Source organism: Hylobates moloch, unplaced genomic scaffold (genome assembly GCF_009828535.3).
Source record: "Hylobates moloch isolate HMO894 unplaced genomic scaffold, HMol_V3 SCAFFOLD_21, whole genome shotgun sequence".
Taxonomy (NCBI): Eukaryota; Metazoa; Chordata; class Mammalia; order Primates; family Hylobatidae; genus Hylobates; species Hylobates moloch.
The window spans coordinates 39,879,703-40,001,598 of record NW_026652296.1 but is presented as its reverse complement, the minus strand read 5'-3'; the positions used below and the strand labels follow the sequence as shown (position 1 = coordinate 40,001,598).

General features: G+C 38.4%; 2 protein-coding genes across 3 annotated transcripts; one reads left to right on the top strand and one right to left on the bottom strand.

Annotated features, from left to right (window-relative positions):
• The first annotated feature begins 11,806 nt into the window (after positions 1-11,806).
• On the top strand, positions 11,807-100,099 carry XRN2 (5'-3' exoribonuclease 2). 2 transcript variants are annotated; one of them, XM_032142138.2, is made up of 30 exons: positions 11,807-11,987; positions 36,056-36,183; positions 36,267-36,378; positions 38,341-38,452; positions 40,262-40,320; positions 40,397-40,486; positions 41,403-41,475; positions 41,610-41,660; positions 42,125-42,282; positions 43,430-43,504; positions 43,590-43,723; positions 43,823-43,880; positions 43,964-44,071; positions 48,889-48,933; positions 50,559-50,690; positions 54,246-54,364; positions 56,537-56,672; positions 58,245-58,352; positions 58,441-58,530; positions 59,505-59,577; positions 64,799-64,882; positions 66,086-66,183; positions 66,777-66,856; positions 67,926-67,982; positions 75,708-75,776; positions 75,860-75,991; positions 78,295-78,422; positions 92,274-92,337; positions 97,162-97,300; positions 99,546-100,099. In XM_032142138.2, the coding sequence occupies exons 1-30, from the start codon at positions 11,913-11,915 to the stop codon at positions 99,609-99,611; spliced, it is 2,853 nt and encodes a 950-aa protein (XP_031998029.1). In that variant the 5' UTR covers positions 11,807-11,912; the 3' UTR covers positions 99,612-100,099. The 2 variants fall into 2 exon arrangements, with proteins under 2 accessions (XP_031998029.1, XP_031998031.1); XM_032142140.2 differs by lacking the exons at positions 36,056-36,183; positions 36,267-36,378; positions 38,341-38,452 and having other exon boundaries at positions 11,876-11,987.
• A 5,528-nt stretch (positions 100,100-105,627) lies between these two features.
• Positions 105,628-107,760, bottom strand: NKX2-4 (NK2 homeobox 4). Its single transcript, XM_032143101.2, has 2 exons — positions 107,186-107,760; positions 105,628-106,756 (listed from the first exon to the last, which is right to left on the bottom strand). The coding sequence occupies exons 1-2, from the start codon at positions 107,631-107,633 to the stop codon at positions 106,134-106,136; spliced, it is 1,071 nt and encodes a 356-aa protein (XP_031998992.1). The 5' UTR covers positions 107,634-107,760; the 3' UTR covers positions 105,628-106,133.
• Between the last annotated feature and the right edge of the window lie 14,136 nt (positions 107,761-121,896).

The following is a 121,896-nucleotide window of genomic DNA, read 5'->3' as shown; positions in this document are numbered from 1 at the left end:
GCACAGACTTCATTCAAATTCAGCATCACCCAAATAGATGATTTAAGTTGTTTGTTTAAGCAATGAATGAATAATGAGACAGGGTGGGTTGCATTTTTCTTTTTCTTTCTCTTTGTAAGTGTCATGAACCATATATTCCAATTCTCCAGTTTGTGCTTCAGTTAAAATCACATCAGTCCACTTAGTTTCTTCAGGCTCTCTAAGAGCCTCTGCTGGTTTCCTCCCTTTTCAAAGGCAGTGACTCTCAACCATCCTGCAGAGACAGTACGTTTGTATCTCCCACAAAGCTTTGCTTATAGTAGATGCTTTATTGAATGAATCTTTGAAGAGAGAATGCCCTCTGTACTCCCCTCCTTTCAAAAAACAAGATTTCTGGCTGGGCGAGTTGGCTCACACCTGTAATCCTAGCACTTCGGGAGGCCAAGGCGGGTGGATCACCTGAGGTCAGGAGTTCAAGACCAGCCTGGCCAACATGGTGAAACCCTGTCTCTACTAAAAACACAAAAATTAGCTGGGCATAGTAGCATGCACCTGTAATCCCAGCTACTTGGGAGGCTGAGGCAGGAGAATCACTTGAACCCGGGAGGTGGAGGTTGCAGTGAGCTGAGATCACACGACTGTACGCCAGCCTGGGTGACAGAGTGAGACTCCGTCACACACACACAAAAAAAGTAAAAATAAAAATAAATAAAAAGAAAAGGGGGATTTCTAAAATCCTAGGAACATGTTTGGTATGGCTCTCCTTAGAGACAAATAAAATTTCAAGATGGATAATGTCTGTGAAATTTGTCTTAAGAAGGTAGTGAGTCACATATCCATGCTGATGCCTAATCTAGATCCTGTTGATCCTAACCCTGACCTTTTGGTTGGTCATTGTGTGTCATTGGCCACATGGAAAGCCAGGCAAAAAGCAGCACCAGGCCAGCCTAAGTCCATTTGCAGCCCTGGAAGCACTGTCATGTATGGCTCAGCTGTGGATAAGAAAGTGGTTCAATGGTGAGTGAGCAAGTGAAGCAAGCATTTACCAGGTCAGTGGAAGGCCAAGTCTGGAAAGTGAAATAAGGGCAGACAGTGGAGAGCCAAGGATGCTAGACTCGGGAGTGTGAATTCCACCCAACAGATAACTGGAGAGGCTTCCACATTTTTTTTTTAATTTTATTATTATTGTACTTTAAGTTTTAGGGCACATGTGCACAACGTGCAGGTTTGTTACATATGTATACATGTGCCATGTTGGTGTGCTGCACCCATTACCTCGTCATTTAGCATTAGGTATATCTCCTAATGCTATCCTTTTTTGCCCAGACTGGAGTGCAATGGCGCAATCTCGGCTCACTGCAAGCTCTGCCTCCTGGGTTCACGCCATTCTCCTGCCTCAGCCTCCCGAGTAGATGGGACTACAGGCGCCTGCCATTTGTATTTTTAGTAGAGACGGGGTTTCACTGTGTTAGCCAGGATGGTCTTGATCTCCTGACCTCGTGATCCGCCTGCCTCAACCTCCCAAAGGGCTAGGATTACAGGCGTGAGCCACCGTGCCCAGCGGCTTCCACAGTTTTTGACAATGGCCATAATGCTCATGGAGGCCACTCCTATAATCACCAAGAAGATATTTAGGAAAAATGGCACAACTACTTTGGAAAACAGTTTGGTAGTTTTACAAAGTCAAATATACACTATCATGCATCCTTTATTCCTATTTGTTCCAAAGAAATGAAAATGTGTTTCCACAAAAAGACTTGTGCATGAATATTCATACTAGCTTTACTCCAAAAAAATCCAACAGCCCAAATATCCATCAATGAGTAACTGGGTAAACAAATTGTGTTACATCTATACAATGAGATACCACACAGCAAAAACAAAAACAAAACAAAACAAAACCCCAAAACCAAAAAACTACTGATAAACACAACATGGGTGAATCTCAAAAACATTACACTTAATATAGCCAGATATAAGACTATAACTAGTATGACTTCATTTACATAAAACTCTAATAAAACTAATGTATAGGGACAAAAGGCAGATCAACGGTCTCCTGAGGCTAGGGCTAGGGAGGTAGTTTCTACCACAAAGAAGCAAAAGAGACCTTTTGGGGTGAAAAAATTGTTTTATATCGTGATTGTAGTGGTGGTTGCCCAAGTGTATGTATACATTTGTCAAACCTCATTGAACTGTACACTTAAAATGGATGCATTTAAATATGTGCAAATTATACCACAATAAAGTTGATGGGTTATAAAAAAAAGAGAACTATATTTGGGCATAGCTTTACACAAGGCCAAGGGGAAGAAACAGAAGAGACTTTCCTAGGGTGTTTATGGTTTAGTACGAAGCTGAGGTGCAGATCCATGGCACAAGGCCCTGCACTTAGGAACAATGGGTGGCAGAATGGATTAAGTGGCCAAAGAAGCCTATGGACAAGAAATAGAGAAGGAGGCAGAGAGAAAGAGACAGAAAGAGAGGTGGGGGAGTAGGTCCACCATAGCCTGGAGTTAAAAGAATGATACATCATTTTAGAGAAGGTCTTATTTATTTCACTCTTCCGTCAAGGCCTGTTCAAATCCCACTTTCTTCGCAAATTCTTGCTTGAGTCCCTACCCACAGCAACCTTTTCATCTTTCCCTCTTTTGTACTCTTATAGTAAGTTCTGTTTAATTTATGTGTAAATAATTATGGCCTCTTTCTCTTGAACTGCTATTCAAATCGCTTACTGCTAGTTATTTTCAAATGTGCTTATGCCTTATCTCATATCTAGAACACAAGTTCCTTAAGAGAGTCCTATACCTTGGATCTCCCCATAGTTCCTTAACTACAGCAGCTGGGCAGATTTGTAGATGTTCTTGATTCATCGATTTTCGTTCCTAAAACTGGACCGGGTTAACATTTTGGGGAAGGAAGATAAACCTACAATTCTATTATGACTGTACCTAGGGACTAAGTAGGGAGGTATTGTGGTTTGTGAACCCCTTGGTAATTCATTCCACTCCTCCTTTAATTGCCAGACCATACTTTTCTATCACAAAGCCAACACCCTCTTCAGGCAAAGGCTTCTGTGAGGCAAACTGAAATTGAGTTGATATAGTTACCCCATCCCATGATTTCATATCTCAATTTTTTGTTTGTTTTGTTTTTCCAATCAGGAATTTCAGCCAGGGCAGTCACATTTGTATTCGAAGCCTGCCAACTCTGACCAGAAATCAGGTCTCCGTTTAAGACACAACTTGACAAGTGGATTACATGTTCTAGTGAAAGGCAGATAAATGTCACTCATGTCACTATAAATAAAAGTCTGGGCCTGCTTATCAGCTTGTAGGGTTGAGGTCTTACCTTCAACACTTCTCAGAGTGCTTTACACTTTATTATCCTTTAAATGAGGTCTTTTCCATCCAGCTTCTTCCAGGGAATTATTACTGTTCAGCTCTTTGAAACATATGGCTCCTGTCAACTCCCTGTCTTTTCCTTTAAGGAACAATACAACCTGTGGCCTTAAACAGAAATCTGCCAGAATTTCCTCAAATGTCATATTAGGGAATGAAATGTATGAAGATCTTTCATAGTAATGGATCTAGGACACCTTCCATAGTAATGGATCTAGGATCTTGTACCTGCTTTACGAGCAAATCATGTTCTAGCAGGCTTTGGTTGCTTGGGGTTATGGTTTAGACCATGGGATTGGTCATCTAAATCCATGTAATAACAAGTATGGTTTGCAAAAAAGGATTTTCATGGTTAGAGAAATTTGGAAATGCACAATCAAAAAGGCTCTAAGATGGTTGCAGAAATGTAGTCTGTTTAGCTCGATTTAATCCAGAATTCTCAAAGTTATTTGACCACAGAACCTCCTTTTCACATATTTTTGGATACACTACTCACAAAAATGTTTTTGAGTGACTTAAGGCATTAATACTGATTGAGAAAGTTTAGAATTGAATTAAATAATCTTTTCTTTTTTTTTTTTAAATTTGAGGCAGGGTCTTGCTCTGTTGCCCAGGCTGGAGTGCAGTGGCACAATCTCGGCTCACTGCAACCTTGACGTCCTGGGCTCAAGCTATCCTCCTGCCTCAGCCTTCCGAGTAGCTGGGAATACAGGCATGTGCCACCATGCCCAGCAATTTTTGCATATTTTGTGGAGACAGGGTTTCACCTGGTCTCAAACTCCTGAGCTTGAGTGATCTACCCACCTCGGCCTCCTGAAGTGCTGGGATTATAGGCATGAGCCACAGCACCAAGCCAGAATTAAATAATCTTTCTATATTTATCAAAGTACACTTATTGAGGCCCTAAAAAGGCACATTTTTGTGTCTATATATCTGTATTACCTTTCGGTACATTTCTGAGCTATATTCTAAAGCTCAATGAAGACAGAACTGGATATACACAAAAGTCTTTTGTACATTTGCTCACCAATGTCATGTTCATTTGTACACTTGGTGATAATGATTGCAGACTGTTTTAGGTAACAAGGAACATTTGAGACAAGATCTGAATATAACAAAATCCTGGAAATGTGAAAAGTTAGCTTTGGATGGGTTCTAGGAGGAGAAACTCGTAGATTCCACTTCCAGTTTTACATTCTAAGACAGAGGTTCTCAAATTTTTGGTCTCAGGACTCGTTTATACTCTTAAAATCCCAAGGAGCTTTTGTTTAAGTGGATTATATCTATTCACTTTTACTATGTTAGAAATCAAACCTGGGAAAATTTAAAAATACAAATTTATTACCTTAAAAATAAGAAACCCATAAGATCTTAAAAAGCAACATTTTTGTGAAAATAGCTACATTTTTGCAAAAAGATCAGTGAGAATATTGGCATTGTTCTACATTTTTGGAAATCTTTTCCATGTCTGGTTTGGTAGAAGACAACTGGATTGTCACATCTGCTTCTGATTCAATTTGCTGATACTGCATGTCATAGAGTGTCTGAAAAATTTCACTGTTACACTTCAGAATGAGAACAAAAAGGCCGGGCGCAGTGGCTCATGCCTGTAATCCCAGCACTTTGGGAGGCCGAGGTGGGTGGATCACAAGGTCAGGAGATTGAGACCATCCTGTCTAACACGGGCGTCTCTACTAAAAATACAAAAAATTAGCCGAGTGTGGTGGCGGGCACCCGTAGTCCCAGCTACTCAGGAGGCTGAGGCAGGAGAATGGCGTGAACCCAGGAGGTGGAGGTTGCAGTGAGCCAAGATTGCGCCACTGCACTCCAGCCTGCGAAACAGAGCGAGCCTCTGTCTCAAAAAAAAAAAAAAAAAAAAGAATGAGAACAAATAGGGTAAATAACATCCTAATATTATGAAAATAGATTCAACCTCACAGACCCTCTAAGAGAGTCTCTGAGGCCCTTGGGGTCTCCAAATCGCACTTTGAGAACTACTGCTCTAAGAATTCAATTCAATAAAAGCATAATATTTATTGAGAACCTACTGGATGCCCGTAAGATAAATACAAAGACATGTGCTCGCCTCCAAGGAACCTGCAGTGTCCCCTTCCACACCTCATTTCCAACCAAATCTTAATATTCCAAGACTCAGTGTCATTCCATAATACTTCCTCCTTGTCATTTTTTTATCCCATTAGATGACAAGAGCTCTACTTTTTTCCTAAGTGTCTGTAGCAATTATTATCTGTGCAATTCATTTGGGATTTTAATCATACACCACAGAGGGAGACTTATTATTGATCAAACTGTGACTTATTAATAGTTCATATTTTGTGGTTATATCTTGTCCTTGCTACTGATGGTAGGCTCTTTCAGAGCAATAACTTATTTTACTTATGGTGCTCAAGGTAAGTAGCGAAGACTGTGGATCTTAAACTGGTATTTAGTAGTTTGATTTGCAACTATTGAGTGTGGCAGAGACAAAGCTATGTGCTCACCAATCCAATTTCCTTTTCCTGTTCTTGAGCACTCAGACTTTCCCAGTCTCTCCTGCAATTGGGTTAGGGCCATGTGACTGGGTTTGGCCAACAGAATATAAGTCACCACGAAGCCTGACCCTCAAAAACACCCAGTGCAGCCCTCCTGCCCTGTCTTCCCTTTTGGTAGTGACTATGGTGGCCATGTTGAGCTGGCAGAATCCCAGGATGAAAACAGCAGGATGCCCGAGTCATCACCTGGAAGACAGCTCTGGAGAATAGCCTGATACCACAAAAACCAAGCTAAAGAGGTTTCTGGCATTACTTGTTACTACAGCAAAGCCTACGTTATCCTGGAATATTAGTGGAAAAAGAATGTTCATAAATGAAATAGGAAATAATGTAAGACACAATACCACGTACGAAGAGTCAGGAGTGATGTGGAAGATGAGAATGGGCAAGAGTCAGTTTGGGCTCATGTGCTGGGACAGACTTTATGCAGAAGAGGGGAAGAGATAATTTGAATGAGTAGAATTTGAGCTGTAAAAAAGGTGGTGGGAAGACTACGAGTCTCAGCAAAGTGGGAATGAGCAGGAAATATAAGTGAGGGAAAATGAAGACAGAGTCAATATTAGAAAGTTAACACCATAGCAGTGTGGTGGCATGCCTGTAGTCCAAGCTACTTGGGAGGCTGAGGTGGGAGGATTGCTTGAATCTGGGAGAGAGAGGTTGCACTGCGCCACTACACTTCCACCTGGGTTAGAGAGAAAGATCCTGTCTGAAAAAGAAAAAAGAATGAACGAACGAGAGAAAAGAAAAAGAAAGAAAGAAGGAAATAGAGAAAGAGAAAGAGAGAGAGGAAGGAAGGAAGGAAGGAAAGAAAGAAGAAAAGAAAGTTAATACTAGCTGGGGAGTGGCAAAATGAGGCCTGTTAGATTATTAAATTGTCCAAAATAAGTGGAACATGCTAATAAAATTGTGAGGCTTCTTCAAAGCAGTGTGGAGCACAACAGATAGCCATACAATGGCGATCACTTCCTGGTTCTTAGCAAGTTTTGGCCTGTGCACTGGGCATGGTATCACTGAATTTTCACAGCAAACCTATGAAGTCTATGATTCTCATTTTACAGATGAAGAAACTGAAGCTTAGAGAGGTGAAGCATCTTGAAAATGCATTAGTCAGAATCCTCCTGAAAAACAGGACCAATACGATGTGAGAAAGTTTTATTTGAAGAAATTGGCTCACATGATTGTGGGGGCTTGATGAGTCCAAAATCGGATGGGGTAGGCCAGCAGGCTGGAGACCCAGAGAAGAGGTACATCTGCTGGCAGAATCCATTCTTGCTCAGGGAATGTCAGTCTCAAGGGCTGTAGTGCTGCAGTGTCCGCTTTCAGGTGGTGCCTGCACATCATGCAGAACCACCTGTAAACCATCCCTGAGCTTTCTCTTCTCTACATTAAACCCAAGTAGGCCTGGCATTTCTCACTCACTCACTGTGGTCTACCTTTTGGTCCACGTTTCAGTCAACCAACCCATCAGTTATAGCACTAACTCCCTGAGTTGCAACATTAAATGCAGAAATCCTGCTCAATCGGCCCCTATTAATACATTCAGCCTGATTCAATTTTATGTTTCTTCCATCTTTATCCCACGCCTTTAATTTCCATTCTCACACATATTCCCTGAATTTCTGACTAAATTAGAAAACTCAAGTAGTTCTTTTGGAGTATAGTATGTCTCGTGGATCACATTTTGTGCCTCACCTTTTGGGACTGCTAGGACTTAAGTCTAGTTATAGTTCTAGAAGCCAAGAGGGGTAATGGGGGTGTGTCCTGAGGAGAATCAGCATTGTCTGTATCAGGGAAGGTCATGATAGATTCCTTAAGCAATGAAAGGTTAGTTCCCTCAGGTGGGGGTGGAGAGGATATATCTACTGGGGTGGAGAAAATGCTTCTACAGGCAAAGATGACTCATTGGAATTTAGGAACTCAATGTCCCCAGTGCCATCAAGGTCTTTCCATATGCCCCCATTCCAACTTCCAGGATCCTATTCGTTCCCAATCAATGCCCTCACTTTAGAAGTAGACAACCTGCAAAGTCAAGAATTCAATCTGCATTTTAATTCAGCCACTTACAGGATGTGATTCGTAGTTGGCTCTGCAGCTACAGGAGATAAGGGTATCTTTCAGGGAAGAAATAGAAAGTTTCAGGTCACTTATGTTATACTTGAGCTGGGAATTTGAATCCCTGAGCTCATCCTTTTCTTTTCCCACTTCGTCCAGCAACATTAGGGGCAACCAATCTCATTATACTTATTACTTTGGCAAATATGTTATAAAGTATCATACGCATGGTCACCCAGATCCTGCTTTTTAGTTTTGGTAATATTTTGTGTAATTCTACTACTTCATCATGCCATAGACTATCAGTGTTTTATTTACTACTGGAAAGTCATTCCTGTTTTTAATCTAATCAGACTAGAGAACCACTTCCAGAAACCTCAGAACCAATTACAAAAATGCATCCCTAAGATTCCGTTCCACTTGAACCACTTCTAGTACCAGAATCTAGTGTTAGCGTTCTCTAGAGACATGGAATCAACATGTGGGCATATATAAAGACATTTATTATAAGGATTTGGCTCACATAACTATACAGACTGGCTAATCCAAATCTGCAGTGTAGGCCAGCAGATTCAGGACTCAGAAGGCAGATTACATCTCAAGGCAGCTGGCTAGAGAATTCCCTCTTGTTTGGGGGCCAGACTTTTTGTTCTATTCAGGCCTTCAACTGATGAAATGAGGTCCACTCACATTATGGAGGGCAATCTGCTTTACTCTACTGATTAAAAATGTTTATCTCAACCCAAAACGGCCACAATTACTGTTTTAAATACATCAGGTTATTCACAATGAATTTTGTAAGGATAAAGAAGGAAAGGAAGCACTTGGTAGAGGGACCAATAGTAGGCAAAAAAAAATTGAGATTTTTTTCTATGATAATTACAATGTTAATGGGGCTTAAAAATGAATTGATGAATATTTAAAAACATCCTAGTTTCTATATATATTTTTCACATTAATGTAATCCAGATACTAGCTGTGGCCTTCCTCTCTCCTTTGAGATCTAGGCAAAAATGTTTCAAAACCTCTGGGTTCTCTGCCTGCATAAGTCCAAAGTCTGGTTCAGTATTTCTGCTAATCTCTTTTCTTTTCTCTTCTTTTTTTTTTTTTTTTAGATAGTGTCTCACTCTGTCACCCAGGCTGTAGCGCAGTGGTGCAATCATAGCTCACTGCAGCCTTAAACTCTTGGGCTCAAGTGATCCTCCTGTCTTAGTCTCCCAATTTGCTAGGATTACAAATGTGAACCACCACACCCGGCCTCCCTGCTAATTTCTAACACTAATAAATTCTCACCTCTTCCGCTTCTAGAGCTCTGCTATGTTGCCCACCCGGTGGTGGTTCCAGGCCAGTGACCCCAACTGGAGACTTTTTATTTGATTTCTACAAGAAAAACCCGTATCAAGCCTGAGTCTGACAGGCTTTACTGGACAGATTGGGCCAGGGAAAGTGTCACAGTACTTAGTCCATATCCTCCTGCCACCTTTCAAGTTTCTTCTCTCTTTTACCCGCCCCTTCTCTGAGTGCCAAAACTCCAATTTTTGTACTTCTATGCAAACCAATTTCACCACCCAGGTGAATTAGCTTGCACTCCCCAAATTTTGTTACTGGACTCTTTCCTTTGCAAGGGATAAGAATTTAGCCCAAGCCAGCTTAGGGCAAAAGGAAACTTTTGGCTGTGAGTGGTGGCTCACGCCTGGAATACCAGTACTTTGGGAGGCCAAGGCGGGCGGATCACGAGGTCAAGAGATTGAGACCATCCTGGCCAACATGGTAAAACCCCATCTCTACTAAAAATACAAAAATTAGCCAGGCGTGGTGGCGCACATTGGTAGTCCCGGCTACTCCGGAGGCTGAGGCAGGAGAATCGCTTGAACCCGGAAGTGGAGGTTGCAGTGAACTGAGATGGCGCCACTGCACTCCAGCCTGGTAACAGAGTGAGACTTTGTCTTAAAAAAAAAACAAACAAAAAAAACTTTTTTAGCTCACAGAATCAAAGGACAGACTTAATCAAACTGCAGGAAGAGAGGGATTTAAATGGAACCAGGGAATTAACCCTGCTTTTCTCATTGCCTGCTGGCAACAAGTCCCAATTCTTATCTTTTAGTGTTCACGCACTGGAAAGATGCAGTCTTAAATTTCTTATGGTTCAAAGCTCAAAAACGCTGGTAAGGCTGGGCGCAGTGGCTCACACCTGTAATCCCAGCACTCTGGACGGCCGAGGTGGGCGGATCACCTGAGGTTAGGAGTTCGAGACCAGCCTGGCCAACATGGTGAAACCCCGCCTCAACTAAAAACACAAAAATCAGCGGGGCGTCATGGCAGGTGCCTGTAATCCCAGCTACTTGGGAGGCTGAGGCAGGGGAATCGCTTGAACCAGGGAGGTGGAGGTTGCAGTGAGCCTAGATCTTGCCACTGCACTCCAGCCTGGGTGACTGAGTGAGACTCCGTCTGAAAAAACAAAAACAAAACAATAAACCCTCCCAACCCGCCAAAATGCTGGTTAAGGATTCTAAATGGCTCAACTTGGCCAGCTGTCTATCCCTGAACTGCCTATGCTGTACATGTTCCTATAACAGCACCTCCCAGGGAAACCAGAGGGGCTGTTTCCAGGTAAAAGGAGGAATTTCACCATAGACATAATACTTTGGAATAGTTTTGGCTATCCTTAAGTAAAACACGGGATGACTATTTCTCTAATTTCCACACTAGTAGTTTAAACAAAGTAGTCATCAGACCACAGAGGAGGGGGCAATAAATACTGCCTGCCAGGTAACTCTGAGGAATACTTTCACAGAGGCCTCATAAGGTTAGCATTTAGCATTGTGTGTGATGTGTGTCAAACCAAGAGGGGATTCAGGGAGACTTCCAGGCTTGAGCAAATGGACAAATATACCTCCTCTTCCAGACCTCTCCTTTCATATGAAAAAAATTCGTTTGGGACCACCAGAAAACAAAGGATAAAAGTACCATGTTAGAACAAGACGGATTAAAAATGACCTTTGCTTGAACTGAAACAGACGCTATCTGCATAAGTGACTTAACCCCTCTGTAACTTGGCTTTCTTATCATTTACACGAGGGTGCTAACAGTACCCTCACAAGGCTCAAGTGACGATTACATAGGACAATCCCTTAGTCAATGTCTTGGTACACTGTAAAGGTTCAGTAAATGCTGGAAAACCATATTAGCAACTATTTTATACCCATAATTGTAGCTGGAAGGTTGTATTGGATGCTAAATACCGGCTAGATTCCATTCGGTATTACAATTATTTATTTGCCTAACAAGCAAATTACTGGTGCAAAGCAGCCATTATTACTGTAAAATACTTTAAAATGCTCCTTTTTATAGTCCAGGTACGTACTGCGGCACAAAACTAGGAGAAACCAGGAAATGGAAGTAACGAGTGAGTTTGGATGCTTCGATTCCACCCTAGACGGAGATGGGTGAGAATAGAGACAAAAGACATCTTCTTCCAAACAAGAGGTGACCAAACGGGCAACGGAGACCTCCTCCCGGGCATGCAGAGCGCAGCGATTCTGTGCCCAGGGAGCCGGAGGGCTGGGGCTGGGGCTGGGGCTGGGAAATCCCGGCGGAGCCGCGGCAGAGCAGTCGCCCGTGAGCCCCCGCGACTCAGACGCGCTCGGCCTCGCGCTCCGGGGCTGGGACCGCCGAGGGCGAGCTGCAGCCTTCGCCACCCGGTCTGCCGCCGAACTCCACCTCACACAAGCACCCCGGCAAGGCTCTTTTCCGCAGCTCCCTCACCCAGCGTAGCCTCCTTCCCAGCTTCCTCGGCGGCGGCGCCGTGACGTCACCTCCGGTCTTCAGCGCGCACGTGGGAGGAAGTGCTGGTGCCCTCAGCCGCTGCTCCCGTCTCTTTGGTTACGCTCGTCAGCCGGTCGGCCGCCGCCTACAGCCGTGTGCCGCTATGGGAGTCCCGGCGTTCTTCCGCTGGCTCAGCCGCAAGTACCCGTCCATCATAGTCAACTGCGTGGAAGAGAAGGTGAGGAGGCGCCAGGCGGCCGCCACACTTGAGCCGGGGCTCCCGGCACGTCTAGGCCGCGGCCCTCGGGCTCCGCCGCCTGCCCCCGGGGAGCCTTGCCGGAGCTCGCGCCCTGCTGCCAGCCTCGCTAGCAGTCGCAGCCCCACACGCGGTGGGACGCGGGCTGTGGGGTTCAGCCCCCCGGGGGCGAGGGATTCGGGACCCTCGGCGGGGTAAGGGCCTATGGGGTTCCGAACTCGCAGGAGGGTCGCTCCTCCCCTACCCGCTTTTTCCCGGCACCGGAAGGCCCCGCCCCCTGCTTTGTTTCCTCTCGAGACCGCGCATTTTGGGTCTCGGAAGAGGTTCGGAGGCTGTTGTTGAGCAACGCATGCCAGGTCGGCTGAACTAGCGGGTTATGGTTGCACGGATTTGGAGGCCAGCTTTTTGACAACCTTGTAAAGGAATCCCTGGCGGCGAGCTTTTCGTTGTTTACCAATCGTGCCTGAAAGGTTTTTCTCCTAGTGTTCAGGACCATTTGTTGTTTTGGTTAGATTGGACGCTGAAAGCAGTATGTCGGGTCCAGGATGAGCGCTATAGAATTCTGAGAAGTTACCCTTCTCTATGTGCCCTGACTACTGGACAGGGTGGGTGCTTGTTGAAATTTTCAAGATTACTGGATGTACTTGAGCCGTACAATTTTTGTTGTTAGTTAATACGTAAGTAGATTTTTGGCCCTTATTGAGTTTTGTTTTTATTGTTTTCGTCATTCCGTGCGGATTCGATTTTGTACTCTTAATTAGAATTTCTGGATTGGAAAGGTTCGGAGGCACATCACGCGTACCTCACTCCTTAGTTTTTGAAGGCAGTGCTTGCCTGTCACTGTGAACTTGTTTCTGCTTTTTTTTTTTTTTTTTAACTTTCTTGGCTTCTATCCAAGGAGGAACCAAAAGCCTTGTTTTAGTGACATTCCCACTATTTCTTGTTTTTTTCAAAAAGCAACTGCTAAATTGAATACTTGTTTCCTTTGTAAAATTTTAATCGAACTTTATTGAACTTTACTTGCATGTGGGTTAAACAAAAAGCAACAGCTCTTGCTCTACTCCTTCTCATCCCATTTCTCCACCTTTAACTGTTTTGGTTCTGTCTCTAAGTATCATACTTATACTTTATCACTTTTAGATCTGTTGAATTCTAGCTGGAATAGGAGAGGATTTAGTCACTTATTCAGCCCTCCCTCTATACTCTTAATGGAGTAAATCACTAGATATATATTTTTATTGGTAAGCGTCATAACTAAGTAATTTGCCTTTTTCATTCCATCGCCTGTGTAAAGTATCCCTTGACTTAATGCTTTCTAAGGTCGATCTTAGCTTTTCTTCCCTTTCACCTCAAGTTTGTCAGCTGTACTTTTGCGTTGTGGGCATCCAAAATTAAATGATCAGGGCTTTGACTATACAGATTTAAAAAGCTGAAAAATCAAATAGAATAGTTGACTGTTGACACTGTGTAGATTCAGGTTATGTACTGTGATTCTGTTTTTTTTGTGCTGCTTTTGTCTTTTTCCCTGGGGGTGCCTTTCTTTTTCCACTTTCCATCTTGCCGCGCCCAGACTATTTTACCAGGTAGTCTATCAAGAGTCATCTTTCTTCTTGAAGAGTCCTCCTTGGGGTCTATTTTTGTTGCTGTTACACCTGGCTATTCTGTAGGCTTGCTGGAAAGCTGCATCTGGGATTTTATTATTATTATTGCTATCATATCTTTCTTCAGTGGGAGGTACTGTTTTCTGGATCATCATCTTTATTCATTTATTTATTTATTTAGAGACGGAGTCTCGCTATGTCTCTTAGGCTGGAGTGGCATGATCTCGGCTCACTGCAACCTCCGGCCTCCGGGGTTCAAGCCATTCTTCTGCCTCAGCCTCCGGAGCAGCTAGGACTACAGGTGTGCACCGCCACGCCCAGCTGGGGTAGTAGAGACGGGGTTTTGCCATGTTGGTCAGGCTGGTCTCAAACTCCTGACCTCAGGTGATCCGCCTGCCTCAGCCTCCCACAGTGCTGAGACTACAGGCATGAACCACCACACCTGGCCGTTTTTTTTCTTTTTTTTTTTTTTTGTATTTTTAGTGGAGACGGGGTTTTGCCATGTTGGCTATGCTGGTGTCTGTCGTGACCTCACGTGATCCGCCTCCCTGGGCCTCCCTTGTGCTGGGATTACAGGCGTGAGCCACGGCGCCTGGCCCACCTTTCTTCCTTTAAATCCTTTTCTTAGTTTTTATTCTTCTTTTTTTTTTTTTTTTTCTTGAGACGGAGTCTCGCTCTGTTGCCCAGGCTGGAGTGCAGTGGTGCAATCTCGGCGCTCTGCAAGCTCCGCCTCCTGGGTTCATGCCATTCTCCTGCCCCAGCCTCCCAAGTAGGTGGGACTACAGGCGCCCGCCACCACACCCAGCTAATTTTTTTGTGTTTTTAGCAGAGACGGGGTTTCACCATGTTAGCCAGGATGGTCTCGATCTCCTGACCTTGTGATCCGCCCACCTTGGCCTCCTTATTCTTAATTCTTAAGAAATGCTGTGTGGGATGTGAGATTTCAGAGTCATTGTAGGACCCAAAATAGCTGCATTGTACCCTTATACACGTGAATGATCATTAGCTAGGCATGGAATTCGAGGTTTTTTTTTTTTCTTTGAGACGGAGTCTAGCTCTGTCACCCAGGCTGGAGTGCAGTGGTGTGATCTCGGCTCACTGCAACCTCCACCTCCCGGATTCAAGCCATTCTCCTGCCTCAGCCTCCCGAGTAGCTGGGACTACAGGCGCGCCACCATGCCCGGCTAATTTTTGTAGTTTTAGTAGAGATTGGGTTTCACCATGTTGGCCAAGCTGATCTTGAACTCCTGACCTCAGGTGGTCCACCAGCCTCTGCCTCCCAAAGTGCTGGGATTACAGGTATGAGCCACCGCACCTGGCCAGGAATTCGAGTTTTAATATTAGGTTCCCTTAAAACTTTGAAAGAGATTGTTCTTTTGTACTCTCTCATCTAGTAGTGTTGATGACAAGTTTGGTGTTAATGTGATGTATTTATTTAATCAGCAGTTATATAGCATTTACCATTGTTTTAAGAACTTTATTATAACTTGTTTGATCCTCACAACCACATGACTCCTACTGTTGTAATTATTTTTATTACATACAAATAATAGAAGCATGATATTTAGAGACAACCAATATTGTTATTACGTTATAATAATTACTGTGTTTATTGGCCGGGTGCGGTGGCTCACACCTGTAATCCCAGCACTTTGGGAGGCTGAGGTGGGTGGATCACGAGGTCAAGAGATCCAGACCATCCTGGCTAACATGGTGAAACCCCATCTCTACTAAAAATACAAAAATTAGCTGCGCGTGGTGGCGCGCCTGTAGTCCCAGCTACTTGGGAGGCTAAGGTAGGAGAATCACTTGAACCTGGGAGGCGGAGATTGCAGTGAGCCAAGATCCCGCCACTGCACTCCAGCCTGGTGACAGAGCGAGACTCCATCTCAGAAAAATAATGATTATTGTTATGTTTATTATTATTACAGATGAGAAAATGGAAACACAGCAGGGTTGAGTATCATACCCAAGGTCACTCAGCTGATAAATGTCAGAGCTAGTGTGGGAACCAGAAGGACTTAATTTTTATGCTCGTATGCTTTCATTCTTTTGTGATCAGTTTTCCTTCCTAGATTTTAAAAAGATCTTTTTCTTGATAGTGTAAACTTTCATTATTAGGTACCTAGGTATAGATGTTATTTTAAATTCAGATTCATTTTGATCAGTACATGACTCACTCTTTGAGTCTGGAGTCTTATGTTCTTCGGTTTTAGGGAATGCTATTTGATGATTTCTTCACCTTTTTCTCTTCCCTTTCCAGACTCAGGATACTGGTCCTCCTAGACTCATGTATTTTTATTTTTATTTTCTCTCTCATTCTCTGGCTTTCCTTGAAACCTCCCCCAACCTTTGGCGTTTTTGCAGCTTTGTTGAGGTATACTTGACATAGAATAAACTGCAGGTAATTAAAGTGTACAATTTTCTTTTAACTTTTTTTAGAGATGAGGTCTTGCTCTGTCACCAGGCTGGAATGTAGTGTGCAATCACAGCTCACTGCAGCCTCAAACTCCTGGGCTTAAAGTATATGATTTAATACAATGCATACATCTGTGAAACCAGCACAACCAAGACAGTGAACGTGACCTCTAAAACATTCCTTCTGCCCTTTTGTAGTTCCTTTCTACCATCCCTCCCTGCCACCTGTCTTTTGTCAACCACTGACTGGTTTGCTTTCTGACCCTATGATAAGTTTTCATTTTCTGTAATTTTTTATAAATGAGATTATATAGTATATACTCATTTTTTGCCCCTGTTACTTTCATTCAGCATATTTATTTTGAAATTCTTCTGTTGTTGTATGTGTCAGTAGTTTCTTTTTTCTTTTTTTTTTTTGAGATGGAGTCTCACTCTGTTGCCCAGGCTGGAGTGCAGTGGTGCGATCTTGGCTCACTGCAACCTCCACCTTCCGGGTTCAAGCAATTCTTCTGCCTCAGCCTCCCGAGCAGCTGGGATTACAGGTGCATGCCACCACACCCGGCTAATTTTTGTATTTTTAGTAGAGACGGAGTTTCACCATGTTGGCCAGGCTGGTCTTGAACTCCTGACCTCAAGTATCTGCCTGCCTCGTCTTTTAATTTTTGGATAGTATTCTGTGTGTAGATACACCACATTTTATTTATTTATTCACATGATTGATGAACATTGGGATTGTTTCCAGTTTTCAGCTTTCAGAAAAAGAAAACCTATGAACATCTGTGTATGAGTCTTTGTAGGGACATATGCTTGCATTTGTTTGGGGGAAAAACATTAGGAGTGAAATGGTTGGATTGTATAATAGGTGTGTAATTACTTAAAAAGAAAAACCTGCCAGACTTTTTTTTTTTTTTCCCAAACTGGTTGTGCCATTTTACATTGGCATCAGCAGCATATCAGGGTTCCAGTTGCTCACCTTCCTCACCACCACTTGATATAGTTAGCCTTTTTAGTTTTAGGTAGTCCAGTGTACTGTTACCTTATTGTGGTTTTAACTTGCATTTCCTTCAGATGCTTATTTGCTTTCTGTATATCATCACGGGCGGGGTGAGGCATCTCTTCAGATCTTTTGCCCATTTTTACCTTCGGTTGTCTTACTTAAATGTAGAGTTTGTTACATATTCTAGATAGAAATCCTTAGTTTGATATATCTTTTGCAAATATTTTCTTTTGATCTGTGGCTTGTCTTTTTACTTCTTAACAGTGTCTTGGGAGCAAACATTTAAAAATTTTAATGAAGCCTGATTAATTTTTTCCCTTTATATTTCTGCTTTTTGTATTTAAGGAATCCTTTGTCAAAGCCAAGGTCTCCTGTGTTTTCTTAGAGAAGTTTTATAGTTTTAGTTCATTCTGTGGTTTGCATTTTTTGGTCTAGTCATATGGTGAATTACTGGTCTTTAAATGCTAAAGCCACCTTGCATTCCTTGGATAAACCCCCACGTAATCATGTTGTATTATTTTTATATACTGTTGAATTCCGTTTGCTAAAGTTTTCTTGAGAATTTTTACGTCTCTGTTCACAAAAGATATTTGTAGCATTCTTGTAATGTCTAGTTTAGATGTCAGAATAATGTTGACCTCAAATTGAGTTCCTTCAGTTTTTTGGAAGAGTTTGTATAGACTTAGTATTGTTTCTTCCTAAAATGTTTGATAGAATTTACCAGTGAGGCCATCTGGACTTGGAGTTTTGTGGGAAGGCTTTAAGCTGCAAATTAAGTTTCGTTAGTAGATCTAGAACCATTGAGGTTACCTATTTATTTATTTATTTTTTGGATGAGCTTTTTTAGTTTGTATCTTTCACAGATTTTGCCCATTTCATCTAAGTCAAGCTTGTCCAACCTGTGGCTTGCAAGCCGCATGCGACCCAGGATGCTTTGAATGCAGCCCAGCACAAATTCGTAAACTTTCTTAAAACATCATGAGATTTATGCACAGACCTTTTCTTTTTTTTTTTCAGTTCATCAGCTGTCGTTAGTATTAGTGGCCCAAGACAATTCTTCTTCCAAAGTGGCCCAGGGAAGCCAAAAGATTGGACACCCCTGATCTAAGTAGTTGAATTGGCTGACATAAAGTTGTTCATAGTATTTTCTTACTATCCTTTTTTTTGTTATTAAAATGTTTTCACTCCTGTTTTTACTTCTCTTTTGTTTTCTTTTTTCTTCCTATTAACTTATTATTATCCTTTTAATATTGTTAGAATCTGTAGTGATGTTACCTCTTTCATTCCTGATGCTTGTAATTCTACTTTCTTTGTTTTGTCCCATTATCAGTCTGGCTATACTGTTTTCAGATAACTAGCTTATGGTTTCACTGCTTTTCTTTATTGTTTTTCTGTTTTCTATTTCTTTGATTCTGCTCTTATATTTATTTCTTTGTTATGCTTACTTTGGGTTCAACTTGTTTTTTCTCTTGTTTATTAAGGTAGAAGCTGAGGTCATTGTTTTGAGACATTTCTTCCTCTCTGATATAGATCTTGAGTGCCATAAATTGCCTTCTAGATATTGTTTAAACAGTGTGCCACAAATATTGACATGTTGTATTTTCATTTTCATCTGCTTAAAAATATATTCTAAAACTCCCTTTGGCCCATTGGTTATTTAAGAGTGTTGCTTAATTTTCACACACATGGGAGATTTTCCTGGTGTTTTTTCCTGTTCGTGGTTTTCAATTTAATTCCCTTATCAGAGATCATATTTAATTTGAGATCTGTTGAAGTTTATCAGACTGGTTCAGAATATGGTCTCTATAAATGTTTTATGTATATTTGCAAAGGATACATTTTCTGCTGCTGTGAAATTTTGACTATAACTTTTGGATTTTTCTGTTTCTCCTTTCAGTTCTATTGGTTTTTGGTCCGTGTATTTTGAAGCTCTTTTATTAGGTACATAAATGCTTAACATTGTTCTAGTTTTTTGATGGATAAACACTTATTATGAAATGACCTTCATTATTCTTGGTTAATATTTGCTCAGAAATCTATTTTATTTGTCATTAATACAGCCAGTTATTCTGACTAGTGTCAGCATGGTGTATTTTTTTCTATCCTTTTATTTTAGCCTGTTTACATATTTATGTTTAAAATGGACATTTTTGTAGGTAACATAAAAGTTGGGTCTGGCTTTTTTTTATTTTTATTTTTTATTTTTTATTTTTTTTTGAGATGGAGTCTCGCTCTGTTGCCCAGGCTGGAGTGCAGTAGCGCGATCTCGGCTCACTGCAAGCCCCACCACCCGGTTTCATGCCATTCTCCTGTCTCAGCCTCCCGAGTAGCTGGGACTATAGGCGCGCCACCACGCCTGGTTAATTTTTTTGTTTTTTTTTTTTTTAGTAGAGATGGGGTTTCACTGTGTTAGCCAGGATAGTCTTGATCTCCTGACCTCGTGATCCGCCCGCCTCCGCCTCCCAAAGTGCTGGGATTGCAGGTGTGAGCCACCGCGCCTGGCCGGGTCTGGCTTTTTTATACAGTTTGAGAATCTCTGCCCCCTCTTTTTATTGGGATAAAACATACATAACATAAAATTACCATTTTGACTGTTTTTAAGTGTACAATTCAGTGGAACCAAGTATGTTCAAATTGTTGTGCGTCACCAATGTCTATTTCCAGAACAATTTTATCATCCCAAAGAGAAACTCTACCCATTAAACAGTAACTCCTTGTCCCCCTCCCCACTTCCTATCTTTATAAATTTGCCTATTCTAGTTACCTTATGTAAATGAAATCATAATATTTTTCCTTTTGTGTCTGGCTTATTTTTCTTAGCATAGTGTTTTCAAGTTTGTCCATGTTGTTACAAGTCTCAGAATTTCATTCCTTTTTAAAGCTGAATGATACACCCATTGTATATGGGAGTATATGTCACACTCTGGACACTTTGGCTGGTTCTGTCTTTAGTCTATTATGAATAACACTGCTATGCACATTGGTGTACAAGTATCTTTTTTAGTCCCTGCTTTCAATTCTTTTGAGTATGTACCTATGAGTGGAATCATTGGATCATGTAATTCTGTGTTTAGCATTTTGAGGAACCACCAAACTGTTTTTCTAGTCTGCTTTGTAATTGGGCCATTTAGAACATTTATATTTAAAGTGATTATTCATGGCCAGGCACGTTGGCTCACGCCTGCAATCTCAGCACTTTGGGAGGCCAAGGAAGATGGATCATTTGAGGCCAGGAGTTCGAGAGCAGCCTGGACAACATGGTGAAACCTCGTCTCTACTAAAAAATAACAAAAAAAAAATTAGCTGGGCATAGTGGTACAACACCTATAAACCTAGCTACTCGGGAGGCTGAGGCACAAAATCACCTGATCCCGGGATACTGAGGTTGTAGTGAGCTGAGATTGTGCCACTGCACTCCAGCCTGGGCGACAGAGCAAGACTCTGTCTCAAAAGACAAAAAAAGATTATTGATATGGTTAGATTTAAATCTGTCATCTTACTATTTGTTTTCTGTCTCATCTGTTCATTGTTTCAGTTTCTTAAGTCTTATGCCTTCTTTTAGGTTGTGTTTTTTTTTTGTTTTTTTTTGAGAGGAGTTTCGCTGTGTTGCCCAGGCTGGAGTGCAGTGGCGCGATCTCAGCTCACTGCAAGCTCCGCCTCCTGGGCTCACGCCATTCTCCTGCCTCAGCCTCCCGAGTAGCTGGGACTACAGGCGTTCGCCACCAAGCCCGGCTAATTTTTTGTATTTTTTTTTTTTTTTAGTAGAGACAGGGTTTCACCGTGTTAGCCAGGATGGTCTCTTATCTCCTGCCTTCCTGGGATTACAGGTGTGAGCCACTGTGCCCGGCCTTAGGTTGTGTTTTTATGATTTCATTTTATTCCCTTTGCTCACTTATTAAGAACTCTACTGATTCAATCATCAGCTTCTTCACTTCATATACTTTAACTGCTTGGCTCATGCAGTCCTCCATTTATCAGCTTTCTGACCATCGGAAAATGACTTAAATGCCTAAACTCTAGAGAGCCAGAGCTTCTTGTTAAAACCAAACCCCAAGATAATTTTTTTTTTTTTTTTTTTTTGAAGGCAGAGTCTTGCTCTGCCGCCCAGGCTGGAGTGCAGTGGTGCAATCTCTGCTCACTGCAAACTCTGCCTCCTCGGTTCAAGCCATTCTCCTTCCTCAGCCTCCCAAGTAGCTGGGACTACCAATGTGCGCCATGACGCCTGGCTAATTTTTGTATTTTTAGTAGGGGTTTCACCACGTTGGCTAAGCTGGTCTTGAACTCCTGACCTCAGGCGATCCGCCTGCCTCAGCCTCCCAAAGTGCTGGGATTAGAGGCGTGAGCCACCATGCCCGGGCCCTAGATAAATTAAATAACACAGTTTAATTGAGCAATGAACAATTTGCCAATTGAGTGGGCCTCAGAACCAGAAGAGGTTTGGGGAGCTCTCGAAAACAGAAGTGAGGTACAGAAACAGCTTGATCTTTTGGGTTATTTGAACATGGCCAGATAAGTTGGCAACCTGTGATTGACTGAAGCTTGACTGCTGTGATTGGCCGAGACTGCTTTTTGTTACAAAAGTACGCTCCCAAGTTAGGCTTTTCCTTAATGGACTCTATGTAAGTAATATTGCAGTTCTCAAGTGAAGAATCAGTAAGGAGCCGTCCTCAGGCCAAATTTTCTGTAAGTTACACTATGCTACACTGTGCTGCTCCCTACAGTTTCCCCCTCTGGTCATCTCTGTGCAAGGGCTGAAAGCAGAAGGCTGCGTGTCCTCATTTGTTACCAGCTGGGAGTGTGTGTGTTGGGTGACTCAATTTTTCGCTGCTCTGTGCATGTCCACAAATGACTGCGAAAGTACCATGATTATTAATTTTGGGATTAAAAATAAATTTCAATGAGTAGACATATTTGCAAATATGGGATTCATGAATAATGAAGATTGGCTATGTATATATCACAGAGGGTGATTGTGTGGATTAGATGTATTAATACCAGTTACAATCCTGTTACAGAAGCATTTGCTAAATGGCAACTATTTGGAAAATCTGATTTCAGAATTTTATTTGGTAAATTAATTTTTAGTAGTTTATGTGTTCAAGTAAAGGCAGAGATGTTTTTGAGTCTAACTCTTGGTAATCTGTGTTGTAGTGTACAGTGTGGTCTTACTGTTTTCATGTAATGAAATCAGGTTTCCTCCACTGCCTCTTTTCTCTCTTCCGTTTCATTGAGTACTACTTTTGTGATAGGCATCACTCTGAGGGAAGGGAGAAAAATAATAAGGTGGACATTTATCCTTGACCCTACATTCTATTTTCTCCAATATGATTTTTTTTTGGAGCTGGTTACCACATTCTTTAAACAGCTTTGTTGAGATATGATTTGTATACAATAAAATTCACCATTTAAAGTGTACAACTCAATGATTTTTAGTATTTTTACAAATGTGTGCATCCATCACCACAGTCAATTTTAGAACATTTTAATCATCTTGAAAAGAAACTTGTACCCTTTAGCCGTTGTCCCTCTGACTGCTGTCGTCTTTTCTCCCAGCCTTAAGCAACCACTAATCTACTTTATGTCTATATAGATTTTTCCTAGTCTGGACTGTCACATGAGAGGAATCTATAGAATATGATCATTTCTGGCTGGCTGCTTTCACTTAACATGTTTTCAAAGTTCACCCATGTTGTAGCACATTTCAGTACTTTATTATTTGCTTATGGCCAAATACTGTGCCATTGTATGGATATACCACATTTTGTTCATCCATTTGTCTGTAGATAAACATTTGAACAGTTTCTATCTTTTGGCTATTATGAATAATGCTGTTTTAAACATTCATGTCACGTTTCTATGTGGATATGTTTTCGTTTTTCTTGGGTATATACCTAGGGGTAGAGTTGCTGGATTATATGGTTTAATCATTTGAAGAACTGCCAGCCACTTTCCCAGGTTCTCGCTCTGTTGCCCAGGCTGGAGTGCAATGGCATGATCATAGCTCACTGCAGCCTTGAACTTCTGGGTTCAAGCGATTCTCCTGCCTCAGTCTCCTGAATAGCTAGGACTATAGACATGTGCCACTATGCTTGGCTAACTTTTTTTTTTTTTTTTAAAGAGATGGGGTTTCTCTGTGTTGCCTACTGGTCTTGAACTCCTAGCCTCAAGTGATTGCACTATTTTATATTCCCACCAGTAGTGTATGAGGGTTCCAATTTTTCCACATTTTTGCTGTGAAGCAGGTTTACTGTGTGTTGCTTACCAACTTGTCTGAGTCTGAGGAGACAAGGACATCCATGTTCAATGTTACATGAAGAGGGTTTATTATTTACAAATAGTAAAGGACAACAGAAGCCTAGGATTCATTCTGAATGGGTCCCCCATGGCTCAGGAATCATGCCCAGGGCAGATAGAGTCTTGACTGCAGGGGCCACACTTGCATGGCGGGAGAGGAACCCCGAAAGGCATCCCACTCTGGGTTATACACCTCAGGGTTCATGTGACACACTGAGCTAATGCTTTAATAAAATGTCCTGCTTCCAGGGGTGAAAGGAACAAAGCCCACCTTGTCCTGGGCAGTTGCACCCTCACTCAAGATGTTAAATTCCTGGGAGGGACAGGAGCAAGGCTGGACATTTTCAGGCAGTTCTTCCCTATTTCAGAATATTGCATTCCCATCACATTCTACAGTCACTTTTGAGAACTATGAGCAAGAAAAGGAACTGAGTTGGTCCAAGGCCAGCCAAAGAACTATGCCACACTTGCCAACACTTGTTATCTGACTTGGCTTTAGCCATTCTAGTGGGTGTGTGACGTGGTATCTCCTGTGGTTTTGATTTGCATTTTCTGATGACTAGTCGTGTTGAGCATCTTTTCATGCGCTTACTGGCCATCTGTGTATTTTTTGGAGAAATGTCTATTTAGGTTCTTTGTCTCCTCTTCCCCCTTTTTTTTTTGAGACAGGGTCTCACTCTTGTTACCCAGGCTGGAGGGCAGTGGCACAATCTCAGCTCACTGCAACCTCTGTCTCCCAGGGTCAAGTTATCCTTCTACCTCAGCCTCCTGAGTAGCTGGGACTACAGGCAGGCATCACCACGCCCGGCTAACTTTTTGTATTTTGGATTGAGACAGGGTTTTGCCATATTGCCCAGGCTGGTCTCGAACTCCTGAGCTCAGATGATTTACCTGCCTCAGCCTCCCAAAGTGTTGGGCTTACAGGCGTGAGCCACCATACCCTGCCTCTTTGCCCTTTTAAAATCGAGTTGTCCTATTATTGAATTGTAAGAGTTTTAAAGAATATATTCTGAATATAAGTCCCTTATGAGATAAATGATTTGCAAATGTTTTCCCACATTCTGTGGATTGTCTTTCCACTTTCTTGATGGTGTCCTTTGAAGAATAAAAGTTTAAAATTTTGTCCGGGCGTGGTGACTCACGCTTGTAATCGCGGCACTTTGGGAGGCTGAGGTGGGCAGATCACTTGAGGACAGAAGTTCGAGACCAGCCTGACCAACATGGTGAAACCCAGTCTCTACTGAAAATACAGAAAATTAGCCGGGCGTGATGGTGGGTGCCTGTAATCCCAGCTACTCGGGAGGCTGAGTCAGAACGGCTTGAACCCAGGAGGCGGAGGTTGCAGTGAGCCAAGATTGCGCCATTGCACTCCAGCCTGGGCAACAAGAGCAAAACTCAGGCTCAAAAAACAAACAAAAAAGTTTAAAATTTTGATGATGAAGTGCAGTTCATCTGCTTTTTTCTTTTATCGTTTGTGCTTTTGATGGCATATCTAAGAATTCCATTGCCAAATTCAAGGTCACAAATATTTACACCTGTTTTTTGGAAGAGTTTTATAGCTTTAGCTCTTAAATGTAGGTTCATGATCCATTTTGAGTTGTTTGAGTTGAGTTGAGTTAAGGTGTGAAGTAATGTCCCTGCTTCACTTTCTTGCATTGGCTGTCTAGTTGTCCTACGCCATTTGTTGAAGACTGTTCTTTTCCCCATTAAATGATCTTGACACCTTGTCAAAAATCAGCTAATAATAGCTATGTGCATTTATTTCTGGACTCAGTTCCATTCCATTGATCTAAATGTTTATCCTTGTCCCAGTACCACACTGTCTTAATTACTGTTGCTTTGTAGTAAGTTTTGAAATCAGGAAATAGAGTATAATTCTTACCTTATTCTTTTGCAGGATTATTTTGGCTATTATGGCACCTTGCAATTTTATATGAAATTTTAGAAGCAGCTTGTCAGGTTCTACAAATAAATCAGCTGGGATTCTGGTACAGATCACAGTGAATTTGTCAATCAGTTTGGGGAGTATCGTCATCTTAATGTTGAGTCTTCTGTTCCATAAATATGGGATGTTATTTATTTAGAACTATTTTGATTTCTGTCAACAGTGTTTTGTAGTTTTCAGAATATAAATTTTGCATTTCTTTGTTAGATTTAGCCCTAGTTTTTTGATACTATTGTGAGAATGTTTTAATTTTATTTTTGGAATACTCATTCCGAGTGTATAGAAATGTAATTGATTTTTATATATTGATTTTGTATCCTATAACCTTGCTGAAGTCATATATCCTAAGAATTTTCTAGTGGATTCCTTAGGGTTTTCTATATACAAAATCATGTCATGTGCAAATGTAGTTTAATTTATTTTTTTCTAATGCCAATACCTTTTCCTTTTCCTGCCTAATCTCCCTGGCTGGAACCTCCAGAATAGAAGTGGCAAGAGCAGGCATCTTTGTCTTGTTCCTGATTTTAGAGGGAAAGCATTTAGGCTTTGACCACCAAGTATGATGTTAACTGTTGGGTTATTTTTTTATGTGTTTGTTTTTGTTTTTGCAGATGCCCTTTATGTTGAGAATTTCCCTTTTATTTCTAGTTGAGTATTTTTTTTTAGTCATGAAAGTGTTGGATTTTTCTAATGCTTTTTCTGTATGAAGATGATCGCGTCATTTTGCTTTGCAATCTTTTAATATGATGTGTTTAATTGATTGGTTTTTGGATGTTCAACCAACTTTGCATTTCTAGGATAAATCCTACTTGGTCATGGTGTATAATATTTTAATATATTGCTGGTTTCTGTTAGTCCAGTCGTCTTGCAGTATCTGTGAGGGATTGGTTCCAGGACGTCCTGTGGATGCCAAAATCAACAGAGGCTCAAATCTCTGATATATAATGGTGTAGTATTTGCATATAATCTGTGCACATCTTCTCGTATATTTTAAATAATCTCTAGGTTACTTAAATACCTGGTACAATGTAAATGCTGTGTGAATAGTTGTTATACTGTATCGTTTAGGGAATAATGACAAGAAAAGGTCTGCACATGTTGAGTACCAATGCAACTGTCCGTTTTTTTCCTGAATATTTTTGATCCATGATTGGTCTATTCCATAGATGTAGAATTGACAGATATGGAGGGCTGACTGTATTTTGTTGAGGATTTTTGCATCCTTGCTCATAAGAGATGCTGGTCTGCAGTTTTTTCTTTTATGTTTTTGTGTAGTCTTGGTATTGGTCATATTGGCCCAGTAAAATGTGTTCGGAATTGTTGGGAAGAGTTCATGAAGAATTCGTACAAATTCTTCTTTTGAATGTCTGATGTAATTCAGCAGTGAAGCCATTTAGGCTTGACTTTCTTTGTGGGTAGTTTGAGGATTACTGATTTAATCTCTTTAACTTGTTACGGGTTTATGCAGTTTATATCTTTCTTGAATCATTTTTGGTAGTTTGTGTCTTTCTAGTAATTTGTCCATTTCATCTAAGTTATCTAATTTGTTGGTGTATGACTATTCATGGTATTTCTTTATAATCCTTTTTGTTTTTATAAGGTTAGCAGTAATGTCCTGTCTCTCGTGTCTTATTCTAGTAATTTGAGTCTTCCGTTTTTTTTCTTTCATCAAACTAGCTGAAGGTTTGTCATTTTTTGTTGATCTTTTTAAACAACTAGCTTTGTTGGTTTCATTGATTTTTCTCTATTTTAAAATTTTCGTTTCATTAATTTCTGCTCTAATCCTTTATTCTTTCTGCTTGCTTTAGGTTTAGTTTACTCTCCTTTGGTATCTTAAGGTGGAAAGTTAGGCAATTGATTTGAGATTTTTTTTTTTAATTAACTTTTTCAGAGCCAAATACTTCTGAAGAGATATTTCTTAATCTAAGCATTTGCAACTATAAATTTCCATCTGAATACTGCTTTATATGTATTCCATAACATTTTGTATATTGTGTCTTCATTTGTATTGATCCCAAAGTATTTTCTGGTTTCCCGTTTGATTTCTTCCTAGATCCCTTGGTTATTTTGAACTGTGTTGTTTAATTTCCACATATTTGTGAATTTGCCAATTTTTTTCTCTTAATGGTTTCTAATTTTATTTCATTGTGGTCAGAGTATATACTTTGTATTATTTCTATGCTTTTACTTTTTTTGAGAGCATATTTCGTCTACGCCTGAGAATGTATATTCTGTTGTTAGGTGTAATGTGCTAGAAACATCTGTTAGGTGTCTGTTGATAGTGTTGTTCAAGTTATCTGTTTTTATGTTGATCTTCTATTTTGTTCTATTATTGAAGGTGGAGTATTGAAGTCTCCAACTATCATTGCTGAATTGCCATATGTCTTGTTTTGTGTATTTTGGTGCTGTTATTAGGTGCACCTGTATTTTTAATTGTTATATCTTTTTCTTGATGGATTTACTTTTTATCATTATAAAATGATCCTTTTTACCTCCAGTAACATTTTTTTATTTGTTTTAGTCTGTTTTATCTGATATCAGTATAGCCACTCCAGTTTTCTTGTGGTTGCTGTCTGCATGATTCTTTTCTCATCCATTTACTTTCACTCTTTTGGGTCTTTGAATCTCAAATGTATCTCCTGTAGATAATGCATAGTTAGATCATGTTTTTAAAATCCACTTTGACAAGCTACCTTTTTGTTGGATTGTTTGATCCATTCACATTTTAATGTAGTTATTGATAGAGTTACATTTTACTTTTTGTTTCTTGTATGTCTCATGTCATTTTTCTCTATTTCTCCTTTGTGCTTTCTTTTGCAATGAGAGGATATTTTCTAATATAGCATTCAAATTTTTTTCTTTTCTTATTCAGTGGCCAGTTACTAGAAGGATTCTAAATTCATTAGTAATTATTTTCCACTATATATTTTTTCAAAGTCACTGTTCTAGAGCTTACCCTATGTATCTTATCAGAATCAGATTCAGATTTATACTTGCTTAGTTTCAGTAATACATGCTAAAATTTATTGAACTTTACTGCTATATAGTTCAATTCCCATCCCCCCTTTGTATATTATTGTTATATATATTACATATATTGACATAACCCAATGATACATTTTTTTAAGAGTTACTTTACCATCTGAAGCCATTACCTTAGCCCACTGCAACTTTGTTTCCATCCACCCCTTTTGTGCTATTAGGGCAAATATATTACACATATATTACATTCTATCTTATAAGCTCAACATTATACTATGTAATACCTATACAATTGCTTTTTAATTCATTTAAGAGAAGAAAGGAAGGAAAATATATTTGTGCTTATTGTTTGCGTGGACTTGAATTACCATCTAGAATCACTTGCTTTAGTAACTTTAGTAAACTTTCTGTAACTTTATAGCTTGAAGAACTTCCTTTAGTAGTTTTTGACAGTGTGGTCTGTTAGCAATAATTCTCTCAGCTTTTTATTCATCTGAGTCTTTATGTCACCCCAATTTTGAACCCTAGCTTTCCTAGACTGAGAATTCTTGGTTGACAGGGTTCTTTTGTTATTGTTTGTTTGTTTCTACTTCTTTACTGCTTTTTATGTTATCCCACTACCTATTGGCCTCATTTATTTATTTATTTATTTATTTTTTATTTTGAGATGGAGTCTCGCTGTGTCGCCCAGGCTGGAGTGCAGTGACATGATCTCGGCTCACTGCAAGCTCCACCTCCTGGGTTCACGCCATTCTCCTGCCTCAACCTCCCGAGTAGCTGGGACTACAGGCGCCCCCCCACCACGCCTGGCTAATTTTTTGTATTTTTAGTAAAGACAGGGTTTCAGCGTATTAGCCAGGATGGTCTTGATCTCCTGACCTCGTGATCGGCCCGACTTGGCCTCCCAAAGTGCTGGGATTACAGGCTTGAGCCACCACGCCCAGCCGTATTTATTTATTTTTGAGACAGAGTCTTGCTGTCACCCAGTTTGGAGTGCAGTGGCATGATCTTGGCTCACTGCAACCTCCATCTCCCAGATTCAAGTGATTCTCCTGCCTCAGCCTCCCAAGTAGCTGGGGCTACAGGCATGCACCACCACACCCGGCCAATTTTTTTGTATTGTTAGTAGAGACGGGGTTTCACCATGTTGGCCAGGCTGATCTCGAACTCCTAAATTGTAGATCTTTCCAGGGATTAGTTTCTGACGTCAGTGTTTGGTATTTGTGCCAACCCCAGGAGTGCTCCTCCCAGCCATCTTAATCCCTAGTTTTCTTCTGCAAACTAGCCTGTAGTCCAGGCCTGTATCTTCATTAGATCCATTAGTCTCCTCCCAATTGCTTTTCACCATTACTTGCACTGTTTTGGTTTGTTTCTTTATATTTGAGACAGGGTCTCACTCTGTTGCCCAGTCTGGAGTGCAGTAGTGCGATCTTGGCCCACTGCATCCTTGACTTCCTGGGCTCAGGTGATTCTCCCGTCTCAGCCTCCTGAGTGAGCTGGGATTACAGGTGTGCCATCACACCTGGCTAATTTTTTGTAGAGGTGAGGTTTCACCATATTGCCTAGGCTGGTCTTGAACTCCTGGGCTCAAGTGCTCTGACTTGGTGTCCCAAAGTGCTCGGATTATAGTTATGAGCCACTGTGCCTGGTGTGTGTGTGTGTGTGTGTGTGTGTGTGTGTGCGCGCGCAGGGTCTCATTTTGTCACCTAGGCTATAGTGCAGTAGTGGCACAATCAGCTCACTGTAGTTTCCAACTCCTGGGCTCATGCAGCCCTCTGCCTTAATCTCCTAGGTAGCTGGGACTGCAGGTACATGCCACTGCACCTGCCTGATTCTTGATGGGGCTCCGGGACTCTATGTTTCCCAGGCTGGCCTTGAACTCCTGGGTGCAAGGGATTCTCCCGCTTCAGCCTCCCAAAATGCTGATTACAGGCATGAGCCACTGGGCCTCACTCTACTTTCACTGTTCTTGAGAACAGCTTTTTTTTTTTTTTTTTTAAACTTTACTGTGCACTTTTGCAAATGAATTTTGTTCTAAAATTTTTACAGGTTTTCTTGATTTGCTTGCTGTTTGCCCTCAGGATCATTTCCAAAGGCTTTAAATGTTTTTGTTTTAAAAGTAGTATTTACCAATTTCATTGAGGAGCAGGTCATTGAAGCTCTTCATGCTGTCATGTTAGAATAAAATCTTCTGATAAGACTTTATGTAGCAAATGATGATCAATGTCACACACTTTGACTCTTTTGTATCCTCTGTAGTACTTGATACAGACCTCGGCACACATCACTTTGAATCTAGTGAAATTACAATTAATTAGTCTAACATACTGGTTAAGGTACCATCTCTGAGTCATGGTTTTAAATCCTAGTTCCCGAACCTGTAGTAGTGTGACTGTGGAAAAGCCACTTAACCTCTCTAAGCATTTGTGTTCTTAATTGTAAGTGGGATACTCCAGACCTCACAAGGTTGTTGTGAGGATAGAATGGAATAATCCATGAGTAAAAGCCCTTGTAACAGTGCTTATCACATGTTAAGTGCTCCGTAAATACTAGTGGTAATTATTAGTCCTCATTTACTAACATTGTATAAAAATGAAGATCTAACACACGTACAACTTGAAAAAATACTAATCACCCACAAGTGTTAAAATGTTTTATTATAGGTTGAATTTTTAAGCCAAAATACTGTAATTTAAATTTTTCATTAGCCCTTTGGCCATTTCTCTCTAAAATATCACCCATGTTTTGAATTTCTTTTCATAGTTCCAAGCTTCTTTAAGGGAAATCTAAAACTGAGTTGTATGGTTTGGCATATGACTTCCATCAGTGGGATACTCCTATTGCCCTGGAACCTCAGACAGGATTCATGGTTTTTCTAATGTTGCTGTTAAATCCTTTGTAGGTTTCAACAAAAACAATGCATCTACTGAGCTATTGGTGGTGGTTTCTCCTCATAAGGTTGACTGGAACAGTAGGTTGGCATGAAATTCATTTTAGGGATTTACTTCAAAACCTGTGTAATGTATATTTATACAAACATTATTTGTATATTTGTATTATCTTTACTTACCTTCTTTATCTTGATTTCTTGGCATTTTCACGCACAAATATAATGATATCCCAACTGCCTATTTGGAATAAATATGTCTCCTGCTTTATCCATGAAGTCATGAAGGAGCAGGCTTCCTACTAGGCAGAGCTACCTTGACTGCCAGCCTTCTGGTAGGGGTGTTCTCTGTTCCTTCCTGGGAATTGTTACTCAGCCAGGGCACTGCACTGCCTTTCTAACCTAAGCCTTCACATTCTCTGGGAGCTCCTTTCTCAAGTTGCCTGGTTCACATGGGACCTGGGTGGGTGAAGGGAGAGGAGAGGGTAGGAGTTGACCCACCTGGCTGTTGCTGTGACTGGCGCTGATGAATCATCCAGAATCTGTCCCTTGAGCCTCCTCTCTGGGCCTAGAGCCCTCTTGTGTTAGCCCACCTTTGGCAGCATGTCTCTTCTCACATGTTGGAGGTACTGCACTCCATCTTCAGTTAGGGCTATTGGTTCCCCATATTTTAGATATCCCTCATCATTTCTCAGCCACAGAAATTCTGGTTTTCCGCCGTAGTTATACAGTAGATTTGTTTGTTTGGTCTTTCATGTGGTCTCGGGGTAGAAAGGGAAGACGGCAGTTTGTGTTCAGTCTGTCATCTGGGGAATCCAAAAAATAATTAAAAGTCGTTACTTGAAATACATTGGTTTTAGGGTTCAGAATGGCTCTCCTTTTAGCTGCTCTTTGATTAAGGATCTCTCTTTAACTGAACAGGAAACGTGTTGGTATAGCATTGGACAAGGTTCTTGAGGAGTCAGTTCTTTGTTGAGCATCAGTCTTCTCTTGATGAAAGGAATTCTAAAGTTACATAATAAGTGTGTTGGACATGTCTACAGTACTCTTGAGGGGAAAATATATTCAGTTTTCTTACTGGGAATACCTGGAGCTCTTTTCTCAAAATTAGAACCCATCTACTCCATACTTTATTTTTTTCCTAGGTAGTAGAAGTAGAAATTCTCATGTAGCTCCACTCCATATGAAGAGCTGTGCCTTTTCTTGTGCTAGGCAGTAGGGCAGTGATTAGCCTGCTAGTGATGTCCTGTTTTTGTGAGTCAGGTTTTATTGGAATACAGCCATACCCATTCATGTTGTGTTGTTTATGGCTGCTTTCACTCTTTTTTTTTTTTTTCTTTTTCTTTCTTTTTTTTTTTTTTAATTATACTTTAGGTTTTAGGGTACATGTGCAGAATGTGCAGGTTTGTTACATATGTATCCATGTGCCATGTTGATTTCCTGCACCCATTAACTCGTCAATTAGCATTAGGTATATCTCCTAATGCTGTCTCTCCCCCCTCCCCCCACCCCACAACAGTCCCCAGTGTGTGATGTTCCCCTTCCTGTGTCCATGAGTTCTCATTGTTCAATTCCCACCTATGAGTGAGAACATGCGGTGTTTGGCTTTTTGTCCTTGCAATAGTTTACTGAGAATGATGTTTTCCAATTTCATCCATGTCCCTACAAAGGATGTGAACTCATCATTTTTTATGGCTGCATAGTATTCCATGGTGTATATGTGCCACATTTTCTTAATCCAGTCTATTGTTGTTGGACATTTGGGTTGGTTCCAAGTCTTTGCTATTGTGAATAGTGCCGCAATAAACATACGTGTGCATGTGTCTTTATAGCAGCATGATTTATAGTCCTTTGGGTATATGGTAATGGGATGGCTGGGTCAAATGGTATTTCTAGTTCTAGATCCCTGAGGAATCGCCACACTGACTTCCACAATGGTTGAACTAGTTTACAGTCCCACCAACAGTGTAAAAGTGTTCCTATTTCTCCACATCCTCTCCAGCACCTGTTGTTTCCTGATTTTTTAATGATGGCCATTCTAACTGGTGTGAGATGGTATCTCACTGTGGTTTTGATTTGCATTTCTCTGATGGCCAGTGATGATGAGCATTTCTTCATGTGTTTTTTGGCTGCATAAATGTCTTCTTTTGAGAAGTGTCTGTTCATGTCCTTTGCCCACTTTTTCATGGGGTTGTTTGTTTTTTTCTTGTCAATTTGTTTGAGTTCATTGTAGATTCTGGATATTAGCCCTTTGTCAGATGAGTAGGTTGCAAAATTTTTCTCCCATTCTGTAGGTTGCCTGTTCACTCTGATGGTAGTTTCTTTTGCTGTGCAGAAGCTCTTTAGTTTAATTAGATCCCATTTGTCAAGTTTGGCTTTTGTTGCCATTGCTTTTGGTGTTTTAGACATGAAGTCCTTGCCCACGCCTATGTCCTGAATGGTGTTACCTAGGTTTTCTTGTAAGATTTTAATGGTTTTCACTCTTCAAAGGCAGATATTAGTTGTTGCAGCTGAGATCATATGGCCAGCAGGTCTGAAATATTTACTGATTGTTTTCCTAGGGGGCACAAAGAATGAGTTTTGATTTTCCTGAGTGTGGTGGGCTCTTGGACAGGATGAAGGTAGATGTGGACTTTGGGGTACAGAGGTTAGATGAAGAGGCAGAGAGCCTCTTGCCATCATAGAGTTTGTTTTAATTTTGGGGTCATCAAATTATCTTTTTCTATAGACTCCACCTCCCCCACCCAAGAATTGACCTGCTTTTTTCTTTACCGCTTATTGCACTCACTGTTCCTGATCAAGCCTTTTTTCTTAATTCACAGCATGTATGTACAGAAGATTGTCTAATAGCTTCTTCTCTGTTCTGCCTTAAGCCCCTTTTGTTATTCTTTCCCTCCAATTCTAAATGCAACTTGAAACCCAGTTGCATTCCTGTGATTCCTTCTCAAAGATTGTCAGTATCCTGAAGTTGGTGTTTATCATTCCTTTGCTTTTCACCATGCTTTCATTGCATATGTATTCGTCCCTGAGCAATATTGAATACTGTTTTATTTATTCATAACTTTCTTTAAGTGGTATACTGTATATGTTCTCTCTTTTTTTTTTTTTTGGGGGGGCTTAGCAGTATGTTTGTGACCATCTAGCTCTAGCTCTTCCAATCTCACTTGCATCTCACAGGTATATGGATGTTATATGAGTTTATTCTTTTCCTGATGGGCTTGTTTCCTTTCCTCTCAGTTGATCCGTTTACTTGTTTAAGAGATGAGATCTTACTCTGTCGCCCAGGCTGACGTACAGTGGTGTGATCATAGCTCACCGCAGCCTTGAACTCCTGGCCTCAAGCAGTCCTCCCACCTCAGCCTCCGAAGTAGCTGAGACTACAGGCACATACCACCATACCTGATTTTAAATTTCTATTTCTAACAGCTTTATTGAGATATAATTTGTATATCATGAAATTGACCTGCTGAAAGTGTATGATTCAGTGGTTTTTAGTATATTTACGGAGCTGTGCAATCATCACTATTATCTGATTTTAGAGGGTCTTCATTCTCAAAAGTAATTAGCAGTTGCTACCCATCTCCCTCCCCTGTCTCCACCCTCACCTGAAGCAACCATTAATCTACTTTTTATATTTGCAAACATGTCTATTTTAGACTTTTCATATAAGTGGGATTGTATAGTACTTGGTACTTTATGACTGGCTTCTTTCACTTAACGTAATGTTTTTGAGCTTCATCCATGATGTATGTACGTGATGGACTTTTAAATTGCTTACAGTTTTTGCTGTTACAAGTAATGTTTTATATGTGTTTGAGGAACTGTTTTTTTTTAAGTGACTTTTATTGTTAATAGATTAGATCTCATAGTCTTAATCTCTTGCTGAGGCTCTGGAAGAGAAAAACAAAGGTAGTAACATTTACAAAAACATAATTGAGTATCTCTGGCAGTGAGTAAGCCCTTACCTTTTGAAGAACTCAATGTAGCTGGGGTAGATTGACTAATTATAAAACAGTGGAAGTGCTACAAGTGAATAAGCAAAATTATGAGGACATTCAGAAGGAACAATTAATTTCTTGGGAGATATGTACAAGATGTTATAAAGTGAGTGACATTTGATTTGAGTGTAGACCCTGGAAATTAGTGATTTTTCAGGAAGTGGGTGTTGGCAAGGGAGGAAGAAGGCGTTCTGAAAGAAGCGTCATGTGATGGCATTGAGAGATCAAAAGGCATTTTCCAGAAACTTACAAGAGAGTGAGTGGGCCTCAACAACAGTATGGCAGGATAGGAGACTAGGAAGGCTCCAGGCTCATTGGTAAGCACCTGCCGTGAGAATCATTAGAAAAATTAGGTAAGATTAAGACATACACTTTTATGTTTTAGAAAGAGACAATGCAGAAAGTGAGCTGACAATGCAGAAAGTGAGATGTCAGAAAACTGACAATGCAGAAAGTGAGCTGGAGACCAGAGAGTCTAGAGGTGGGGCAGACTAGATGAAGGTTGTTGTGCTCTTTTAGGTTAAAGATGGTAACTTCTTGTTGTTCATGGTGGTGGGAATGAAAGGAGATGAAGTAGGTAAGCATTTTTTATGTTACTTTGACAGGACTTACTGATGTGAGTGGTGAGGGAAATGAATTTTAAGATGACTCCCATGATTTCTCACTTGAACAACCTGAATGATTTGGGAATTTTCTAAACATCTCCTACATTGTCAAAAATAACTTGTGTTAGAAGCCATCCACTTCCTACAGATAAAATATCTGCTTCAGTTTGCTTTAAGGAATAAAATAACTTATTATAATTTAAAGGTTACTTGAAGTGTTTTATTTCCAGTTTAGAAATGAAACACAAGTTCATACTGAGCCTAGGATCTGTCATTTTTAGACTTGAACAATCAAACTACTATTAATTATCACTTCCTCATAGCCAAAAGAATGCAATGGTGTAAAGATTCCAGTTGATGCCAGTAAACCTAATCCAAATGATGTGGAGTTTGATAATCTGTATTTGGATATGAATGGAATCATCCATCCCTGTACTCATCCTGAAGACAAGTACGTAACCCATTTTTGTCACTGATATAGCAAATCACAGAGGAAACACTATATTATATTACATTGTTTGGTTGTCATTATAGACCAGCACCAAAAAATGAAGATGAAATGATGGTTGCAATTTTTGAGTACATTGACAGACTTTTCAGTATTGTAAGACCAAGACGACTTCTCTACATGGCAATAGATGGAGTGGTAAGTGCTAAAATAATTAACTTAGAAGCCTCCATTTTTGCTGTGTTACCAGTGTCTAGAATGAAAGTCAGCTAAATAATGAAAAATGTTGACAGTGATGAACTTGAGAAAGAAAGCCTCATCCTTCAGTCATTCATTCAGATTTTTGTGTGTGTGTGTGTGTTTTGTGCTTATTTTGTGCTCAGTACTGTGAAATACTGAGGATGTTGGCGACTGCCCTTGCTTTTGAACTTTTGGCTTACCGTCAGAGGGAAGGAGGCATAGATAAATGGGTGAGCTTAGTTATTTATAGGCATTATAAGCACTAGATAATACATGCAGGGTGTTGAGGGAAGAGGAAGTCAGTGCTACTAAGGAAGTTAGGATATAGAGAAGAGGTGACTTTTGTTCCATTTCTTTAACAATGAAAAATAATTGGGAGATTGGTGGGTGGTAGTGGGAGATGGATGGGACAGGGTTTGGGGAGGGAGGACCTTCCAGATTGCTCAAATGTGGCAGGTGAACACACTTTCCATGCCTTTGACCACACTGACATGTTTTGGCAACTACAGGTGGTTTGAATTGAGAAGGGAAGTATAGCAAAAGCTTGAGAAAGCCTTACCATCTGGAGTTTGGATTGTATCCTATAGGCAATGAGTAGTCATGAAAATGATTTGAGAGGAGTAAGTTACTGACCTGTGATAATAATACCAAGTAGCTCCTTTTATAAATGACCAGCAAACTGTATCGGGGGGTAAGGTAAGATATAACTCTAAATTTATTTAGCTATGTGCAAGTAGATGCTTTTAATTTTAGTGCATCCTAGCGGCTAATGGAATGATTTTGGAAATCCAGAGAACTTTGAAACCAAGAAGATTAACTTTTCTATGAGATTCGTCTTACTCAGTGAAAAACCTTAGCTACCAGGTGATAACTTGCTAAGTTGCAGTTAGAATGGAGTAAAGAGTAAAAAGAAAAGGAATATGTCTTGTTTAGAGCACATTTCGGTTTATATTCAGCTAATTTTTTTTGAAGAAATCTTTAGCTTTACTCCAGTGTGTTTTTTCTGCTACATCAAGCATAAAATATGTACACATTTATATGCATATGTGTATGTACATATTTATACACACATTTTTTGTTTATATATAAATGTAGATACAGAACTTTGTACTTGAGAGGACTACATTAGATGGTCTCATTCTACAGAAAAGGGAATTGTTTAAAGAGAATATTAAATAACTTACATTTAGATGTAAACAGGATATTTCACAGTTTCTTCCCACCCCAAAACTCAGTTCAGTAACTTCCAAAATCTTACAATCTAGTTCACTTTATTTGGGCTTTTCCAGTGAAATTGCATTTGGTTAGAGTGATTTAAAAGTACTTCTGGTTAAAACATTATTTCTTTTCTAACTGCTATGCCTTATTGAAAAGACAGAGTAATAATTATAAACCTTATTGTGGGAAATAGAAGCGCACCAAGATTCTTCACATAAAGAAATAGTGTTCTGTTGCTTTTATGAGACATTGTGGATCCCATTTGGAGACCATTATTCCTTTTAGATGTGGACATAGAGAAGGTCTTCCTGATCTTAGTTCAGTAGTAAGTACTCATCAAATGCTGGCTGGGTCTTTTGAGTAAAGTGAGCTTTCTTTCTTGGGTGCCCTGAATCAAGCACCCTAACCGAGGGGAACTGGTGTTAGACTGGGAGGACTTGCAGTATAAGTGCTAGGGCTTCATAGGATGTTTGTCCATTTGACATGGCACTCATTCACCTGATTGAGCTCAGCTTTTAGGTTCTCGGTCCAAATTTAAGTTCTCAGGATCTGGTATCTGTCATGAAAGGATTATTAGACACATTACTTACCTTTCTTCCATTTTAGTATACTACTTTTATAAGAACAACTGATTCAAAATAATGTACAGATTTATTTGTGAATATTTTGATTAGTATTATGGAATATGAAATACATTTTCAGGCACCACGTGCTAAAATGAACCAGCAGCGTTCAAGGAGGTTCAGGGCATCAAAAGAAGGAATGGAAGCAGCAGTCGAGAAGCAGCGAGTCAGGGAAGAAATATTGGCAAAAGGTAAAGAATATGCATCTTGAAGTTGGATTTTTTTATAAGATGTATGCAGAATGAGGGGGTAGTGGCAACTTTTTCTTACAAATAGGCAAGTTTTTAATTTAATAAGGATCCCAGACTATCCAGTGTTCACTGTTGAGGAAAAGTAGTTCATGAAATCTACCAATAGGCTTAATAGGCTTGTTTATTTTCAAACTCTCCAGTAAAAGGGAGCCTTGGGAATAGGGAATTCTGGTGGAGAGTGCAAATTGCCAACTCCTCTCAGGGCCAGTGCAGCTCCTTAACAAACTTTTATATCTCTGTAGAATAGAAATATAGTAAGTACTTTTTACTACTTTTCTCTGTGGTGGCTGTCAGAAGGCTATAGTGCTGTTAACATTTTCCTCAAATCAGCTTTGGTTTGCTTGCTTTTTGAAACTCAGAGGTCTATCTGAGGAAGCCAGAGGTGATTCGATCCACATTTACAGGCTGTTGCCAAGTCATTTTCATACTTTCAATGTAGGTTGATGGAGCAGGCACAGTACTTAGGGTTCCTTCAAGTTTGGAGGGGTTGGGGTGGGATTTCTTCATTTTTGCAGTTCCCCAAAGCCTTAAAATTCCTGGTGGCTACATGGGTAGGAACTGACTAAGCCTCAGAGAAAAGGAAGATCAGGGAGTGTTGATGCCAGTTGGGACTGGTTCTCTCCTACCACACCTGTGTGTGAGGTAGGGTATGGTTGTAGCAGGTTTGTTTGGTGTTCTGCTCCTTAAGGGGGTATAATAGACCAGAAAAGCCACAGTGTCTTGGCTCCAGATAATTGCACTCTGCAGTTGAAAAAGGATGCCATAGTATAGTCAGCTCAGGCCTGCAATTACAATAAATTTTATATTAGTTTAATTTTGCTGGAAGTGTACAAGTATATAGTTCCTTTAGCTGCAACTTGTAATTAAGACTCTAAAACCTGTTTGTATTTATAACAGTGTTTCTGATTTTAAGAATGTCTTTTTTTTGAAGATGTGATGAAATATATGTTTCTTGAGAAGCAGCTAATAGTGATACAGAGGAAAAAATAGGATTTTTATATTCCTCTACCTGATAATTGTATTTCTTATCCTGTAAAGCTGTGATGAACTCGGCATTTTAAATTTCACTTTTCTTAGGCACCTTTATTTTAGGAACTGTTATCAAAAATATGGCCTCTATCTGGTGTATATGTGTGTGTGTGTGTGTGTGTGTGTGTGTGTGTGTGTGTATTACAGAGAGAAGAACTTCATAATTTTTATGTAACAATATAATACCTTTTGTGTACCATATATTGTTTTACAGTCTTATTAAAACATAATTTAAAAGGCTGAGCGCGATGACTCACCCCTGTAATCCCAGCATTTTGGGAGGCCGAGGAGGGCAGATGACTGGAGGTCAGGAGTTCGAGACCAGCCTGGCCAACACAATGAAACCCCGTCTCTACTAAAAATAGAAAAATTAGCCAGGCGTGGTGGCAGGCGCCTGTAATCCCAGCTTCTCAGGAGGCTGAGACAGGAGAATCGCTTGAACCCCAGAAGGCAGAGGTTGCAGTGAGCTGAGATTGCACCACTGCACTTCAGCCTGGGTGACAGAATGAGACTCTGTCTCAAATAATAATAATAATAATAATAATTTAAATTTGAGAGATGGAATCTTATTTTCTTCCCAGTGAGGGAACATTGTTCCTCGGATGACAAGGCTTCACTTTCTTTTGTATTTGAACTTTTTGTTTTTGTTGTTCTGGCTTAATATTGAGTAATTTATCTCACTTTTTATGGGGAGAACAAAACGTTGCCTCTTTTCTCTAGGTGGCTTTCTTCCTCCAGAAGAAATAAAAGAAAGATTTGACAGCAACTGTATTACACCAGTAAGTAGTCTCATATTTTGCTAGCTATTGCTAACTCTTAAATGATAGGTTAATTTATTTCTTTCTATCATTTTAGGGAACTGAATTCATGGACAATCTTGCTAAATGCCTTCGCTATTACATAGCTGATCGTTTAAATAATGACCCTGGGTGGAAAAATTTGACAGTAAGTTTCACATTTTGATACTTCAGAAAGATTAGGGTGATCATTCGCGGCTGTACTTTGATATGACTGACATTATCCTTCTGCCCTGCCCCATAAAATGCTAGTTGACTGTTGGAGGAAAGAAAAGCTTCCAGGGTTGTTGGAGATGGGGTATCCTTGCATGGTTAGGTTTTAGATAGCTGAATTTTCTCTTAAAGCCAATTTTGTCCTCTTACCATCACTACGAAGCCATAAAATGGGATTCATAATTTAAAAAATATATATAGGAAAGTAATTTTTAAATGGAAATTTCCATTATTACATATCAAAATACAGCAAGATTAGTGTTGTGGGGCTGCCTTAAATGGCTATGTTCCCAAATATTTAAATAATATTTAAATGAACTTGTTTGTAATTTTAGGTTCATAAGCTGGCTTCCCTATTAATGAGAAATGTTCAATTATATTTAATAGGTATCTGTTATTGATTATTCTTGGGGCATATATGGTTCAGCACTGTATCCTTGCATAGTAGTGAAAATAGGAACTTGTGAATGATCAGTTTTTCTGATGGCTAGGTCTGACCCAGACATTTCATTCCTTTCCATTCCATGTAGTAAGTTAATCAATGAAGTAGTTTTGGTGCCTCACATACACACACACACACCCCTACTTTATTCAGAAAATTTTCAGTGAAGTAGTTTTGGTGTTACACACACACACACACACACACACACACACACACCTACTTTATTCAGAAAATTTTCAGTGAAGTAGTTTTGGTGTTTTTCTCTCTCTCTCTCACACACACACACCCCTTATTCAGAAAATTTTCCCGTAACACTTATCTCAGTTTTTCTTGAGACACATAATTCTTTTGATTTTTGTGCCTATAGAAAATTGGGGATAAGCTGAAAGTGTTAAAAATTTTTTTATAGGTTATTTTATCTGATGCTAGTGCTCCTGGTGAAGGAGAACATAAAATCATGGATTACATTAGAAGGCAAAGAGGTAAAGCTTACTTACCAATATTTGATTATATGTTCTATTTTTAAAAAGCCATTGAATAGAAAATATTTGGTATGAAGTGATATTCTTGTGGAATATAATATATTAATGTAAATACATGTTTCTTTCTTGTTTAGCCCAGCCTAACCATGACCCAAATACTCATCATTGTTTATGTGGAGCAGATGGTAAGTTTCTTCTTTGGGATTTGCTTCTCTTGGATTAAACCATATATAGTTGATGGGTTGGTGTGCAGTAATGGATTATTCATGGTTACCCGGAAGTTCCAAAATGCCTTGGTTATTTTATGTTCGACCGGGAGCTAGTATTGAGTTGCTGTTTAATCTGTCATCAATGATGTTTAATTTCTTTTCTTCTTTCTTACATTTTTCAACCTTTTAACTCCCCATACCTTTAAAATGGAGAATTTACGAAGTGTTTAATCCTTAGTGGCAGTCTGTGTTGTAGGTCCATGTATCTAGAGGACTTCCTGTTAACTGGGAACTGCCAGGAAGTGTCAGGCTTTGGGGCTTTGCTGCTCATTTGGGTGCTCATTTGGGCTTTTCTTTGTGTTGGCATCTCATAGTAGTTTATGGTAAGACTTCTCTCAGAATACTCACTGTTCAGTGTTTTTCTCATTGTTGATTGATAGCTGATCTCATTATGCTTGGCCTTGCCACACATGAACCCAACTTTACCATTATTAGAGAAGAATTCAAACCAAACAAGCCCAAACCATGTGGTCTTTGTAATCAGTTTGGACATGAGGTCAAAGATTGTGAAGGTTTGCCAAGAGAAAAGAAGGGAAAGGTAAGAACTTTGAGATGGTAGTTGCCTCATTAAAAAAAAAAAAATCTGTTGTAAAATGTATATGACATAAAATATCATTTCAGCCATTTTAAAGTATACAATTAAATAGCATTAAATATCTGACTTACATTGTTTTCAAAATGGATGAAGAGAAGATTGTGGTTGATTAGTTTTTTATGTGCTTGTTCTGTTACCGTTACCCTTCACAGAGATGTATCTTTTCTTTTTTTTTCTTTTGAGACAGTCTAGACAGAGACGTATCTTTTAAAGTACTTTAAAATAAACCTGCATTCAAAAACATGCACACACTCATCCTTTCTACTTAGCTCTTTTTCTGATATTGCCTATATCTACACGAGGCTTAGTTCCCATAGATAATAATGCCCATAGCTTGTAATTTGTTTGTGGAAGTTATTTGTTTGAAATACTCTTCTTAAAAGGAACTACAACTTCTTGAGACTTTTAAGTTATTCCCACTTTTTATGTATTTTAGGTTCACTTGGTTATGTCCAGTCCCCTTTAAAGGGGCTTCTGTTTCAATAATACAGTGCCTCTTGAGTCATATACTTTATGAGGGGGGAAAAAGAATATGGTGCCTCTTTCAAAGACATCGTTAAGTGAAAAAAGAGATATAGTGTATTATTTCAGATATGTAATACAATAAAGACAGTGTACATGTATCTATGTACATATTTCAGATATGTAATACAATAAAGACAGTATACATGTATCTATGCACATCTGTTCACAACTGGAAGGGGTAATCGTTGGTTGGGTATAGGTCATCAGTTGGCAAACTTCAGTCCTCCAGGTTTGGCCTGTGAGCTATGTTTTTTACATTTTTAAAGTGTTGTTAAAAACAAAATAAAAAATGAAAGACTATTAAACAGAGATCATATATGTCCCCCAATAGCCAAAATAATGTACTGTCTGGCCCTTTGCAGAAAATGTTTGCTGACCCCTGGTCTAGACGTGGTTGATTTTATGGGTAATTTTTATTTTAAAATGGGTTAGTGAGCTTTTAAAAATTAAATACTTGTGATATTAAAGTGGATCGTGCGTTAGAAAAAGCCTTAAAATTTGCTTGGTTGGAAAAAATTACTGGACGTAGAGTAGACTTCTTTCATCTTCATTCCTGTTCTTACAGCATGATGAACTTGCCGATAGTCTTCCTTGTGCAGAAGGAGAGTTTATCTTCCTTCGGCTTAATGTTCTTCGTGAGGTATGTAGCAATAATCATTGAAGTCAGCACTCTAAAGCAGGGTGCCTTTGATAGCTGTAATGGCAACATTCCTTTTTGGTTGTAGTATTTGGAAAGAGAACTCACAATGGCCAGCCTGCCGTTCACATTTGATGTTGAGAGGAGCATTGATGACTGGGTTTTCATGTGCTTCTTTGTGGGAAATGACTTCCTCCCTCATTTGCCGTCGTTAGAGATTAGGTACGTGCATTTGGGTAGCTTTTCAAACTACTGTTTTAGGCTTCTTGACTTTACTGTGCCTACTGGTCCTACTGCATAATGTTTGTCTCTTGCTGACAGGGAAAATGCAATTGACCGTTTGGTTAACATATACAAAAATGTGGTACACAAAACTGGGGTAAGTTCATTCTTCAATGATTTCAAAACAGAAGTATTTGCTTTAATAAGAAGATAATTTTACATGTATTTTATCACTTACAGGGTTACCTTACTGAAAGTGGTTATGTCAATCTGCAAAGAGTACAGATGATCATGTTAGCAGTTGGTGAAGTTGAGGATAGCATTTTTAAAAAGAGAAAGGATGATGAGGTAAAGTGTTCCTATTGCAGTAGCTAAAATTACTCCTGTCTCTAATAGGCTATGATGATCCTGTGATTATTTTTAATCTCTTTGAATGTGTTTTTATATCATTATGGTGTGTCAACACTAATGTAATCATGAGTGGTCAGTTCTTTGATTATTTTATAAAGGTTGTGCTGCTTGCTCTGTGGAACTATGTATTGTACCCTGTTTGAGTTGCACTGTAATGTTTTTTCTGTCTTCATAATCTGAATATAAATCCAAACACATTTCTAATCAATAGGATTTGAAATGCGGGTACCAAGGCTGGAAGACTATTGGGATTGAACTAGTGGCTGTTATGTTTTGAAGGCAGGAAAACAGGTTAAGAAGAATTGATAGTGTAGGGAGTGTGGGTTGGATTATATCAGCCAGGGCAGAGGGTTGGGAGAATGTAGGATCTGTGGAGAGCTGCATCTCTTAAGAAATTGAAACACAAGAAGGAAATAAAATAACAAAGCATTTGAAAATTGATTGCATATTAAGGATGAGTGCTTACATGAAAAGTCTAGGTTCTGGCTTGGGCAGTTAGGAATTTGCTGGTGCCACTTACTAAGATGCAAGCACTAGGGGTGGAATGGGTTGGGGTGGGGACAAAGTAAAAACTGAGTTTCATTTTGGAGATGTTTAATGTGAAGGGGCTATAGGACACCTGAGAGGAGAAAAGTCCATTAAGCAGTTGAATGTGTATAAAGCTCAGGGCAGAAGTCTTTTGAAAAGAGATTTGAGAACCATTAACTAATGGAAGGTACTTGAAACTATGAGTGTACTATGAGTGTGACCCTGGGAGCTTGTGTGGAGTAAAAGTGCCTTTAACAGAAGCCTGGGGAACCATGGACATTTAAGGAGAAAGAGGAGCCAGTTCTGGAGAGGTAGAAGGAAATTCCTGAAGAGATGAGAAGCCATGCCCAAGGGGTCACAGTGAGATGGACAGGCACTTCGTCTGTGGACAGAGTTTGGGATACCCTGGTGAGCTGATAGGAGTGGAGGGGCAGCAGCCTGGAGGCAGAGTGATTGGAGGGTGATTGCAGGGTGTAGCAAGGGAGGCCAGCAGTGGGCAAAATAAGCAGATAATAGCTTCTTAGAAACAGTAAGGAAATCCTTTCAGAAACTGATTTTATAAAAGTCATATGGCTATTTTAAGCAGATAACAACATATGTTACTGCTACATTGCTTCATGATCTCCCAACACATTAAAATGTGTCATTGAATCTTATTTTCTGTTTTCATCAACTTTGTATACTGTAGCTAGTGATCTCTTATTTTTAGAACTTTGGGTGTCATTTTATGTAACATAGTGAGTTGACCGTAAGCATTCTTTCCAAAAGCCTTCAGTACTTGGTAATGTTTTTATGTGATGTCAAGAGTTTTTTGCATATAGAATTCAAATTACAGAACTAGCTTTGTCTGGAGGATCAGATGTCAACTGGAACATTTTAAACTACTTTTTCAACAATTATGGTGGCATCCCTTGATCTGCTGCTACATACTTGTACCACTTGGTTTAAAAACCTCGAGTTACAGTAGCCTTCTACTGTCTCTTTGGCAGACTCTGCACCTTGAGTTGGCATTAGAGGAGGAAGTGTGGGATTTGGTAGATACCATAGTGTTACAGATTTAATTAATACGATTTTTCAGCTGACCTGGCAGGAGAGGGCATTTTAAAGCTTTGGATCTTTGTTGGTGTCCCTGAAGTCATGCCATGTCCTTCAGCATGATTGGACACCAGGGGAAACCCTCAAAAATGCAATAGGAAAGTTTCCGGATATATGTATTTTTCTGGGAAGTGTGTCCCTGGCATTTGACAGATTTCCAAAGGAGTTCGTAACACAAAAAAGGGAGAGATCCATAAGGTCCACCCAGGTGGTCTTCTGTTTGTGTGTGACTACCACCCTTAGAGATAGGCATTTAACAGACGAGCAGAACAAATGGTAGAAAAGGAATACATTACTATTTGTTATTGGCTAAGCGTGGTGGCTCATGCCTGTAATCCCAGCACTTTGGGAGGCCAAGGTGGGCAGATCACCTGAGGTTAGGAGCTTGAGACCAGCCTGGCCAACTTGGTGAAACCCCATCTCTACTAAAAATACAAAAATTTAAGCTGGGCGTGGTGGTGGGCGCCTATAATCCCAGCCGCTTGGGAGGCTGAGGCAGGAGAATTGCTTGAACCCAAGAGGTGGAGGCTGCCGTGAGCCAGGATCATGCCACTGCACTCCAGCCAGGGCGACAGAGCGAGACTCTTGTCTCCAAAGAAAAAAAAATTGTTATTAAAGTTGAGCATTTAGGCAAGAAATGTGTTGCTTTTTATTGTATGAGCTTTCATGTTTACCTTTTATCTTGGGAATGTTGTTCATTTATTAAGCAAATATTTAAGTATTTACCATGTGCCAGACAGTGTTCTGAGTGCTAGTGATACAGCAAAAAACAAAAAAGGAGACAGAAATCCCTGCCCTCATGGAGTTTACATTCTCTTGGGAGAGCTGGAAGATAAACACAGTAACTAAGTAAACCTCATTAAGTGTTAGAGAATAAGTGCCACAAAGAAAACTAAAGCAGGTGAGGAGGCATCTGGGAGGGAGAGGTTGGGCATTACAGTTCTAGAAAAGGTGACAAGAGAAGGCCTCACTGACAGCTGACCTTGATTAAAGATGTAAAGGATGTGAGGGAGCACACCATGCAGATGTTTGCAGGAAGCACATTACAGACAGAGTGCCAAGGCCCTGGGGCAGGAGCATACTCAGGATGTTCACAGAACACAAAGGAGCCAGTGTGGAAGGAGCAGAGGAGGCAAAGGAAGAGCAGTAGGAGATGAAGTCAGGAAGAAGACGGAGGGCCCAGTCTGGTAGGACCCAACAGGTCATCATAGGACTTTTAACTTTCATTGTGCGTCAGTGTAAGGTTTTGAGTAGAAAAGTGACAAGATTGGACACATACTGTAAAAGGATCACTCTAGCTGCTATGTTGGAAGTACTGTGTGGAGGGAAAGGTCAAAGCAGTGAGCCCCAGCCCAGTGAGGAGCCTTTTTTACAGTAATCCAAGGGAGCCTGGATGGTAGCAGTGGAGATCATCAGAGGCAGTTGGATTCTGAACATGTTTTGAAGGTAGAACCAGTGGGATTGGCAAATGGATCAAATATAGAGTGTAAGAGAAGGAGAGGTGACAAAAGACTGAAAGATGTTTTGAGCAACCCTCATGGAAAGACTGGGAGGTGCAAAGGTGGGGTGGGGATTCTATTTCGGACATGGGAAGTTTGAGATAGCCAAATGGAGATGCTAAGTATGGAGAGGCTCTGGCTGGGGAGTCATCAGCATGTGGATGGTGTTTAAAGCCATGAGACCAGGTGATGACTCCCATGGGAGGAGAGAAGTGGAGAGATCCAAGTACTGGGCCCAGGGGAGCACCAACATCAACCCATTTGTGCCCAGTGTTCCATTATTGGAACGATAAGCTTGTGGGAGTTATTTATATCCTACTGCTAAAGGTCATCACCAAGGTCTGATTTTTCACACAAAAACTTGCAACCTCCGGCATAAATGGGTTAAGAGGCTGGGGAGTTGAGGAGCAAAGACACATAGCAAGAGGGAAGGAGATCAGGTGAGTGTAGCCTCCTGGAAGCCAAGTGAAGACTGATCCAAGGAGGAAAGAATCCTGGTCAGATAAGGACTGAAATCTGACTAATGGATTTCATAGTCCGCAGGTCATTGGTGACCTACACAAGAGAAGTTTCATTGAAGTTGGGACAGAAGCTTGATTAAATAAATCAGTGGTTTCTGCATCAGAGGAGGTTTTAGGGTAGTTGATCACCTGGGCTGCACTTTAGAGCAGGAGACTTATGTATCCGGCATTCAGCTTTTTGCCTGGCAGAAGCACCAATTTCCAATTTCCTTAAGGCCTTATATTGCAGTTGGTAGGACTGACTTGGAAGCGTACCTGCTAGGATGACCATCAGTATAGGATCCACTGGCCCCTGTTTTAGGCTACAACAGTAGCTATGGCCACCCTGTCATTTCAGTTCCTTGATACTCAGGGAAACTTGGGCATGGGTATGGGAGGCCTGCGAATGGCCCAGAGTTAGTAGGGAACAAGATGAACACAAAATTCTGTTTAGTTGAAACCATGGCTACAATTTGGAAATGAGTAGGGGGAAAGAATCAACGTGGGCTGGACCCTCTCCTGTGAATTAGATTGGCCCAGAGTAGTAAGCCGTGCATACATCTGAATTTCCTTCCTTTTTTTCCACTGGATTGATATTTTTGGAATCTGGCCAGGGTGGGGGATAATGTTTGCACAGAGTCCCACTTCTCTCTTTTCTCCGTTGTGCCATGCACGCTACAGAGTAAGAGCCCTTTTTAGGTAACAGAGTCTAAATTGTCTTGCTAATTTTTAAAAAAATGGATACCTTAGTTATTAACTACCTTCAACTAAACCTTAAGAATTTTTTTTTTTTTTTTTTAAACTTACTTGTATCTTCTCCATATTGACAGCCTGTTTGCTCCAAGATAAAACCAAGGGTCTTTGTAATGGTTTTGCATTTTCCTGAAGTGATTGAAAAGCTTTCTGAACATAATTACCAAGAACAATTAAATTGTATCTAAATTCAGTCTTCCATTGTTAAGTTCTGATAAGCAGCATTTTGAACATATAGTCTTACTGCCTGGTTTAATCATGTACCTAGATTTCTGGGGTCGTCCTTTAAAACTTAAGTTGTCTCCCAAATCATTCCTGGTAATGCTTAACTCTGACATTTTTGTGTAATTGACAGAATGTGTGGATTTTATACTTTTAGGACAGTTTTAGAAGACGACAGAAAGAAAAAAGAAAGAGAATGAAGGTGAGTTTTAATTGATTTCATGAGATTGGCAATAGCGTAATTTTACAATTTATGAGGAAGATGTTCATTACAGTAGCTTTATTCCTTGTCCAGTAGGACTTGGTCAGGGACGTAAGTGTCCACCCAGCTGCCTTTTTACCTGTAGAAAGAACACTGGTGTCGATTTTAAAGAAGGTCCTCTAGGCTCTGATGTCTGAAGGGACACACTTGGGAGGTGAGAGGTGGGTGGCGTTTAGCTATTTGAATGGTTTACAGCAATCAAGTATTGTTTTTTAAGTAAAAATGGTCAATCTTTTGTATCCCCTTGAAAGTTAGTATACTCTTATTTCTACATCTTTGTCAGATTAATCTTTCTAGAACACAACACTCTAAACTTGTTCTCTGCTCTAAAAGCACCACTGACTCCTTAATCCCCTCAGAATCCAATTCTTAGTTTGGTGTTCAGAGCACACTGTCATCCGGTTGAATTCCAGCCGTCCAGCATATCCCCTGTTGTCTTCTAAATACACCATGTCCCTGCTGACTAAGAGTGTTGCCTTCATTTGTAACCTCTGAATGGATTTTTGACTTTGCATCTCACTGACATCTTACCTTTTCTACAAGGCCTCCCTTCTTGGTTATGCTCATAGTACAGGTTGAGCAATCCTTTCTTTTAACTCTGGTGCTTCCTACTTCTGATACATGTTTTCTTACTTAATTGCATAATGCTTTATAGTCATTTAATTTCTTTAGTTCTTGTTTTCTTATCTTCCCTACTAGATTTTCAAGCTTGTGGAGTTTAGGGACTGCCTTTTACTACGTTTTGTTAGAATTAAGCAATTTCAGGAAACAAGAAGGGAGAAAAGTAGAGTTGTTTATTGTTGCAGTGGGTTCAAAATCATTTAGATTGGGAGGGGCATATTTGGTTTCTACTTATATATTATTATTTTTGTCAATATCTTTTATCAGTCAGCCAATACTATCACCTATGCTAGCCATAATCATATTAATTGGAAATAAAGAGTTAAATTCTAGCAAGGCGAAGGGTAAATAAAAGTTGTATTTCCACAAAAATTAGCCGGGTGTGGTGACGTGCGCCTGTAATCCCAGCTATTCGGGAGGCTGAGGTGAGAGGATCCCTCGAATTCGGGAGGCAGAGGTTGCAGTGAGCTGAGATCGCACCACTGCACCCCAGCCTGCGCAACAGAGTGAGACTCTGTCTCAAAAATACATAAATAAATTTAAAAAGTTGTATTTCCCAAGTATAACTCAAACTCAACTTTTTTTAAACCTAAATTATGTTGTTTTTATTTGCCTGAAATTGTGTCTTGAATGTTTTCTGTAATTGTAAAAAGCAGTGGATTAGCATAATGAGATTTGAAAGATTTTCTCTATGTTTCAGGACAATGTATTATATGTACTTTAGGGCTGAGTTATTAAGTATTATAGGCTATTGTTTAGAAGGTAAAAGTTACCATCAAATCGAAGTGTAGACAACCTTGTAATATTAACGAAGATCATTTGGTCTTTTAGTGAGTTTTGTAAAGTGCTTACGGTGTGGACTTTATTCCATTGCCCTTCTTTTCTTTCTGTCATCTGTGTTGTGATTTAATTTTAATTTCTACATTCATTTCCATTTATGTTAGAGAGATCAACCAGCTTTCACTCCTAGTGGAATATTAACTCCTCATGCCTTGGGTTCAAGAAATTCACCAGGTTCTCAAGTAGCCAGTAATCCGAGACAAGCAGCCTATGAAATGAGGATGCAGAATAACTCTGTAAGTGGCTTACTTTTATGTGACATTTAAGAGTGGTGAATATCACATACCTCTTGCAGGGGTGGTGTGTGTGTGAAATTTATCACAGCCTGGAGTTTTGTTTTATAGTTTTTCTTAATTGCTTTGCCTTGAGATATTTTTAGTTCTGTTAAGTCCATCGTTATCAATATGAAAATATCCAAATTATGTGAAAGAAGAGCACGTAGGATTGTTGATACATGCGAATATAAAGAGATAGCTGACTCCAGTTTGGGTGACAGAGTGAGACCCTGTCTCAAAAATAAGCTAAGTGGCTGCAGTGTTTTTGTGATGCAGATGAACCACACACTGCTTCTCCCTTCTCCGAAGAATAGGGTAGTGAATGGTGCTAGAAGCTTGTCAAGGGACATCCATGTCTCAAAGCTGGGGCAGGAGGAGGAGGATGGGTTTTATTCCCTTATTTCCCCTTTCCTTCAGTGGGCAATTGTGAGCATTTTACCTTAGGTGTAAACTCTGGCTCTCCAATTCAGCATGGAATAGATCTGAATAAATATCTTAAGGTAGCCCTTACTATTCAAACTCTGGTTACTCCCTGTTTGTGAACTCAGCAACTGCATGCATTTATTTGCCTTGTGGTATTCTTCCGTATTTGAACTTGGTAATCCAAACTCCAGAAGCAAATCAACCTATCCTGCAAGGCTGTACTTTGTCCACCACCTTCCTATTGTAGTGGAAATAGACCATGAGCTCTCAGAATACCCAGTGGGGCAGCAGCAGGGCTGAGGGAACAGACCCTGATCTAACAGTAGAGGAAGGAACGTACACTTTTGCTATGATATATCCAAGGAAATTGAATAAGCTTGGATATTTAATTTTTGTTATTCTGTTAGTTATCCTATTGATGCTCATATGGAACAGACATAGCTGATGCCCATCATTCAAGATTTTAGTGACTACCATCCCCGCAGAGCAGAACTGAGAGTGACTGGTGTTGTCATATGCCCTGTTGATGGTAGAGTACTTTTTTTTTTAAATCTTGGGAGGCAGGCAGGTTTAAACTTTGCCAGCTGTGGTTGCTTCAAGAAGGATTCTGGTATTATCTTCAGGCCCGGTAGTATTAGGCCACAGGACCAGACTGTAGATCGATAACATCTGCCATAGGAGTAGTAATGGGGAGATTGGTGATGATGTTGCTTCTTTGATTCTGTCTTAATTAACTTCCCTTGCCACAGTTATTTCTATATAGAGGAGGTATGGAATTTGAATCTTTGCAGAGTGGGATTTTCACCTAGAATGTTCTAAATTTAAGGAAATTTTGAAGTCAAATTACCAGTTTATTTAAAGAGAGCCATTAAAGTTACAGATTTCTCGTGTTTTATTTTTCTGAGCTGTTGGGTTGTAGTCTCTAGTACTTGTCTACTGATGATTAACATTCTTAGTGTTTTATTAAATAGCTTCCATTTCCTTATATATGTGGTTTTATATTTAGCATTCTTCAGTATGGTTTCATTATATCTAATTTGATGAAAAAAACAGCTTAAGAAGAAATTTGAATTTAATATGAATCTGGTATGTTCACAAAGGAATATTTTTGTTGGTAGAGACAAAGCAGCGGAGATTTAGCATTAAATGGTGAACAGCATTTTTTTCTGGAAAGTATGTTATTATTTTTGTTTTCTAAAGATAGAGTTTATATCTTGTTAGTCAATAATTAATTTTGTTAAAGTTTGCTTTTTACACAACTTCTCTGTAGACAGTTAATGGGAATGTCGCTCTCATAATTTATTCCAAATGGATTAGTGTAGGGTTGAAAAAACAATAGTGATTACTTACTGAATGGTTAACTACCATGTACCAGGTAGGCAGCATGCCAGTAATCTTTCACATGTATTGATGCATTTAATACTTGCAATAACTTGTAAGGAAACAGAACATTGTCATCCCCATTTTAAGATGAGGCTCACAGAGGTTAAGTAATAAATTGTTCAAGGCCACACAGTCAGTAAAGGTTGAATTTGGTATTTCAGACTCAGATCTGTATAACTAAAATACAACAATACCTGCCTTGTTTTCCAAGTACAACAGTGCCTTCTTGTATTTATTTTATTGGGTTTTTTTTGACAATATTGTCTATATCTTTTCATTAATAACATTGACATTATGTTTTTAAAAGAGACGTGCTCTAAGTTCTATGTGAAATATGATTTCATGTTATTTTAGCTTTTCTTGACCTGTGGTATGAACTGTGTTTATGCTGTGGATACTCTAATTGTTATATCATTGAAATGGACTTCTGTGCTCTCAGTTTTAAAAAAATTCAATTTACTTGAAATAGCTAATATACTGTGAATAACAGAAGAAAAACTTGACTGTGGAAATGTTTCTGCCCCTTATATTTTTGGTGATGTGGTCCTTTAGCCTGAGTAACTAAAGTTGCAGAAGATTTTTTTAAATTTTTAAATATTAAAATATGTTAATTAAAATTAATCTATTATGTTAATTGAGTTAGGTATAAAGGGAAGATAATACTGAATTTAAAGTGACAGCTAAGTCTTTGAAATACTAATAAAATCTGCATTTTTCTAAGATGACTGATAGATTTTTATTTGTAGATTGATTTTTAAAATGGAACATATAATTTTTCTAACACAGTCTCATTAAACTTGCTTTTCAGAGTGGTTGTACTAGGTTGAAGACTTAACCATTTAACTGCATTCTCACCAGCATTGACTATTTTATATATTATTACATCTATATTATTACATCTATATTATTGTATATTATATGCTATATATGTAATATATTTTATATATAACATAGAAATATACATATATATAAAATATATGTATGTTTTTTCCCCTCATAGCTTTGCCATTTGGTAGGTGGCAAATGATTGTGAATTCCTAACAGGAATTGTTACAATTGATTGTCACAAATGATTGTGAACCACCAAAGGAAAATAAAATTCAAGTACTATAATTTTTAAAAATCTATAAAATTAAAACTTTTTTTCTTCAGAAACTTTTTTTTGCCCTAATAATGTTAATTCTTTTCAGTTTAAGCCTAGAAAGTTTGGGTATTACGTTACTTCTTTTGAGGGGAAGTGAAATGGAGCAAGATCAGTCTCTGTACCTTCTAAATATGTTTACCATCTCTATGTAGTAGCTTTAAAAATGTTACTGTGAAACACAGTAAGTAGTGGTGGTTGGATGTACCTTCTTTTTTTTTTTTTTTTTTTTTGAGACGGAGTCTCGCTCTGACGCCCAGGCTGGAGTGCAGTGGCGCAATCTCGGCTCACTGCAAGCTCCGCCTCCCAGGTTCACGCCATTCTCCTGCCTCAGCCTCTCCGAGTAGCTGGGACTACAGGCGCCCGCCACCACGCCCGGCTAATTTTTTGTATTTTTAGTAGAGACGGGGTTTCACCGTGGTCTCGATCTCCTGACCTCGTGATCCGCCCGCCTCGGCCTCCCAAAGTGCTGGGATTACAAGCGTGAGCCACCGCGCCCGGCCGGATGTACCTTCTTATGTAAAATGAATAATGAAATCCTTCTTCTGTAATGTCATCATTGTCTGCAGAGTCCTTCGATATCTCCTAATACGAGTTTCACATCTGATGGCTCCCCGTCTCCAATAGGAGGAATTAAGCGAAAAGCAGAAGACAGTGACAGTGAACCTGAGCCAGAGGATAACGTCAGGTGAAGCCATTTTTTGGTAGCACTTTGTTAGCAAATTGCTGAAATAGATGCAGTCTAATTAATGCTATTTAGCTTAGAGCAGCATTGCCTTCAGATGCTTGCCTGTGATCTTTTTATCCATCAGTAATTAATGTGGAGGGTTAGAATAGTCAGTAAATTCCAGTGAGATGTGTAAGCTGTAGCTGTTAAACCTAAGTGTCTAGATTAGTATGCGTGCAGGCTTTCGTCCTCCAATCCACTTTTCCCTCTGAGACCAGGCACAAGATCAGCTAGATATGAGGTGTTTAGCTCTGACTATGTGATCTGAATGTTGCTGTTTGGAGACTGATTAAATTTTCAAGCTGCTTAACCTAGAAAGTTCAGTTATACTTAGATACTTAATATAGTTTGCCATAATCTTCTCTATTGAGAGAGTTCTTCCTCAAAATGAAATATGCAGAAATCATTCTGTTAAGAGATCAATATGTATGTTTTTTAAAAACCACAGACTTGCATATGTGCAATTATATTTCATGACAGAGGAGTTTCCCTTTAACTGTATACTTCAAATTTAAAATAGGAAGCTGATTCTTTAATTCATCCTGAAGTTTGAGATCATTATATAATAAGATTAACAACCTCTCATGTAATTAAATCCAGATTTGAACCGTGGGCTCCAAGTGCAAAAGGCCAACAATCTCAATAATTGTAGCTCATTAAGAATTTAGGAAAACGATCTATTTCAAAGGTAAACAAGACAGTAGTCGCCTACAGCTCATGCTTCTTTTACAGGACATGGAAAGTGTGTGATTTGTGTTTATGATTAGAAACTTTGCAAGGGTCATGTGTGGTTCTGCACATTTTTCTAACATCCTTTGATTTCAGATTCATGTCTACTTGTGATTGAACATTTACTCTATATATCTTTAGTTTCTATCCTCTACTTTCTGTACTTTAGATTTTCCTCTTACAGCATGTCTTTGGTTTTGTTTACTATGTAGCCATCGTGATCAATACTAGTTTAATAGGTAACTTGAGTTGTTTAGTATTTTATTGTTTAATCCTAGAGGATAATTAAGGGTGGAAATGCCTCTACCAAGAAATGCTTGGGGCTTTTAGCATTTTTTCATTAATATTTTCTGTAAAATAGTGATAATCCACCTTATGAATAGGGGATATTTCTAACTGTTATTCTATGAATCCTTTGTGTTGTGGGAGGGATAGATTAAAATTGATACGGTATATTCTGAAACATGACTGCAATTAATATGTGAAATCTGGCACATGGAAAAGAGGCCTAAATGGAGAATCATCTTGATGTTCTTGATCTGTTCTGATGTTTTTAAAAGTGTTCTTTGGCTTCTTCATGTTTCTTAAATGTTAAATCTTAGAGAATAAGAAATGGATTCTTAAAAAAACATAATACATTGGGTGAAAATGTGGTTGGTCACATTGTATTTTCAGTGATGAATGATAATTTAGTGGATTCATTGACCTGCTTCTAGATTTTACCATAACATACATATGTTTGTGTGTGTGTATGTATACATAGATACATAGAGATATAGAATGTGTATGTCTCTCTCTATATATCTCTATCTCCTTTCCTTAAGCCATCAACAGCTCTTAGCTGAAAGAGGGATAAGGCCCAAGCAAGGATAGAGAGAGTAGGTATACACATAATTTCTGCCTAATGTCTAGATTATTCTTTTATAAACTATTTTTTACATTTAAAAAAGTTACTTGTGTGAGTCTTAAGTAATTTAGTTGACTTTCTTTGTATGGTTTAAATATATTTTAACAAACTAAGGAACTTGAACTATATAAAATATCTTCAATATTTGAATCTTAAAATGTAGCTTTAGAATTGTACAAAGAAACATATAAAGTAGTAGTAAAATTTGAGCAAACGTGTTCTATATCTTTTTCAATAATATTTTTAAAAATGTGGTTTTATAATGATCTTACCAGAATCAGTGATTGGGGTGTGTTTAACTGTCTTTAAGTTGATAATAAATCCTATGAAATTAGACTTTGTAGAAATAATTAAATGAATCTGTGTTAGCATGACTGTTTAACTCTTTCACATTTCCCCTGGGTATTAAATATAAATTGATTTGGGGTATCAATTGGTAGACAGCCTGTTACTGATGGTGTGTTAATTCAGCATAAATGAGCTGTGCCTGGTTTTAGGTTATGGGAAGCTGGCTGGAAGCAGCGGTACTACAAGAACAAATTTGATGTGGATGCAGCTGATGAGAAATTCCGTCGGAAAGTTGTGCAGTCATACGTTGAAGGACTTTGCTGGGTTCTTAGATATTATTACCAGGTACAAAAAGAATATTTTCCTCTGAATTTGTAGTTAATCATTTAAGAAAAATAGTAATTTCTTTTTTTTTTTTGAGACGGAGGCTTGCTCTGTCACCTGGCTGGAGGGCAATGGCGTGATCTCGGCTCACTGCAACCTCTGCCTCCCAGGTTCAAGCGATTCTCCTGCCTCAGCCTCCTGAGTAGCTGGGATTACAGAGCGCACCACCACACCCAGCTAATTTTTGTATTTTTAGTACAGACGGGGTTTCACCATGTTGGTCAGGCTGGTCTCAAACTCCTGACCTCGTGATCCGCCTGCCTCGGCCTCCTAAAGTAGTGGGATTACAGGCATGAGCCACTGCGTCCAGCCCAGTAATTTCTGTAATAATGGTATTATTGAGCTGGATCTTGAAAACAAACCCAGGCTCATTTTTTAAAGCTCCCTATTCAGAAGTCCGTATTTGTAAATACTTGTTTCTGAAGATGTGGAAGCTTCTTAGGTATTAATATAGAAACAAAGCTAATTTTGTTAAAAGTATTTTCAGCATCAAGTAATGTGGTTGACTGCACTTTGTCTTTAAGATGGTGAAAGGTTAGTGCTTTTTAAATTGGAGTTTAAAAATAACTGAGTAATGAATTGACAGTCACTAAATGACTGAACAGAGGACAAAGCCTGGAATATACCAATAAGAATTCTAAAGGAATTTGAATGCTGCTCTCTTTATAATACAGTGATGATACATGAAGCACATTCTAATTGGAATAACCTGTATCCTACCTTTTGATAATTGAGGTGTCAGATTGGTGAGAAATTATGTAGACATATTGAGGATTGTAACACTGATAGTTAATATCTGGTTTCGTGCTTAGAGAGCAAACCAAGTTATATTTGATGTGACCTGGGAATAGATGAAGTTTGTTGACAAGTAGAAAGTAACACAGTGCACTGAGTCTTGACTGTTAAGTACTCTGCATGTTTTACTCCTACTGTCAAGATTTAAATTCGCTAGACACTGTCTTAACACATCTTAGATATCTCTTTCCTATGAGTATAACTTGCTTTTGTTTTCTTTTTTCTGCGTTTACTCACGTTTTTATAGTCAAAAGAAACTTGTCAGGTGAAAATATAATGGTGAATTTTAAAATGAAACTCATGGCTGCTTTACTCTCAAGTGCTGTTCCAATAATGTCTCTAACCACCTTACATGCTCAGTAAATGTCTGCTGTGACTGCTTTTGGTTTTAGTTGATGATGACAGCTCAAGAGATGGAAAGAAATGTCACCAAATGTATTTTAAGGATAAAAATCTTACCAAATTGTGTTTGTGAATATGAAGTTTGGCAGTAACTACTGATTTTTCAAAGATGCTTTGTAGCATTTTTAAAGTCAAAGAGCCATTGATATGAATTAGAAACTTCAAACTTAACAATTTTTAGGAGTCATGGAAAAGATCAGTATTTGGAATATATGCCAGAAGTCATGTGTTTTATAAATAGAATATTCTAGGTTAACAGTCTAATTTTTGTTTTTGTAATTGTGTTCATCATTAACATAGGTTTTTAATATTGTTGTTACTTTTTAATGATTCTAGGGCTGTGCTTCCTGGAAGTGGTATTATCCATTTCATTATGCACCATTTGCTTCAGACTTTGAAGGCATTGCAGACATGCCATCTGATTTTGAGAAGGGTACAAAACCGGTAAGCTTAATTACTTAAAGTCATAAAGTTTATGGAATTCTGGATTAGATAATAATCTTGGGTCTTTAACGTTTTTCTTTTTTTGCAGTTTAAACCACTAGAACAACTTATGGGAGTTTTTCCAGCTGCAAGTGGTAATTTTCTACCTCCATCATGGCGGAAGCTCATGAGTGACCCTGTGAGTCTCAGTATTTTGAGTGTGCGGGTGACAGGATTTTTGTCACATTTTATTAATATCAGTTACAATTGCTTTTGCAGCTGATAGTTAAAACAGTGAAGTACAGAAACAAAGTATGTTTTTTACTCCAAACACACATATATTTCCTGCTTTCTTTGGCCCTGCACAGTAAATCAGTTTGTTTTGGGGAGAAATTTTTTTGTTTAGTTTTTGATTTTTTGTTTTTGTTTTTTGTTTTTTGTTTTTAAGATGGAGTCTTGTACTGTTGCCCAGGCTGGAGTGCAGTGGCGCGATCTCAGCTCACTACAAGCTCCGCCTCCCGGGTTCACGCCGTTCTCCTGCCTCAGCCTCCTGAGTAGCTGGGACTACAGGTGCTTGCCACCACGCCCAGCTAATTTTTTGTATTTTTAGTAGAGACGGGGTTTCACCGTGTTAGCCAGGATGGTCTCGATCTCCTGACCTCATGATCTGCCCACCTCGGCCTCCTAAAGTGCTGGGATTACAGGCGTGAGCCACCGTGCCTGACTGGGGAAAATTTTTGTTCTCTGGCTACCTGTAAGTCTTAATTTTATTTGTTCCAGCCATATTTGGTAGCCACCAGAGATGAGGAGACTGCCTTACCCAAAATCACCTGTGAACTTGTTTTCTATGCTAGCTAGAAAGAGTGAGACCCAGCCGGGAAGTAGGAAGTGTTAGAGTACGTAAACCCTTTACTTTCTGCCTGCCTGAAGCATAGTTGTCAATTCTAAAATTCTTCTACAGTAGTGCTTTTTCTTTTCATCTTTTAAAACAACATTGTTCATTTTGTTTTACTATACTTGGGATTAATGACCTAATGTCTCTTAACATTTTTTAAAAGGAATGCACTTTATTTTCTCATCAGACCTTATAACTTGAATGAAAGTCGTATCAAATTCTTTATAACAGAGATGTGTGACTTCTGCTTTGATTCTTTACTTTTCTCCCTAATATAGGATTCTAGTATAATTGACTTCTATCCTGAAGATTTTGCTATTGATTTGAATGGGAAGAAATATGCATGGCAAGGTAAAATTTAGACGTTCTTTTCTGGTAAAACTGTGAATAAACATAATTTTTGAAATGAAATAATTCTGTAAAAGATAAATATTTTAGCCTGAGCAACATGGTGAAATCTCATCTCTACAAAAAAATACAAAAATTAGCCTGGCGTGGTGGCTTGCATCTGTAATCTTATCTACTTGGGAGGCTGAGGTGGGAGGATTGCTTGAATCTGGGAGGTCTGGGTTACAGGGAGCCATGATTGCACCACTGCATTCCAGCCTGGGGGACAGAATGAGGCCCTGTCTCATAAATAAATAAATAAATAAATAAATAAATAAATAAATGAATGAATGAATGAATGAATGAATGTTTTAAACGGTAAATACTTTGAGAATTATATGTGAAATGTTGATATTTCTCCATCCAACCTGGGCTTAGCAATGATTAATAGTAAATTTAATTATAACATTCTTAGAAGCAGTAAATTGGGTTGAAATAGGTTGATAATTACATCTTTTGTTTCCTTTGTGAGTAATTAATGGGGCTCGTTACAATTCAGTCAGTAGCTCATTAACACCTTTTGAGGTTGCTGAGAAATACAGAAACACAGTAGTGTCCATGTGGAGATTTACGTATACTCCATGGAAACTTTTGAAAGATATGCTCGAAACTTTTATTTAGTTTGAATACTTGATATTGATCATTACTTTTCCTACTAGTTTTTCATTCCATTAACAGATTTTGTAGGAATGGCTATATAAAATTTGTACTAACTTTAAGGTATGTTTACCACTCAACCAATGTGTGATGATGATTGAATGTAAAATACAATAAAGAAATATCTGGGCTGGGTGCAGTGGCTCACGCCTGTAATCCCAGCACTTTGGGAGGCTGAGGTGGGCAGATCATGAGGGCAGGAGATGGAGACCATCCTGGCTAACACAGTGAAACCCCATCTCTACTAGAAATACAAAAAATTATCCTGGTGTGGTGGCAGGCCCTGTAGTCCCAGCTGCTCGGGAGGCAGAGGCAGGAGAATGGCGTGAACCCGGGAGGCAGAGCTTGCAGTGAGCCGAGATAGCACCACTGCACTCCAGCCTGGGTGACAGAGCAAGACTCCGTCTCAAAAAAAAAAAAAAAAAAAAAAAATCTCTTACACTGTAAACCAGCTGTTGTTTCACACTAAAGTCATCCTGCAGCAAATTATTTAACCTTTTCTTCCACCATACATTTTCCTAGGGTAATAAACACATTTGGTAAAATCATATTTTCATTTTTTACTTATTGTTCCCTGTGGTTGGAATGGCCAATAAAATGACACAGAGAATCTTGAGACAAAGGGGAATAAATAATACAGTTTACAAATTGAAAAATCAGGAGGCTTTGGAGTTGACTTGATTTATTTAGTAGCAGAAATATCATATCACTTCGGTGGAATGATCATGGAAATGCACACATTGGGGTTATATAAGTGTTGTGTGCTTCATGATCATGTATTGTTACATGTTAAATGGATTGGAGATTCGGGTTTTTCAAGGTGCTTTGTGGAGGATGTCTTGATTAAAGCAGAGAGAGAAGATGCGTAGGACAGTGAGGGATGTAAAAATACTAAGTAAATTAATTAAGAAGCAAATATATTTTTGTGTTTGTTAAGTAAATTATTAAATCGTCTGGGTTTATTAAGTAGATATATAAACATGCAGGTGACTTGTCAACTCTGTCATTGTGGTATATATTATTTCTTTCACTGACAGGATATGAGATAATGTACAAGAGTTCAGATTTCTTCACATCCTCTCCAACATTTGTTATTTTGTTTTTATTAGTAATAACCATGCTAATGGGTGTGAATGGTATTTCATTGTGGTGGCGATTTGCATTTTCCTAATGATTAGTGATACTGAACATCGTTTCATGTCCTTTTTGGCCGTTTCTAAATCTTCTTTGGCCAATTTTGAATTGGGTTCAAGTCCTTTGCTCAATTTTCAATTGGGTTGATTTTGTTGTTGCATTATAGAAGTTTTTTATATATTCTAGACATTAATCTTTTATTGGATATATGATTTGCATATATTTTCTCTTATTCATTCTGTGGATTATCTTTTCACCCTATGGTGATGTCCTTTGATGCACACAAGTTTTTAATTTTGATGGAATCAAGTTTATCTTTTTTGTTGTTTCCTGTGCTTTTGGTGTCATATCCAAGAAATCTTTACCAAATCTGACATCATGAATCTTTCTTCCTATGTTTACTTCTAAAAGTTACACAGTTTTAGTTCTTACATTTAAATCTGATCCATTTTGAATTAATTTTTGTATATGGTGTAAAGTAATGGTCCAACTTCATTCTTTTGCATGTGCATATCAAATTTTCCCAGCACCACTTGTTGAAAAGACCATTCTTCCCCCCATTGAATAAGTTAGCACTCTTGTTGAAAATCTTCTGGGCTCTCTGTTCTGGTTCATTGAGCTATGTGTTTGTCCTTATGCCAATGCTATACTGTTATAATTACTGTAGCTTTGTAGTGAGTTTTGAAGTCAGAAATTGTGTCTTCCAACTTTATTCTTATTCAGGGTCCCTTGAGATTTCACATGAATTTTAGGACGGGTTTAAATTTTGACCTCAAATATTTTTGTATTTTATACAATGTTTTATATAAATATTTTTACTTAGCTTAGTAGCGAGAACACACTTTTCTTGAGGTAAAATTTAGTACTGTTGGGAAATACAGTTTCTTCCTCATACATGTTTTTAAAACTTACTTAGTGAAAGTAATGATAATAGTTAAGGTCTTACCTGGGTTGAATACATCTTAATAGAAGATGAAATATATCTGGATACGTCAACATTTTTAAACGTGTGCTTATCAACATTATATGTAATTTTTTTTTTTTTTTTTTTAAAGACAGAGTCTCACTCTGTCACCCAGGCTGGAGTGCAGTGATGTGATCTCGGCTCACTGTAACCTCCGTCTCACGGGTCCAAGCAATTCTCCTGCCTCAGCCTCCTGAGTAGCTGGGATGACAGGTGTGTGCCATCACACCTGCCTAATTTTTTTGTATCTTTTGTAGAGGTGGGATTTCACCATGTTGGCCAGGCTATTCTCGAACTCCTGACCTCAGGTGATCCGCCCACCTCAGCCTCCCAAAGTGCTGGGATTATAGGCGTGAGCCACTGCACCTGGCCCAACATGCATAATTTAAAAGCAATATCGTTTTGGTAATTTGCTTAGTACTATATAGATATATAGCATAGTAGTTTTGATTGCTGTATATTTTATATATGAATAGAGAATTTAAGTAATTCCATCAAGTCACACAGTGGCAGAGTTAAGACCTGAACTCAGAAAGTCTGATACTAGAGCTCACATTTGAAGTGACTGTGTAATACCTAAGTTATTACCACTACTTGGGCTCCATCTGGGTATTGAAAGAATTCAGTGAGATAATGCATGTAACATAAGAAGTGTTCAGAAAACAGTAGCTGCTATTCTCATGTTTACTATCGGCTCACTCTAGCTCTGTCATATCTGGATGTAAGGCATTCCTTTCTATGCTGGCCAGTAGGGCTGATTTATTGCTTAGTAATTTTCTTGCTGTTGAGTAGCACTTTACATTGTTAACTGATTGGATTTAGCTTCTGGAATTGATACTGTAGAAAAGTCTCATATACATATATATAAATGTAGTGGGTAGGATATATATATATATATATATACACCTTAAATGTAGTGGGTAGAAAACAAGCTAGATGATGCTGTAGTTTCCCCTTGATATATTTCTCTTAAGTGTATGACTAAATAATATTTTAGCAATTTCCTGGGTTTTTTTCATGTGTTTACCAGTAATTGAAATAGCCTGACTCACATGTTAGGTATTAAGAGCCTTGAAATCACTCTTTTAGGCCATTCAAAATTCATACTAGAACTTAGTTTCTTTTTAACTTAAAAAAAAAAAAAAAAAGATCAGGTGCAGTGGCTCATGCCTGTAATCTCAGGACTTTGGGAGGCCAAGTTGGAAGGATTGCTTGAAACAAGGAATTTGAGACCAGCCTGTGTAACACAAGGAGACCTTATCTCTACAAAAAATTTAAAAAATTAGCTGGGTGTGGTGGTGGCATGTGCCTGTAGTCCCAGCTACTCAGGAGGCTGAAGTGGGAGGATTGCTTGAGCCTGTGAGTTTGAGGCTGCAGTGAGCAATGATCGTGCCACTGCAATCCAGCCTGGGTAACAGAGTGAGACCCTATCTTAAAAAAAAAAAAAAAAAAAAAAAAAATCTCTTACTAGGTAGTGAAATTGAACATGTTTCCTAACTTTGAAAATGCAATAGCTAAATAATTAAGACTTGGAAACCTTTTCATTTCTCATAATTTTAAAGGGAATAATCACAAATAACAGTGGTTTTGAGTAGCAGTAGTTTCAGAATTATTTAACACTATTTAGCATTTGTCTTTGCTATGTATCGTAAAATTTTTATTTAGCCAAAATACTACTTATACTGTGTAGAGCAGAAAATATATACGTTTCAATAACTTTGTATATTTTTCTTATAGCATTGTATTAATGATGTGCTTCTTTGAAAATTATGCTTCTGGGTCCAAATAAGTGTCCTTAATTTCAGCATACTCCAGACGATCATTTTAAGCCCCAAATGAATAGCCTCTGTTCTGTCCCCTGCCCCCTAAGTTATTTAAGCAAGTCTTTAAAAATTTTTTTATATAATTAGTAGACTTTAAAATGTAAAAAGAATACTATGGAATTTTAGAGCAGGAGGAGATCTATGCATTCTGGTTGAACAGAATTGAGTATTTTATTTGAAATGCTCTCATTTTACAAAAGATGAAACCAAGTACTAGAAAGATGAAAGGACACACTCAAGCCCTAGGGAGAGTAACTGGCTTGCTTGGGGGCATCTTAGTAACTAAAGTGAGAACATATACTGGTATCCAGGTAGCCATTTGTTCATTTACTTAAAATTTTTATCACCATGGAGTTAAGATTCAGAAAACATGATTTTCCATATAAGCCATTTTAAGAATGGAAAATACGTAGAATTTTTTCTTCTGCGACTACAGGGGAAATATTAGCATCTGAGTTTTGGCTTAATGAGACAATAAGAGTTCAGTTCCAAAATGTTTTTGTACCAGCAAGGAAACTCTACTAGAAACGTCCATTTCGAGCAATGATAAGTTGGAATTTGGATGATCCTGGTAGCAGGGGTGGTTCATTTGCACTTGTTTTCCCAGGTGTTGCTCTCTTGCCATTCGTGGATGAGCGAAGGCTACGAGCTGCCCTAGAAGAGGTATACCCAGACCTCACTCCAGAAGAGAGTAAGAATTATACTTCTTAGTTAACATTGATCTATGTAATATACACTTTATATATCTGTATAAAATTAGACCTTCCTTCCCCCATTTGTCAGATTTCCCATAAAGGGGTATAAATCATTGATTTTATTTTCTTATTACAGACGTTGACTTTGCTTCTTAATTCATTATCTGTAAGTTGAGTAGTAGTTAAATAAAATGTTTTAACTTACAAGTATTTGTTAAATTTTTTAAAAAGCAATACTTCAACAATATCCTTTGACATTTTGATTCTTATATGACATGCACACACGAAAGTATCTTTTGCCTGTTGGGAAGATATTATTCATTTTCTCCATCTGCCTTCTTCCCCACTCCTCCTTCCCCCCAATAATAACTACTTTGTTTAAAAGGTTAGGGTGAAACAAAAGCATATGCTCTTAGAGTGCTAACTTGAAATATGACAAAAGGAGGCAATTTGTAATTAATACTGACAGTAAAAAGTATTCATATTCGGAAATTGCAAAGCTGGGCTCTACTGAAAAATTTAATATCATTATAATAAACCTCTAAAAACAATTTCTGTTTCAAAAAGGTTGTCTTTTAGGACAATCATTTCATCAAATGACACTGTTTATGTTTCCTCAGGGAATGATTATGTATTTCTTATACTAAGAAAATGAGTTTATTATAAATATGAAAACATTGCCCTTTATCTTGCAGTATATTCATACATATTTCAGTGGGTTTTTTTTCCTGATAATTATTGATCTTTTTGAAACTTTTTTGTTAAAATATTTTTTTCCCCATAGAGGCACATCACACATTTAGATCTATCACTATAATTAAAAAAAAATTTTTAAATTGATATGGACCCAAAAAATATGTGTAACTATTACATGTTATATTTTGATACCTATATACAATATGTGATGATCAAAATAGGGTAATTGGGATATCCATCACCTCACATTTATCTTTTCTTTGTGTTGGGAACATTGAAGTTTTTTTCTTCTATTTTGAAATATGTAATAAATTACTAACTTCCCCACAGTACTATCAAATACTAGAATTTACTCTTGTCTAACCTATCACTTTAAAATTATTTTTCATAAATTTTATAATTAAGTTCTTAACAGATGCTTTCCCTTGTTTTATGCTCATGAAAGTTGGTCTTGTAGGTACAATTTTTTAATGTGTAGGTCTTATTCTTTTCTTTCCCCCTAGCCAGAAGAAACAGCCTTGGAGGTGATGTCTTATTTGTGGGGAAACATCACCCACTTCATGACTTCATTTTAGAGCTGTACCAGACAGGTTCCACAGAGGTATGTTACGCAATTTGGTTAATTAGAAATGCACTTTTAAAAATTCTGGTAAAATATGCATAACATAAAATTTACCATAGTAACCATTTTTAAGTGGTTATAATTCTGTGGCATTAAGTATATTTACAGTGTTGTATAACCATCAGCACTTTTTCAGAACTTTTTCATCTTCCCAAATAGAATTTCTGTACCTTTTAAATAATGTTAAATAATATCTCCTCATTCTGCCCTTCTCATCCTTTAGTGACTTCTCTTCTACTTTCTACCTCTATGAATTTGATACCTGTGTTCTTGATACTTCATATAAGTAAAATGATATCGTATTTTGTATTGGCTTTGTGTCTGGTTTATTTCATTTAGCATAATGTTTTCAAGGTTCATTGATGTTATAGCATGTATCAGAATTTCATACCTTTTTATGGCTGAATAATACTCTGTGTGTACTTTTTTATCCACTTATCTATTGGTAAATATTTGGGTTTGTTTCTGCCTTTTGGCTGTTATGAATGATGCTGCTATGAACACTCAAGAATCTGCTTGAGTCCCAGTTTTCCATTCTTTGCATATGAGATCAGGAATGCATTTTTCCACAGCCAGTGGATGTACCCCCTGAACTGTGTCATGGGATTCAAGGAAGGTTTTCTTTGGATGAAGAAGCCATTCTTCCAGATCAGTAAGTTTCATTTTGTATATAATTGAGGTGACTGGAAGGAAGTTTAGTTAGGATTTTTTTCCTTGTTGTCTAAATGTTTATTTTCTAATAATAGTGAGAAAATTGTATTTAAAATAATACAAAACCTTGCTGACTGAAAAAGGCTTGAGTTCAAAGCCCAGCTCTTCATAGTAGCTGTGTCACCTTGTGCAGGGAGCTCTGGGAGTCCCTTTCAGGATATCCTAAAGGTCAAAACTCTTTTCATAATGATACTAAGATGTTACGGTGTTACTTGATTTTCTTACACTTTCTCTATTGAGTGCACAGTGGAGTTTTCCAGAGGCCTCTCAAGAGATAGAAGCAGAGGAGAGTAGCTATTAAATAGATACTAACCAGATATTAATGAGATTTTTGAAAGTATACAAAAATGACATTGTTTTGCTTTGTAAAAAAAATAGCTTTTCATAAGAATGTTATGTTAACATGTAGGGCTATCTTGTAGTATTTTAAAAATTTCTTAGTCATAATTTTTAATGGGTAAATGTTCATAAATATAACCACTATAAACAAAAGCCCTTTGAGATTTAAGAATGTAAAAGGGTTCTGAGACCAGAGTTTGTGAACCACATCTCGAGGGTACATTTCCAGGAATGGAACTGCTGGCCATAGAGTATGTATATCTTCATTTTTTTTCTAGGTAATATTTCTAGGTGGTTTGTCAAGGTGGTTACACTGTGTTGTAATCCCAGTGGCAGTTTGTGAGAGATCTTGTTGCTCTACGTTTTGGCAAACCTTTGTCACAGCTTTAATTTCTGTCAGTCTGGTGGATGCTCATTGACATCTTGTGGTTTATAGTTGCAGTTCTCTGAGTACTAATGAGATTGAATGCCTTATGGTTAATAGTTAACCATTTCATTTATGTGGTACTTACTCTTTTTTTTTTAAAGATATCAATGGTTTTTATTGTTTTTGTTAGTGCATTCTAATGATTTATCTTTTCTAAAGACTAACAAGCATAGCAACATCTTATTTCCACTTACCTAAAGGTTACAGTTTACAGATAGATGTTTCTTTTCTTGTTTCCTTCTAGAATAGTGTGTTCTCCTGTTCCTATGTTAAGGGATCTGACACAGAACACTGTAGTCAGGTAAGTTTTCCAAAATTCATGGCATTCACCCAGAACACAGCTCTGAACTTGCAAATCCATTTTAAAAGACCTTTGATTCACAAGGAAATGGCAGCTGTTAATCCACCAATGCTTCAAGATTGGAGAGTCCCTGTGTTGCAGACCTTAGAGCAGAGCCTCTTGACTCTAAATTATGTATATTGTTAAGGTTACTGATTTAACATGCTTGCTTATCTGTTTTCTGGTTTCCCATGACAACCTGTAATTCTTCCTGGATTAGGCAAGTGGGAGGTAAAGAGTAGGAGTATCTAGCAGTTTGTTATATAGGAACAACAGAACTCTACACCCCAGAGGTTCACACAGCTTCCCTGTATTACAACAGACTATTTTACTTATGTTTATAATCATGGCCCTGCAGAGTTTGAAAACAAAAATATTCTGTAGTATGTTTTAGTTAAGATGACCTAGAACAGAATATATTTGTGAACATTTTTAGTAGCAATTATAAACTTAAAGGGCTCATTTCTTCTCTCTGGAAAACTAATTTGTATCTCAGTTCTTTGGTGCTGACAGCATTTTCTATTGAGTAAAAATAATATAAAATGTAATATGACCGTTTGGACTAAAATCCAACAAATTGACTACTCATTTGTGTTTTATAATGACAAATTTTGATGACAGAATTTAGTTGTCATTTTCTCCAATCTTTAGGTAAGACTAAAGCAAACACATCTCAGGTATTCAAGAATTTGATAAAAGCCTGCTAATCCTGAATCCTCCTTTTCCATCCATTTTTGTTTCTCTCCCCCTCAGGAAATATTTTAGATTTTTTTTTAGATTTCCCTTTGTGAAGTATAAACATGTTTATTTCCTATCTTTAATGGATTCAGGTAGTAAATGATTGCCATTCTAGAAAGGCTATTTAAAGAAAACTACTGTGAATTCGGAAAATCTTTCTGGATGAGTTGATTACGTTTATCTTTACGTATAATTTTTTGTTTATCTTTACACCTAATTTGTCCTGGCTCTTTGTCTTTGTGCTCTTTTGTTAAGGGTGGAATACAGAATTGAAAGCCATGCTCCTAAACCCATCACAAACAATCTGGCTCTGACAGATTCAGTGTGAATACTGTGTATTAACCCTTGGGGTCTCTGGCTTTCATTAAAGCATTGGCGCTTCAGGCCAATTAATTCCACGGTTCTCTCTTTGGATTGTCACATGTTTGCTTGTGCTTCTCAATTTTTCTGCATATATTCAAGGGCCTTCCTGCCTAACCCTCTAGAAATCGTTAATTCTACTTAACTTTCTAATTAGGATAGAGAGGCTTGCCCAGAGGAGAGTTACAGAATTAATGGAAACATTTTGGAATTTTTGTTTGGATGATGATGATGTTGTTGGTTGGTTGTTTCTGAGCCTAAAGGGGCCTTTGGTATTTAGTACACAATATGTTCACAAGATTATTAAACTTATAAAACAGGCCAGGCGCGGTGGCTCACACCTGTAATCCCAGCACTTTGGTAGGCCAGGGTGGTGGGTGGATCATCTGAGATGAGGAGTTCAAGAGTGGGTGGTGGGTGGATCATCTGAGATCAGGAGTTCAAGACTAGCCTGGCCAACATGGTGAAACCCTATCTCTACTAAAACTACAAAAAATTAGCTGGGCATGGTGGTGCATGCCTGTTGTCCCAGCTACTCAGGAGGCTGAGGTGAGAGAACCGCTTGAACCCGGGAGGCCAAGGCCTCAGTGAGCCAAGATCACGCCACTTGGGCAACAGAGCAAGACTCCATCTCAAAAAAAAAAAAAAAAAAAATGTATAAAACAAATCCTAGATCTAAATGCATATTCAGGTGTATATTGAAAATAACTTTATAATAAAATCAATTAAATTAGGTTAATTTGCTGAAGATTTGTGGGAGACCAAAGTTAACTTTTCCCTTAGGTAAAAGTAATTTTCAGTGTTTTCTCTGAAGGGCGGCAACATTGAGGCTGAGATCCAGTTTTTACAGCAGATTTTTGCATGTTTGTTTTAGGGCTTGTTGTACATTCCAGTGTTAAATTTGCTTTATAACTTTAACTTACAATTTTCAGATTTAAAAAATCTCAGAATATACTCACCAGTCATTTGCCAGTTATTTCTCTTTTGACTCCTGGCATTTTTTTCCTCTTCCTTATTTAAATACATCTAGTATCCCATTTGATATTTGAGAAATCGTTTCCTCAAGTTGAGTTTAGGTAAGTTCTTCCCATTGTATTTATTCTTATCTGTAGTGCTCAGAAAGTATGTTATACAGGCTGTTGAAGTCCCTTAAATTCGTAGACAGACCCTTAGAGAATATAGTCAACTCTAACCTAGGAGATCATATTTTTTTCCCATTTCTAATTCCATAAACTACTCAACATATTAGCTTCTGCATGTGAGTTTTCCTCCCAGTCTGTCATCTGGAGGGTAAGTGCATATGTGTGCTTTTACTTTGTCAAGGCCTGACGCACCTTGGCAGGGCCCTGGCTCTGTGCTTGAACCCCCAGGTCCTCAGGATGCTTCCTTCCTGCCCAGGCTGATCCTTTCAATACCCTTTGACCTACGCCTCTTCCTCCTGTTGTTTGGAGTGCTCTTCCTTTCTTTTCTCCACCTGCCCCATAGCCTGCCGTTTATTGCTTTGCTTTTCTTCTAAAGCATAATTTATACAGTTTTTGTATGTGTTGTTTCCAGCAGTAGTGTTGTTAGGTTTTTTTTTTTTTTTTTTTTTTCCTCGTGGCACCTAGCAGAGTTCTAAACCCATACTTAAAAAGCTCAGTTGTTCATAGTGTTGCAACCAGTGTTTGCCAAAGTCTTTGAAGAGCCTAAACTTTTTTCTTCAGAGGAGTGTTTCTTAGACGTTTTGTATTCACTTTTGGATGAATCAGACAAGATATAGAATGTTTTATCCCTTCAAAGAGATTTTTTGTTTTAATGTGAATGTGTATGGAGATGGATTTTTTAAGTAGCTATTTCTGCAGCATTTGCAAGGCTTATGCTTGGCAAGCAGGTAACTCGAAATCCAAAGCCTGAAGGAAGTGGAATACATGCAGTCAGCAGTGGATTTGATGGTGGAAAACAGTTGGGAGGGTTTCACTTTCACTGCCTGCAATATTTTATAGGATGCTGAATTGGTTAACCTCTTCTGACAGAATGTCACAATCCTATAAACTCTTTAAGTGTTTTAAAATGTCAAGTATATGAATCATGAGATTTTCCTGCAAGAACAGTTTGCCTTTGTATGCCAATTTAGCATTAATTATGGAATGTATCAGGGAAAGGTTGTGTAAAAATGAAACTTGATATTTGGAGTTTTCTGCTTTCTTTCTGAAGTGTGTTAACACTCTCTAACAGTAATACTTAAAATAGCATTTCTAAGGATAATTCTTAAAGCGAATCAGAAAAAGGTGTTCTATATTCCATTCCTTTTCTACTGAGACTTTGCTACAATATTTTCTTCTTACCAGCAGTGCTGAAAGTGCTACTTGTGATATAAATAAAAGCACTGTTCAATTTCCTTATTTTCAACCATGCTTAGGTTTTAAATTTTTATTTACTTTGTCCTTGATGTGTTTATGAAGACAATCAAGCATTCAAAATAGTGAGGTTACCTATCAAGGAAAGGATCTGTTACGCTGGTTGGGGGAAAGCTGGTCTGGTACATAAAAGCTTGATGAGTCAACAGTGTTTCACCTGCATTTGGAAAAAGTAGATAAAAATACTATTGTTTAAAAATACCTCAGTGTATTCATCTAATACAGAATTAGATGAAGCAATACAAATCTAAACACAAGTCTCTTACCTCAGCTGGGCAGACTGTTGAGTCCATAGGCTGTGTTAACTCGTTTCCTTCCTCTGCTTCTCAGAGCTTGCGTGAGGGTGCTTCTCTCTTTACCTCAGTGTTACTTACTACTTCCCTAGATAAGCCTTCCGCAAGTAAACCCTTTTGCTTCTGATGATGGAATTTAAATGATATAGACATGAAAAAAATAAAAGACCTTCAAAAGTTTGGATCCATATAAAAAGTTACCTTTTTGAGTCTTTGCCTAATGGATTCCTGCCTAGTCTCTGTGTTTGACTTTTAGGAAGTTTGTTTGAATCTGAGTCATGGCTGTTATCACATTGGAAAAATATATTTCTAAAAACATAATAGATCTTAGTATACATTTTTGGGAACAAATTAAAATACTAAGAATCTTTCAACCCTTGGAAGCTTAATCTATTTTAGGAGAAAGTGTGTCTTCAAATTGTTCTCAAAGATCGAAGGAAAAATGATATTAATACTTTGGTATTATAAATAGTGTCCTTGTCTTTGAATGGAAACTTCCAAACTTATTTTTAGATACTCCTTTTCTATCTCCTAATGGTTTGTATTAAGTGTGTAGATCCTTTTGTTGAATGTGGTTCTGAGGGGAAGTAGGGATGATCTTGGAGATTGTCCTATTGACTTGGAAAGTTTTTCCCTTTCGGAGCATGAGCGTGAATAATGGAATTTTAAAAACAATTTTATTAAGGAATAATTGGAAAACAAATGGATTTGTTTTCTCAAACTTTAGTTTCAGCTGTCTTATTAAATCTCTTGTTATAACCATTCTCCTGCAGAAGTGATTATCTCTGTGACCCTGGGATTTTCTCTTCTCCCTGGGAGCTTATTACCTTGGCTATTTCCTTCATTTTCTTAGTTTCAGGTCTTTCTGTGCATGACTTGGAGATCTTCATCTGAGCTCGATCTCCATTCTAGTTCCAGCCTTACCATTTTATTTACTTTCCCAACATTCCCATCCAAGATGTATGTCGAAGACTGTTGCTTAGGCTCTGTTGGTGACCTCTTTATGGGTGTCCCTCTGCTGTCTCGCACACTGCTGCTGGGTTGTTCTTTCTGAAATTACCTTTGATCACTTTTACGTCCTCATTGACTACTTGCAAAGGCATCACATTATACTCACACAAACCCTCCATGACCATAACCCACTTTAGTCACCTTTCTTCCTGCCCCACTTCTGCTCAAATGTGTTTTTACTCTAATCTAGCCCTTCTCAACTGGAGTTCCATGGGAGAATTCTGCCTTGAGATCTTAAAGCATCTGTTGTACCTATCAGATTGTAGGTAGCAGTTTGTGTTCTGTATCTCTAGAATGATACTAGCTAGGTTTTTTTCTTTGGAGAATTGAGAATGTACTCACTTATCATTTTTTGTAGGGCTTAATTCCTTCCCACGTCCCCATTGAGAAGGGCTGCTCCAGTAAAACTGTACTGTTCCTTGGTCCTGGGGCCCTTTCCATATCTTTGTTCCATTTGTTTCCTCTGCCACCCTGTAACCAATCCTGTCTCATCTTAAACCTCAGCCTCTTGGATGATGTTTTCCTTGGTCCTCAGGTGAAATAATTCCCTCCCCACAGTACACACATACCTTTAGCCCACACTGACAAAGATGTTTATATGGAAGGTATATACACACACATGCTTTGACTCAGCATCTTTTCTGTGCCTGTTGTTGCATTTTCCACTTTCTTCCTTATTTCCCTTATTAGAAGGGGAGGCAGGCTTGATGCCTGGCTGTGTGCATAACCCCCCTCCCACCATGAACTGTGCATGCAATAGGTATTCTAATAGTTTGGCAGAGTGCTAAAAAAGCCCTGCTGAAACATAGATACCTGCTTCAAAACACTTTATTTGCAAGTCTTGCTTTGTTACTTGACTTTTTATCTGCAAAGCCCTAACGAGCACAAATACTTATCATTTTCTCTGTCATCCTCTTAAACCTTTGTCACTGCCTGTCCTACCTTGCCCTGCCCCATGCCATCTTACCAATAGAGAAAATCTGAGCTAAAGACAGTTACCAGTGAAGAGTGAGTTGTAAGAAGAACTAGTTGAGTAATAAGTATTGTTCAGCTGTTATTGTGCTCATGGTATATTTATTACAAGTGAATCCATTTTTGTGTACTTAAAATTAAAATGAAAATTTCTGTAAAGCAGATGGACTCTAGTTAAAGCGGCAGTATTCAGAAAGAAAACTGCTATCTAAAAATGTCCACCAGGTCAATAAAACTTTTTTAAAAAACCTTTTTAACTGACTGTAAGTGTAATCATTGGAGGAATTTTGAAAAATATTTAAAAAAAGGAAACAAGTTACTAACTTATAGAGAAAAATCACTGATAATCGATTGATGAATATGTCTAGTCTATTGTATATATGTTTCCCATGTCATTAAGGTCATTAAGTATTCTGTTACTAAATTTTTTTTTTTTTTGAGATGGAGTCTCACTCTGTCGCCCAGGCTGGAGTGCAGTGGCGTGGTCTTGGCTCACTGCAACCTCCGTCTCCCAGGTTCACACCATTCTCCTGCCTCAGCCTCCTGAATAGCTGGGACTACAGGCGCCCACCACCACGCCCAGATAATTTTTTGTATTTTTAGTAGAGACGGGGTTTCACTGTGTTAGCCAGGATGGTCTCGATCTCCTGACCTTGTGAGCCACCGTGCCCGGCCTTCTATTACTAAATTTTTAAAAATATTATCTGAGTTCTTCCTAAAAAGGAAGAACTTTAGTTTTTTTTTAACCAGTCCACTGTTATTCATACACTTGGGTTTTACAGTCTTTGAAACATTATGAATAATAGTGTTATAAGTATCCTTAAGTATAAATCTGGTGTATAACCAGAGTCCTGGAAGAAGCATTGCTGTGTCAGAAGACAGACTTAGGTACTTACCAACCTTTGGGATAGGTGCACACACATGCATACCACTACCACCGCCATCACTACCAGAAAAGAAGTTCGACCCAGCTTATACTCAAAGCCTGAGTGTATAGCTTTTAAAAATAGTCGTATTGGCCGGGCGCGGTGGCTCATGTCTGTAATCCCATCACTTTGGGAAGCTGAGGTGTGTGGGTCTTATGAGTCCAGGAGTTCAAGACCATCCTGGGCCATGTGGGGAAACCCCATCTCTACAAAAAATACAAAAATTAGCTGGGCATGGTGTTGCGTACCTGTAGTCTCAGCTATGCGAGACGCTGAGGTGAGAGGATCTCTGAGCCTGGGAGGTTGAGACTGCAATGAGCTGTGGGTGTGCCACTGCACTCCAGCCTGGGCAACAGAGTGAGACCTATCTCAAAAAAAAAAAAAAAGCGTATTTGTGTAGTTTTCAAATGGTGAAAATTATTTTATTACTTAAAAATCACACATTAGGAGAGAAGGGTACAAAGCTCCAACTGTGAAGTTTAATTTTTTTTGTAAGTCCGTCCCCGCCCCCACCATAGATTTCTTAGCTATTTGTGTGCATTTTTTGATTTTGCAAATATTTCTATTGGTATATCTATCTTTTCTTTATTAAAATAAGAGCTAATCTGCCTCAAGATGCTTTGGGGTATTTGCAATGGACTGAACAAAATGAAAGGTTATTTTATTTTTATATTTTGTTGTTGTAAACGTCTTCGACCTGTCTACAATATCATACTGAAATTTGAGTTGGGGCAGTGTCTGTTACTTCTCTGTCATCACCAATAGTCAGCTAGAACATGACTTTTCCCACAGATAAAGTTACATGAAGGTTATATGTACCAGGAATTAGAGACAGTTTGGTGAGGAAGACATTTAGCCATTTGTCAAACCCATTTATTAACTAAAATAATTTTTGGAGAGGACTTAAACATGAAAAATACTTCAGTCTGCATGATAATTAAGACAGGCTGATATAATCAGATCATTGAATTGTTTCTTGTTCTTTTCCAGTATTAATTTTAAAGACCCACAGTTTGCTGAAGATTACATTTTTAAAGCTGTAATGCTTCCAGGAGCAAGGTAACAACAGTAAATTACCTAGATTTATTTTGTACAAATGGTTTTCATCCCTATTACTAAGTGTTGTCTTTTTAAATGGTCAGAAAGCCAGCAGCAGTACTGAAACCTAGTGACTGGGAAAAATCCAGCAATGGACGGCAGTGGAAGCCTCAGCTTGGCTTTAACCGTGACCGGAGGCCTGTGCACCTGGATCAGGCAGCCTTCAGGACTTTGGGGTGAGTTGTCAGTTTCTAGCCCTTGTATATTTTGCTTTTTCTGAATCATCCCATAAAACAAGTCAGTATTTATGCCATATATATATTTTTTTTAACTTTATGAAAATACTGGGTTTGGGCCAGGCACGGTGGCTCACTCCTGTAATCCCAGCACTTTGGGAGGCTGAGGCAGGCAGATCATGAGATCAAGACCATCCTGGCTAATACGATGAAACCCTGTCTCTACTAAACAAAATACAAAAAGTTAGCCGGGCATGGTGGCAGGCACCTGGTGCCTGTAGTCCCAGCTACTCGGGAGGCTGAGGCAGGGGAATGGCATGAACCTGGGAGGCGGAGCTTGCAGTGAGCTGAGATTGCGTCACTGCACTCCAGCCTGGGCAACAGAGCGAGACTCCGTTTCAACCGAAAAAAAAAAAAAGAAAAAGAAAATACTGAGTTTGTTTCACACATATTTTTTTGTCTCACCACCATGGCTGACCACCACTACTACTATGTCCTCTCATAACATTGCTTACATACTTAAAACCAAGCAAAGAGTGGAGCTCCATCTTTAAAACCTAAACAGGCATTTTGGACAACACATTATTGTATGCCATAAATATCTAACAGACCATAAAATACAACCGTTTTGTAGATATTTTAATAACTTCGATACTGTTCTGCTTTTCTTCATTTTTAAAAATTCACTTCTCCATTTATGTATTGCTATATGTGTTGCACGAGAATTCTATTACTTTCTCTAAGACGTTTTACTATTTTTCTGACTGTTATTTCAAGGGAATAAAACCTCCTCTTTACCCGCAAGAAAGTTTTAGCTGAATTAATTAATGTATGATGGAGACTCTTTTTCAAGTATTAACCAATACATTGGTATAGAAGCCTCCAGTCTCTTAAATTTTTGTTTGCCCAGTGCTTGAACAGTGGTATCTCATAGTTGCTTGAATTGGCATTTCCCTGCCTACTGAAATTATCTTTTAATATGTTTATTAGTAATTTGTATTTCCTCTCCTATAAATTTCTGATTTTTATCCTTTGCCCTTATTAGTTAACTGAATTGTCTTTTTCCTAGCTGTAGAAGATACTATAGAGAGAGGGGACTTGTAAACAATAACAGGTAAAGCTGGTATAGAAAGAGCAACAGGCTTGCCATAATATTAATGAGTTAGGATTCATGCATTAATAATGATAACTTATAAATAGATGTTTCCAATTAGTGGGGAAACCTTAAGATTCAAAAAATTATTTAGGCAGAAGATCACCATCAACATGTAATTTATACAGCAAATACTAAGAGGGATAGTGTGGCAGAATGATTAAGAGCATGGGCTTTAGATCTTAAATGTCTGGATTCAGATAACTTTTTTTTTTTTTTTTACCACTTAATATATTTGTGAACTTTACCAAACCGCTCTATGCCTCTATTTCCTTATGTCTAAAGTGGAGACAGTAATTATACCTACATATTCTTAAAATTATGAAGTTGTAAGAATTAAGTCAGCCTAATGTCTGTCAAGTGCTTAGTGTAGTTCCTAAACACTATGTAAACATTAGCTGTTATTGTCATTGTTTTTGAAAATCTTCATTCTTAGTGGCAGTAAAAGAAATGCAGATTTAAAATAGTCTTAACTTTTTGCATTATTTCAACTATTTTGGAAAGCAACATAGTATTTCCTCTAAATAGAGCAGTGAGTTCAGAAGATACTCTTAACCTTTGGTCCGAATTCCTACCTCTTGGATTTGTGAGGAGGAAATAATTTTAGATGAGCATAATTATATGCCCGAATATTTACATTGTATTGTAATCTATACTACTAGTATGAAATGAGAGAAATGGTTTAGTAAGGTGTAAGACATCAACATAGTAAAGTATTCTATAGGTTTACATGTTGGAATTACAAAGATGAAGAAAAGATACAGGCAAGTATTTGATATAGTAAATTAAAAATAGCAAGATGTAGAGTAGTCATGTATACAGTGATAGCAAGAACATGAATCCTTAAGGACAAAACTGAAACATAATGCAAAAAAAGAAAAATATTCAAATTATTTTTTGTATGATGTAAGTTGTAAATATTTAAATGGTTATCAGTTAAGAGTCTTGGTGTGGCAGATGAACATCTGCTATCACTATTACCATTATGTAGTTTTGAGCTTTAATTATAAACCACCTTTTTGTTTGTATTATCTTAATCAGATCTGTTAGTGAAGACATGGCTATGAGCATTTGTTTTATTTGTGTCAGCTGTGTTATGATGGGTATATCACTATACAATTTTTTTTTCTTGTGTTGGGTCCTTTTATAGCCATGTTATGCCAAGAGGCTCAGGAACTGGCATTTACAGCAATGCTGCACCACCACCTGTGACTTACCAGGGAAACTTATATAGGCCGCTTTTGAGAGGACAAGCCCAGATTCCAAAACTTATGTCAAGTAAGCTTTTACAAATCGGTTATTTTACATTATAAATTAAATATCACAGCAAATGTTGGTTTCTAATCTTCGTTGCTGAAAAAGATTTGTTGTATCAGTGCAGACAGTGAACTTTAAAAACATGTAAGTTAGAAGAGTTGTAAGAGAATACCTTATGCAAAATCTTTCATATTTTTTTATCTTTATTTTTGTGGGTACTTTGTAGCTGTATATATTTATGGGGAACATGAGATATTTTGACACAGGCATACAATGAGTAATAATCACATCAGGGTAGATGGGGTATCCATCACCTCTAGCATTTATCCTTTGTGTTAGAAATAATCCAATTATATTCTTAGTTATTTTGAAATGTACAATTAAATTATTATTGACTATAGTCATCCTGCTGTGCTATCAAATACTAGATCTTATTCATTGTTTCTAACTATTTTTTCATAGCCATTAACCATCCTCCCCTCCCCAACCCTTCCCCTACTACCCTTCCCAGCCTCTGGTAACCATCCTTCTACTCTCTGTCTCCACGAGTTCAGTTGTTTTAATTTGTAGCTCCCAGAAATAGTGAGAACATGCAAAGTTTGTCTTTCTGTGCCTGACTTGTTTCATGTAACATAACGACCTCCGTTTCCATCCATGTTGTTACAGGTGACAATATCGCATTCTTTTTTGTGGCTGAACAGTACTCCATTGTGTATATGTACCACATTTTATTTATCCATTCATGTTGATGCACACTTAGGTTGCTTCCAAATCTTGGCTACTGTGAATAGTGCTGCAGTAAATGTGGGAGTGCAGATGTCTCCTTGATGTACTGATTTCCCTTTTTTGGGGTATATACCTAGCATTAGGGATTGCTGGATCATATGGTAGCTCTATACTAATTTACATTCCCACCAGTGGTCCACGAGGGTTCCGTTTTCTCCACATCCTCACTGGCATTTGTTATTGCCTGTCTTTTGGATAAAAGCCATTTTAACTGGGGCAAGATGACACCTCATTGTAGTTTTGATTTTCATTTCTCTGATGATCAATGATGTTCAGCAACTTTTTATATACCTGTTTGCCATTTGTATGTCTTCTTTTGAGAAATGTCTATTCAGATCTTTTGCCCACTTTAAAATCAGATTATTAGGTTTTTTTCCTATAGAGTTGTTTGAGCTCCTTACCTATTCTGGTTATTAAACTCTTGTCAAATGGATAGTTTGCAGATATTTTCTCTTATTCCATGGGTTGTCTCTTCACTTTGCTGATTGTTTCCTTTGCTGTGCAGAAGCTTTTTAACTTGATGTGATTACATTTGTTCATTTTTGCTTTGGTTGCCTGTGCTTGTGGGGTATTGCTCAAGAAATGTTTGCCCAAACCAATATCCTAGAGATTTTCCCCAAAGTTTTGTTGTAGCAGTTTCCTAGATTTAAATCTTTAAACTATTTTTATTTGATTTTAAACTATTTTTATTTGATTTTTGTATATGATGACAGATAAATTTATGGTTTTATTCTTCTGCATATGGATATCCAGTTTTCCCAGCACCATTTATTGAAGAGACTGTCCTTTCCTCAGTGTATGTTCTTGGTTCCTTTGTCGAAAATGAGTTCACTGTAGATGTATGGATTTATTTCTGGGTTCTCTGTTGTGTTCCATTGGTCTATGCTATCTGTTTTGATGCCGGTACCATACTGTTGTGGTTACTATTGCTCTGTAGTATAATTTGAAGTCAGGTAATGTGATTATTCCAGCTTTGTTCTTTTTGCTCAGGATAACTGATTATTCTGGGTCTGTTTTTCGTCTTGACTATATATAGTTAAATGAATAAGATAATTTGGATTTCTTCCTTAATCTTCACTTACAAATCTGTTTCTTGGTTAACACAGGCAAAAAAATGTATGTGGAAATGATTACAATTTATTTCATTAATACAGGTATAATTAAATCAGATGTGATAGATATGGATCGTCATCACCTAGTTGCCTGAAAGACAAAGGTGTCCCTTTCTTGATTCAAATTGTATCTCAGCACTACCTACAATATAGCCAGGCACTGCTTTAGGTAGACTATACCTTTAACCCTATAGTTCTGGAAGACCTTAGTTTTTCCTTAACCCCTCATAATCTGTTTTGTGGACAGGTCAGAAATGTTGACCACAAAAATAATTAACATGGCATTTGGATTGCAGTGGGAAAGGGAAAAGATAGTTGAATGTTAGACTTCATAGATTTTACATGAATTTTAAATTGTGTCCCCATTTAATGTTATTTTTGAGCTCCATTGCTATGCCCATTTATCAAAGAAGTGTAAGTCATGTGCCAGTGTTTCTCAAAACGAATGTCTTCATGAAGGCTTTGTTTCTCCATTCCTGGTTGTCTGGTTGCTACAAGGGCAGCATGGGGAAGAAGAAACTGTGGCAAGATGCTCACGTTTGTTAAATCTGAGTGTCATATGATGAAAACATTTTTTTCTGAATGTTTGAAATATTTCATAAAAATTTGATTTCCAAAAAACAGAGTGATACTTTGTTATAGATACCCCTCAGAGCTGTTTTTAAACTGAAGCTGTACTTATTAAAGAACGTGCCAGGTTAAAATGGATAACTGATGGGAAATATTTGTACTATGCACCTAGTACTGTTGTAATGCTAGTTAAGTTACACACCAGAAGTCCAGATTTTCTGGATGTAGTACCCAAGAAGAAATTGGTTCTATAGGTCTTACTCTTTCAGGGCCCTCTGTTTTTAGTGTATTCACTCTCTCTGGCGGTGTAGCTTTGCTGTATGGCTTAATGACATTGAGTGGAGCTTTGTGAGGCTCTATCATGAAAACTATGGACTTCTGTTCAGTGAAGCACAGAAGGGGCACAGAGGTACAGAGTCGGTGGTCCTGTGGGAATCTGCTTGGTGCAGTGGTTAACAGCTTCTTCCCGTAAGATTTAGGAAATAACATTTCTAGGTATTTCCATATATTCAGTATCAAGTCATACCATGTACAACAGGAGAGTCTAATCATTTTGAATGAACTATCTTTGCCCTAAGATTTTATGAATAAATGTTGAAAGCATATCCAACATATTTTTAAAGCCAGCTGTTATTGACACATTCCTTATCAGTTCCTTTTTTCTTGTGACTTTTTACCATTTACATGGATACCATGGCCTTCTGCTTCTAGCAGAAGGATCATGGTCCAATAATAAGGGAAAGAAGCCAGAAGATTCTTTTATTTATTAGCTTTACACCAAAGGAGAGAATTTCATGCCCTTAGGGGCCTACAGTTCTATAGTTCTTGGTCTGCCTTCTTTGGAAATAGACAACTCTTGTTTGCATCTGTGTATTTTATTTCAAATAGTGGAGTCCCCTCTCTACTTTTATTAGTATTACTTTGGTTAAATAACTCCTTATTTGCCATTGTTGTGGCTGTTATTAGATTGAATGTGTACTTACAAAGTACAAAATACTTACAGACTTTAATTAGAATCTATTCCAGTTAGAATATCTTTATTTCAGTTACATCATGAAAAAATTGGGAGATATGTTTTGTAAAGTAGAGATTGATTTAGAGCAAGAAACAAGTACCCTCTGCCTTGTGACTTGTAAACATTGACTCAACTGAGGATTAGTGCTGGGACTCTAATGACATTTAACATCTTTTCAAAGGGCACAGGAATGGGAGGAGTGAAAAAGTTTATGGACCAAAAATTGGCAATCATGTGATATTTAAATTGAGCCAACAAGTGGGGAATTGGGGCTACTCTAGGCTGAGAGAAAATAATGAGCTTTGAAGTACATGGCAAGTAGTTGGGTGGTATTAAGCATAGCATAACTGGTACAAAATTAGACTTGGAGCATACTTGGAACAGATTATGAGGGGAGGAGAGCTAATTTTTAAAATATTTTTAGTGATTTTTAAATATACTTTAAAAATGCATTTTTAACTACAGTACATGTTAATTGAATAAAATGTGGCATGTAGCAATAAAACATAAAAAACACCCATAATTCCACAGTCCTGAAATAAGCAGTGTTTCTTTTTATTATTTCATGTGTGCAAGTTTTGAAAATTAGATTATTGTACATGTATTTTTACATATACTTTTTTATTGAAATGTAACATACGTAAAGTGCCAAATCGAACTGTACAGTGTAGTTTTTATGAAATGGATATATTCATGTAGCCACCATTCAGATTGAGTAGAAACGCGTCAGTCCTCAGAAGCCCCCTATTGTGTCCTTTCCAGGCGCTACCCCCTGCCCGTTAAAGGGAACCTCTATCCTGACTGCAGTATCATAGTATCATACATTACCTTTTTGTTTTTTTAACATTACCTAATAGTTTAAAAAGCTATTACATGACTTACCCTTTTAAATTTGCTTGCCTTTTTTTCAGTCTTTGTTTCTGACATTTATATTGCTTGTAGTAGTAGTTCATCCATTTTCTTTTTCTTTTTTTTGGTCTCCCTGAGATGGAGTCTTGCTGTGTCGCCCAGGCTGGAGTGCAGTGGCACAATCTTGGCTCACTACAACCTCCACCTTCTAGGTTCAAGCATTTCTGCCTCAGCCTCCTGAGTAGCTGGGATTACAGGCATGTGCCACCACACCCGGCTAATTTTTGTATTTTTAGTAGAGATGGGGTTTCACCATGTTGGCCAGGCTGGTCTCCAACTCCTGACCTCGTGATCCGCCCGCCTTGTCCTCACAAAGTGCTGCGATTACAGGCATGAGCCACTGCGCCCAGCAGTTCATCTGTTTTCATTGCTTATAGTGTTGAATCATAGGACTATATCACCATTTATTTACCTATCCAGTAGGAATAGCATTTGGGTTGGTTTCTGGTTTGAGGTTGCTGAACTGGACTGCTGTGAAACCTGTGCGTCCTTCGACGCACATATGTAAACACTCATGATGGGTATGTACTCCATAGGAGTGGAATTGCAAGATTGTAGGTATGTTCAGCTTTAGTGAATGAAAGTGCCAGACACATTTCCCAAATTACATTCAGTTTGTATGAATTTACATTCCTCCAGCAGTGTAGGACAGTTCTGGTTGTTTCATGTTGTTGCCAACCCTTGGTGTTGTCGCCAACCCCTGGTGTTGTCAGTCTTTGCACTTTTAGCTATTTGACTAAGCAGGGAGTGAGTATCTCACCGAGCTTTTAGTTAGCATCTTCCTGGTGACTAAGTAGAGTATTTTTTTTAAATGTTTATTGACCATTTGGATATTTTTGTTTGTGTGATGCAGTGTTCAAGGTTTGTGTGGTTTTTTTAAATTGGGTTGTCTTTTTGTTTTGTAGGCGTTCTTATATTCTGGTTATGAGAGTAGTTTTATATTGGAAATATCTTTTTCCACTTGGCAATTTGCCTTTTCGCTTTTTTATTGGTGTCATATGATGAATAGAGGTTTATGCCAGCATTTGGGGAATGTGGGTGAAGGGGATGTGGGAATTCTTTGTACTCATCTTGTAACTTTTAAGTTTGAAATCATCACAATAAAAAATTCAGGACAAAAAGAATTAATACTATATAATTGATGTGTTTTGATGTTTTAAGTAACAGTATCTTAAATATCATTTTCTCATTGCTTGTTTGTATGTAGAAATAAAGTTTTTTTTGATATTTGTACCTGACATCCTTACTAGATTCATTTCTTCTAATAGTTTGTATGTTCTTTGAAATTTTTTTGTGTACACAATTATGTCATCTCCAAGTGGTGACCATTTTATTATTTTCTAATCTTAATGCCTTTTTTGTTTGTTTTTTGTTTTGCTTTATTGCACGAGCTAGGACCTCTCATAATTAATAGAAGTGATGATGGTAGATATACTCATTTCATTCCCCATCCGTTTTAAGGGGGAGACTTTTACTATTCATCATTAAATATGATGTTTGCTGCAGTTTTTTTCTGTGTAGATAACCTTTTATCAGATTGAGGAAGTTCTTCTATTCTTTGTTTCTAGTGGGTATTGAATTTTATCAGATGCTTTTTTTCTCTAAAACCTGGGGGTTTTGTTTGTTGTTTTTTCTTTGTTGTGTTAATATGGTAAATTACACTGATTGATTTTGAAATATTAAACCAACATGGCATTTCTGGAGTAAACCTAATTTCTGGAATATATCATCTTTTTATATGTCACTACATTCTATGTGTCAGTGTATGGTGGGATTTTTAAAATCTGTGTATTATGAGAGAGATTAGTTTTATTTCCCTTTTTTGGACCTTCTGGGGTAGGGTTTTTCTGGCCTTATAAAACAAGTTAGAAAATATTTTCTACATTTTTGTTCTCTGTATGGGTTATCTTAAGATTGTTGTCATTTCTTAATTTTTAGAAGAATTCAATGGTCAAGCCAGTTGGGCTTAGAGATTCCTTTATGAAAAGGTTTTCAATTATAGATTCAAATTTTTTAGTTCTGGCTTTTCAGATTTTTCAGTAATTCTTATGTTGGTTTTGGTAAGTTCTTTTTTTTTGGTGGGAATGTGCCCATTCTAAAATTTCAAATTTATTGCCAGAAATTTTTCATAAGATTTTTAGATATATTTTTAATGACTGTAAGACTTCAAAATTAAGTGCTGATACTGGTAATATATAGTCACTCTTCTTGATTAGTGTTGCTAGAATCTATTTAATTTTTTTTTTAGAACCTATTTAATTTTATTGTTTTTTTCCCCCATTGAACTAACCTTTGGCTTTGTTGATATATAGATATTTTTTCTTTTCCCTCCGTGTACATTTGTTTTCTATTGATTTCTGCTTTTGTCTTCATTATTCTCTTCTACTTTTTGGGGGGATTAAATTGGCATTCTTTTTCCAAGTTTTTGAGATGGAGACTTAGGTAATTTATTTTTGTTCTTTTCCAATATATGCACTTCAGTGTTACAGATTTCTCTCTAATCACTTTAGCCTTATCCCACAAAGTTTTGTCTCACATATTTATTATCATTTAGTTCATGGTATTTTCTGATTTTTATTTTTTATTATGTACCCATGGGTTATTTAGAAGTATATTGCTTAATTTTTTTTTTTAATTTATAGGGCTTTTCCAATAATCTTTTAAAAATATATATATTTCTTAACTGCAGGCTAAATTTCTAGAAATGGTATTGCTGGATCAGAAGGTATGGTGAATTTCTAGACTTTTGGTCAATATCACCACATTAACCTCTAAATAAGAGTATACCAATTTATACTTCCCACAATAGCATATGAGAATGTCTAATATCCCACTCCCACCAATACCAGGTGTTATTTTTTATTTATTATTTATTTATTTATTTATTTTTTTGAGACAGAGTCTCGCTGTGTCGCCCAGGCTGGAGTGTGGTGGCGCAATCTCGGCTCACTGCAAGCTCCGCCTCCCGGGTTCATGCCATTCTCCTGCCTCAGCCTCCTGAGTAGCTGGGACTACAGGCGCCCACCACTACACCCGGCTAATTTTTTGCGTTTTTAGTAGAGACGGGGTTTTACCGCGTTAGCCAGGATGGTCTCGATCTCCTGACCTCGTGATCCGTCCGCCTCGGCCTCCCAAAGTGCTGGGTTTACAGGCCTGAGCCACTCCGCCCAGCCACCAGGTGTTATTTTTAAAATGTTCTTGGCCGGGTGCAGTGGCTCACACCTGTAATCCAAGCACAAATTTAACCAGGCGTGGTGGTATGTGCCTGTAGTCTCAGCTACTCAGGAGGCTGTGGTGGGAGGATTGGTTGAGCCCAGGAGTTTGAGGCTGCAGTGAGCTATGAGAGCGCCACTGCCCTCCAGCCTGGGTAACAGCAAGACCCTGTCTCTTTAACATAAAATAAATAAAGTTCTTGCTAATTTGATAAGGAATAATGTGTCTTTAAGATACGATTTTTCAATTGCTACTTTGGTCATATTTTTACTGACCAGTTTTTCTTTTGTAAGTTGGCTGTTCTTGTCCCATGCTGATTTAATTTGGGTACTAGTCTGTTTGTTTATGAGGTTTTAAAAACTCTAGAAGAATGAACCAGATACATCTCCATTCTAGAACCACAACTCTGTGGGTTAAGGAGAGATGATGAAGGTCTGAACTACACTGGCAGAGTGGATCCAAAGTCCGGAAGGTGGGAGGAAGGGAAGGCTGAAAGTCTGGATAATTGAATATGAAGAGTGAGGAGGAGAGGGAGAAGGGAATGAAGAGTCCTATGTGTCCACTGTGATGCCTGGGTGCTTAGTGAGGCCTTTCACAGAGTTGGAAACCCAAGAGGGTGAAGGAATATGAAAGAATGTGATGAGTGAGTTTGTGGGGGTCAAAGTGCCTGAAAGACATTAGAGGCATCTGTGCTAGGTAGTCACAGGAGTCAGGTTCTTGCTCAAGAGAGAGAGGACGTACTTGGAGAGAAATTTGGGGATTGTCTGCATATAAACTAGAAAAGTAAAAGCTCAAAAAAGATTTGAATAGATTGATGGATTTTGATTGCTCTTGGTTATAAAAAAAACCTTGGAAAGCTTGGGTTAAGAGTTTGGACTTCCTAGAAGGCAACCATGTCATTTCACAAATCATTCCCTGATACTTTTGTAAGAAATGTATTGGATAAATAATTGGCTTCATCTAGAATGGTTATTAAAGTATGATAAGTTCAGGCAAATGCTGCAGACAATGAAGAAACAAAATCTGATATTTTCCTAATAGTCTTTAAACATAGTCCAACATATGATTTGTCGGGGTTTTTTTTTTTTTTTTTGGTCAGAGTCTTGCTTTGCCACCCAGGCTGGGGAGTGCAGTGGCACAATCTCAGCTCGCTGCACCTCTGCCTTCCAGGTTCAAGCGATTCTCCTGCCTTAGCCTCCCAAGTAGCTGGGATTACAAGTATGCACCATCATGCCCAGCTACTTTTTGTATTTTTAGTAGAGTCAGAGTTTTGCCATATTGGCCAGGCTGGTCTCAAACTCCTGGCCTCAAGTGCTCCGCCTGCCTCAGCCTCCCAAAGTGTTGGGATTACAGGCGTGAGCCACCACGTGCGGCCTGTGTTGTTTTTTTTTTCTTTTAGTTTACTGTCATTAAGACTTCTGACCTATTTATTTTGTGATCTCGTTACTTCTAGATTCAATATTTGTGTAGAACCAGTCTTCACCTATGTATCAATCTTTCATCCATTCATCCACATCTAGCTATAAGAGGAAGAAAAACATAAAAGGGAGAGAGATAGAGGGCAAGGAAAAGCATCCTTAAGATTATTTGGACTTGGACGGGATTGTAGAGTGAATCTAAGCGCCACATCTTTCCGTCGCTTCCTCTGGCTATGAGGGCAGAGAGGTACCTTTTTGTCCCTAGGGAGGTAGGCTTGACCAGGAAGGGGACCTGGTTCGTTTCACCCAGGCTGTCACGGCTTCGAGAGCACCTCTCCGCTCTTTCCGTCCCTCGACAGACCGGCTGAACTCTTTGGAGTGATGTTGCATTTTGGTTTGCGCTTCAGGAACCGCTGATACTGATTTTTATCTGATCCCTTCTCTTTATATTTTAAGTGCCAGATTTTCAGGGGTAGTATTATCCTTTTAAAAAGAGCAGAGATTCCAGTGTTTTAGCCAAGACGTTTTCTTATTTTCTCCCTATAAATCCTGTATTTGCCTAGATGCTTACAACTAAAACGTGTTATTTTTCTTTCCTATCCTAATTGGATATGAGTAATAATGTCAGTTGTAAACCTTTAAGATGTTGAGAGTAGTTGTTAAACCCCCCATCCAGCCTTGTTGAAACCGTAAGTTTCTGAGTCTCCTGATTAAGAAGCACAAAATCATGGGTGGTTCTCCTCTGCGTCTTCTGAAATAAACTAACATGAAGTGCCATCTCAATCGACAGCATAAATGTATGTGAAACTTTGAGATTGCACAGTGTAGTAGAGAGTGGTTATGAGAACATAGCCCCTGGCCTCACTCTGACCCTTAATAGCTGTGTGACCTCTGACAGGTTTCGTCATTGCCCCAGTTTCCTCATTTTGAAAGTAGTACAGAGGATAAGAATATTTATCTGACAAAATAACCAGACTAAATGAATTTAAGTAGCCAAGCACTTAAAATAGTACCTTGTACATAATAAGTACTCTGAAAGTATTAAGTGATAAAAGATCATCTTTACTTTTATAGAATTTTGAACTTTAAAATTTAGTCAAATAGCTTGTTTTATAGTAAGATTGAGTTCTAAGCCATTTATTCAGTCTAAAATATTTTTAGTATCATAATCATTTTCTTCGTGTAATAAGAAATTGCACTCAAGAAGGGCCATTTGGTCAAACTGACAACTGTCAAGTGTCTGCTGTAGGTATTTCTTATTGTTGGTGTTTGTCTTTGATGTGTCAGTTTTGGCTGATGAGTAATTGTCTGAGTACTGATAACTTGTTGGAATCTAGTGTAGCCCTGAGTACTCAGTCTGAATAAAGCATTTGGTTTCTGTAGCCCAGAGAACCTTAAATGTGACATCTCTTCATTTTAGTCTGTAAACTTGTCAATTAGCCACGTTGAAAAGTGATTTTTGACTAGTGCAATCAGTAAACATGGAATCTTTTCTGTGATTGCCATGTTGATTAGGTAAATTGTCACTTGAGAAGCTATTGGTGAAGCTTGGTTTACGTGGTCTTAGAGCTCTAGAAAAGGAGTAAGTTTTTAAAGACCAAAGGAAAAAATTAACTGTCATTTTTCCACTCTCGCCTGTACCTTCTGAAGTACAATTCACTGTCTCAGAATTTTTTTTCTTCCTCTCAAATGGATCTTCTGTTAGAGCCATACAAATGAATGATAATAAGTTTGTTTTACCATCTACTTCATTACAGATCAGCCAGGAAATATTTCTGCTTTATGAATACTTCCAGGTTATACATGTTACTAAGAGCCATATAAAGAAATTTGGTTAAAAATAGCCTTGAAATATTTCTTTGAGCCTTTTTTTCTTTTTGGATTGAAAACAGGGAGTGTTTTAACAGTTGCATCAGAGTTTATTGAAAGTTTTGGAAAATTTGCTTAGGTTTTAACAAAAAACTGTAATTTTTGTATGTGCTTAGTTTATATGGAAAAAAAATTGTCCTGGAGGTGAGAGATAGAAAATGGAAAATAGAGAGGCACCTAGCACACTAGAAGTGATATATTAGGAATGTTTGCTGTTTTTTAAGACACTTCTAGGTGTATAGGTTAGACAATTATTTCCTCCTCTAAAAAAAGCATTTACACTTAGTAAACTTTACATTCCAGTTCTACTTAGAAATACTGCTGTGATTAATCTAAGAATAGCCTGTTTGAGTCTAATGAATATATATTATGGGTGGTGATGGCTTAATCTCCATTAGCACAGTTTCTAGGATAAAATATACAAGATTTTTTCCCGTCTTTATTTTTCTTAAAACATTAGATTGTTTCTGAAGGTTTCTCTTAATGTAGCTGTATCGTTGTATTGTCTTCATTCGATTTTAAATTTATTAGGGAGCCACTGTAGAAGCTTTCGTAAGTACCATGGAGAATGTGTATCCTGCGATTATACCATACGTAAAAAGACACCAGGCAAGCACAATATGGAATTAAGTCCTAATGGTAAAAAAGGGTGTGTTTCCAGGGTAACCGCAGTGATTCCAGGGGATGTGAAGTAGAGGGGTCCGGATGAATATTTGCTGTATTTCTTTTGACTTCTGTTACATTTGCAAATTTTGTATATATAAGGGCACTAAAATGAAATACTTCTGGGAACATTTTAACTGATTCTCACTAAACTAATTTTGTACATGAGCTGAAAAAGTGGCTCAAACATTGATTTTACGCCGGGCGTGGTGGCTCACGCTTTTTTTTTTTTTTGGTTATTATTGAAAAATTTAAGTTTAATGAAACTTTAAAAAGCGTGAAGGGCATCCTTAAAGATAAACATAAATTATTAAAATCAGTTTTATTTTATTTTTTATTTATTTATTTATTTTTTTATTATACTTTAGGGTTTTAGGGTACATGTGCACTTTGGGAGGCTGAGGCGGGCGGATCACGAGGTTAGGAGATCGAGACCATGGTGAAACCTCGTCTCTACTAAAAATATATATATAAAAAAAAAAATTAGCCGGGCGTGGTGGCGGGCGCCTGTAGTCCCAGCTACTCGGAGAGGCTGAGGCAGGAGAATGGCGTGAACCCGGGAGGCGGAGCTTGCAGTGAGCCGAGATCGCGCCACTGCACTCCAGCCTGGGTGACAGAGCGAGACTCCGTCTCAAAAAAAAAAAAAAAACATTGATTTTACTTTCAGTAGATTACTTTCTCACAAATGGTAACTCATTGAAAGTCATATATGTAAATGTATCAAGTTTTCCCATAGAAATAAACCATACAAATGAAATGATTGCTATTATTGTAAGAATTTTTTACTTTTATCTCTTCAGAAAATTGATTTTCTGATAGTGTATAGTCTGTAGTAATGACTCAGAACTTGCTGGGCCTAGGGTGGGGAACTGTCTTCCTCTGTTTTCTGTGGAGTGTGTGGTAGTCAGCATCCTCCACGTTGTTACTCGGTTTGACTGCTAGTAGTTTGGTTTTTAAGAGATAAAAAAGGAACTTAATTCCAATTGACTAAAGATACCACCTTTTAATTCACAATGGGAATCTGCCTGGAAGTGACAGCTGGTGAAAGGCGTCCTGCACCTTTCTGAGAGGTGGGTTTGGCACCCATGGGTATGGCTGCAGAAACTTTCCAGCTGGCCATGGACTGAGGTGGGAGTGGGCTGTGGCAGCTGCAGATGGCTGCCCTCCTTCAGGTAGTTTGTCCACATAAAGAAAACTTTCTTCAGTCTGGCCTTCTCAGCATGTCAAGATGGGAAGGAAGCCCAGGGCTGAGGCTGCCAGTTATGAGCTAGAATCATTGTGAGCAGCTAGATATTTTATTGATTCCGTGTTCTTTGTCATGGGACTTTTAAAGCATGATTCTACTTTTTTCTTTCTCTTTCTTAAGTAAAAACCATATATATTTTTGGTTTCTAACCAGAGATAAGCTTTCAACTCTTCTTTTCTTTAAGTAATTTTGAAAAGCAGTTTTCTAGTTTGTGTTTCTATTAAAATGTGAGCCTGAATACATTATGGTAAGCGTTGTTGTCCTTGGTCTCGGGAGTCTAGAGGAGGTTACTGTCCTCACATGGTGAACTCATTAGACAACTTCTGGAACCAGCAGTTTTAATTAGGTCACAGCAGACCCCGCTGAAGGTGAAGTGACTGGAAGCTGTGGTTCATTGATACAGACAGGGACAGGCCCAGATGTTTCTTTCATCCCATATCTGTCAGTTTATGTAGAAGAGCAGGAGCCATTTAATTGTTTCTTCTAGTTAGATGATGTTGCTAGTTCAGCTTTGTGTTACAAGAAAACTGTCAGAAAAGATGGAGAAGTGGGTGGTCCCTTCATTAACGTGTTTTCTTGGTTTGTGTTGGAGAGATTGTGTGTGCTCTGCTTAATGTTAATGATAGCAATTTATGCCTTCAGAAGGAAAATTTCAGGATTTCTGTTGTAGATACTATTCATTCAGTTTGTATTAATTCTATTTATGGAAAAGAACTAAACCTTTCCTTTTGCACAGCATTTAAAATATAAATGTAAAAACTGTGTGTAATATATGTATCTTTACTTACACACACACACACACACACACACACACACACACGATTATGTGAGTTTAGTGGCCAGGGGTTACTAAACCTATTTTGTTATCAAAGGAAAAATAATAAAACAAAAAATTTGCGACCTTGTTAGTTACTTACGTTTTTACATTTGTGGTGTGTGTTATTATGATACTAGTTTATTTGGTTTACAGTCTTTCTCAGATTTTTTTCAAGAACTTTTAATTATAAAATATTGGGTAGTTGAATATTGGTTACTTTTAAAAATCTTAATTCTTTCCTGTTTTTTTTTCAGATATGAGGCCCCAGGATTCCTGGCGAGGTCCTCCTCCCCTTTTCCAGCAGCAAAGGTTTGACAGGTAATATTAAAGTAGACATGACTTTTAAAGACATGACACCAACATTTGGGGTTTATGGGTTTTTGGAAGCTAAAACCTCCATGGTTTGAAATATACTTTTTCCCACCAAAAACAATTTCCCTTGTGCCTATCCTTTAGGAAAATATATAGCTAATACTTTGAATTAAAAGACTCATGTTTAATATACTTTCTTACTTTTCTTGGTTCTTGGCCTTTATTTTATTGATGCTTTTGAGATGCCCTGAAAAACGCAACACAGCTTAAAACTGTATTAGGTTTTGGTCAGGCTAAACAAATTTCTTTTTAGAAGGGTTGTGCAGCTTAATGAGGCATAACTAATGGTGTTCCACTTTTATCATTTCTGTGCGGGCATTGCAGCGTTAGTACAGACCAACCATTGATTCTTGCTACAAACCTCTTGAAGTCCTAATCAGCTTCTTTGGTACAACTTTTTCAGGGCTGACAAGCCTATTGTAGGGCAGTGTCACTGTAGGTCAGTAGTTATTAGTTGCCACTGAAAACAGTTTCTTTAACTACTTAAGACTGAACTGAATTAAACGCAGAAGGGACTCAGAAGAGGATTATGGGATCTGCAGTCTAATAAGTACCATGGACTAGGAAGAATGTGACATGGTTTAATAACAAGGGATGTTTAACATGTATTCCTTCATTGATGAGTTGTGTGCTCCTAAGTCAGATGGACTCTGTACGACAAGACAACTAGGCTAACATCTGTAGAATAATTTTTAAAGGCCAGCTTTAAGATGCATCATTTCACGATGGTTTTGCCAACATCAGTAAATGCAAAAACAAATTAAGCCCCATCATAATAAGGCTTTCTTTTTTGCCTTCCCAGTTTTAATCTGTTTTATTCTCTTCTCCTTTGCCATGTTAACAGTCTCTAATCTGTTCACATCTGAAATGAATAGTGTTTTTATAAATGGGGTTCTAAATGCAGCTTCCCTTTTAAGAAAACTTTATAACTCTTTAGAGACTCCAGAACTTCATTTCATTGTTATCTTCAAGAGGATAAAAGGAATCATGTTATTGGATGTTTACTAATAGTATCAACTTAGTGCAAGTCTCATTAAATGTAATACGACTAGCAATGTTTGTATTAATGTTTTGATTTTAGTATATGTTCTGAAAGCACACAGTATGTGCTGTTTCAATTTCCTCAGTACCACCAATTTTAAGCAGAAATTAAGTAAGTAAGGGGTAAATTTTTCCTGAATTATATACTTGGTTTCCCTATCTTACTGCTCACTTTCCATACTAATAATAATGGTGAATGTCTGCTTACAAAGTGTTAACACTGTGTTAACATCCTTTAATAAGAATGATTTCATTTATTCCTCCTAGCGATGCATTGAAATAGATGCTGTTATTTTTACATTTTTGCAAATGAAGAAAGTGAGGCACAGAGAAGTTCAGCAGCTTACCTAAGGTCACTCTTTTGTGCCATTCTTTACCAAGAAACTTTTCACTGGAACAAAACTTACCAGAATATTTACTCTGAGCGTAATATAAAGATGTAGGGACTTCAAAGGAAGTAAAGGATCTGTTTCCACTTCTAAGGCCCCAACAGCTTTCCTCCCCTCTGTTCACATTAAAAGTTTTCCTAAGATCATCATCATTGTCCCTTCCCTTGCCCTGCTGTCCATCAGGTTTTGTTCTTATTCTACCCTAGCTAAATACTAGTATTATTCTGACTTTGTGAACCCAGCAGGTTAGTGACAGTTTTGTGGGGATGTTTTTTGGTTTAGTTTTAGTCAGATACTTAAAATTATGCCTGAAAGCAAAAGGTAAATGTGAGCATAGTAGAGTTCTATCATAAAAGTCTTACATCACAGACATTTAAGAAATATACCATTTTGTTCCAGAACCAGGTTTTACCAGTTCTTAGTTCAGTATGTTTCCACGACACTATTCTGAGTGTTTATTGAGAATCCTATTAAGAGAATTTTGAGTGTCTTTTTTTTTTTATTACATTGCATTTCTTGAATAATTTCCTACTTTAAGATGGTATGTATAATCCATATATCCAGTAGATTTAAAAATACAACAGGAACATCCTCCCAACACAGAGACAGCCTAGAGTTAATAGATACCCAGCGTTGGAGTTCCCGTTGTCACTTGAGCTCTGCCACATTGTTTGGGTTCTTCTTGTCAATGGAGGCCTCTTTTTCAGTCATTTGCAAGGCAGCCATTTAGTTTTTCTATGGGTGTTAAGCTCAATCATGAAAAATCTTTTAAAACTCCAATTTTACCATATGTATACATTTAAAATATCCAAATTTGGTAGTAGTTCACATCTCCAGTAACTTTCCAAAACAATTTGGAAACTTAAGATTGTTGCCATCTACGATGCCAAATGGCTCAAATAAGTTGCCTTATTTATTAACTTCTTTTATTGATTGATTGATTGATTGATTGAGACAAGGTCTCACTCTGTCACCCAGGCTGAAGTGTAATGTCATGATCTTGGCTCACTGCAGCTTCTGCCGTCCAGGTTCAAGTGATTCTGATGCCTCAGCCTTCCAAGTAGCTGGGACTACAGGCTCCCACACCACCATGCCTGGCCGATTTTTGTATTTTTAGTAGAGACAGGGTTTTCCCATGTTGCCTAGGCTGGTCTCAAACTCCTGGGCTGAAGTGATCTGCCTGCCTCGGCCTCCTGGAGTGCTGGGATTACAGGCTGAGCTACTGTGCCTGGCCTAATGGCTAATTTTTATAATTTAGGAAATGTCAATTTCTGTGCTTCCATCCCAGATTTTAAAACATAATTTCCTAGGCAAATTTTTAGTTTTGTAAGTATTTGCAAAGTATATAATTAGTCTAGACATATGATAAACTTGTTGAAAATAAAGGCCTGTCATAAAAGTCAGAAGAGGGTAGTACATGACATCCTTGCTTTATTCTTCTGTTTAATTTTAATTATTGATGTTTTTTTCATAAAAATTATCTTTGTCAAAAACATTATAAGTGATCAATTCAAACAAAAAGAACTTTGCGTTTTTAAACTGTGGCTTTGTTCTTAACCTGTTTTTGGAATATAAAATAGTTTTGAATTGCATTTATAATGTGTATTATTTATGCAAGCAGATCTGGCATAAATAATTCCTAAATTGAATTCCTAAAATTGAATTCCTAAAATTCAATTGAATTTTATTATTGTAAGACTCAAAAGAAAAACTGATCACAGTTAAGATGTAAATTGTATTTTTAGCCCGTGGGTTTTGCATTAATTGGCCCATTTTTGGTGAGACTTTGGTTACAGCACAAACCTTAGTTTAGCCCTTCACTTCTGCAGAGACTGGAAGAGACCATTCCTATCTCTGCACACGGAGCTGTTCTTGCTAAAACAGATGGAGGCATTCTTGCTAAAATATATTTGTGCTAGTAATTATCCTGAAAAATAATTAAAACCCTAGCCATATGCATTTTTTTTCTGAGATAAAAACTTATTTTAATTGTATTCTGAATTACTTATAACAGATTGTTATTAGAGCTCTGGTTTCAGCTACCAACTGTAAAGAAAAACTTTAGCCTTTCTAGAGTTCCTTAGAGAACAGTTCATCTCTTCAAGCCATCACACAAAAATAATTATCTCTGGTGTTGTTTTAATAAAAAGAAGGCAAGCTCCAAGTGAAGGGAGGAGAGTGGGGGTAGAGAGGATGGATTCAGGCTTGAATAGCTGTGAGAAGAATGCTTTACCCAATGAGCCCAGCGCCGGGCTTTTTTCCCCTAAGACCTCAGAAGTGAAATTCTTATGCTGATATGGTTATAACTGATTACCAGCTAGTCAGCACTTCAGTGAATTTAAAGTTTTATTGAATTCCTCCTAACATGGTCAGTGGCCCCAAAGCTTCTGATGTTCAAATATACTGGAGGATTTGCCTCTGTGTATTCTTTGTAGTGCCTTCCATAAAATGGAAGTTATGGAAAGTGCCTTAAGGAGAAAGTAGTCTTAAATGGTGATTGCCTTTAGAAGGTATATCCTTGCTACATTGTTTATGTGACAGTTTTTAATTAAGTTATGATTTAGTACATTATACCTGTTGCTTTGCATCTGCAAAGTTAAAATAGGCACTTGAAGACAATTAAAACATTTCTTTCGACTAGTAATCTGGGACAGCAAACTGGGTTATAATAGCCGTTGAATCTGTGTTCCCATGTAAACTGTACACCAAATGCCAGTCAGCCCATGCCAATTAGTGCTCATGTTGCTAGGTCACCGTGGTCAATTGAAAGCTGCATCAATAGAACTTGAAAAGGTTTCCTCCCAATCAGACCTTCTGACATATTGAACAGAATAATGGATGGGAAAAAACAGCCAAGTCTCCTACCCTGGATTCAAAATACTCAGCAGTAAGAATTCATTTGCAACCTGCAATTAAGTAGAAAGAATGGATCCAAGAACGAGTCTGGACGTTTTTGAAAATAAAGCCTCCTTCTCCTGTCTTGTACATGTTTACTCTTTGGATAGCATCTTAAATGTAGCCAACTTGGTGATCTTGGGTCCACATCTTTAAGTGACTAAAAAGGAAATTTCCCAGTTGAAAATGAACAATATAATTTTTAAAAGTCAGAACTTCTCAGCTGAGTTTAAACATCCATTGTAATAAATGCTGATGCTTCATGAAACATGTTAGATTATACTGAATATAAGGGACACAAAGGCCATTCTGATACTCTGTATCCCATATGATAAATCCAGGTACATTGGATTGTACTAAAATTTGGAGATGACACCTGCCGATTTTAGGCTTTGTGCTGTATAATAGGCGTGGCTTCTGATGTAAACCTGATACTTTCCTACAGAGGCGTTGGGGCTGAACCTCTGCTCCCATGGAACCGGATGCTGCAAACCCAGAATGCAGCCTTCCAGCCAAACCAGTACCAGATGCTAGCTGGGCCTGGTGGGTATCCACCCAGACGAGATGATCGTGGAGGGAGACAGGTAAATGGGTTGTGGGATGAAAAGCATACTGCTCACTTTATATTTCAACAAGCCTCACAGGACTCCATATTTTCTTACCAATATTTCTGGAGAAGACACTGATACAGTAGCGTGGCTGAACTTGGGTCTGTCTTTAAAAATGTATATGGGTTGAGTACCTGCTTCACTAAATAGGTTATATACCTTGAAGATGCCAAAGAATTTCTAACCCAAAAGCCCTTTAAATCATAGCAGTCAGTGATAATTAGTCCAAATACAGTCAGTCACCAAAACACATTGTTTTTCCTTTAAGGATATTGTTCTTTAATAGAACCTAGATCCCTCTTAATGGTTGATGATTTTCTGGAAGCTGGAAAGTAAGTCTGCCTTTTCAGCTGTTGTCTTTTAGAACTCATTTTAAAATGTTGTCATTTTAGAAATCTCCTGTCTTGATTCATCTGTTATCCCTCCTCATAAAAGAAATCTCTGCCTGATAATCTTCCACATATTTTTCTTCTCAATGTAAGCAGCTGTATCACTGAATGAATATCATAATTCCTAGACAAATTTAGTGTATGTAAGCTTCATGTCCTTCTCTTTACAGCATCCAGTTTTAGCAGCATTTAAGACTGAGGTCTGTTTGACATAATTTCCTCCAGCAATTTGACACCCTGACCAGTATTTACATGCTTTTAATGGAATCCTTACTAGAGAACAAGATTGGAATGCTATGATTCAGAGTAATGTGTATGGAGTTTGGCACCTGCAGTGATGTGAAGTGGTTTTTAAATTGCTTACCTGGTGTTGCCTCCAGGCCTTTTGCAGTGCTTCACATATTAATTAGTAAGACCTCTCTTCTCACAGCCAAGGAACATATTTTGTATATTTTTTGATGTATTCTTACAAGTATCTCCACCTTACAAGAAGATAATCACCTTAATTGCAAATAGTTAATGTCTTCTGAGAGGATTTTGTTACGGTTTATTTAAATCAGTTTATAGAATTTTGCTTTGATTTCTTTCAATCCAGGACCTCTAAAAATCGTATCAGTGAACTAAGGCTCTTTATGTTACTATGGTCAGATGGCACTAGGCAGTTTCAGTGAAGAGCATTTTTGAAGTGAGGACATATTTGTAACTGGAAGACACCTGGGAGAATGTGTGGTCTAGTCACCTCATTTTCCAAGTCAGGAACTGAAACCCTGAAAATCCCACACAGTTGGGCAGGAGAGCTGGGAGCTGGCTGCCTAGACTGCTGACCCCAGTTCATTCATTTTCCTCTCTCCTTTGGAGATCTTCCTTTTAAAGGAACTCTCTGTTGTTATAGGAGGTAAAATTCTTATTTACTTAGAAGATATAAACCAATTGGTAAACTTATTATTATTTTAGGACTTTTTGAAAATAACATTTCTTCTTTCTGTGTCTCTTTTCCAGGGAGATACTTTTTATTAAATCACAGTTGTTGAAGCACTATTAAATTGCAGAAGTTTGTTGTTAAAAACATAGAATCATTACTTCATTGTATGAAGTTTTATATGACCAAACAAGGCCTTAGCCTGCATTCTGGCCTTGATTCTGCACATGTTCATATTTAAAGTACTGAAGTGCTCTCTGGGTGGCAAAATGAGGGGGGAGGGGGTTCCATTTCAAAACCCTAGAGGCCTAGAAAAGGACTTACAATGAAGAGGTGTCAGGTTTATCTTTTGTTATACAGGAATGTTATTTGCAAACATACTAGGATATGGTTGTAAAGGTCACGGCTAATGGATTGTGTAATAACCTTAATAAATCATTTAATGCCCTAAAATCCCTAAAATCAGTTGCTCATTTGGCCTTAACTGACTTAGCAAGCTCTTGCCTTCGTTAAAGCAAAGTTACTTTCCTTGTGTAATAAGTCTAAATTGATGTGGTTATCTTACCACAAAGTGACTTGAATTACTACTGCTAGGACAGTGGGAAAATTGAGAACACTGTCTGTACATGTTGTTTACACAAAACACTGAACTCTAGTTCATTTGTGTGCATTTGCGATTGTTAAGGTTTTTTGGTTTATTTTTCAGTAATAGCATTTGTGCTAGCCTCCAACTTTGCAACAAGTTTGTATTAAAGCTCTGGATCAAAGTACCTTTTATGGGGCCTTTCCATGTGCTGTACCTTTAACACATACTCAGTTTCCTTATGATGTGTTTTTCCATAGAGGTTTAAAATTAACTGACTTGCAGGAGTATTGGTCCAGAAAATAAACTCTTTCTTTTGTTTATTTTCAGGGATATCCCAGAGAAGGAAGGAAATACCCTTTGCCACCACCCTCAGGAAGATACAATTGGAATTAAGCTTTTGTAAAGCTTTCCCAAATCCTTTCATCATTCTACAGTTTTATGCTATTTGTGGAAAGATTTCTTTCTCAAGTAGTAGTTTTTAATAAAACTACAGTACTTTGTGTATTTCTTTTAACTGTGTATATTTCTACTGATCTGATCTCACTGTTTATGTTGCTTTCCAAAGATGTATGTTGCATAATACAGTGGATCTGAATTTATTATTGCTTATAAAACACATTTGATGGAATAGGAGTACTGGTTTTTCATAATGGTTAAAAATGAAACCAGCTGTGGATTTCAAAACACAGTGTATTCTAGATCATGTAAGATCCATGCTGATTTTTATTGCACAAGAATTAGGTTTGAATCTTGAGCTGGAACCCTCAGCAAACTAGAGTATATATTGTTCAGTATTTCTTTGGAAACATTTCATTAATGTACTTGTCTTACAGAAATTTCTGGACTTTAGTAAAAAAAATAAAGTTAAACTTTTAAAACTCTGTTTTGTGTTCTTGTTATTTTGCAGTATTTCAACTTTGAAAATCTTGACCAAGCATGGTTTTTTAAAACTAACTTTTGCAGAAAACTATTTCTGTAATCAGATGTCCAAACCAAAGGACAAAGAAGTCAATGAAGAAGTAGATTTTAAAAGATAGGGTCAGCAAGACATAACAAAAGCTTTAACTTTGTTGTATTATGTCAGTGACTGATCTGGCTAACCCAAAAATCTTTGTGAGATAAATTACATTTTTACAAATTTAATGTAGACTTCTCCAGTTTTAAGGACTTGTTTTAAATCTTCAAGTTGACAATTTTAATTAATGGCCAAATAGTCTATGCTCCTTAGCATATTTTTTGTATGTCATTAGATTGCAATTTGTACTCATGTTTTTCCTTGCTACTAAGTACACTATAAATTGCTTAAATGTGTGTTTGGAGTTCACATACAGCATGTACATATGCATTTTCATTTGATTGCCAAAACATTTAGACACACATACAGACTTGCTTTGTTCAGTTTTTCCCTCCTAGCCCAAGATTGTGAGGTAAAGTTTCTCTTTGACCTCCTGACTTAGGATATTTTTGCTTTAATATTCAACTGAAGCACACTTGTTAAACTTAGTCTGTGGGAAAAAAAATCTCACCTCAACCTTGAATAGGAAGGTATTTTGTAGCTATTGAGTTCATTGCTAATGATGGGTGACCAGAGCAGGATCCTTTATTGTTGAGACAAAGAGTCTCTCCATCAGGAATTACCAACCTAACCCTTACATAATTGCCTTCGCTCAACATTCAAGTGATAATGCCTTCTATTAAATTTCTCTGTAAGTTTATCTCGCAAATATTAAAAATGTAGATAGCCATCTCAGTAAAGCATTGCATATTCCAAAGGAGCTTATAAATGTTTTACTGTTCATAGTCAAACCCCACAATTCCACTCTTTATATTCTCAGACATTTAGTTTTGGCTTAGTTTTATTTTAAGCTGTCCTGAGACTCAGTTTTTGACTGAATGTTTAAAGCACTGTTTGGAAGACATCTGAGCAAAAGGCCTGATGGGAGAAACTGATGACGGCAGATTTCCTCTGCAGAATTGGCAGGTGTTCTCTCGCTGACCCGGCTTCAGGCCCTGCTCCCTGACCTCACCCTTGCTTCCTCCATCCTTAGTATTCATCTTTTTCCAACTTGGCTCCGCGTTTGAATCTTCCAGGAAAATGCCCTGCCCATTTCAATAAGCAAAATGCTTTTTAGAGCTTTAATGTTTAAAGCTGTAAATATCTCCTTCAAATTCTGATGTAAAAATAAATTCGTTGGGCCAATTTTAAGTAGTTACTTGTACGCAATTATATTCTCTTTAAACGGCACGTTTTTTCAAGGTCTGCTATTAAACAAAAATCTTAGAACCTGGAAGCAGCCTGACTACTTAGTCCCGTAATGAGCAGTTGTCTTCCCTTTAAAGATCAAATGGGGTAATGTATGTTAATGTACAAAGCCGTCTACAAACTGGTGTTAGATTGCCATTTAGCGTTACAAAGGCAAATTGGGTGTAATGAGCGATAGGTTAATTTTCTTACGATGACGTGGGATGCCAGGAACAGGCCGGGTGAGGCCGGGGTTCCAGCACTCCTTTGCTGGGCGCGCCTGGACCGAACTGAAGGGCCCGGGCGCGGCGGCCTCGCAGCCAGGAGCGGGATGGTGGCGGCGCCCGGGACCTGCGTGCTACTCAGAGCTCAGGTCCTAGGTGCTTGGCTCAACTTTCTCCCAGAGGGGTCGGGAAGCGCCGGGCCCTCGGTGCACGTAGGGCACGCGCCCGGCGCCTGGGTCTCCCCCGAGGCTCGCTAGCGGCCCGGCCCAGCCCGCAGACCCCGCGGCTGGCCCTCCCGGGAGCCCCGCGAGCCGACCGCACGCACAGGATGGGCGCGGAAAGCTTCTTCCTCCACCTTCGGGCGCACCCTCCTTCCTCGTCCGCGTCCCGGCACGCGGCGCCGCAGCTCCTCAACCTGCCGCTGCATCTCAACTCCCTGCAAGCAGCAGAGCTGTAGAATACCAGAAATGGTCTTCCGAGGCTGCCGTTTTAAGTTCCAAGTGTGAAAGTAACCGAATTTCGCTATGCTTAGAAATCTAAAATCTGGACATTCTCTGAAGAGTCAACTTAGAGTCCCCAGTTTCTCGATCTGGCTCCGTCCCACTGACTGACGCCTCCTGCCCACCCCGAAAGGGTCCTGGAGCTGCGATCTCGCCAGACTCTATTCCTGGTGATCCACTGCTCTGCTATTTCCCATCAGGAAAAAGTCACCAAACGAATGAACTAGCAAACGGTCCATTCTCGATGGATTTCTCCTCCACTCAGTAAAGCAGAATCCGCCTGTGGCTTGTTTCTCCATGTCTTATTTATGGAATGAGGGCCAAAAGCGAACAGGCTTTAATCGATGTGTATGAAATAGGAATATAGCTGTTCACTACTGCAAAATAGTTTGCACAACTTAAATTTAGGCAATGTTCCTAGTTAAACTTTTTTAGAAGTCACCTGAACAATTACTGAAGGTTACGTGGAATTTCAAAAAACGAAAGGCATTTCATTCAATTGCAGGTAAACATTCTAAAGCAAAAACAAAACCAAACCCACCTCTCCCAGAAACTTCCATTACCTCTGAAGTTAAAAATAATAAAAACAAAAGTGATCTTGAAATCACAAAGTTATCTCAGTACTTACTGGAGAGCGCAAATTCCTGATGGGATGTGAATGCAGTTCCCCAGTCTAGGCATCTTCTTTGAAACTTCCCCAGATGTTCAGCAAATCTCACTAGTAGTGAAAGGGTATTTATATTTTTAAAAATGTATCATCGTTCTCTGTCTCACTGGGTTGCAGGATAACAAGTAATAGTGTTTCAAAAAACTGTACTCAAATAATTAACATACAGGGTTTCATCCACACATTAGTGTTATGGTAAGCAGTGAGGGAGTATTATCCATGCTTTGAACTGTGTCTGAAATTTGTGTTGCCACCACATAATGCATTATTTTCTCCGGCACAAATTCACATCTAAAAATCCAATTGATAGGTCTTTATATAATTATGGCTCACAAATTTATTCTAAAAAGTTTTTTAAAAATCATCAGTATTCAATGCAGTTAACAAAGCAAGTCTATGGAAGATGCTTGCATTTAGTGAACAGGATTGAGTCTCTGATTTGCTTTAAATTCAAAGTAAACAGTCGCTAGCCGAATAGAGATTGAACACAACATCTGTGTTGATAGAAGTCTGACTACTTGTTCTGACCATTAGGTTTTAGTTCTAGGCAAAGACTTAAATAGAAGACAACTGGGTTACACCCCCATCCTTCCATATACAAAACACCCTTCTTGTGTCCTTCAAAACTGCACACACTTTCACACACACAGCACTTCAATATACATCCCAACACAGATTACAGAAAAGTACCTGCAATCCCTCCGTTCCTCTCTGCAACTTTGATTCTGGCTTTTGGTTTCCGTGCCTCAATTGGAAAAGACAAGTTAGATTGTTGTAAAACCCAAAAAAAACATTTAGGAAAAGGTCACATCTGCTGAGTAAGCATTTTTGAAACAGGTTTGCTGTGGCCTCTGCCAAACTTTGAGGGGCCTTTGTTCCACTCAGACCCTGCGCCAGTCCTCCCTCTCAGTTGTGGAGACACTTATCCTCCTCTTCAGTTAATGAGTTTCACCTAGTCTGGCCATTTGTATTTTTATAAAAGATCTGCAAAGCACTAATTGCAAAAAGTTCTGAAAACAGCTCGTTTTGCATTCATCAGAAGGTGGGATTCTATGGTAAAAACATTTCTATTTTAAGCTTCAAGAATCGAACCTTTCCCTAATTTCAGGATATGCACACATACACTCAGTTAGTCTCTGGGTATAGAATGTTAAGCCCTTTGCAGCAATTATTTCTGGCTTGGGGTTTTTTACTGCTTAAAGGAATGCTGAAAGGAATAAGATATGCCCACACAAAATACACTTTCAGAAAATATTGTATATAAAAGTTGTTTCTTCTTAATGTGACATATTTCTTAAAGAAAGTGCACTTCTTCAGTCTAAAGGATTTTTTGTTCCAGAAATAAACTGTCCAGGAAGACTCATTTTCTTTAAATATGTTACCCAGAGCCCTTGGACTATAGGTTATTATTGTTTTTGTAGGTATTAGACTGTAACAAAAAACATGGCCAACCATGTGGACTTTTAGAACGTTTTCTACAAGTAAAATTTCAGAATTATGGTACTATTGTGAGGAAATCAAACTAATATAAACAAACATTTTGAAATTTGGCACATCAATAATAGATTTGCTATATTAGTTAACATTTCTAAAGTCATTTCCATTAATATGCCAAAAAAACCCCAAGTTGAGAGAATTTTCTGTGGGTGTACAGTACCATTTTCATACAAATTTGTCTGCTCAGATTATTTGTTCTTACATAAAATGTTTTAAAAATTAGATCTCATTTTCTAAAAATTCTTTTACGGCCCTTTGATAAAGGGTGATTCCCTTGCTTCTTTAGTGTTTTTTCTCCCTCTGTGAAAGAAACTGGAGTTTAAAAAAATTACTATACAAAAGAGTCTAGAAAAAGTGCAAGTTTAACTTCTAAAACACCTTCTTATGAATTCATGCTGCACATTCAGAAAAATGTTCTAACAATGAAGTGAAACACAATGTTTCAGCCCCAAGCTGTAATTCTAAAATCTCAAATGTGGAAGAGGTTTGGGGTCTCCGGTAACTACTTGTTTTGATCATTTGCAAATCATGCTTTATCCATGTTATTTCTTTAATTTTCATTAATTATTTATAAGCACAAATTCTTCAGCTTTTAGTATTTGTATTCCAATACCAGTCATTTATGAGTAAACTGAGCTGTGTTGTCACATCATGACAACTAGTATTTTAAAAACACACCAAGCCCTGTATAAACTTAATGAAAACGAAATGACCACTTGACTTTTAGAAAAAAGAACTTGTTTCTTTTAAGTTATATTTAAATATCCATTTGAAACATACGAAATATAAATCGGCATATTAAAGAGTAAATACATTATTTGTACAATAAAACACCAACAAAACCAGTGCAACTCCTAAGTTCTAAATATGGTGGAAAAATTATATTTTAGTTACTTATTCCTTATATCTTGATTACAATTCAATAAATCACCTTTCTTCTTGTCATGCTTTTGAATATAGATTGATGTCAATTTTAGAAATTTTACTTGTTTGTTCTAGTACTTTATCAAGATATTCAAATTCAGACAAGAAAATACCTCAAAGAGAGTAAATACCATGTTTACAGAAGGATAGGGTTATTTATTTTCTCAGTTGATTTTGGGAGACCAGATTTCATATACAAATAGTATACAACCTTTCTTTCTTATGGTGAGCTGCATCTTAGGGGGGAAAATCCTCTTTTAGGGTAACATACAAACACTCATTTGCCAAATAATCATCAAAACATTTTGAAATCAGCATTAAATTTAAAAAGCTCCATCAATCCACATAATTAGTATTTTATTTTGATTCCATTGCTCTATTACCTAAATGGCAATAATTCCTCTGCAATAATGTTGCTATGTGTATGATCCACCTTGAGCTACAATTCAATTTACTTTCAATCAAACATTAATGAAATTGCACTTATGGGGCCCTTCGAAAATTAATCTCCCAAGATAAATTCCACTTCAAAAAGGACTCATTGTTAAAGCTGGGTTGATTTTTATAGTTACAAACGCCAACAAAGTTTCCAACTTTGAGAGCTGTAGTCAAGACTTCACTTTTTCGCGTCATTTAAGAACTTCTAGGAGGAGAAAACCACCACCTCAAAGCCGCGTGGCATAATGTTACACTACTTGGTTTCCGGGCTGTCGCTGTCCCCCGCCCCCAGCAAGTGGTTCACAGCCTGCTCCTCTCTGAGACCGACGCGAGTCGGTTTTCGCATGCCTCCCCCAACCGTTCTAGCAGTTTCTTGCAGACCCTTCGGCTGCACCAGAACCTAGCCCCGGGGCACCCTCGCTGTCACCACGTCCTGCCATAGAGCAGGTTGGCGCCCAGGACGCCGCCGCTATACTCCCCGGCGGCCGCGTCCAGGGCGGCCAGACCGCCCCCCGGGCCGTGCAGCGCGGGTGGGCTGGGCGACAGCTCCTCCAGCTCAGGTGCGGGCGTCGGGGCCGGCGGCTGCGGACCGGCCTGGCCGGGGGTGGGCGTGCTGGCGCCGTTCTGGCACGGCTTGCCGTCCTTGACCAGCACAGGCACCGCCACGCGGCGCGGGGACGGCGGCGGAGGTGGCGGCGGGCCCAGGCCGCCCTCCTGCTGCAGCTGCTGCGCCGCCTTGTCCTTGGCCTGCCGTTTCATCTTGTAGCGGTGGTTCTGGAACCAGATCTTGACCTGCGTGGGCGTCAGGTGGATCATGCTGGCCAGGTGCTCGCGCTCGGGCGCCGACAGGTACTTCTGCTGCTTGAAGCGCCGCTCCAGCTCGTAGACCTGCGCCTGCGAGAAGAGCACGCGGCGCTTCCTTCGCGGAGCGGCTGCCGCCGCTGCCGCGTGCAGCGGTGCCAGCGACTTGGCTGCGTCCGCGATGCCCGTCAGCGACCCCATGCCGGCCACATTCACGCCCGCCGACGGCCCCATGAACCTGGAGACTGGGGAAGAGGCCCAAGGGGGAAGGCGAGTGAGCTCCAGGCCCGCCGGGAGCCGGTCCAGCCGCCGCTCTCTTCACGCCGCGGCGGCCGCGACGCCGCCCGGCCCTCGCTGAATCCCAAGACCCCCTGAGGGTGGCGGCCTCCCGCCCCAGCACGCCCCGCGCGCCGTCGGCGGGTCCCAGGGCACGGCGCGCCCTCAACGGGTCCCAGGACGCCGCGCGCGTTCCCGGTCAGGTCCCAGGACCCCCCGCGCACCCAGGGTCCCCGGAAACCTCGTGCGTCCCGGGCCGCGTCTCAAGACGCCCCGCGCGCCCGCTCGGCCCCAGGACCGCCTAAGCCGCGCGCACACCGTCCCGCGCCCCCGCGCCCCTCGGCTGTGGCGGGAAACGCCTCAGCCGCCCGCAGCCCCGCGCTCCTGGCCCCTCTCACTTGACGAGTAGCGTGGGTCCGGGTTGGCGCCGTACCAGCCGGTGGCCGCGCCGCCCCGCATGCCGTCGGTGTAGGCGGGCAGCTCGCCCATGTTGCCCAGGCCGCCGTTGCAGTAGCCGCCCATGGCGCCGTGAGGGAACTGCGAGACGCCGGGCGGCATGTGGTAGGTGGCGGCCGCCGCCGCCGCCGCTGCTGCCGCCGCCGCCGCGGCCGCCGCGTTGTGACCCGCCATGGCGTGAGAAGGCTGCATGCCCGCCACGGTCGCCGCCTGCGAGGAGGGCCCAGGTGGCGGCGCGCGGTAGGCGGCGGCGGCCGCGGCCCCCAGGGGCGCCCCCAGGCCGGGTGGCGCGCCGTCCATGGCGCCGCCGAACTTCTTGTAGGTCTCCTCGATGGGGCTCAGGATGTCGGAGACGGAGAAGGGCGTCGTGTGCTTTGGGCTCAACGACATGGCTCGGCGGGCGGCCAGGTAGGGGGGCCCGGGGCGCGCGCCGGCAGGACGCGGCGGCCGCTCGTCGCCGCCACCTCGGCCGCGGCAGCTGAGCCTGTGACGAGGAGTCGGCGGCTCGGCGAGCCCCCCGGTCTGCGGGATCTGGGGTTTATTTTAGTCCGGCGCCAGGTTTACGACAGACTCGGGGGGCGGAGCAACATCCCAAACGAGCAAACAATGGTCATTGACATCTTTTTCTCTCAACCCCCCCAACCCCCGCCCCATAATGGAGGCAAAAAAGGTAAAAGGGGCAGTTGGGTGTTTCTTGGAAAGATCACTCCCCGTTGCTTTTCCCATCCTTCGCTCCTCCATCCGCGGCCGTTACCCCAGCCCTCGAGAACCAGAAATAGAAACTCGGAGGCTGGCGTCGAGGCTAGACATGGACACCGCGCCTGGCCCCGTCCAGATCCCAGTTTTCTAAAGTGACTTCGCACCAAAGTCCGGTATAATTGCGGAGTGGGGAACGTGCTGCTAAGTTTGGGGGGAGGGTGTTGGCGGGGGCTCGCTTCGTCCTCTCCAGTTATCAGCCCCTCATTCGCTCCATCACCTAAAGTGTTAAAAAAAAAAAAAGCTCTTGGGTCCCACCGTAAGAGCGCATAAAGAGAGGAGGTACAATGACCGTCCTTTGCCATTGTAGGGCTCCCTAATTTATGCGTTTTTAGACCCTTAAGCATCATTTTGTGGGCAACCAAACGGGCACTTCCAAATTAGCTCAAAGTATCCAAGCCCAAGGAAGAGAGAAAACACACATACACTGATAAATACGCAGATGCTAACTTGTAAGTATTCTGTTTTTCCTCTGTGGGGATGGAGATTGAACAAGGGAAAGAGGGGGAACATTTTTATTTCCTAAAATGTTTCCTACTGAGTTTGCACTTGTAAAGTTGTTTTTTCTGCTTTCTTTCCCTTTGTGTGTGTTCTTATTCTCTTTCTCTCAGTAAATATCTCTGACTTAAGTTTATTCTCCCATCACTACCATGATCAAAAACAAGAGAAAGACAAAGTACCAAAACTTCTAAATATTTCTAGTTGTTCGCAATGGGTCTTTTTGTTGTTGTTGGAAAAATATAACCTGTTCAAGCGATATGAAAATGGATGCAGAAGTCAGGTGAAAATTGTAGTTTCTTTGGAAAAATATAAAACCATAGATAAACAGATTTTTAAAACTTTGTCATCCTTTGACTTGCAGTTTTACCCGAATACTTAGACATTATGAACTCTCTACTAAATACTGAACAAGACAAAGCATAAGACAAGAGAAGTGTGCAAAGCATATTGATTAAATTTTGAAAACAATCTTGCAGCAATAATAATGATAACGAGAAAACGAAGATAACACTTTTAAGTTTTCCTGGAAACTGGAGCAGGAGAAAGAAAAACAAGGAGAGTGCTTTCTTAAGCAACATTTTGTTTTATTTTTTTTCCAGAAAAGGGTGTGTGGAAACGATTTAAGTTTAACCTGACAGTACATGTCTTGAAGGCAGGAACAGTATTACATATTCCTTTTTCTGTTTGGTTTTAGCCCTTTAGTGGAAATGTTCTCCATGGTTTTGTTCTTATGATTTTAATAATTGTTTTGTTCATCTCAGTATAGTTTTGCAAAGAATCTGCCCTTTCTAGGGGGGAAAAAGCCATAGGTCACCTATGGGAAGGAAGTGACAGACGAATGTTAAGAGTAATGTTTTAATATACTGTAAAAATAAAATGCAAGGTTACAGGAATTGTTTACAGACATCAGGATTGACTTAGCAAGATTAATATTGCTACAGTTTTAACACGATGCTACTTTTACAGGTCTTCTATGAACTTGAAACATATCGGCTAGGTCTTCATCCTCACCTGCACTGAAATTACCTACTTAAAAAAAACAAACTAATGATACACAAAGAAGCATTTATTTATGTATTTAAACCCTTGCTGGGATCCTTCTGAAAACTACAGTTTGGATTTTACGTTTCCGGTTTAGTTTAAATTGTATTGTTTACTTGTGTGTATTAGCTTAAATAAAATAATAGTCATTTCAAACGTTTCTCCGAGACAACAGGGTAAGTAAAAAATAATTGTGTTATGACATCCGTGAATATAAAAGTTATTTGTGGCCCATTATATTTTATTTTTCAAGTTCAAACGTATTTCAGAAATGAAACCCATTATCATAATCTCCATATTGATTAGTTGTCCAAATTGAAAGGTGTTTACAATTTTAATTTTTTCCAGATGATTATTACTCTGTTTTCAGGCTATATATTTCATCTCATGTAATTTTCTTTGTAGAACTTTGACATAGCAGTTAGCATCAAGTGGTTGTACTACAATTTTTGCTTATTTTGTTTTTCAACTGCATTGGGTCCTGTTATAAGTGCATATACATCTGGAATGCTTCCATCTTTAAATTAAAAGCACTTTATCACATCTGAAGGTTCTCTGCAGAGAGTCACTTTCTGACTTCTTAGGAACTTGATAAGCCAAATAGTATTCCATCACTATAGGTAAACAGTTCTGGGAAAGAAAAATCTACAATCTTTGACATTTCTCCCTGTCAATTGTTTGTACCTCATTCTAGAAATTACATATCTTCATGCCGGAAACACTATTTGGATGTGTGTGGATGATTCTGAAAATTGATATAGTGTGAAGGATGTATATGTACATTTATATATCGACACAATATAACCCAACTGATACTCCATTGAAGCTTCGTATTCATTTCATCAGATTATCGTGTACCTAAATTATGTGTGGAAATTTATACTTAGTAGATTCTCAAATATTATTGACTAAACTGCATTTCACAGGAAATGTATTTCTCAGGAGTGTTTTCTCATTGTTTTCCTTAAAAAACAATGCTGGAACCCAGCAAAATAATAAAATTAAAAAATAAAATGCAAATACTACCTAAGGGAATAGAGTGAAAAGAATTGGTTCTCTCTCCTATCCTTCAAGCCTCCTAGTTCTTCGCCTCAGAGGAGTTTCATGTTACCGGTTTCTTTTGGAATAGCCTGTCCATCTAGAAGCATACTACCATTTTACACACAAAAGATAGCATGCTCTATGTGATTTGGTACCTTGCCTTTTTCATAGTTTAGGTTTTTATAGTTTCACACATTACAACATTGAAAGCAGACTAAGATAGGCTGTGGCAGATACAGAAATTTTTTCTAGACAAAAAGACAAGATTTTCCTAGACAAAACACTCTTGGCTTTCTGGCAAAAATGTGGTATTTGTTGAAAATCTCTGATGTGTTAGATAGCCTTAGTGCCAAAAATATTTAGCAAAAAAATTCTAAAGAAAGAGCCTTCTGCAGTTTGGATTTGCTGTTGGCAGACAGAAGCTCAGCGAAAGGGACCTGGGAGGAGTTGAGAAACTTCTGACATATTCACTTTGAAGTGGGGGTCCAGCCAGTACTTAGAGGGAAATATTGTTTCTCTAGGTGGTGAATAGGTTTCCAGTGGGTCTTGTATTTCCTCATCAAGACTGTTTGAAAATACAACTTTCTGCTTGATACCCAAAAACTAAGTGCCTTTTAGAACTGAGACACTTGCTACATTTGCAATTAGTTTAAAGTAGTTGTGAAATAATTTGATTAATGAAAGTTTTATGTTGTGGAAGTAGCCTTAAAATATTGTCTTTGCAGTTGGGAAGGAATAAAGAAACATCTTAAGGATACTAGTATTTTGCAGCAAAATTTGAGGTTATAAAGTGGAAAATAAAACTGCCATAGAGATGAAACACAAAGTTTATTTGAATTATTTTCCTTTTTTTTTTGCTAAATTCATCAGTTTCTGAGACCTGGTTCTCATTTCTTTTTTGTCCCTTTATAAGCCTTTTTCCAATAGTGTTCATTTCAGTTGTTTTAAATGTCTTACAGTAATTTTACACTTGCATTTATAAGGCTTTGTTATTTCTATGTGACACAGTAATCCTTTCATATTTTCTTCACAAAATACAAACTCCTGGCAGTTTACTCAAAAAAATCTTGTGATCCTTTTCCTGAGATTCAGATATTTTAGACTGAAAATTGTTTTCTGACCAATGTTAATTGGTATCAATAAACATTTTAAGCTAACACAATTATTAGTACAGTGTGAGAATGAATAGTAGGTGAAGACATTTTGTTGTCAAAATTATTATAGTCCAATGAAATGATTCCTCCTCCCATCCCCTAAGGAAAAAAACAAACAAACAAGAAACCTCCCCTTCTACGGTCAAGCTGTAACACTAGTTTTTACAGTCAGAGTAGAGAATAACATTGGGCTATAACAGGGGAGTAAAAATAGGGAAATTATCCAGTATGTCCCAATTCTCTCACCCTAGGATTAGGAGCTTGAGCCACAAATTCAAATTTTTCTATGTTAAAAATTATTTTTTAGAGTAATAATACATGTATGGGAAAAACAATGGCAATATTGAAATATAATTTTTTATTTCTGAATTACAAGTTTGTTGTATATTTTGTGTATATAGAAAGTTTAAAATATTTTAGAACATAGTGATATTTCCATTGAACATTTTTTAGATGTTTTGGAATGTCATTAAATGGCTGTTTTATAGGAAAAAGAATCCTTTGAATTTTAAGCAAAACTCTATTTCCGTTGGTTATTTTGTGTGAGGAGTTAGTTTTTCTAAGTGTTCCACCATGTTTGCAACACAACCTAATTAGAGTAAATACACAAAGCTTTTAAAAATACATTATTTTATAACTTCTCACATACTGTCACATTTTTCAAATCTGAGATTTAATGGCTTTAATGTAAACTCTTTTTCTCCTACAAGTCTCATTAAAGATGTGTCATCTTACATTTACAAATTACTTTGTAATTATCAAGGAAGGTATCAGTTTTTAACATCTGGGCTGAGTAATTGGGTTGTTGCCACCATCAGGTACTTGAAGGAGAGCTCCAATTTTTGATGTTTTGGTAAATTTATTATTAGGTTGTTGGATTTGTTAATAAAAAGTTTTACTGTGTACATTTTAGAAGGAACAGCTATGACAATATAGTAATTAGAGAATAATTTGCTCAATTTTGTCCCCTTTTGTTCTTCTGTGTACTACTAATGTTGAGGGAATAGTTGACAGATACTTGTATTCACATGTATCTGTTTGAATTGTAGGTTGAGAATTGTTCTTAAAAGGAAGCAATAGGCTAATGTTTACCTCATAAATCAATGCAAATTTTGGTAGATTTAAAGCAATTTATTGCTTAATTTGCATTAAAAAGTTTAATATGAAACAATTTCATTAATCTACTTTATTCAGACAGTAAGTGCCACAAGGAAAACCTGACTAATAAAGTTGCCTTATAAGATTTTCTCAAGTAAGAAAACCAAAACCCAAAAAACCTAATAAAATGAGAGTCTTAAACCACAACAGACGTGTCAGATGGACTTGAAAATTGCTGATTATTGCCCCAGAATATCCAGTTTGTGAAATAAATTGTGGGATCTGACTCTAGTAAATCTAGGGTTTATTATAAAGTTTTTAAAAGTGCAGTACTAAATGTAAAAGGCAATTTGATCTTGTCACTATGTAGGGAATTATGTAGGGTAATACTGAAAAGTTACTCAAACTGGTGTTTTTACTTTTAGAAATCATGGAAATTACACAAAAATGTCACAAACCACAGCCATTGGAATTTGGCCCAAAATACCAAGCCAGAGAAATGAGAGAGAAATGAGAATTGCTTGAGAAAATCGGAACCAGCTTAAATGAAAGCAGCTTATCATTGGCATGTATATGTCTTTTAAAATGTATAATTATCTAACAGAAGGAAAATGGAATATTTGGAGTAGATTACCTCTTCAAAAACAAAAAGCATATACTATGTATCCAAGATAAATTTTTAAAAAACTAACTCAACCATAAAAAATGGCAAACTTCAATGAGTGAAAGATTTTTTAAAATAACATATTCAAAAAAATTAAATCAAATTTATATTTTTTAAAGTTCACTTTTTAATGAAGAACTAAATCTTGAACGGTAAAGGGTATATTAAGGTTAAATGTTTTGCATAAGTTATTCTAGGATTTGGATAATAGAATAATTTACAAGGCCATTGTTTCAATACAATCTTTATATGTTTACCATTACAAACATATAAACAAAATACTCTGAAAGATCTGAATGGAAAGCATTATGTGAAATTTTATTTTCTATAAATATTGAGGTATATATATATATTTGGTTTTTATTTCTTAGCTACGTCTGCTGGAATGAGATGTATGATGATTTAGAGTTGATTCTCTTAAGTGCAGTATTTCTTTAGGATAATCAGTGATAGTGCATATGTGATTGAGCTACTGTTGTGAACATAATTGATGGCAGAATGCCTTGATGCAGCTCTTACCAACAATTTATGGAGATTAAAAGGGTGGTAGAACTGGTGGGTTAGAAATTGCTTTCTAAAGAACTGGAGGATCGAAGAGAAACCTGGGTTTTCCAGTGCCCTCTGAAATAATCTTTACATAAAACCCAGGTTTAGCAGGTACAATTGTTGCTTAAGTGGGCTGCTCATGAAAAAAATTTATGTGGCAGAAAGAGATTATTTGGTCATGGATATTGTATGAACAAATCAGGGCTTCTGTACCCATGTTAGAGGAAAAATGGAGGATGTTCTGTATATTTAATATACACATATGATTGTATTTAACTTTATAGGTAGTAAATGATACAGATAAACACACTTATGAAGATCAAGCACGTTTCATGCACAAGAAAGTCTAATCACGAATTGTCCTTAGCTTCCTGTATATGGATTGTCCCGTTTCCATATGTTCAAGCAAGATGTATCTCCCTCACATAGATATTTTTACTTAGAGACTCAAGAGGACATATGTAAGGCAAAAAAGAAAAACGTAAACATTTATTCTTCCTTTGCCTTGATTCATAAAAAATCCGAGACAGTTTATAAATAAATGTATTTGTGCACTTTAAACATTTAGTAAGACTTGACCTCATAAATAAGGATCTTATAAAAGAGTAGGAAGTTAAGATATAAGTTGAAAAAACATCAACTAAACAGGCTATAAAGCCTACTGAATTCCTATAGTTGAGCCTCACATTTGGCTCTAAGCTTCCTCGTGGTCAACTGAAAAAGTCAGTTATATTTTCCTTGCATATAGGAAGAACACCCTCCCAATACACACACATACACTCAACATTTCTCAAGGAAAGAGGCATTTCCTAATACTCAGCTCTAAAAAAAAAATTTTGTCAGGGGGCTTCATGGAGGGAGCACTGAATATAAACATCTTAATAGTTCTATAGCAGGTGGAATTATTTTTAAATATTGGCTTGTTGTAGTGGGCATTCCTAAAAAGTCTGAGACCTCAATATCGAATCATCTCAATTAGGGACTCTCAGGTTTAGGAACAAAATATAGTTCAGGTTTGTAGCCTTCTGATTCAGGAATGCCTCATACTTCAAAAAAATGACTTCATAGATCATGCCTATAATCCCAGCACTTTGGGAGGCCGAGGCAGGTGGATTACGAGGTCAGGAGATCGAGACCATCCTGGCTAACCCGGTGAAACCCCGTCTCTACTAAACATACAAAAAATTAGCCAGGTGTGGTGGCGGGCGCCTGTAGTCCCAGCTACTTGGGAGGCTGAGGCAGGAGAATGGCGTGAACCCAGGAGGCGGAGCTTGCAGTGAACCGAGATCGTGCCACTGCACTCCAGCCTGGGTGACTGACTGAGACTCCGTCTCAAAAAAAAAAAAAAAAAAACTTCATAGAAACCACAACATCGTTTGATACTCTATTTATTAGAAAGTTCTGATACTGAGGCTAAACAGGTCACCATAATTTGCAGGTAACAGTCCTAGATCAGTTCTTTGATGCCGAACTGTAACTCTAGTTCTTTCCCACAAAGCACTCTAAATATAAGAGAATATTATATTCTACCAATGTTTTCTCCTTTTCATACTAAAAAAATCCTCCAGAGCAAAAAGATCTAGAATGAACACATACAATTATATTAACTAAGAATTTATTTAGCGATTACTATATGCTTAAGATTGTCTTAGTGCTTTAGAAAATTGGGGAAGGAGCCCCTCTGATATTAGAGGGAATAAACTTATTCCTGGCATTCATATCCTGATGTTAAGCAGTATTTTAAAATTATATATTGCTGTAGTTTGGATGCTTGACCTCTCCAAATCTCATGCAGAAATTTGATCCCCAGTGTTGGAGTGGGGCCTGGTGGGAAATATTTGGATCATGGGGAGGCATCCCTCATGAAGGGCGTGGTGCCTTCCTTCTGGTAGTGAGTGACTGCTTCCTTTAGTTCTTGCAAGATCTGATTGTTTAAAAGAATCTGGCACCACCCTCTTCTCTCTCTTGCTTCCTCTTGCCATCCTTCACCTTCCGTCATAAATTGAAGCACTCTGAAGCCCTCACCAGAAGCAGATGCTTCTTGTACAGTCTACAGAACTGTGAGCTAAATAAACATCTTTTCTTTATAAGTTGCCCAGCCTCAGTTATTCCTTTATAGCAACAGACTAAGGTATTCCTATATAGCAAATGGACTAAGACATGTATACATAATATGTATTAGTTTATGTACTTTTATGTACTATTTGAAATTATATGTTTATATCCACGTGAATATATCCTGTATGTATATGTGTGTGTGTGTGTGTATATATATATATATATATGTCTAAAAGAAAATGCATGTCAAATTCTAAATAGTTGACTTACTAATGAACTTTTCAGAACACATCCCATTTGTAAGGTGGAGATAAGGCAAAAATTATAAACATTACTAATATTTATTAATCTTACATACTAGTTACTTTCATGAGCTTTATGTGTTTATCTCATTTAATAGGTACAATAGAAGAGAACTTAAGTGTCATCAACATTGACAGTTCAAACGTAAAAATCTTCTAAATAGGGGTGAAAAAGAAATCTTAAGGTTATTTATGGCTGCTCTCCTGCATCTGTACAAGGTTAATAGATGATGATTTATGCAATTTTTTTTAGACGGAGTCTTGCTGTGTTGTCCAGGCTGGAGTGCAGTGGTGTGATCTTGGCTCACTTGCAACCCTCACCTCCTGGGTTCAAACGATTCTCCTGCCTCAGCCTCCCAGGTAGCTGGGATTACAGGCACCTGCCAGCACATCCTGCTAATCTTTTTATTTTTAATAGAGATGGGGTTTCACCATGTTGGCCAGACCAGTCTAAACTCCTGACCGCAAGTGATCCGCCCACCTCAGCCTCCCAGAGTGCTGGGATTACAGGCATGAGCCACAGTGCCCGGCCTGATCTGTGGTATTTTTGAGTAGCTGTTGTTAATGAGACTATTCTTACATTGCCAGATGATTTTGATGACTATTTTAATTGGATATTTGTTTTGTATACATTTCCTTTATAAGGGCAGCAGAAGGTTTGGAAGTTTCAAGTGGTTAGAGCAGAGTTAATGGAGCAGTAATAGAAGGTGTTTCTTTCCTCTAGGTACTACAGTAATGAAGTAATTTTCATTTTTGCTTTTTTCTTTTCTTTGAGACAGGGTCTCGCTGTGTTGTCCAGGCTGGAATGCAGCAGCATGATCATGGCTTACTGCAACCTGTGCCTCCCAGGCTCAAGCAATCCTCCCACCTCAGCCTCTGAGTAGCTGAGACTACAGGCAGGCATCACCACACCCTGCTAATTTTTGTATATTTTGTAGAGACGGGGTTTTGCCATGTTGCCCAGGCTGGTCATACTCCTGAGCTCAAGCAATTCATCACCTTGGCCTCCCAAAGTGTTGGGATTATAGGCATAAGCCACCAAGCCTGGCTTGAAATAATTTTCTTAGATAATTGAATAATATAGTTTCTCAGGTATAGTGACAAATATTTGTAGAACACTGGCATTGATTATTATTAACTCAATATTATTAAAATTACTGAGGTGATAAATAAAAGCTTGTTGTAAAACAAATCAAATAATGTGGAAATATATAGAGCAATGCTATCCAGTAGAAATACAATGTGAGCCACAAGTATAGTTTAAAATTTTCTGGTAGCTACGTTACACATAATGAAAAGAAATAGGTGGTATTAAATAGAAATATATTTAGGCTGGGTGCAGTGGCTCATGCCTGTAATCCCAGCTCTTTGAGAGGCTGATACGGGAGGATTGTTTGAGGCCAGGAGTTTGAGAACAGCCTGGTCAACATAGTGAGACCCCCCATCTCTAATTTAAAAATAAAAATAAAAATTGTATTTAACCCAGTATATCCAAAATATTGTTATTTTCATATACTATATACTCAACGTAAAATCATTAAGGAGGTTTTTCTTGTACTACGCCTTTGTAATTTTACACCTACTGCACATCTCAATTTGGACTAGTCACAATTCAAGTGCTCAGTAGCAGTGTGCTGCTCATGGCTATTGTATTGAGCAGCATTGTTCTAGAGTAGGGATCAGGAAACTATGACCCAGTAGGCCAAATCTGGTCCAGCACCTGTTTTTGTACAGCCCAGGAGTCGAGTGGTCTTTACATTTTTTAATGGTTGAAAAAAATTAAATGATTAATAATATTTCATGATGTGTGAAAATCCTATGAAATTCAAATATCAGTGTTCATAAATAAAGTTTTATTGAACACGCTTGCACTTCTTTGTCTATGACTGTTTTCTTGCTACGGCAGCATAGTTGAGTAATTGCAAGAGACTGTATAGCCCACAAGCCTAAAATATTTAATTACTGGCCCTTTACAGAAAATGTGGGTCAACCTCTGCAAGAGGAAAAGAGAAAGTTACTTATGCATATACCCAATCCCACACCTGTTTCTAGAAGCAATCACTATTAGGGTATTTTTTTGTTTTTCTTGATCTTTGTATATATGTCTGTATATCTGTGTGTATACACACCCACATATATCCTATGGCTAGTTTTATTTATGTATCTATAACATATTTACACTTTTTAATATAATGTTATTACATATATATTCTGTGATTTCTTTTCTTTAACTATATTGTATATCAGTTTCCACATCAGTACATATACATATGTTTCTCATCAGTACAAATACATGTTTTCACAGCAGTGCACATCTTCATAATTCTTTGTTTTTTTCTGAGATCGTGTCTCTTGTTCTGTTGCCCAGATCTACTCACTCTGAGTGCATTGATGTGATCTCAACTCACTGCAGCCTCCACCTCCTGGGCTCAAGTGATCCTCCCACCTTAGCTTCCCAAGTAGCTGGGACTACAGGTGTGCACCACCATACCTGGCTAATACAGAAATTTTTTGTTGTTGTTGTAGAGACAGTGTCTCCCTATGTTGCCCAGGCTAGTCTCAAACTCCTGGACTCAAGTGATCCTCCCACCTCAGCCTCCCAAAGTGCTGGGATTACAAGTGTGAGCCACTGTGCCCAGCTGATCTTCAACATTCTTTCTAATGATTATTTATATTCCATAATATGGTTTTACTGTAAGTTATTTAACCAGTTCCCCATTAAGGAGTTGAGGTTTGTCCTTTCTTTTTCTTTCTCTCTTCATTCTTTTGTTCTTTATTTCTTTTCTTCCTTTCTATTATAAACAGTGTTGCAGCGAACATACAGATCTTTGTGTACTGGTACAGAAATTTCTTCAGGATAGATTTCTAGAATTAAAATTGGATCAGAAGGTAAGTTTTTTTGTTTGTTTATTTAGAGACAGGGTCTTGCTCTGTTGCGCAGGTTGGAGGGCAGTGGCTCAATCATAGCTCACTGTAACCTTGGACCCTGGGGATCCAGGAATCTTCCCCACTCAGCCTCCAGAGTAGCCAATACTACAGGTGCATGCCACCATGCTCTGCTAATATTTTTAGTTTTTGTAGAGATGGGGGTCTTGCTTTGTTGACCAGGCTGGTGTTGAGCTCCTGATCTTAAGCCATCCTCCCACCTCAGCTTCCCAAAGTGCTGGGATTACAGGTGTCAGCCACTTCGTCCAGCTAGTCAGAGGATAAATTTATTACACATTAGTGTAGAGGTTGCCAAAGTGCCCTCCAAAAAGACTATTAGTTTACACATTAGTTTACATGTTAGTAGTGTTATGACTTTTCTCCCTACGTCTCTCACCAACACTAGATAATAATTTAAAAGGTTTTTAACCAGTCTAAATTCAGTTTTACTAAGTACTTTAATATTTCTTTAATACTCTTCACTTACAAAAAAAACTATTGCTCATTTAAACAACCAAAAAGAAAAGAAAATTAACCAAGAAATATATAAACTGTAAGGGGAAAGTCCCCTGAAAATAATACCCGGAAATACCACTATTATAGAAGTATTCAAGCTGAAAATTTTAGCCTACACTCTAACATATTTTTACTTTCAACCTTGTTACTTTTCCTTGAGAGGATCATGGTTTAGTAAAAAGCAATTATGTCTTAGAATTAGATGGACTTCAGGCCAGGCGTGGTGGCTCACCCCTTTGATTCCAGCGCTTGGGGAGGCCAAGGTGGGCAGACCACCTAAGGTCAGGAGTTCGAGACCAGCCTGGCCAACATGGTGAAACCCCATCTCTACTAAAAATACAAAAATTAGCTGGGGTGTGGTGGCACTTGCCTGTAGTCCCAGCTACTTGGGAGGCTGAGGCAGGAGAATCACTTGAACCTGGGAGGCGGAGGTCACTTGAACCTGGGAGGCGGAGGTTGAACTCCAGCCTGGGCGACAGAGTGAGACTATCTCCAAAAAAAAGAAAAAAAAAAAAAAAAAAAAAAGAATTAGATGGACTTCAGTTGAATCACAGTCTACCAAACTGTAAAATTTGGTGGCAAATTTTACTTAACCTTTCTGAATCTAAGTTTTCTCATCTGTAAAAATGTGAGGTTAGATTAAATAGGTTTAAGTAATAGATGAAATCACCCATCATAGCAATTTTAGAAAATACTTGCTTTATTATTTCTTTTATTCCTTTCTCCTTCAGTATGTCCCAAAAGTATGTATTTTTTCTTTTCCTTTTTAGGTAACACCTCATAATTGGACCTATTTATGAGATAAGGTGATATTTCAATACATGTGCAATGATCAAATACAACGTGCAATGACCAAATCAGGATAATTAACATATTTGTCACTTCAAAAATTATCATTTCTTTGTGTTGAAAACATTCAAAATCTTCTACCTTTTTCAATATACCATAAATTATTATTGACAATATTCATCCAACATTGCTACAGAGCACTAGGACTTACTCCTCCTATCTAGCTGTAATTTTGTATCTGTTAACCATTATCTTCCTACCCCTGCCTTTCTCAGCCTCTAATAATAACAATTCTACTCTCTACTTTTATGAGCACAACTTTTTAGCTCCTATGTGAGTGAGGACCTGTGGTATTTATCTATTTTTCCAACTTTTCATTTGGATTATTAGTTTTTTTGCTTTTGAGTTCCTTATATATTCTGGATATTAGTCCTGTTTCATAGTATAGTTTGCAAATATTTTCTCCCATTCTACAGATTGTCTCTTCACTTTGTTGTTTCCTTTGCTGTGCAGAAGCTTTTTAGCAGGAGGTAGTACCATTTGCCTGTTTCTGTTTTTTGTTTCCTGGGTTTACCCATAAAATCTTTGCCTAGACCAGTATCCTGAGGATTTTCCCTATGTTTTCTTCTAGTAGTTTTATACTTTTGGGTCTTACATTTAAGTTTTTAATTCATTTTGGGATGATTTTTGTATATGGTAAGAGATAAAAGTCCAGTTTTATTCCTCTGCATATGGATATCCAGTTTTCCCAGCACCATTTAGTGAAGAGGGTGTCCTTTCCTCAATTTATATTCTTGATGCCTTTGTTGAAAATCAGTTGACTGTAAATATATGGATTTATTTCTGGTTTCTCTTTTATGTCCCATTGGTCTATATGTCTGTTTTTATACCAATAACATGCTGTTTTGGTTACTATAGCTTTGTAATATATTTTAAAGTTAGGTAGTGTGATGCCTCTAGCTTTGTACTTTTTGCTCGGAAGTGATTTGGCTGCTTGTCTTTTGTGGTTTCACACATATTTTAGGATTAAAAAATTTCCGTGAAGAATATCACTGATATTTTGATAGAGATTGCATTGCATCTGTAGATTGCTTGGGGTAGTATGATCATTTTAACAATATGAAGTTTTCCAGTCTGTGGGCATGGGAGGTCTTTCCATGTTTTGTGTCCTCCTTAAATTCTTCCATTAGTATTTTGTAGTTTTCATCGTGGACATCTTTCACCTCTTTGATTAAATTTCTTCCCAAGTATTTTTTGGTAGC

Bases quoted from the DNA above. Each gene is read 5' to 3' on its own strand.
- XRN2 (XM_032142138.2), top strand. From the start codon at position 11,913: ATGGGAGTCCCGGCGTTCTTCCGCTGGCTCAGCCGCAAGTACCCGTCC. The intron at 41,476-41,609 runs GTAAAGCTTACT...TTTCTTGTTTAG, and splicing joins TTACATTAGAAGGCAAAGAG to CCCAGCCTAACCATGACCCA. The intron at 48,934-50,558 runs GTGAGTTTTAAT...CATTTATGTTAG, and splicing joins AAAAAAGAAAGAGAATGAAG to AGAGATCAACCAGCTTTCAC.
- NKX2-4 (XM_032143101.2), bottom strand. From the start codon at position 107,633: ATGTCGTTGAGCCCAAAGCACACGACGCCCTTCTCCGTCTCCGACATC. The intron at 106,757-107,185 runs GTGAGAGGGGCC...CCTCTTCCCCAG, and splicing joins GGACCCACGCTACTCGTCAA to TCTCCAGGTTCATGGGGCCG.